At 36.0% G+C, this 144,179-nt stretch overlaps 3 protein-coding genes, 1 long non-coding RNA gene and 1 other non-coding gene across 5 annotated transcripts; 3 read left to right on the forward strand and 2 right to left on the reverse strand.

Annotated features, from left to right (window-relative positions):
• Nucleotides 1–990: 990 nt before the first annotated feature.
• LOC145611789 (uncharacterized) lies at nucleotides 991–4,280 on the reverse strand. The gene is made up of 2 exons (XR_014106450.1): nucleotides 4,123–4,280; nucleotides 991–1,533 (listed from the first exon to the last, which is right to left on the reverse strand). It is a non-coding gene; the product is annotated as an uncharacterized LOC145611789 (long non-coding RNA).
• Nucleotides 4,281–31,535: 27,255 nt separating this feature from the next.
• LOC145624864 (uncharacterized) lies at nucleotides 31,536–32,645 on the reverse strand. Its single transcript, XM_081677948.1, has one exon. The coding sequence runs from the start codon at nucleotides 32,643–32,645 to the stop codon at nucleotides 31,536–31,538; it is 1,110 nt and encodes a 369-aa protein (XP_081534074.1).
• Nucleotides 32,646–53,603: 20,958 nt separating this feature from the next.
• On the forward strand, nucleotides 53,604–70,018 carry LOC145623853 (rRNA biogenesis protein RRP5-like). Its single transcript, XM_081676736.1, has 21 exons — nucleotides 53,604–53,822; nucleotides 53,937–54,145; nucleotides 54,992–55,132; nucleotides 55,239–55,415; nucleotides 56,015–56,114; nucleotides 56,508–56,617; nucleotides 56,718–56,840; nucleotides 56,925–56,996; nucleotides 57,506–57,598; nucleotides 59,049–59,162; nucleotides 59,241–59,363; nucleotides 61,241–61,426; nucleotides 62,256–62,330; nucleotides 63,044–63,180; nucleotides 64,354–65,945; nucleotides 66,428–68,036; nucleotides 68,152–68,248; nucleotides 68,332–68,487; nucleotides 68,777–69,007; nucleotides 69,095–69,178; nucleotides 69,265–70,018. The coding sequence occupies exons 1-21, from the start codon at nucleotides 53,690–53,692 to the stop codon at nucleotides 69,370–69,372; spliced, it is 5,670 nt and encodes a 1,889-aa protein (XP_081532862.1). The 5' UTR covers nucleotides 53,604–53,689; the 3' UTR covers nucleotides 69,373–70,018.
• A 13,667-nt stretch (nucleotides 70,019–83,685) lies between these two features.
• On the forward strand, nucleotides 83,686–83,792 carry LOC145626047 (small nucleolar RNA R71). The gene has a single exon (XR_014110920.1). It is a non-coding gene; the product is annotated as a small nucleolar RNA R71 (small nucleolar RNA).
• A 21,338-nt stretch (nucleotides 83,793–105,130) lies between these two features.
• LOC145611796 (uncharacterized) lies at nucleotides 105,131–108,756 on the forward strand. The gene is made up of 6 exons (XM_081667166.1): nucleotides 105,131–105,403; nucleotides 107,592–107,683; nucleotides 107,776–107,854; nucleotides 107,956–108,050; nucleotides 108,244–108,339; nucleotides 108,429–108,756. Exons 1-6 carry the CDS (start codon nucleotides 105,223–105,225, stop codon nucleotides 108,504–108,506), a joined length of 621 nt encoding a protein of 206 aa, XP_081523292.1. The 5' UTR covers nucleotides 105,131–105,222; the 3' UTR covers nucleotides 108,507–108,756.
• The last annotated feature ends 35,423 nt before the right edge of the window (nucleotides 108,757–144,179 follow it).

A 144,179-nucleotide genomic window follows, 5' to 3' on the forward strand; every position in this document is an offset into this window, starting at 1 on the left:
GACAGACCTGGTTTCTTTCGAACTCATTGAAATCATCTTGCATGGCAATTATCCACTCAACATCTTTGACAGCTTCTTCATGATTTCTTGGCTCAATAATGGAAAGGAAGGCTTGAAAGGCACAGAATTTCCTCATCTGCAATCTGGTCAGAGTTCCTCTACCAATATCACTTATTATGAGATCGGTAGGATGAGATCCTTGATAATTGAACGGTTTTGGTTGAAACTCTCTTGCTGGAACTCCAATCTAAGGCACTTCTGACTCAGTTCCTTCTGCCTCTTCTTCATGGCTAGATTCTTCATTTTCTTGTTCTTCATGAATTTCAGGTTGAGGAACTTCAGCATTTTCTTCTGGTTCTTGTACAGGTTCCCACTACAAGAAAAAGGGTAATTAGCAACGGTTAAAGTAGTCGCAAATCCGTCGCAAAAATGGATTTGCGACGGATTTGCAACTACTTTGGTTAGTCCCTAAAGACCTCGTCGCAAATACATTTTTGCGACTAATTTTTGGATAGTTGCAAATTTTGCGACGGACTTGCAACGACTTTGCAACTGTCATTTAGCGACTAACTTTGAAATTTTAGCAACTAAATTATTGTCCGTCGTAAAATATTTGCGACGGATTAGCGACTATGGAGGCCAATGTTTAAAACTACTTTTGTGACGGATTAGCAACTACATGACCAAACTTTTCCAACTACGAGACCAAACTTTTGCGACTACGGAGACTAATTTTATTGCGACGGATTTATGACTATTGAGACTAATTTTTTTTGCGACGGATTAGCGACTACAAAAACTAATTTTTTGTGACAAATTAGCGACTATTGAGACAAATTATTTTTCAATTAACCCATTACTCACTAAAACAAATTTGTAGTCGCTTAATTTTTGCGATTGACTATGATTATTTAGAGACCATAATTTAGCAACGAGCAATATCAATAACAAAAGGGTACCACACATAAATTCAACTAACCAAAATGTTAATTTTAATTAAATATCCAACATATCATCAATTTTGTATCAATGTATTAAAAACAATATTCAAAATCATATGACTAATTGTTTCAAAAATCACCTTCTATATAAAGAAAGCTACTTTAAATAAGAACTAACGACGATATACAAATATACCTCTAAAAACTAAAGATCACTTAGTTGCATCACGAGACCTGGTGACTGTAGACGTAGGAGGCTTAGAAGGACAGTAATGTTGGACAAGTGATGTCATCTCCTTTAATGTTTTGTGCATAGCTTATTTTTCCTTCTTCCATGTAGCTTTTTCGATCTTATGATTTCGACAATTTCTTTAATTCTTTAACTTGAGAGCTTAGTTTAGAAATCATGGAAAGAGTGGAAGATGATGCAGTAGGGGGAGAAGTACAATTGCTCTTGTAGTACATTTGTGAAGCACTCCCTAAACCGTATACTTTTCCTTTCTTTGCCCACCTACAACCTCTAAGTAGACTTTGTTGGGTTTATCTCACTTCCTTTGGTCTTTTATTCCTCTAGTTTTTCTATATATTCTCCCTGCAATAAGATATGTATTAGTAACTATGGTCACAATTGTTCAAACTTAAAAGACTAAAAACCTTTTAAAAAAAATAAAAATAAAACAACACTTATAATAAAAATAACTAATGTAAGCAATTATTAGTAAAATTTCTGCAACATCTCCTTTGTAAATTAAACAATTCCCTCCCATAGGATAAAATAAACCTGTTTCAATTCTCATTAAGACATACCACGTTAATAATTTGATTAACACCGACCAATTATTCTCATCCTCAAACTCAATCATACAAACAAATAAATAATCTAATATCTAAAAACATTAACTACCATATATTTTTTGTAATCTTAGGAAAATATATAAGTATACTCATACCATGACTTGATGAGTCTTTTCACCCATCAATTCAATTGCTAAGGACAGTGATATTAGCCACATTATTCCCTTCTTCATTAAGCTATAACTACGTACATGGTTTACACAAAGTGATATGCATCACACTTCTTTTGCTTGCTAAAGGAGGTCAGTGATAGATATAGTCCCTAGCAATTGGCTTGATTTAAATGGCTTTAAATACCAATAAGCTTAATAAAAAATTAGCTCAACTAGAACACTCTGACAAGAACATCCAGTAGTTCACCTTCTTTACCTTCTGTCCTTTTCCACTAAATGGGTTCGATTTCTATGCATCAGAGAGAAGAAAAGAAGAATAGGGAACTATCTAATTACTCCCAACTAAAAAGAATTTACACTAGTAGTCGAATCCAACTATGGTACTTAACTTATCTCAGCACGGCAACACTACAAACATAAGCTAATACATAATATATATACTCATTGTATACCATCATGTTTTTGTTCTATACACATCTGAATACAACTTTCTTTCTCATTTCTCTATCCACCAAAGGATGGCCCTATGCGGGTTATAGACTTACAGGATGAATGTTATCTATGCAAGAAATCCTGAATGACATGCATAAAGCTATCTAACCAGAATTTTGTAGCCCTTTTAGTGTTTTTATTAAAAAGAATGGAGTAACCTATGCCAAGTCCACAACTTATAGAGCCAAAAAAAGTTGCAGAAATTATGAAAGATAAACTGGAAATCATGATATACAAAATAAAAGCCAATAGTACAACAAATACAAGAAACAAATGCACGTGTTATACATGTAAAAATCTAGGATATAAAAGCTAAGTACTAAGAAACCCCTATTTGGCCTTAGCCAGAATTCACTATAAGAGGAAAACATCATCAAGGCTGGTCTAAAATGAGAAAAGACGCTAGCTTAGTTTGCCAATTTTTTAATTACCAGTCAGTTTTGAGAATAGTAAAACTATCACAGTAAATAATCTAACCCATGCAGCAAATTCCATTTCAGGTAATACGAATGTCAGATTATATCACGCCCAATATTTTAGTCAGCAATGGCATTGCATAGATCGTTAAATCAAAATAAAATCGCCAAATAAAGAACTGGAATTTGATTGAATGAAATTTGTAATACTTTTGTTAAGAAATGAGGCAGCATGAAGGTTTTGTGAATGCCTTTAGGAATCACAGTTGAATTTTGCTTTAGCACTCCATATTATAGAATCAATTTAATGTGCCTACAAAAATTGGAGTAATAGAATCAGAATGTATTCTACCACCCTTGTGATAACAAATACGGAATAGCTTTTTTCTAGTGGACCTTTCATCTGTTTGATGTCCATAGTTGACTTTATGCTATATAAGAAGGGTATTGTCCTATATAACTCTAAAGTCTAGTAATAGGTATTCTACAATTAAAATAGGCAGAAAAGCAGAGTCCTAGTATTGCTTTGACAAAGAGAGGTTCTTGCCTGCACTCCTCTATATGTTTGCTACTTCACTACATGAATCATTCTCATACTAATATATCTCATATACACAACCTTTTCTAAGGCAATGACTTGGCAGACTTGCTTAACTTATTATTAGTACAGACAAGAACTTAACTCATTAACCCCCTCTAATTATTAGTACTTTGATAATAGTTGGATAATCAATCAAAACAATTACGGAGTATACACATTTATAGTCTTTCTATGATTTCTTTTGTAATTTGATAATATATATATTCATTCTATAATTTCTTTTATAATTGGAAATACAGATGAATTCAATTCTCTATGAAAATAGAGACTCATCATTATTCATGTTCCATTTTATTGATTATCCCATATTACAATTAAATCTACACTCTAATCAATCATTCAGAGAAAAACAAAAGTTGGAATAATCAGACTTGGGATCTTTAAATTGAAAATAATTAGAGCTTTTTGCAAAATCCATCAATTTTGAATGGTTTTACATTAATTGACTACAATGACAACCCTAAAATTTGTAATTGGCAGTCAGATTAAAATCAATCCGCAATTCTCAATGGAAACCAAATTAAAATCAATTCGCAATGCAACAAATTCAATCAATAATCGGAATAAAATCAATTCGTAACTCAATCAATTCGGAATTCAATCAATAATCAGATTCAAAAAAATTCACAATATGCAATGGAAACCAGATTGCAATCAATAATCGGACAAAAAGCTCAACAATAACCCTAAAATTCGCAACTAACTTGGGAGGATATGTGGTGGCGCGGCGGCAGGAGATGAAGACGACTGCAACATGTTCGTTCTAAAGTTCTGATCTTGGTTCTCAAATTCGCAATGGAAGGGTTTTTTTTTTTGGAAGAGTAGTATGTACAGCGATTATGAATGAAGGAATAAGGAGTGATAGTTAGTTCTTGTTTTTTTGGCAACAACAACTCATTATATTAAGGGTATTTTTTATTTCTTTATTAATAAATTTAAAAAATAATGGTAGCGACTATTGTGTTACTTGCAATAATCGTCGCAATTTTTTTAAAAAAAAATGGTTTCAAATTATTAACCTTAGTAACTACAATTTAGTCACAAAACATTATAAGAGCGTCGCAAATTAGCAACCGCATAGAAACTATTACAAAATTAGTTGCAAAATTTGCGACTATTCATCTTTTTCAGTCGCAAATATATTTGTGCGATTGATTATTATGGTAGTCGCAAAAATCAGTTTCCAATAAGCGACCGCATAGTAACTCCTGCAAAATCGGTTGCCAAACTTGCGACTACTCATCTTTTTCAGTCGCAAAAATAATTTTTGTGACTGATTATTATGGTAGTCACAAAAAACAGTTGCTAATTTTACTTTTTCTTGTAGTGTCCTCTGGTCTTTCTTTGGCTTGCTTGGATGCTTCTTCATTTTCTTCCCTGTTTCCAATCATTCCAATTTCATTATCATTATTGTCTTGTTCCTGCACATTCATAAACATATTAGATTCATCAAAAATCACATGAATGCTTTCTTCGACACACATAGTATTTTTATTGTAAACTCTGTAAGCCTTACTATTAGATGCATAGCCAAGGAACACCGCTTCATCACTTCTTTCATCAAATTTTCCGATGTTCCTTTTTCCATTATTATGAACAAAGAACCTGCATCCAAAATCTCTAAAGTGAGAAATATTGGGTTTTCTACCCTTAAACAGATCATAAGGAGTTTTATTGATGAGTGGTCTCATAATAACTCTATTGATAATATAGCATGCAGTATTGATGGCTTCAGCCCAGAAGTTCCTTGGAAGTCCACTAGCTATGAGCATTGTTCTTGCCATGTCTTCTAGGGTCTTGTTCTTCCTTTCCACAACCCCATTTTGTTGAGGGGTTCTTGGGGCTAAGAAGTTATGATCCATGTCATTCTCCTTGCAGAATTCATCAAATCTTGAATTTTCGAAGTCAGTTCCATGATCTGATCAAATGTGGATAATTTGATTTCCACTTGTTTTCTGCACTTTCTTGGCAAAGGAAACAAATTCATCAAAGGTTTCATCCTTGCTAGACAGAAAAATCACCCAGGTAAATCTAGAAAAATCATCAATTATAACTAGAACATATTTCTTTCCACTTCTACTTTGAACACGCATGGGGCCACACAAATCCATGTGAATAAGTTCCAATGGCTTTGTGGTACTCACCATGTTTTTAATTTTAAAGGATGACCTGACTTGCTTGCCTCTCACACATGCATCACAGATATGTTGTATGAGGAACTTGACTGAGGGAAGCCCAATGACCAAGTTCCTCTCTCTAAGTTTATCCATGAGTAAGAAACTAGCATGTCCGAAATGCTTATGCCATAATAAAGGATCATCATTAATGACACTCAGACATGTAAGGTTGTTCCTTGGGACAGAATTGAGATCCACAATATATGTGTTCCCTTTTCTAGTTCCTTTAAGAACAACCCTTCCTGTTTTATCATTAATGATGTTGCATGAATCAGAAGTAAAACTTACAGAGTTTCCTTTATCACAACACTAGTAGAAAAAAGGCAAAGGGAACCGGTTTGAACCGGTTTCAATGTGGGGGGGTGCCAATTACCCCCCTTTTTGGCAATGGTTCAAAACCGGTGCCCTTAACCGGTTTTAGCACCGGTTAACCGGTGCCTTAAATAATCTCCCGCGTAATTTTTTTTTGGTGGCAGCTAGTTTTGGCACCGGTTAACCGGCGCCTTTTCAGTACATATTTTTTTCCCCATTTTTCGTGCAATAATATTAAAAAAAACACCCTATTTCCAGCAATAATAACCTGTAATTCCAACAATAATATTAAATAAAAAATAATATTATTATTATAATTACTAATAATAATAATATTATTAAATATTATAATAAGATACAAATAATATTAAAAACAAGAATTCATATATATATATATATATATATATATATATATATATATATATATATATATATATATATATATATATATATATATATATATATAAATATTCCCAAACGCAATACAATAAAAAAAAAGTGTTATACACACACACACACACACACACACACACACACAAATGATAGTAAGTAAATAATGAATAATAATATAGTTCAAAAGTTAACATAAATTTACAATTAAAATGCCATTTACATGTTGAAGGTGATAAAAGACGCCAACATGTCACGAACTTCATTAAGTTCCTTGATTGTCAACGAACCATCCTTTTGGACCTTGCAAAACTTGAAATAAAAAAAAATTATGTTAGAATTAATTAATTAGGCAAAACAATATGACCTATATGACTTCTATTTAGCCTATTTCCTACATTTCTTATCAAATGAACTATTTCTAATAACATGTCAAGGTCACCTAGTTTTATGTGTCTTAGTCCTAAAATTGAAATAAAAAACATTTTATTAAGGTTTGAGACGCTTTTTACTCAAAATGGCCCAAATATGGCCTATATGACTTTACTTTGCCCATTTCCTAGATTTCTTATTAAATGAACTTTATTTATCTCATAACATGTCAATATTTTCTATTTATAGGTGTATAAGAAATGAAATCACATCAAAAGAGCATATTAACACAAAATGGCCCAAATATGGCCCATATGACTTCTATTCAGCCCATTTTCTACCTTTCTTGTTAAATGACCTTTTTATTTCTCATAACATGTCAATGTTGGGTAATATTAGGTGTCTAAGGCTAGAAATCACATCAAAATAACATTTTATTAAGTTTAACAACGCATTTTACTCAAAATGGCCCAAATATGGCCTATTTGACTTCTATTTAGCCCATTTCCTACATTTCTTATCAAATGAACTATTTATTTCACATAACTTGTCAATGTCACCTAGTTTATGTGTCTAAGCCCTAAAATTTAATCAAAAAAACATTTTATTAAGGTTTAAGACGCTTTTTACTCAAAATGGCCCAAATATGGCCTATATGACTTTACTTTGCCCATTTCCTACAATTCTTATCAAATGAACTTTATTTATCTCATAACATGTCAATATTATCTAGTTATAGGTGTATAAGGATTGAAATCACATCAAAAGAGCATATTTACACAAAACGGCCCAAATATGGCCCATATGACTTCTATTCAGCTCATTTTCTACCTTTCTTTTCAAATGACCTTTTTATTTCTCATAAAATGTCAATGTTGGGTAATATTAGGTGTCTAAGTCTAGAAATCACATCAATATAGCATTTCATTAAGTTTAACAACGCATTTTACTCAAAATGGCCCAAATATGGCCTATATGACTTCTATGTAGCCCATTTCCTACATTACTTATTAAATGAACTATTTATTTCTCATAACATGTCAATTTCACCTAGTTTTATGTGTATATAAGCCCTAAAATTGAATCAAAAGAGCATTTTATTAAGGTTTAAGACGCTTTTTACTCAAAATGGCCCGAATATGGCCTATATGACTTTACTTTGCCTATTTCCTATATTTCTCATTAAATGAACTTTATTTATATCATAACATGTCAATATTATCTAGTTGTAGGCGTGTAAGGAAATAAATCACATCAAAAGAGCATATTAACACAAAATGGCCCAAATATGGCCCATATGACTTCTATTCAGCCCATTTTCTACCTTTCTTGTCAAATGACCTTTTTATTTCTCATAACATGTCAATGTTGGGTAATATTAGGTGTCTAAGGCTAGAAATCACATCAAAATATCATTTCATTAAGTTTTAGGACTTACCTCATCAAGTTGTTGACTGTCCGTACAATGAGTCGCTATGTCAAGCATGAATCTCATCACATACAAAGCACAATCAAGTCCATTTTCTTGTTGTGCGCACTAGCATATGACAAACAAATCACATCAGTGAAACGTGTAAAGGAAATTATCAAATATTTACTAACATATATTTTGAAGATAATCACAATGTAGCTTCTTCATAACATTGTAGTAAATAAAGTACATTCAAATTTGATTAGTCGTTTGACTACTAAATTAGTTATTATTAGCAATAATCATCACTAGGTAGCTATATATGTTTACTTTTGCAATATAGACTTCACGAGCCACTGCTCCGGTGATCGAGCTGAATAAAGGTGATAAATTGTGTTATTGGAATTACAAATCACCATGAGGCTCCAATGCTCCCTACATAAGTTCACAATAGACAAGCAAATTAATATTTAGGAGTCAACATATAATGAGGTCAAATCGATTGAATTTGACATGGTTAGACTTACTCTTTATAACATGGGGCGAATATGAACTTGTCTCCCGCACGCGCTGATTCCCTAATACTCTATTCAACATAGTACAACACGTCGTGGGGGTTGCCTATGATTCTAGTAGTGGATAACTGCTCAGGGCATACCCACCCAACTTTACAAGGAGAATCAATTTCAGTTAAGTGCTCCTGTAGTGCTCTGCGTGCATGAACATTGAATAATTAATCACATATAAGATAATCATCATAAATTTGAATAACTTGAAAAAATTGTAGATTATGTGGGCATTGAACTACCTCATGAATGTTTGAATGAGGGAAATGTTAAGCTTTGCACCACGTAGAAATTCCTTCACATCTTCTTTGCTGATCCATGCAACTGCATCCTCATCATAGTGGAACATTGCCTTAGGAAGTGCAACTTCCATGGGGTCGACCAAATGACAAGCATGGTTGTGAAGAAAGGTCATGTCAACAGAGAGCGATTGAAGAACAATGTCTTCAACTAGTGGAGTAGGTTGCATGGGTGAACCTTTCGAAGAGTGCAACTTCGACGCTTGTTCACTCTTGGACCATTGTTCACTTAGCTTCTTCTTAGGTTGATCAATGCTTTTAGGATTCTCCACCATATTTCTCTTTGAAGTTTCTCTTCCATATAAAATCTGAAATAGTTTGAGAAAGAATAATTTTATAAGTTGAGAAATGAAGAAAATAGGCATATTATAAGTTATTTTGGCTTAAAATGGTTTTATTTTGATGAAATGGACACATTAACATAGAAATTAGCTTCTTTTATGTAATTTCAACTCACAATCACTTATAAATATGTAATTATGAGATGGTTTGAGAAAGAATAAGTTTATAAGTTGAGAAATGAAGAAAATAGGAAAGTGAGAAGCCATTTCGGCTCAAAATGGCTTTATTTTGAAGAAAAAGGACCTAAAAACTTAGAACTTAGCTTATTTTATGTCATTTCAAGTCACAATCACTTATAAATATGTAATTATGAGATGTTTTGAGAAAGAATAAGTTTATATGTTGAGAAATGAAGAAAATAGGCAAGTAAGAAGCAATTTTGCCCAATATGGCTTTATTTTGATGAAATGGAGCCAAAAACATAGAAATTAGCTTCTTTTATGTCATTTAAACTCACATTAACTTATAAATATGTAATTATGAGATGGTTTGACAAAGAATAAGTTCATAAGTTGAGAAATGAAGAAAATAGGCATGTGAGAAGCCATTTCGGCTCTTAATGGGTTTATTTTGATGAAATGGACCCAAAAACTTAGAACTTAGCTTCTTTTATGTAATTTTAAGTCACAATCACTTATAAATATGTAATTATGACATGGTTTGATAAAGAATAAGTTTATAAGTTGAGAAATGAAGAAAATAGGCAAGTGAGAAGCCATTTCGGCTCAAAATTGCTTTATTTTGATGAAATGGACCCAAAAACATAGAAATTAGCTTATTTTACGTCATTTCAACTCACATTAACTTATAAATATGTAAGTATGAGATGGTTTGAGAGAGAATAAGTTCACAAGTTGAGAAATGAAGAAAATAGGCATGTGAGAAGCCATTTCGGCTCTAAATGGGTTTATTTTCATGAAATGGACCCAAAAACTTAGGACTTTGCTTCTTTTATTTCATTTTAAGTCACAATCACTTATAAATATGTAATTATGATATGGTTTGAGAAAGAATAAGTTCATAAGTTAAGAATTGAAGAAAATAGGCAAGTGAGAAGCCATTTTGGAAAGAAATTGCTTTATTTTGATGAAATGGAGCAAAAAACTTAGAAATTAGCTTCTTTTATGTCATTTCAAGTCACATTAACTTATAAATATGTAATTATGACATGGTTTGAGAAAGAATAAGTTCATAAGTTGAGAAATGAAAAAGTTAGGCATGTGAGAAGCCATTCCGCCGAGTGAGTTGCGAAAGAAAAATATATGGCTCAAAATATTTTTTTTAAAAAATATGCAACTTCCGCTGAGGCTGGAACACTCGAGGAAGCCGCCCCCGCTGCCAGAATAGCGAAGGCATCCCCCGCCGAGGCCACAGCAGCCCCGACAGCCGCCTGTCAAGGCTGCAGCAGCCCAAGCAGCCAGGTGATTCCGAGGCCGGAGCAGCCCCGACAGCGGCTGCCGAGTCCGGAGCAGCCCCGGCAGCGGCTGCCGAGGCCGGAGCTGCCCGGGCAGCCGCTCCGGAGGCCGGAGCAGCGTAGGGAGCACCAGCCAAGGCCGCCGCTGCCTCGACATCGGATATGGGGGCCGGGGAGTCGTGCTATTTCGGCGGTTTTATTTTCAGAGGTGCAGTTAGAGAGTGCCTAACGGTTATTTAACACTAAAAAAAGTTGAGAAATAAATAAATTACCTCCTTAATCAACCTGACCCACGCACGTGGCCAATCAACGAAGCTACCTATAGCTTGACAAAGCTTTGTTATCTCAACCTCCTCTATCGGTACGGGTAGTGGGATGTCTTCGAACCCCTCAACCACCGAAGCGATCCCAACCGAGTAATGATGTGGCCCCGCCGTAGCACCGGTCGTCGCTTGTGCACTATCATACGCCAAAAAACTCAACTCCATACTATTTGCATGCCCCGGGGCTAGAAGTGCACACCGGGTGTCTTCCTACACAAGTACAAAAATAAGATAGTTAAATAGGTCTTTTACTACATCATAGATAATATAACGAAATTCATTAAGGTAGAGGGTTACAAATCACCTGTAACTCTTGATATTCATGCGGTGTTGGATTATCAAGCTCCCTCGAGTCCGCATGTGTAGGAGTAGGAACCTGCAACAGTACATCAATCATGCCACCTCAGATCTCAATTAACTCAGTATTTAAAAACTTTTAATAACTCAATTGAAATTACCTCAGGTGGCACATCTTCACCACGTATCTCATCTCCTCCATGTCTATCACCTTCTCCTTGTCCTTTTGGTTGAGAACATGAGTCGACTGGTGTACTGGCGAGGAATGGCAAAGTCGGTAAGTTCATCTGCTTCGCCCAAGCATTGAATTCACCTACTAACTCATTGCGTACTTGTTCCTTAATTGATGCCACCTTGGCATCCAACTCCCCCGGTGAGTTAACACTGGCTCGAGATCTACCCGATTTCGTGTATTCTGGACCCATCACCTTTTGCCATCCAAGCAATGACCCTCCCGAACCTACTACTCGTCCTGGATGGTATGACCTTCCCAAAGCCATGGTGAAAGGGTCATTCTCCACACTTGGGTTAAATTTGCCCTCCACCAGCTCTTGAGTGTGCTCAAGCTGTAGCAAAAGGAAAAAGGATGTCAGTAAGATAGTTAATGGTTTGTATAGTGATTTTGATGCAAAAGTGACTTAAAATTCAACAGTTCATAGGTAACTTACAAGTTTATCTGCCATTTTTTTGGTTTCCGGACCCTTGATGACCCATTTTCCGGTTTCCTTATCAAACGTATGGAGAGAACAAAAGAAATCACCAGCACGACTCACCAAAGTAGTGATCGTGGAACTAGAGGGTTCCTTCGATGCCACTAGAAGCGATTTAGGGTATAAACCCTTATCGATCCTCTCAAGTCTCTTTTCAGCAAATGTCTTAGGCCCCATACGATGGACGTACTCCTTCTCTGCATTTTTTTTATTTTGCTCTTGAAGTTCCTACATAAAAACAAATGTAGTATCATTGCTACAAAAAGAGTCAAGCTATTATTCAATTGAGATCAGATTTACACAAACTTACAATGGCTTTCTTTTAAGTCTTCATTCCAACGAACTCTTCCCAGTCTTCTTTTGACACGGTCGGCCATTTTTGCCACGGGAGAAGGTCATCCTCATCATCTTTCTTCTTCTTTGATTTCTTCTTCTTCTTGTAGATCCATCCATTAGTCAAGTTGGTCTTAAAGCTTCTTAATCTTTCCGCTAATAAAGATTCAAACACCTTTCTCTTCTCGGCATCATTAGGAATAGAAAACAGCCTATACAAGCACATATAAAAACCAATTTTTAGTTCTATTTACTAACAACCATAAGGTTAAGGTTTCTTAAATTGTTTAAATGTGCCAAAAACACACTTACCCTTGTATCATCCCAAAAGGTTTGAATCAAACCCGGAGGTACTTGCCGCATTACAAGTGTAATGGGGATTTTCCGCGCACACATGCCAACCTGATTAGCATATTGTCGACACCATTTGGCCCCGGGTTGGCCGTTGTTGTCATACTCCATGACCATGGGACCGTCCGGTTTCTTAAAATTTCTCGTCGGACCCCTTTTCTTTCTTTGAGCCGGTGCCTTTACCCCCCCTCCACCACCTGTGTTGTTTTGATCTTGTCCTTGGCCATGAGTTTCAGGAGTCGGGTTCTCACCAACAATCTCACATGCTGTATTTTCAATAGGCGGTGCACGTTCAGCTGAAATTTCAAATTCTTCAAGCCTACGCTCAAACTCATCTTGAGCCTGATCCTTTGGCTCACCCAAGTCATCTTCCTTGTTCACATCATAAGGCTCATCCTCGTCCTCATCCTCGTACTCGTCCTCATACTCATCATCGTCAATGTCCTCTACACAATGAGGGTCATGATCGTCCTCCGTGAGATATAAGAACCTGTCAAAGCAATCATAAAACAATATTAGTGTATAGTAAAGTATGAGTGCAAATGAGTACACTTAGGCAATTTCAACCTACAAACATGTTAAATATAATGAATATGGGTTGTTAGAATGAATACATGTTAGTTCATACACAAAACAAAGGACTTGGGTTAAGTAGAAGGTCATTTAAGCCATTTTCACCTACTTATGGTCCTATAACCTTGTATATGCATGATAATGAGTACACTTAGGAAATTTCAAACTACAAACATGTTAAATATAATGAATATGAGTTCATAGAATGATTAAATGTTAGTTCATACACAAAACGAAGGAATTGGGTTAAGTAGAAGGTCATTTAAGCCATTTTCACCTACTTATGGTCCTATAACCTTATATATGCATGTTAATGAGTACACTTAGGCAATTTCAAATTAGAAACATGTTAGTTTATATACAAAACAAAGGATTTGGGTCAAATACAAGCTCATTTATGTCATTTATGGTCATTTTCGCCTACTTATGCTCCTATATACATGATAACTAAACTATATTTGCAATTAAACCATTACTAACTTTTAATCATACTACCTCAATCTGAAACTCCTTCGTTGTGGTCTGATCGCATATAACCTGCTTTGTTGTCTATGTCATTTAGTACAACATGTCTAGGAACAGTGAAAGGTGCAGAATCATCAAACGCATCATATTCTTCCTCATCCTCAACATCTCCAATGCCTAGGATTCTTCTTTTGCCAGCTAGCACTATAGACCATTTTGAATCGACTAGGTCAGTTACGTAGAACACTTTCTTAGCTTGAGATGCAAGGATAAATGGTTCCGCACTATCATTCAAGTGGCCAAGATCTACAAGAGTAAAGTCCTCATATTTGACGTTACGCCTGATATTATCAACCCACTTACACTTGAAAAGAGCAACCGTGAAGTTACAATAATCAAGCTCCCATATTTCTTGAATTCGGCCATAGTATGACAACTCTGCATCAACATGTGATTTATCCTTAGCACTTGCAAACTCCCTTGACGATGCCACAAGCGTTACACCACTATTTTGGGTGGAGGAATATTTCAAATCACGACCCTCGGTCCAAAAAGTGTACCCATTGATGTCATATCCCTCAAATGAACGAACATCATCCCTAGGACCGTACGTAAGCCACCGTAATGTATCGGTCACATTAGTATCATCCAATCGACTCATTACTCAATCACGAAACCTATTAACAAACCTCTTATTATGCAACTGCATAAGTGCCCTTTCACCTTTCTATGGAAATTCGTCACGCAAACTAGCCATGTGCTCGTCTAAATATGGGTGCACATCTGAAACATGGTGCAATACATAAAGGTGTGCTTGTAAGAACTCATCTCGATCAGGTGACATTTGTTTCAACCCAATTGTTCCATGACCATCAAGTCTACCTTCATGTCGAGAAGTAGGAAGACCAATAGGTTGAGCAAGGGCTATGTAGTCTTCCACAAAGTTACCTATCTCCTCACCCACGGTCCCTTGCATCATACTTCCTTCAGGGTGAGCCCGGTTCCGTACTTTATCTTGTAATGTACCCATGTGTCTTTCAAAAGGGTAGCACCACCTCATGAAAACTGGACCGCACAACTTAATCTCACGCACCAAGTGAAGAACCAGATGAACCATTATGTCAAAAAATGAGGATGGTAAATACATCTCAAATTTGCACAAAGTCACAACCACATCTGCTTGCAAAGCATCTAGTGTACAAGGATCAAGCACTTTGCTACAAATTGTATTGAAAAACGAACAAAGGCTTGTAATCGCTTCCCTCATGTGCTTCGGTAGAATACCACGGATTGCAATCGGTAGGAATACTTGCATCATAATGTGACAATCATGGGATTTCATACTTGTCAGCTTTAATTCTCCATTCAAGGTTACAAATCTTTTCATGTTATATGAGTACCCTGATGGAACCTTAATGCCCTACAGACATGCACAAAACATACGTTTCTCTACCCTTGACAATGTATAGCAAGCCGGGGGTAAATAATTTTTTTCATCCTTCCCTTTACCCTCAACTTTCTTCTTTGACGCATCTTTGGCCTTTCCCTTTCCCTTGCTCTTCTCCTTCCCTTTTTTCAAAACATTTTCATCTTCTTTTCTCGGTTCCTTCCCCTTTCTAACCTTTTCTTGAGGCCATAATTCTAGATGAATCCCCATCTCTTTCTAATCTAACTGTGCACCCTTTCCATCCTTTGTATTGCCTTGGATATTCATAAGCGTTCCCAAAAGAGCATCACACACATTCTTCTCTATATGCATCACATCAAGACAGTGCCTAACGTCATGTTCTCTCTAGTACGGAAGCTTCCAAAAGATTGATTCTTTCTTATACAAAGTAGCTGAGATCACAGTTTTTTCAGATTTTCCAAACACCGTTCGTATCCCTTTCACGCGAGCACAAATATCAGCACCAGTCAATGGTCTAGGCGCAGTATCCTCTTCCACTGTTCCATCGAAAGCCTTTTTCTACCTACGGTACGGGTGATCACGCCTAAGGAACCTTCGAGTCTGCAAGTAGACATCTTTGCGATAATGAGTAGGGTATACGCTTGATGTGTCATTAATACATATGGGGCATGCTTTTTTCCCTTTGACCTTGTACCCACACAAGTTGCCATATGCAGGGAAGTCATTCATGGTCCACATAAGGGCTGCACGCAATGTGAACATCTCGTTCTGATGAACATCGAAAACGGAAACCCCTTCGTCCCACATCTTTCTCAAGTCGTCAATAAGCGGCGCAAGGTAAACATCTATGTCGCTTCCAGGTTGCCTAGGCCCCGTTATTAGCAATGAAAGCATTACATACTTACGTTTCATGCACAGCCAAGGAGGCAAATTATAAATCACTAAAAGTACCGGCCATGTGTTGTGTTGGGTACTAAGAGTGCCAAATGGATTCATCCCGTCCGTGCACAACCCGAGCCTTAAATTTCTGACTTCATCACCAAATTTCTCAAACTTAAAATCAATGTTCTCCCACTGTGGAGAGTCAGCTGGAGGCTTTAGCATTCTTTTTTCTTTCTTCCCTCTGCATGCCACCTCAAGTTTTTAGCGTCTTTTGGTATTGAGAACAGATTCTTAAACCTTGGAATAATGGGAAGATACCACAAAACCTTAGCAGCAGGTCCCTCCGTACCAGGATTGCAACTCATGCGCTTGTAGCGCGATCGCTTGCATCGTGGACACTCCTGCAATTGTTCATACTCATTTCGATATAGAATATAGTCATTAAGACATGCATGTATCTTCTTATACTCCAAACCAAAGGGACACATGAGCTTCTTTGCGTAATAGTAAGACTTAGGAATTTCATTCCCATCAGGCAACATATCACTTAATGCGGTCAACAAAGAAGTAAAACTAATGTCCGTCCACCCATGCTTCGACTTAATGTTGAAAAGTGTTAGCACGGCCGATAGTTTGGAGTATTTTTTGCACCCAAGATACAAAGGCTTTTTGGAAGCCTCTGATAATAACTCAAACACTCCACCTTCAACACCATGAAACATCTCATCCACTTGTTCATCCTCGACCTCATCCGCCTGATCATCATCGGCTCCGTCCTCACCATTATCAACAATATAGTCATCATTCTCGTATTCCTCGTCCATATGAATCTCATTGCTTCTAACACGCACATCATTCTGATTTAAATCCCCACTGTACTCTCCACTTTCTCCGTGCCAAATCCACACATGGTATAAATGCCTAAACCCACGACATAATACATGATCTCTAATGATTTCAACACTATCGACCACATTCACATTATTACAATCAACACAAGGACAATAAAGGCCTTTGCCACTCAGTTTGCGTTGATAAGCTAAAGCCCTCTCGCAAAACTCTTGAACCCCATTCTAAAATTCCAATGTATCGTGTCTACCATACATCCAACCACGATTCTTCTCCATTTAGTAAATTGTCTCTAAACATATATAGCAACATATATTGAATAATGTGTAATTGCTACATATTTTATGTAAATCAAATTCAAGTACAAAACGTGAATATACCATTCATATAGTGAAAAAATACATGTTTCCAAAGGGTCCTTATCACTCCAACCAAACCCATCCTTGAATGTCTACTCTCACTAGTGAATGTATGTCAACTTTCCAATTTTAAGGAAAATTCGGCAGCATTTCCCCCCTAGTTCTCCAAGTACACGATGTAGATAATTAATTACCCACATATGTACCTAGAGAACATAGTGAGGAAATGGTAAGCCAAGATGGTCCTTAAAATCGAAAAGAAAACATACATTCACCACCTAAGTGAGAGTACACATTCAAGAACAGTCCCAACCGGGGATTATTCAAGACTTTCTCCTAATGAGAAAGCCTTGAACGGGTATCTAAGCATATGATGATGCAAGTATTCTATATATTGTTATATTTATTTGCAATTAAACAATACATAAGTTGCAATTTCATGAATAAACTTTTATTAAATGGATAAATAGAAAGAAATATAGCTTAGTAAAGTTTATAAGTCATACCAATATAGCAACTACCCACTTGAGCTCAATATGTAGTCCTCAAGCTAAACTCGTGCTTCAATTCACATATGAATTTACATATTAAAAAAACAAAAAAAAAAAAAATTAGGTTAAATATTATGTATGTACTATTTCTTTCTCATAACATGTCAATTCACTAATTTATTTATAAGCTACAACACATCATTCATCGAACTAACAATTGCTAAACTATGTATTCACTACTTTAATTCATCTAATTTATTCGAAATTGCTAAACTAACAAGATTACTAATCTCTAATTTATTCAAAATTACCCATCAAAACAACTTAAAAGTAACCATTAAAACATTCCAAAATTCATCTACTTTAGTAACAAGGTTACTAATCTCTAATTTAATCAAAAATACCCATCAAAACAACTTAATATTAACCATTTAAACATTCCAAAATTCAACTAATTTAATAACAAGGTTTCTAATCTCTAACTTATTCAAAATAACCCATCAAAACAACTTCAAATTAACCATTATAACATACCAAAATTCAACTAATTAAGTAACAAGGCTAATATTCTCTACTTTATTCAAAATTACACATCAAAACAAATTAAATTAACCATTAAAACATACTAAAGTCAAACTAAATGAGTAACAAGGTTACTAATTTGTAATATTTTCACAATTTCCCAATAAAAAACCAAAAATTGCTAAAAATTGAAGTAAAATTATATTCAAACCTAAATTTTAATTTGCCTAACAATTCTTTAACATGCAAAAGAAATTAATAATATTATATAATTGATAAAATAATTGTGAATAAAGAAAAAAAATTAAACCTAAAACACTCAAATTGTGGTTGAATGTAGCTTGAAGGGAAGCAGAGATGGAGTAACAGCCGTGGAAGGTAGTGCGGTGGCGACCTTCAGGGCAGTGGCGCGGTGTCTTCGAACAGAATAGAAGAGAGGTGGAGGGGGTTTTCGAACAGCAGAGAAGCTAGGTGGCGCGGCTTCTTCGAACAGCAGAAAAGAGGACACGAGCTGTGGTCTTCGAACAGGGGAGAAGAGAGGTTGTGCGGCGTCTTCGAACCTCCGTTCAAGGTGGCAGCTGTGGTGGAGGGAAAAGGGGAGGCGTAGTCGGGTTTTTCTGGGTTTGATCAAATGTAACAGTGGGTTTTTGTGGGTTTAGGCAGAAATGAAAATGTTAAGGAAAGAGGAGGAAGAAAGGAGGGGGAAGGAAGGAGAAAAAAGGGCGGCCTTTTTTTTTCAAAATGCCACCGGTTCACAAAGGCACCGGTTCAAACCGGTGGCCTTTATATTTTTGGCACCGGTTTGACTTGAATCAGTGCCTTAACTCTTGGTTCTATTTTTCGCCCATTTTCCAGCCCATTTTTTCCACCGGTTTGGACTGAACCGGTGGCAAAATAAATAATATTCCAGGGTCAAATATAATAATCATTCATCAATGCATACATTAATCAGATTATAAAGGGCTTTCACTACGTATTACAATCACACATTAATTTACCGGTATTAAGTCTCATCTTTCGAATCTCGACTTAACCATTTATAAATTAACCTGCCTATTGAAACTAGACCTAAACATTAATTCTCATCTGTCGAATCTCGAATCAATATTGTTAAACTTATGCATAAAAGATTGCGCAAATCTAGTCACAGAGCATTAATTCATACAAGGCATGGTTGAACCCTATGAGTAGGAGGGAACGATTTGGATCACGCAAGTCTGATGTGAAGAGTCGTCTTAGAAATAAGAAAGCTCCTCCTAAAGATCGTCTAGGTCCGAGAACACAAGGGATTGAGTTTAAGACTCCTATAATGCCAAGAAAGAAGAATTATGTGAAAGGAAAGGGTAAAGAAAAGATGGTGTATAGGGAGAAACAACCGAAAAAATTCAAGAAAGGTGAAAGGGGTGAAAGTTCGACTAGGGGTGTGACGGTTCGGGCTACGAAAGACACTTTAATGGTGAAGGCCGACCTAATTGACCAAGAGAAGGATGTTCCTAAAGTGAAGAAAGATTAGATCAATAGTGCTTTGCTTTTATGATTTATAATTTTTTATTTAAAATAAGGCATATAATGCCAATACTTGTAGTCGCATTTATTTTAATAATAATAGCACATTTATTTCAGCCTTAAAAATAAAAATTACAATGACCTTTATTTATTATTTATTTATCCGAGTCAAGGAGTCGGACGCAATAGAAGAACGAAAATAAGAAAAACTCGAACAAACAATGAATTCGCAACGAATGCGTCATTAAAAAAAACGGAAAAACTGAAATTCCACCGTGTCACGGTGAAAAATCCCGTGACACGTTACAGATCCCCGCGTCACGACAATTTCCTTTTTTTTCGCTCAGGGCCACCGTGCCACGGTGAACAGTACCGTGACACGGTGGAATGTCCCGTGTCACGGCAATTCCCCTTTTTTTTTTGTCGTGACGCAATGCTGAACTGACGCGCACACTTGATCAACAGAGGGAGATTTTTTATTTTTTAAAGTGGTCGGGCCCCCCTTGAGGGGTTGCCTACGTATCCTAAAAAGGAATCAAGCCAAACGTAGCTCTATTGGGTCATGAACCCATGCAACTAGGCATAGAATTTCTTGAGTTGATCCAAGTTGGTTAAATTGTGGAAGCCGTTACCGTCCATGTCTACTAATTATGCCGCTCCGCCAGACAGGATGGCTTTAACAATGTACGGGCCTGACCAATTCGGTCTGAATTTTCCTCTTGGATCTAACACATTTTTACGAAGTGCCTTGAGCACTAGGTCACCCTCTTTGATGTTCCTGGTCTTGACTTTCTTATTAAAATGTCGCGCCAAACGCTGTTGGTAGGTTTGGACATGATGCAAAGCTGCCAAGCGTTTTTCATCAAGTAAGACCAGTTCGTCGTATCTTGCTCTAATCCAGTCGACTTCATCTAGTTGGCTTTCCAATGCGATTCGAAGAGAAGGGATTTCGAGTTCGATTGGTTGTACAGCTTCAACTCCATAGACCAAAGAGAATTGAAAGGGGTAGCCCCCGTTGATGTACGAACAGAGGTTCGATAACCCCAAAGGGCGAAATGTAGCTTACTTGGCCAATCTTTGTAATTTTCTGTCATCTTTTCGATGATAGTCTTCACATTTTTGTTGGCCGATTCGACTGCACCATTTGTTTGTGGTCTGTAAGGTGATGATCTGTGATGCTTGATATGATATTTCTGTAATAATTCCGCACATTCGGCTTGGAAATGTGTTCCATTATCACTGATCATCTCATGTGCTACCCCATAGCGGCATATGATATTTTTCTCAATGAATTGAGCTACATGTTTCGCCGTCAGCTTAGCATATGAGGCAGCTTCGACCCATTTGGTGAAATAGTCGATTGCTACGAGAATGAATTCATGCCCCCCTTGTCCTGGTGGTGTTATTTTTCCAATGATGTCAATGCCCCAAGCGGAGAAAGGCCATGGAGAAGTATATGTGTAGAGAAGCGAAGGTGGAACATGCTGTAAATTTGCGTAGACTTGACACTTCATACATTTCTTGACATATTCGTGACAATCTCTCTCCAAAGTAGTCCAATAGTAACCTTGTCGTTGAATCTTTTGGACTAACATTTTTGCATTCATGTGTGTTCCACATATACCGGCATGAAGGTTTTCCATGGTTTTATGTGCTTCTCTCTTGGCTATGCATAAGAGATTTCTTCCCATTGCAGTTCTCTTGTGGAGTCCTCCCCTGATGAGCACATACTGTGAGGCCAGGAGCCTCAAAGCACGGCGTGCCCTTTTATCAGTATTAGGAGGGTATTCTCCTCTTGTCACATAATTAAGGATGTATGTATACCATGGCTCTTCATCTTCTTCCTGTGGTTCTTGTTCATCGTCCAGTGCGTGAACATAAGCCGGCTCATATCTTCTTTCTATGGTCTGTGGCATTCTGATCGTATCAGTTGGAATACGCACCATTGATGCTAATTTAGCTAGTGCGTCGGCGAATTGGTTTTCTTCTCTTGGCAAATACGTATATTCCACTTCATCTAGTTGCTCCGTGAGAGTTTCTAAATGAGCTTGATACGTAGCGAGACTTTCACTTCTCACTTTCCATCTCTTGGAGATTTGATTAATGATTAGTGAAGAATCTCCATAGATTCTGAGTTTCTTAATTCCCAAGGCGACAGCTGTTTCTAACCCCAAAATGCATGCTTCATATTCTGCGGCATTGTTGGTGACATCAAAGTCGAGCTTCATGGAAATTGGGATGTGCTCTTCATTGGGTGATACGAGCAAGACTCCTATACCACATCCTTTTTGGTTTGAAGCTCCATCGAAATAGAGTGTCCAGCTATCATCTTCAGTCATGAGTAAATCTTCGTCAGGGAAATCGTACTCATCTTCTTCTTTTTCAGCTTCTTCTAGCGGAAAGTCTGCTAAGAAGTCAGAAACCGCAGAACCTTTGATGGCTTTTTGTGGCACAAATCTCAAGTCAAACTGAGCAAGATTGACTATCCACCTTGATAATCTGCCATTGAGTGTTGCTTTTTCGAACAAGTATTTGAGAGGATCCATCTTGGACACGACATGCACTGTATAAGTGAGCATGTAATGTCTTAGTTTCTGTGCAGCCCATACAAGTGCGAGACACAACTTCTCAAGTGGTGTGTATCGCGTCTCATATCCTTAAAGTTTCTTACTCAAGTAATAGATTGCATTCTCCTTGCTTTCGATCTCTTGTGCTAGCATTGCCCCCATCGTTTCTCTTGTGACCGTAAGGTAGAGTCGAAGAGGAAAGTCAGGTATTGCTTGCGCTAGCACGGGTGGGTTTGCCAAATACTCTTTGATTTTGTCGAAGGCCTTTTGGCAATCGTCATCCCATGTGACTGGGACATTTTTCTTGAGCTTCTTGATTATAGGTTCACATATCGCTGTGAGCTTTGATATGAACCTACTTATATACTGCAACCTTCCAATGAAACCTCGAATCTCCTTCTCATTTTTGGGTTGTGGCATGGCCATGATCGCCTTTACTTTTGTAGGATCTATTTCAATCCCTCGAGAGCTGATCACGTATCCAAGTAATTTGCCTGCGTGACTCCGAATGCACATTTTGCTGGATTTAATCTCATGTTGTACTTGCGGAGTCTTTCAAAGAACTTGCGAAGTGCAATAATATGTCCTGGGCGATCTTTAGACTTAACGATCATATCATCGACATAGACCTCCACCTCTTTGTGCATCATGTCATGTAACAATGTTGTAGCTGCTCTTTGGTAGGTGGCACCCGCGTTTTTCAACCCGAATGACATTACCGTATAGCAATATGTACCCCATTGCGTGATGAATGTGGTTTTCTCCATGTCTTCTTCGGCCATCAGTACCTGATTATATCCGGCGTAACCATCCATGAATGACAGGAGTGCGTGGTTTGCTGTATTATCGACCAGAATGTCGATGTGAGGTAGAGGGAACCCATCTTTTGGGCTTGCTTTATTGAGATCCCTGTAATCAACACACATTCTGACCCTTCCGTCCTTCTTTGGAACTAGAACCACATTTGCTATCCATTCTGGATATTTGGACACTTTGATGAAACCTGCGGCCAACTGCTTCCTGATTTCTTCCTTAATTTTGAGAGCCACATCGGGTTTCATACGGCGCAGCTTTTGTTTGATAGGCTTCATACCTGGAATGAGTGGTATTGTATGCTGAGCTATATCCCTGTCAATTCCTGGCATGTCTTGGTATGACCAAGCAAATACATCAACAAATTCACTAAGCAAGTTAATTAGCTCTTTGCGTTCATCTTGACTTAGTGTTAATCCAATTTTTACTTCTTTAACAGTCGTATCATTGGAAATGTTAACTGTTTCTGTATCTTCGATAATTGCTGTTTTATTTTCATGTTCTTCCATTGCTTTTATTATTTCTTTGTCATTTTTATCATTAGCAAAGAAATATTGATCAGGGCTAGGGGAATGACACGCATCGTAAGCAAAGGTACTCATTTTATTAAATTCATTGGCTAATACATCAAGAGGGGCAAGGTCGGCTGCGACCTCACCGGAATTATTAGGACTAGAAAGAGAGGACTCAACAAGAGACTCAGGGTTGAACTCTATAGCAGAAAGAGGGTCGGCCTCAGACTCTAAGGACTCATCTACAGACTTAGACTCAGACTCGGACTCGGACCCAGACGACTCAGACTCATCAAACATAGGACCCTCGCCAGCGGTTATTTCCAACTTCTCTCCACTTGGCGTAGTGATCCTCAATGGCTTGCGCCATCCCCTTGAAATGTTGTCAGCTTGGACGATTAACTCGGAGGGGTCAAAATCCTTGTTTGCTATGACAGCTTGAACTAGCTCGAAGTTATCATTGCGGACCAGCTTAAACTCATTCTTCTCCAATCCAAAAAGGAGGTTGATTCCTAGATCATTAGAACTTCGGCTAACTGGCTTATCGGTTGTGAAGAGCTCTTCGTCTTTATCAATGAAGTCACAATCGAGGAACACCTCGAGTCCTGGTTCACGGATCCCATCATGGACGAATGGCTCAGGGAATTCATAGCATGGGAAGTCTTCCCCTTCTTTGATGTACTGGCCATTGAGGGTGAACGGATATGGATCCATGGCCATTTCCGTCTTCGTGATTCGAGCATTATTGCGAGCCTTCATCTTCAATAAAGCTTGTTTCACATCTTCTTTTGTTGGCTTGAATCCCAAGCCAAAAGTATCCTTCTTGAGTGCACCAGGATGGCCCCAAGATTCAGCCATTTTCTTCTTGAGTCCAAGGGTCATTCCAGGGAAATGACCTTGCTTCTTCAGAATGGCATTGATATTGGTGTTTGAATAGGGATCAAAGTCGAGATGACACTTTTCCTCCTCTTCAATCACGAGAACATAATCTAGTGAAAACCCCCAAAGATCTCCATCTTCTTCGTCATGTTCAACATGGACGATAGGAGTATCAATAACTTGAATGCGCATAGGAGAAGCATCAATAGTAATCGGAACCCCTCCAACTATGGCTTTCACTTTCGGGTGCAGCGATCATGGAATCGCCTTTAGCTCATGAAGCCAAGGGCGTCCTAACAACAGATTGAAAGAGGCCTTAATGTCCACCACCTGAAATTTGGTGCGACGTTCAATGGCCCCAGTAGTTATATTCAGTATGATAGTACCCACGGCTTGACGGCGAGTATTATCATAAGCGCGAATCCCTTGAGTGGAGGAAGTCAATTCTTCATTCTTTATACCCAACTTCTTTGTAGTACGGAGTGGGCATACATTGATTGCGGAGCCATTATCAACCAGGCTCATAGGAACATTCATCTGCCTACACACCACAGTGAGGTGTAAGGCCTTATTATGTTGGTCCCCTTTCGGGGGCAGATCCTTATCAGAAAACGAAATCAGATTGCTAGTACTTGGCAATTCAGTAGTGAGAAAGTTTACCAGTCCTTGAGGAGTCATGTCATCATCAACTCCTATTTTCACCAGAGCGTTCATCACAGCCTTTCGATGCTCGTGGGAAGTGGCCAAAAGCTTCCATACATTCATCTCCACCTTGGTCTTTTACAGTTGTTTGACCACATCGCTATTCACAGGGTCGATGGGATTAACTATCGGATGTGACTGTGGTGGAGGTGGAGGTGGAGGTGGATTAGGTTGTTGCAACCGCCCACTTCTGGTGAGAACCTTGACCTCAAAGTCCCCCCAAACATCTTCACTTGTGCCAAGAGATGAATAGGTTATATCCTTGAGATAGACGTCTTCATCATCACTATCCCAAATTCCATTCACTTCTTCAGTACTTGAGATAAATACAACTTCCGGCAGAGGTTCATTCACAGGTTGAATGAGTATCGACGGATCAAAGGAGACTTCATCTCCCATGATAGCCAAAGCATCAGAAAGAGGACTTGTTTGAATGTTAGGCTTCTTGCCCCCTGGAGGGACAGGAAGTTGATTAGCATCGATCAAGTCTTGGATTGCATCCTTCAGCCTCCAACACTTCTCAGTGTTATGACCCTTGCCTTGATGAAACTTGCAATAAGCATTGGGGTCATAGCTAGCGGTCCTATTCTCAGGTCGAGGTTCTGGAAATGGTCCGATTGGCATAATCAGTCCCTGACCATGCAAACGGTGTAAACCCTCCTTTGCCTTTGGAACCTTTAAGGAGGAGCATTGAGGGCCAGCACATCATTGATGTTGATATTGTTGGTAGCATTATTGGGCTTAGAAGACGAAGAAGAAGGAGTGTCGTTCTTCTTGTTTTTCCAAGTGCTGTTGTTATTGTTGCTACCAACAGACTTCATTAGCTCATCCTCGATATTGATTCCAATATCGTATACAGCTTCAAAGGTACTTAGAGGCAGAAACTTCAAGTGTTGCTTGTACTTATGAGTCAGATTGGCAATGAACAAGCGAACCATTTCTTTCTCCTTGGGGGGATCCACCAGGAGCGCAGCTGTTTCCCTCCACCTGCTTAAGTAAGTAGTGAAGCCTTCATTCTCTTTCTGTTTGAGAATGGAGAGTTCACGTTCAGAAGTCTTGGACTGGATGTTACATTTGTAACGATTAATAAAGCTTTCAGCAACATCCTCCCAGGTCGCGACATGTTTGGATTCCAAAGAATAGAACAACTGTTGACAGGCATGCTCCAAGGAAAGAAGGAACACCGTAGGGAAGAGTGTCACATCTACTCCCTCAAGAGCCATAGTTGCAGAAAAAGCCTTCAAATGGAAAAGCGGATTATCAGTAGGCTTGAATTTGGGAATGTCAGCAGTGGAAAAATTCTCAGGAAGCTTGTCTCTTATGGACGAAGAGGTGACAGGTTGTTCCACATAAGTGAACTCTTCAGAAATCTTGCTCATCTGTTCCTTAATCTTGTCCATTGCAGCAGTAGTGACATTGTTTTGATTGTCTTGTTCTACAGTGTTGACTCTAGTGGTGAGTGTTTGCATCATGTCAGACAATCTTTCAATTGTCCGATTGAGGTTCTCGATGTCTTCCTTAGTGGCCATTGGTTGAAAGTAGACTGGAGATGAATCTTGTGGAGATTATTGAGGTGGTTTCCTTGTACGCCTCTTTGGTATAAGAGGTTGTTGAGGTATGGACTCGAACCGTAACAATCTACCCCTGCTTCTTGACCAAGTGCTGTGACACCAAAACAAACACACCTTTAATGACCAAACTTAACCTTAACCCATCCGGATTAAAAAGAAAAAAGGAAAAAAGAATTTTTTTTTTTTTTGTTAAAAATCTATAATTTTGAAACTCTACTTGTTTATTTATTTTTTTTTAAAAAAAAACATATGGGAGGATACCATCCGACTTACTCCGAAAAAAAACGACACAAAAACAAGACTTCCCTAAAATACGGTCAAAAAGTGGTGCACGACTTAAAGAAAAAAGTGTGTGAACACGATATGTGAGTGATTAAGTGAGGTTATAGACGTGTGTTTTGACCGTATAGCTAGACATGACACAAAATTGGACACAGCATTCGCACAAAAATCGAAAAAGACTGACAGAACACTTTCCTGGGCACCGTGTCACGGTGCAGACTGTCGTGACACGGTGCAGTCTACCGTCAGACGGTAGACAGTCCCGTGTCACGGCACTGTTCACCGTGGCGCGGCAGAACATGTCGTGACACGGTGCGCAGTTCCAGGTCAGTTTTGTGATTTTTCCAGATTTTAACCGATTTTAGGTCCGTACTAATTACTATGTGAGAATAAAAACCCTCGGTCATGGGTTAAACAAAAGAGTAAACACATGAAGGTTAGCACCAAACAACCACATAGCATTTAGGCACGATGATGTAAAAAAAGTTCGCAACCTAGAGTCAAGATCTATGTTCAACTATTGGTCAAGCTTTGGGTGTCAAAAGGGTACCATGGTTAAGAGTTTGGACGCGTTAGCAAGGCAGCCTCCCTTGAGGGTGTATGCCAACGGGCGGCTCCGCGAGTTCGTGATGAAATCGAACTCGACTCCATGGTTTGGGTGAATTTAAGAACTCGGAAGAACCCTTATTGCCATGAGCGTTTTTGGGTCGATAGAGCTTAAATTCCCCGGGGCTAAGACGCATGTAGAACACATACGTTTTTTCAGAAAAATCGAAGGAAGTTGACTGTGCGAAGAGAAAATAAGCCACCGGACTGATTTTAGGACTGTCGTGACACGGCAAAAATTCCCGTGCCACGGTACTGTGCACCGTCAGACGGTGCATTGTACCGTGACACGGCAGATTTTGCCGTGGCACGGCAATCAGAAGATCTGACTGGTGCCCTGTTTTCCTTTGCGCGCAACCAAGTTATCCAATTTTTCCTACGGGACAGACCTGAATGCGACGTTAAAACGTCTATGTAGATGCAAAAATGCCACATTAATCACAGGAATATTTTATCAAGAATCTTTCAAGTCTCATCCACTCATCTTAATTAAATACCGATCACTTAAATCGATAAATAATCAAGAATCCTCCCTAGTGGAGTCGCCAAATTGTAGGCGTAGCTCGAAGTGCGCCTACATTAAAGCATGTTGTGAATATGCTTGGCACTCATAGGAAGTGGGAATTGACATATAAGATTAGGGACAACGATTAGGGACAAAAAAATTAGGGAGCCGCCAACAAGTTTTTAAGGAACTTGTAAACCGTTCACGGAGCATAAAAAAGGCAACCACGATAAGGGACAACGATAGGCAACAACGATTGACCCGTGAAGGTTACACCCCATTCATAATCCATGAGATTACTAACTCCATATGGTTCGGAACCACGGAAGGAGGATCGGGGATGATGGTACGAAGTGAGTCATGGAGTCACATTCGCCCGTATTGGCCTCTACTCGATTCTTATATTGAAAAGCATTCCTGTGATCTCAAAGGCATACAAACAATAATTCAATTCGCTCCAAACTATTATTTAACTAAATCGGTTTAATATTAATGCACACATAATTCTATAAAATTTGTGATCACTTGAATTAAACAACAAGATTAAAAAGGATCCTAAACCGGTTGTCCAAATTATCTTATTAGGCGTGATTTTCAGTTACATATTCCCTTTAACATGAAATATAGTGATCATAAAAATAATAATAGAATAAACATTAATATTAAAACCAATTTAATCACAATTCCAACAACATAAAATCGTTAGAAAAATAATAGAAATAAAAGGAGCATGACTCTTACTTTGATTCTGTTTGTTTGCAACTACAAAATAATAAACGAGTTAGTAACTTCAAGAAAATAATAAAACAATAATTAAATTAAATTAAATAAAGTAAAGTTGATTTTGGGGCCAAACCCTCAAACAATTCTACCTTTCACGCCTTGGCTTAAGGATAGAACCACGAGTAAAGTATGGACTCCTTTGAGTACTTGAAGAAGGAATTTTGAAGTGAAAAGGGTAGGCTAGTGTTTAGGCTAAAGCATAGAAGAGAGAAGAATAAATCAGAAAATTACTCGGTGCCCCGTACATCAGAAATGAGGGGGTATTTATAGGGAAAATGTGCTGAGGGAGCACACGGAACCCTAAAATGATAAAAACCCTAAAAAAGTATCACGTGACACGGCAAACTGTACCGTGACACGGGAAGCTCCACCGTCAGACGACACACTTTCCCGTGACACGGTACACTTTTGGTGTGACACGGGAAATTTTCAGAAAACGGGATAGAAAACGCGTTAAGGGTTTACGCGGAAAAGACACGGAATGTTTAGTGTCACGACAGACTTCCCGTGTCACGGGAAATCCCACCGTCAGACGGGAAGGTTTCCCGTGACACGGTAGGTACCTGCCGTGGCGCGGGAAATTCCAGCCCGTTTTTCCGTCTAAATACTTTTTAACCCTAATTTCCTTCGGCATTTTAAGTGCCGATTGATAATTTCGAGCCTTTTCTGACTTATTATTATTTGGGCTAAAATAAGAAAATAATTAAATAAAAATAAATAAAAGGTTTGGACCAAAAATAAATAATAAAACAATAAAATAAAAAAGGTTTGGGCTAAAACTAATTAATAAGTTTGGGCTGAAATTAAAACTATGCTTTTACCAAACATCAAGACTAATCCATGGACTGTTCAAAAATATGAATTTAATAAAATACGATTTGTTAAGCACTCTCGGGATTAAATACTGAACCCGACCAATAGTGGCGGTGAAAGGTTGTTCATCATCGGGTTTGGTTTTGGGGAGACATTTTTAGGTGTCTACACTTCCAGCACTTTCAGTCCTCGAAGATGATGTTCCAACCGCGTCCTACACAACATGGTTGTTGGAGGACCTCGAGGGTGATGCTTGAATAAATCCTTAGAGGGATTTCGTTATTTGTACTTCATAATTTGTATTTTGTGTTTCCCTTGCTTACGTATTTTCAATTCCAAAAGAAGAAATCGTATCCGAAGGCATTGGTCTCTTGGGTATGGTGTATGTGGTTGTTGTTTCCATGTTTAAAAATGGATGTAATCTCGCCAAAAACTGAGAGAGTTTGTGTTATGATCAAATAATAATAAAAAAAAAATGTTTGTTGTAATCATATTTTGTTAAGTATTGCCTTGATCATGATCTTTTAATAATAATGAATATTTCTACATGACTCTTAAGCATGCAATGCAAACATGAATGAAATCTAAACTTTAACATGATACACATGACTATCTAGAGCTAGTAGGAGATTCACGTTTTTTTTTTTTTTGTTTTTTTTTTTTTGCGAATCCCATAAATACAACACCGTACTAATCAAGCATAATACTTTTTTAACTTATCAAGGTTGGTGAAATGAACAAATTCATTTCCATCAAGATCCATCAATTTTACTGCTCCTGCTGGTGTAAGATGTTTGACCAGGAAGGGACCAGACCAGTTGGGCTTGAACTTTCCACGTGGATCATGAATCGGTGCTCGATTTTCCTTAAGTACCAAATCTCCCTCTTGGATATTCCTTTCCCTGACCTTTTTATTAAAAGCCCGAGCAATGCGTCTTTGATAAATTTGAATGTTTTGAAGGGCTTGTAACCTTCGTTCACTTGCCAAAGAAAGTTCATCATATCGTTCTTTAAACCATTGTTCTTTAGATATCTCGCTTTCATTCATTACGCGAAGCCATTGAATCTCCATTTCGATTGGAAGAAGCGGATCCATTCCATATACCAAAGAATATGGAGTAGTCCCAGTTGGTGTTCGAATGGAAATTCTGTATCCCCAAAGTGCATAGGGAAGTTTATCGGGCCATTCTCGAGCCCTATCTGTCATCTTGGCGATTATCGTCTTGATGGTTTTGTTAGCTGCTTCTACAACTCCATTGGTTTGAGGACGATATGGTGATGATTGGTGATGTCTGATTTTATACTTCTCAAGGGTTTCTTTGAGATGGCCTTCAAATTGCGAACCATTGTCGGAAATAATTTCAAAAGGTACCCCATACCAACATATAATATTATTGATTACAAATTTTGAAACTTGTTTTGCCCCTAGTTTCGAATATGATGATGCCTCCACCCATTTCGAAAAATAATCGACAGAAACCAATATATATTGATGCCCGTTCGAAACTTTCGGATGTATTTGCCCAATGATATCTATGCCCCAGCTGGAAAAAGGCCATGGAGAAGTAAAATTATTCAGGCTAACTGGCGGCATATGATTAAGGTTTGCAAATAGCTGACATCTTTTGCATGTTCGTACGAAATGGATGCAATCACTTTCCAAAGTGGTCCAATAATACCCTGCTCGCAGAATCTTCCGAGCAAGCATTCGTCCATTCATGTGAGGCCCACATTATCCTCCATGTACCTCTTCCATGATCCTTTGTGTCTGATCCCCATCGATGCATAATTGCAAATTTCCATCGAAACTCTTATGATACAACAAACCTTTCAATATTGTGAAATGAGAAGCCAGCCTTCGAATAGCCAATTGATCCTTCTTGTGACTTCCTTCAGGATATTCTCCGTTGATTAAATACTTCTTAACATCAGTATACCAAACATCCTCATCATCTTCTTGGGTTAATAAAGCAATTGTTGGTTTAAAATTAACCACTGGAATTTCTTTTTCTACAATTGTTACCGACTGTACCTTCACATCATCGTCCCAAGTTAAATTTACCGCCAGATTTGCCAAAGCATCGGTGAAACTGTTTTGTTCGCGAGGGAGATGTTTGAACTCTATTTCTTCAAAGAATGGGATAAATTGTTGAAGATACTCCGTGTACATTTGCAACCTTTCGTCCCGAACTTTCCAAGCTCCAATAGTCTGGGAAATTATGAGATAAGAATCACCGTATACTGTGAGATTTTTTGCACCAGCTGCTAATGCCGCTTTAATTCCATAGATGCAGGCTTCATATTCAGTCGTGTTATTCGTCGTTGGGAAACTAAGCTTCACAGCGAAAGGAATATGTACTCCATAAGGATCATCGATCAATAATACCCCTGCACCATTTCCCCTTCTATTTGAGGCTCCATCGAAATACATCTTCCATTGTGACGTACTAAGACAGAAAATATGTTCATCTGGAAAATCATCATCAAATTCATCACCCGATATAGGTCCATCAGCCAAAGCTTCAGATATAGCCCTCCCTTTGACAGACTTTTGATTCACGCACTGAATGTCAAATTCTGACAATATCGCATGCCACCTTGCTATTCTTTCACTCAAGATTGGCTTCTCAAAAATGTACTTGATTGGATCTAACCTCGAAACCAGATAAGTAGTATGTGCTTGCAAATAATGTCGAAGCTTCTTTGTCGCGTAAATAAGGGCAATGCAAGCTCTTTCTAAAGGAGTGTATCTAGTTTCATACTCAAAGAACTTTTTACTGAGGTAGTAGATAGCTATTTCCTTCCTTGTACCCTCTTGGTATTGTGCCAAAAGAGCTCCCATGGCTGTTTCCGTAATAGTAAGATATAATATCAAGGGCTGCTCTGGTTTCGGTGGCATTAAAACCGGAGGATTGGAGAGGTATTATTTCATTGAATCAAATGAGGCTTGACATTCGTCATTCCATTTTGTAGGAACATTTTTCTTAAGTAACTTGAATATAGGTTCACACCGGGTTGTCAATTGCGATATGAACCTACTAATATATTGAATTCTACCAAGAAATCCCCGAATCTCCTTTTCCGTCCTTGGCGGAGGAAGCTCTTGTATGGCCTTTAACTTGTCAGAATCAACCTTAATTCCGTCTTGACTTACGATGAAGCCTAGAAGTTTTCCCGAAGTTACTCCAAATACACATTTCTGAGGATTCAATCTCATATTGTATTTCCTAATTCTATCGAAGAATGATTTTAAAGCATCAAGGTGCGTTTCACGATCATGACTTTTGACAATCATGTCATCAACATAAACCTCCACAATATCTTGGATAAGGTCATGCAAAATCGTCGTTGCCGCCCGTTGATAGGTTGCCCCAGCATTCTTTAATCCAAAGGGCATTGCTCTATAACAAAAGATTCCCCATGGGGTAATAAAAGAAGTTTTGGACATGTCCTCTTCTGACATAAGTACCTGATTATATCCCGAGAATCCGTCCATGAATGAGAACATGGCGTGTCTAGCAGTGTTATCAACCAGAACATCAATGTGGGGCAAAGGAAAATAGCCTTTTGGTGATGCTGAATTTAAATCCCTAAAATCAATGCACACTCTGACCCTTCCATCTTTTTTGGGCACTACCACCACATTCGCCAGCCATTCCGGATGCTTAATTGGTTTGATGAAGTTAGCATCAAGCTGCTTTTGAATTTCCTCCTTAACTTTGAGACTAACTTCCGGTTTCATTCTACGAAGCTTTTGTTGCTTTGGCTTGCTATCGGGATAAAGTGGTATACAATGTTCAGCAATGCTACGATCGACACCAGGCATATCAGCATAAGACCATGCAAACACATCCACATATTCTTTAAGTAAAATAACAAATTCATTTTGTTCATCGAGGGAAATGGAGGATCCTATCTTGACTTCTTTTACATCATTATCCGTACCTATGCTTACAGTTATAGACTCTTCCATGGGTGTCACACATGATTTAGGTTCATTTAAAAGTTCATTATTAGAAAATGCTTCATGATCAAGATCAATTTCTTGTACGCAAATATGTTTACAAGTAATTTTATCGATATCTTCATGATATGGGATATCAGGCAGTGTATGGATAAATGATTGGCTGGATGATGAGCTATCGGTTTCATAACCGTCTGAGATAGAGGATTGAAAAAGGATATAGTTTAGGGAAAAAAGGGAATTGTTCTCGAGTTTCGGATCGGATATTGTTTTCAACTTCTGTTTTTATTGGAGTAATAAGCGTAATGGGATCCAATCGGACTTCATAATCAGAAATTGATGAAAACAAGCCTCTTAGAACTCCTTGTTTTAGACGGTCAGCCCAATCAAAATCTTTCTTAAATATTGGTTTCTTATCAAACCATTTCTTAATAAATTATTCATTCCTTGCTTCTGCAAAGAAAATTTCTAACCCATGGAGAATTTTCTCTTTATCCAAGTCATACCAAGGTTCAGGAAACTCATAAAATGGCTCAGTGTCATTTTGCAACACGAATTGCCCATTCAAAGTGAGAGACTTCTTTTCATAACCTTAGAACCCATGTTCTCATCGAAGCCCAAACCATGACGATTTCGCTTATCGATTATTGGGATTGGGTCCCTCATGCCTTCACCGTTTCGTCCTAAACCAGCTCCTGGAACATAACCCATTTTCAACATCAATTGAAGTCCTCTAGTAAGTGTTTGGGGTATTGGATCTTGGATTTCTTGAATGGAATCCGAGGGTAGAGTAGATTTTCGAGTTTGGTTGGTCATTGGTTGGCAAAGGATACCTAAACATTTCATACTGAAGATTAGGATTTCCTCCTTTTTTTTTTTGAAAATTAATTAAAAAAAAAAAGTAAACGATAAATGCAAAAATGCATGCGGAAAAAAAAAATTGGTAAAAATTTAAAGGGCGTCTATTAAGTTAGATAAGTTAGTGGGGTGTTCATTCCCAAAAAAAAACTTTTTAATTATTTCGGGTCGCACCATAAGGCTGCCTACGTATCTCCAGATAGATTTTTTTGTATTTTCACATTTTTTTCTTCTCTCTTTTTTTTTTGAGAATCAGACCCGTCGTAGTTCAAAACGGAAGAAGGAGGTTTTTTTTTTTTGAAACAGCTGCACTCGATCAGAGTTGCCTACGTACCCCAATAACAATGTGCGTGCAAGTACAATTTTGTGTATGATCATGAAATAGTGTTTTAGGGGATCAAGCTGTACGTAGTTCTTTGTACCAAAAGAAAACATAAAGAGGAAAAAATATGCTTGGTTTACAGTGCTCATACTACCCCTTTTATTCATCCTTCTTGATGGAGGGTAAGATAGAGGTCACCATGTCGTTGTAGATGCTTCCTTTCCCATGTATAGATTCCTTAGGCTTCAAGGTTTTCAACAATCTTTCTCGTAGTCCGAGTAGTGACGAGCAATCAAAAGAGTGGGATCATCTTCGTGTGTCCAAAGGGAAAGGGAATTTATGGACACTTTCTGATTCGGGCAGGAAATTCCAATTGTGCGCTTTATACACCAACGGAGGGCGTGACATTCGTTAGTATCATGGCCATGTAACTGATGATAGTGACAATATTTGTTGAGATTTGGTCCAACAGGATCAGCTCCTGCTCGACGAGGTAGCGGCTTGATACGACCTTCTTCGAGTAGTTAAAGGAACAAATCAGCTTGAGAGGCCCGTGGCTGTGCCGGGCTTGTCTCTGGTACGCTAGACTTAGGATGGGCCGGAGTGATGATCCCACGATCAATAAGATCCTGGATTGCACATTTAAGGTCGTAACAAGTATCGGTTCTATGCCCATGTAGATGACAATAACTGCAATATTGTCTCATATCGGTCCCATGTGGTGGTAACGAATACACATAGCTTTTTGCCCGAAGAATACCCTTTTTTCTCAAACGATCGTACACCACACTCAATGGTTCGTCGATTCGAGTGAATATCTTCCTGTTAGCTCTTTCACCTTGAGGGTGCACCTTATGCCTTCTTTCCTGTAGTCGATAGGCATCAATTTTGTAACCATGTCTCTCCATGTGCGAGAGATCGGCGTATTTGATGGAGACCATATGTTGATAATAAAAATCATTTAACTTTCTTAGCAATATCAACATAAACTCCCGATTAGTTATGGGAAAACGAAGTCGAGCCCGAATGTAAGAACATCTTGAAAAGAGATGTGAAAATAATTCCTGGTCACTTTGCTCCATATTCACTAGCTTCAGTTTTTCGGTGTCAGTCTGTCGAAATTCAAATGCCCAGTCACTGAATGCTTGAGCTATTTCTCCCCAAGAGCCTTTACTTGTTACCCCTAAGGTATAATACCAGGATAACGCGGATCCACCCAGACTTCTATTAAACAACATAGGAAAATGTTCTTCTGGAACATTTAAAGGGTATAAGGTGTTCACAAAGTTGTATAAATGGAGAATAGGATCTCCCAACCCATTGAACTTCTCAAACTGAGGAAGATTAAGATAACGATCTACATGCCTGTAGTTAGGGAAAAGAATTAACTCCTCCGGGTATACCAACCTTCTATAACACAGGACATCAAAATCCAAATTAAAATCCTCGGCCCTAGACCTCTTCCGAGACCCCTCATCATGTTGGAATTACTTGTCCAAGACTCTCCTCTAAAACAAGGATCGTTGTCTTTTGGAGTTTTAGGCTCCTCTTCTACCCCATCTTCATTGGACCAGTTTATTCCATCTCTAGCTCCTTGGGGATTAACCTCAGAATCATCGTCATTTTCTTGAAGCTCTTCTTCTGGATCTTCCTCAGTTTCTTCTTTCGGATCTTCCTCAGTTTCTTCGTCTTCCTCTAAGTCCTCTTCCAGATCTTCCTCCATTTCTTCTTCTTCTTTCCATGAGCTACTTGAATCAAATCCAATATTATGAATAGTGAATCCATCTAATAGACTACCCTCTTCTTCATCTAAATGGAGCACTGATTTTCCAACACTTGAAACATTCATAACTTCTAGATTACCCACAAGTGTCACTGCACCATGATCTGTGAGCACCTTCACCTTTTGGTGTAAGGTAGAGGCTACCGCCCTATTCTCATGAAGCCAAGGTCTACCGAGCAAAAGGTTAAAGCACGCTTCAATATAAATTACCACAAATTCAACATTTCTAGCCACTGGTCCATATTCCAAAAGTAACTCAATTGACCCCAAAACGTCCCTTTTGGCATTGTCATAAGCCCTAACAACCTGTCTTGAAGGTGTCAATTCTTCTTTTTGATAACCGAGCTTTGTCATAACTCGATAAGGACATACGTTGATGGATGAACCATTGTCAATAAGTACCCGGGGTATTGTCCACCCATGACACTTCACAGTTATGTGCAAAGAGTTGTTATGGTTGACACTTTCTGGGAGATCATCGTCGGTAAACATTAAAGTGCGGTTGGCTCCATGAATAAGTCCTACCATTTGATCCGGTGTTATGGATGCATCAATTGAAACTTCATTGAGATGTCTCAGAACAGCGGCCCAATGAGGTTGAGAATGAGTCAGTAACTTCCATATAGAAACATTTTCATTAACCTCCTTCATGCGCTTAATAGCATCATCTTCTTCCTTATTCACCTCTACTAGTTCCTTCTCAGGGCTTCCACAGGGTTCTCATCTTCAAGATATGAAGGTTTAAAATGACGACCTGCACGAGTCAAATGGGCCACATGTAGATCTTCATCATCACTAAGATCATCAAGATAGATCGGACATTGAAAATTACTAGGGGTACTAAGGTGTGCCCCAACATTTTTCTCAGCCATTGACAACAACGAGAGAGCATCCTCTTCATCATCTATTAGGCAAAATGCCCCATCATATCCTATAGTGGCGCAGACATCGGAGAACGAATCTATATTGAATATGACATCAAAACCTTTGCATGGCACAAGCTTGACCTTTTGCTGAGTGGAGTGATCATACACAACACACACATAATTTCCGGATAATGGCATCTCATACATTTGAGGGGTATTTCGAACCATTAGTAATGTTGGATCAATCTAGTTATTGGTAGTGGATATGGTTTTTATAGAGACAGGAGGCTTATGATTGGGGAGAGGATTATTAGTGATGCTTGGTTGTGTATTTTTAAATTTATTAGAAGGTGCCCCAACTGAAAGCCTTCCTCCATCTACTAGATCTTGAATACAGTGCTTGAATGCTGTGCAATTTTCAATGTCATGCCCAGGCCCTTGATGGAATTCACAGTGTTGGTCTGGGTTGTAACTGGGAGGAGGGTTTCTTGGGGGTGGCCTTGGGTTTAAAGGTTGAACAAGGTTGGCCTTTTTTAGTTTGGAGAAAGCTTGAGCATAGGTCATGTTCAAAGGAGAAAAATTCCTCTGTGGCCTGAGTTGGAATGCTGGTGCGGCGCCGATATTGTGTATCAAGTTTGTTGGTTTTGAGGGTATTGAGTCGTTGTTATTGGTTATCCTATTCCCCCCAAACTTAGGATTGTAAGAGGTGTTACTGCTGCTCCCTTCATCCTTTTTGATATCTCCGTTTTTTATGGCATCCTCTACCAAAGTTCCTGTTGATATGAGGGCTTTAAATGACGGAAAATACTGGAAAGCCATTCGTCCTTGATAGACGGGAAGAAGATTCTTCACTATCATTTGTAATTGTTCTTCCTCGTTCGGCCTATTCACCATCTTTGCAGCCTTGTTTCTCCATCTAGTAATGAAGGCGGAAAACGTCTCATTAGGATTTTGTGCAGTTGTCTCCAAATCCCTCCTTGTCACATCGATCTCTTCATTTTATTTGTATTGGCTAGAAAATTCTCGCACAATATCGGCCCACAAAGTTTTCTTTGAATTTTCCAGATTAAGAAACCAATGAGCGGCAGCCCCATCTAAATATTGCTGAAACAATTGTGCCATTAAAGGTTCATCAACACCCCAAGGACTCATAGCCCCTACGTATAATTTTAAGAAATTGGTGGGACTTCCTGTACCATCAAATCTCGTGAGATTCGGCATCTTAAACCCAGGTGGCAGTCGTGCTTTTGGAAATAAGGTGAGACCATGAATATCTAACCAAGGTTCTACTTTGGTCATACCCTTCAGTACTTCCTTGAGCCTGAGAATATCTTCCTCAATTTTAGTAGGAGCTTCTCTATCACCATTTCCATCATCCAAATGCAATGGTGAAGCTACCTCTGAATCATGGTGAGGAGGAGGAGCACTTGCACTCTGTCTTAACAAACTCTGTATTGTTTGTTCCATAGTATCTTGACGATCAAGGATAGCTCACATCATTCCTCGAAGATCATTGGATGGATCAAGGTTTAGCGAACTTTCATGGCCAGGAATCTCGGACATTTCGCTTGGTGGTGGAGAACGAATTTCCCTTGGTGTCGAATGACCCGGTGAGAAGGCTACTGAATCGGATTGTAAACTATGAAAAGAGGTTTGCCGGACAAGCCTAGATCTTGTGCGGGTCCAGGTGGATTTCCTGGGTAAAAAGGGAACATTAAAAAAAAAACTTCTTCAACAAGCTAAAAAAAAAGAAGTAAATAAAAGATTTTTTTTAAAAGAAAAATGAACACCCCTTTTTTTCTAAAAAAAAAGTTTTTTTTTCTCAAAAATAAAATAAAATAAAATAAAAATATTGGACCCTACTACGAACACTCCTTGCGTGTTGAACACACCGTTGGTTATTGGCTTATAAAAAAAAAACTAAAACTTGAACAAGGATTATTCACCCAAACTTCTTCTCTCTCTAAAATCTCAAGTGTTTTCTTTTGAGATTTTGCTTACTTTGCTTAAATTTAAGTTATGGATCCTAATGCCTCACGCGTTAGAGATTTAATTCACTTCTTCTCTGACACTTCGCGCTCTTCCCTCCAAGAGTTATGAGAAAGAGAACGCAACGAGATTCTTAGTTCAATACGGCCAGAAGATCATCCATCTCAATTTTCTAGGGAAAACCTCTCTCTCCCTTATGATCAAAATTCTACAGCTATCCCACCTTCAGTTCCTCAAGTGAAACTTGCACTAGTGACTGGTCCACCCCAGGTATTCGAGATAAATAACTCTCCAGAGTCACTTTCCTTATTTGTGGCAGATACAATGGTGCTAGCTATGTCTCTATTTCTACGTTTCTCTGAAGACTCGTTTTACCCATCATAGCTACTATAATCCAACAAAACCTCCCATTCGCTAGCCAACTCGTAGAGAGTCCGAACCTGCCATCACATTTCCCTTTTAATCTTCCTATGTACTCATCTCTCAAGTTACTGTTTTGGGATGCTCGTGGGTACTGTACGAGTCAAATATTACATAATATCTCCCTATTACACAAAACCCATATTCCTACTGTTTGGTCTTACTCATCTCTAATTTGTCGATTGGCAAGGAGGTCTCTGAAAACATAGATGTAACAAGGTCTTGTATTCTCGCAGGGCATAATTCTCTCCCATCAACTCTATTCCTATGGAGTGACACGTGTTTCTTTTCACTCACTCGATTGTCTGAAGGATCAATAGCCATATCGGCTTACAATACCCCTCGCAGTATTTATTCTGGGACTTCCTCATGCCAAGGGAGAGGCCTACCCCAAAGCTCAGTTAATCATCCCTGGTTGGGTATATCAGACTTCATAACCTACAATCACTTAACAATGATGATGGGTGGTCCTTCAAACTATCGAGAATCTAAGGAGAATTTTCTTCAAAAACTACCTCCGCGTCATTGGCGTTATGTGTCTCGTCTCCCTGAGACTTTATGGTCAATAGGTCAAAGGAGTCTCTTCATAATAATAGATAGATTAACTAAGGCATTGTCGACTACTCCTTGGTCATAAGAAGATCCTCATACTCTATCTCTAGCAGCCTTATCGGATGGCTCAGATGGATGTAGAGGTGGGTATATATTGCGAGAGCCCGGGCATGTTTGGAAGTTTGGTTTTGGTTCAAGGCTTAGAGGACCTAGCTTTTCCTTTTTCTCGCTTTGTTTACTTCAAAATGGATTGCAAAAGGCTCGCTCTCTAGAGGTGAAACAATTAGAAGTAGTGATGGACGTTAACCGCTTCATCTCATCTCTGTCTAGGCTTGATGTCTACCCAACAAATACCGAGCAAAAGTTATGCGACATACTACTCCTAATGCGCTCTCGTGGTTGGGAAGTTAGTATTCGACATTCCCCTCAAGACATGCTTCGAGGAGTCTGCCTTATGGTTGATCATTGCCAAGGGTTTACTTGGGGTCAAACAGAGGTGTTCAAAGCTCCACCGTCTCCTGAGATTCAGTTAGGGCCTTTTTTACTTTTGCATTATGTATTTTTTTTTATTTACTGTTATGGTTATATCACTATGTAAATATGAATTAATGTTCTTTTTCGTCTATTTTCCACCTCATGATGAAGGAAAGCAAAATAAATAAATAAATCAATAAATAAATAAGTGAATCCTGCAGCAATAACAAACTGTTAGTGGCCGGGCCCGAAGGCTGCCTACGTATTCCTAAGTGCAGAAATGTGTTGAGTGTAATGTGATTCAGGAAATCAGGCCTATCGTAGTTCGACACAATAAGGAAACCAACTTTTAAATTTCTGCGACTGTACTCAAAGCGAGCTGCCTACGTACCCTGTTACAAGATTTTTTTGTTTTCGTTTTTTATTTTCATTTTTTTTAGGGATCAAGTCACTCGTAGTTCGCAGAAAAAAAAAACTTTTACAAAAATAACTTTAATGAAAATGACACTACCATACATCTATTTCCCCGGTCAAAAGTCGCTTCTCCCAAGCAGCTTTCCATTTAGCAACATAGAAAGGGTTATCTTCTTTGTCCAAGATCCATGATGCCCATGCTTTACATACTACTGTGCACGATTCTGTTGTAAAAAGGTCGATGTTGTCGAGGAAGATGTAAGGTTCCATGATTTCTCGAAGAGATGCCACTTTATTTGCAGATGTTTCAACCCCCTCACAAGGAACTGCTATATCTTGGTCGTAAAGCCAATTAAACCTTCTTCGGATATCATCGGCCTTTGCCTTGTTAGGCATCTAATTTGACTTGTCCCGTTCATTCTCCGGAATAGGAAAATATACTGTTCTTTTTGCAAAGGGTGGGCGCCTTATTACTTCAACAGCTTCATTATTTTCTATGCAATAACCTGCTGTGCTTATGGTGTTTATCCAACCACCATACTGTGACGAGCTTTCTCCTTCATAGGCTCCCCTGCTATAGTCACCACATATAGTGATGATGCCCCATGACGCTCTCATTCTTAATTTTTGATGTAAGCTAGACGAGACTGCTTTACACCCGTGCAACCATGGTCTCCCTAGTAACAAGTTGCATGAGAGTCGAAAATCGACTACCATAAACTCTATGCTGAACAGAGCATTCTCATGTACCAAAGGTAAGACTATAGAGCCCGTCACCTCCCTAGGTAATTGGTAAAAACCTCTGAGAAGAATGGAGCGGTAAGTGATATGTAAATCGTTGTACCCTATCTCGTACAGGTATTCTCAGGAACAAAGATTAACATCAGATCCGGTGTCAACCAAAATGTGATTAATATAACTTGCACCGTGTCGAAGAGTGATATGCAGTGGTTCATTATGATAGTGATTAGGAAGTAAATCGCTATCTGTAAAGGTGAGTCCTGGATCAATATTGTGATGTTCGACATTTTTCCCTTTTCGTGAGGAAGAGTGAAAAGCGTCTAAGGTTTTGAATACGTTTTGAGAATACATTGATTCATGGATAGGCACATCATATAATAATTCTGGGCTAGTTTGACGAGAATGGGGGGCAGTGTTTTCTTGGCGAGAGGCCTTGGATCGTTCTATAGTGGAAACTTTTGGATGCGGGCTTTTATCATTTGGAGATTCAGGCCTTAAAGTTAAACTCTTAGAGCCATCATGGAAGGTCAAGGATTCACGAAGTTAGGCCGGCGTCTTTTGCGATTGAACTAACATAAGGGGATGAAATTGGTAAATCCAAGGCTGACCAAGTTTGATATCATAGGGAACTGGTATATCACAAATTATGAAACTTGTGGTGAAACTTACACCTTTGTATTTAACAATTGCATCAATTTTACCACATACATTTTCATATAAATCGTTGTTACAAAAATCATCTATTGTTACAGGTTTAAGTTCTTCTTCCTCGAATTCCCAATCAACAAATGTATGGTACGGGCACATATTAATGGAAGATTCTTCATCAATGTGAACATGATAATACTTGATGTTACGACATATCATTGCATGATCCAGTGAGTCATTTATAAAACCTTTTTTAATCAAATCGTCTTTGACCTGGTGCGGATCAAGTTTGAAGATTTCCCTCAAATCTCTAAAAGGGGTTGAGGCGTTTATGATTGTTCTTTTGAGATAATCACTAAAAGCCCCACGATACATTGAGGAATTTGATAGTAAATCCCATAATGATTTTTCACAATTCTCCTTCTTTGGTCTCGAAGTCGAACCTTCCCCAAAGCTCACCATATTACACATTGTGGTTGCCGTGTGCGGTAAGACTGCATCCCCATGAATGGTTATTACGCCGCCCGGGGTTGAAAATCTGACTTTTTGATGGAGTGTAGAGGCAATTGCCCCTATGTGTTGTAACCATGATTTTCCCAGGGTAAAGGTGAGGCTTTCCGAGTCGTCGATTACTTGAAACTCAGCATTACAAACCCAATCATGATATCCTAATGGTAAGGTGATTTCCTCAATTGCCCGCATGAGAGTGTGATCGCTTGTTCTAACCACCTTCTTTGAGGGTCTTAAAGGAGCGTCTTCACACCCTAATTTCTTGAGAATCGTTTTGCTGCAGATGTTGAATGTGGACTCTCTATTTACCAAAATTCATGAGACCTTGTAACAATCCGATACCAAGGTAATGGACAAGGGCCGGTCATTACTGTAGTCATTCGGCAAATCTGCATCGGTAAATCGTAGAGTAGGTGGAGTCCACGATCATGGAATTGGAATTTTCCCATCATCAATGAGTTGTTGGACTGCATGTCTCAGATCACTACAAACATTTGTATTGTGTCCGTAGTCATGACAATAGTTACAATACTTTCCCATATCAGCCCCAGGAGACGGCATAGTGTAGTTATTGTGTTTTGACTTGAGGAAACCCTGTAACTTTAGCCGATGATATATAGAACTTAGTGATTCACACCTCCTAGAGTAAATCTGGCGGATGGAACCCCAACGTTGTCCTCCAATACACATTTGTGCTCATGTATCCATATCTCGGTCTCTAAACAACAAGTAAACTGCAATTTCATGAACATGGTTAAGAAAACTTTCAAGGTGTTGAGGGGTATAAGACTTTCCTTTGAAAAGAACATTAACTCATATATTAATTCATAGATAGTGATTAAACCATTCTTTAAGTTGAAAAGGTTTTAAAGGGAGGTTTTGGCATTGCTTAAAATGCACCACATGTGGTGTTAGTAGTCTTAGAAAGTTAAACTCTCTTGAGATCATATGAGGGAAGGTCTAAGGATAACTCTTAGTTTATTTTTGGGTCCATAAGTAAGCTTTCTAAAATAATTCACTTAATACAAGTTTTTGTTGAAAAAAAAAAGACTTTCATGACAACACGGATGAATCATTAACACAAATGACCGTAGAGTCTTCATGTATGTATTGATGCACATGTTTCTTAAAGGTCAATCCATTTTGAGGAAATTATTAACCAAGTGGCCTCGTATCACTTCCAACTGTGAACACCGAGGGTGGACGTTCCTAACAGAGCCGATTGCAGTAGCGCACAGATGTAGGTTTACGCCCTTAATTCATTAATTTTGTTGCCTAAATCCGACCTTACCAATAGGCAGAGGTGTCGGCCTAAAAAAGAAAAAAAATGCTCATGCTCGTGACAATTGATGAATTATGAATGACCACATGAGTACACTTAACAACGCAAATTCAGGTTTAAACCACTACACATTTAAAAAAAAATTCCCCAGTGGAGTCGCCAGACTGTGGTACCTAGTTTTTAGTGGACAGAAATTAGTCTATAAAAGGTTCCACTTAAGTGTCTGATAAGACTTATAAACAAAACTTAGAGTCGCCACCTTATTTTTATCCGAATAAGGACGAATTTTAGAACAGTCAATTTTAAGAAATTAAAACTTAATAAAAATCAACTACTAACTCCATAATAGGAAATAAGGCACAGGGTTCGGGGTTTAGGTTAAGAGAATCGAACGTCTGGAACTCGTCTTCTCTTCCGTTCTATGGAACGGGCTCTTACTATTGCATTGTCAAAAATCAAGTTTTAAGACATATTAACCACATAAAAAAATAAATAATACAAGGTAGGTTTGAGCACCAAAGTTGCACTACGTACCGATCATAGTGAGATTTTGAATTCACTCACGGATCAAAACCTTCGTAGTTCGGACAGATGCCATGTTTTAAATAACCAATTCATTGGGTTTTTTAATTTGGGTTGTTGACATAAATGTCATTTTCGTAAGTGGGATTTTAGTGATCTTTGACAGATTCACTCATAAAAGTAAAATGAACCACCTTGGTTGAGGAAAATCACCCCGATTAGTGATCACCAAAAATGTCTTTTGAATAAGACAATTCAACAATTGCGTCCCAATTGACGACTTTTTAGTGGGTCAAGGTATTTTTTGGAGCAAAACTGTAAGGGTTCACTATATAATCTCACTTTGTGTTTAAATTCACTCAAGGATAATTTTTGTAAAGTTTTAAGGGTTATGTGTTTAGGCTTAATGGAATTGGCCAAGTAAAACACGACACCTGTCAAGGCCTTACTTCCAAATAAAAGGGAACAATAAACTATTTAATCATACCTGATTGTCAATTAATCCATCGGGTAATTATAATGGGATGTAAGCTTACTTTCATGGAGATGGATAATTGTTACAACCTTATATGACTAAATAATTAATCTTAACCTCATGTTTGGAAATGAGGCCATAACCTCATATTAACTATTATTACTTATTAAAAACAAACAATCAAAGTTATGATTCATTCTTGTTCACAAAAGGGTTTGAAATAAGAAGGTTCACAAAATTATAAAAGAAAAATAAAATTTGTTAAAACTTTTATTTCTAAAGTCTAAAAAAAAAATTAAAGTCCTTAAGACATCATTTATTTCAAAAGGTATCTTAAAAACTAGGGTTAAAGATTTTAAAACAACAACATTTAGAATTAAAGACTCTTATTTCTGAAGTCATCTTTAAAATAAGATTAAAGTTTCTTAAAATAACACTTAGAATTAAGGCTTGTTAAAACTCTTATTTCTAAAATCATCTTTAAAATAAGATTAAAAACATTTTCATTAAAACTTCATAAGTTAAGAAGTAAATATATAATATAGTGTAATATAGGTTTCATACCACCATTAATAAAAATTTTAAAAAGCAATTAAGAGAAAAACGTGCATATTTCATCTTTTTGATAGTTTGAACTAAAAAAATCATTAAAAATCATAGAAAAATCGAAAAAAATATTGTGAGATATGGTTGGAAAGCTCTTGAAAAGTTCTACTACTTGAGCTAAAGAACTGGAACTGATTCTGGTCGTAAAGGTTCTTTCATAGGCCATCTTTGGGACGTGGTAAGTAATTCCTTACTCTTGAACATCCTCTACATAAACTCTTAATTCATTAGGTTTTTAAGCTCACTTTAAGAAATAAATCATTCTAAAAAATATTCTTTAGGCAGACACATGAATGTATTGACCTTTCATATTTAAAATGCATTAGAAAAAGATGCAATGCAAAAAGCAATTACCCCCCTCTTTTGTAACCTATCACCTCACCAATAGGCTTGGCTTTCTAATGTGGAGTAATGAAAGATTTAGGGCTAATTTAGCACCTAATATCATCATTTCCCCTATTGGTAACATCACATGGAAACAAACATATTAGTTAGCATAATAATAATAATTAAGGAAATTAAGAAAAGATTGAAGAAAATACCTTGAGCTAGATGTAGCAATTTTTGGATAACCTCTTTGGTTTAACAAGGATGAAAATATGATCACTCCTTAGTTAAAATGAAATTAAAGAGTCTAAGTAATTTTTTTTGGAGTTTTGATATATTAAAGAAACTAAAGCAAAATGAAGCTAATGAACTCTTTTTTTTTTATTTTTGATTAGAGAAAATAAACTTGAAAAATAAAGCTAAACTTAAGAAATAAACTTTTTTTTTTTGGTTTTAAGATAGAATAGGAATACTTAAGCAATTAAACTAATATTTTTAACAAAGATAATAACAACAATACTTGAACTTGAAATTTTTTTTTGTTTTTTTTATAGGAATTAAAGGTAATAACAATACTTAAATAGCAACTTAATTATAAGTTGCTTTTTAATAAGCTAATAACTTAATAATAAAGCTAAATTAGAGTGATTTTAACTAAAACAAAGATTAGAGGAGAATTTCTAGAGAGAAAAGTTGTAAGAATTCTTGGTGTGTTTTAAACTTGAGAATTAGGGGGGTATTTATAGGAAAATAAAGGGGTTAATTTGTAAATAAAAGAAAGTAAATAAGTTAAAATTCAAGGATTACTTTGGTAAATATCAAGATTTTGGTAATAATGAGAATCTTGATATTAAATTCTCTTGTTTTACATGTAACAAACTTGCTAATCTGTTTTGCAACGCTTAAACTAATAATATAAAGAAAACCGCAATAAAATCAACTCTAATATTCACATAATAAAAAAGTTCTGAAATGCCATGGTATACTTGTATATATATATATATATATATATATATATATATATATATATATATATATATATATATATATATATATATATATATATATATATATATATATATATATATATATATATATATATATATATATATATATATATATATGACCAAGTCGTGTCATAACTCAAAAAAAAATAATACTCACATGGTATACAATAAAAGAGTGCCTAAATTTAATTAGTCACTATTATACTCACCAAGGTGTTAAAAAAAACACTTATAATAAAAAGTCAGCTCTGATATGTCAGCTCTAAAAGATACACAAAGACATTAGGTTACAATACTAATAGGGTTGGACAAAATATCTCAGAGTTAGTAAAAAAGTAAAAAGAGAAATAATCCCTGCCCTTATTAGATAGTACATATAAATTTAGCCAAGAACATCTGAACATACGACAAAACCTTATATATACGAGCATTTCAAATAATAACCCTTACTAAAAAAAGTAGATCATATAAAATCATAAGATTGACATGGTCAACATGAAAATACATCATACAATACTAAGCCATACAACATAAATTTAAGGTGGTCAAGAGTAAAATATATTCCCCTGACCGGATGACCTTTAAAAAAAAGGTGAACTCTTATCTTACTTTACTCTACTAAAACACAAATTTATATTTATCATAGTCGTAAAAAAAAAAAAGATAAAAGATACAAAACTAGATCAAAACAACAGAAAAACAAATAAAACGGAAGCCATACTCATGTCGGCAAAGTAAATTATCATAACAGAAATTATTATTTGGAATAGTGCCAAATAGTGTTTGCATAGTGCCAAATAGTGTTTCGAATAGTAAAATACAATACATGACGCGTATGAAATCCAGCTTTTCTAATTAGTGTCAGATAAATATCGATACAATTGATCCAAATTGAAATTTATTGGATACAATATCAACCGCGGGGGATAAAAAAAAGTAATGTTAATTCACTATTGACAATTGCCTATCAAAACTGACGAAAGAATACACAAACTAGACTGAGGAAACAAATCAGAAGAAAAAAAAACAAACAAAAAAACAAAACAACAAAGAAGAAGAAAAAGGAAAAAAAAAAGCGTGAATGTCAGAAAGGGATAAGAATTCTCATGAAGGCAAAAATATCATTGAAACATGATCCTATTTTCTAGCTGCAAATACTATTCGTCTAATAATCATACGTACAATTATTCCCTCCATACATATCCCTCTTTACTCTCATCCATACAACACTCAATTATCCTTAGATAAAAAATCGATGGGTTTGGTCCGAACTTATATTTATCAGATCAAATATTAACCGCGGGACAAAAAGACAAAGACATTATAACAAGCGTACATAAAAGGAGGTCCCTTTAGCACTACAACATATAGTACCCATTTAGGTGTGGGAATGTTTGTCATTTCCCTATATTGGTTGGACATGAGTCTTTAGAGTAGTGGACTTTATAGCTTATGTAAACTGGTCATATAATAGGATAGTGCACAAATCACAAAAAGTTACTAGATTTACTAAAAAAGTACTCTAACAGTCTAAGTGAACATATTGATATACTTACTATACTCTAAAGTGTTAAACGATACTTGCTTATAAGGAAAATGACATATTCCCCCGGCGAAACAAAAAAAAAAAAAAATTGTACTTTATACTATACGATTATTATACATATACGTACAAAAATACGGTCTAAAATACTTACTTTTTACTATAAAAAGAAATTACCCTTATCCAAAATCTCCACTCACCACTTAATTCTTATCTTCTTCCATCTTCCTCCTTACCCGAAAAAATCAAACAAAAACCACCATTAAACTCAACCACCATGTTTCAAGAAAACCAAGAAGATCAGTCTGTCTTTACATTTGAGGAAGACATGAGGATGATAAAGGTGTATTTCATGTACATTGTGGGGCTATTGGTCCTCCTAATGGCCATATTAATTTACTTGTTAATCCACAAGTAAAAACCCGAAAATTACTTTGGTAGAGCAGGGCAATAATGCATGTGGTGTGAGCTGTACTTCAATATTTTGTAATTTAGTAATTTAGAAGTACAAATTGTAACATGTATTTTGGAAATTATGAATAAAAATCATTATTATTACTCGTTTCCTTCGTTTTATGTAATAAAACAAACGTCATTAAGTTTATAAAAATAATTAGCAAAATAATAATTATTATTTGCAAAGAAAATAATAATTATAGTAATAAAAAATAATTAATAGTGATAATTAAAAAGGTAGGATCAAAATTTGGTGTCTACAGTTGTTAAAATCCTTTTTATTTTTTCTAAAAAACCATGAAAAAAAATGTAGTATCTAACAGAAATCTACACGTTAATTCATGAAAAAAAAATTGGACATTGGTGTATATAAAATTGGAAAAAATTGAACATTGGTTTTTTTTTTTTTTTTGGTAATTGATAGTCAGCTAACATAAATGAATTTTTTTTTTAAAAAAAAAATAATAAAAAAAAAGATAAATTCATGAACATTGAACAACACTGTTCGTCTTTCCCGAAAAAAAAATATTTAAACCAAACCCTTGTACAAACGTACAACAATAACTATCAATTACACACAATAATTCAATAAAAATAGAAATAAAGTGTAGTTTCCTTAACTATTCATGAAAAAAGAAAAGAAAAAGCTTGATTAAGGTATAAAACATGAATACAAAAGAACGAAAACATGAAGCAAGATGGTCGGAGAATGTCACTGCCTCGTCGGTAGTCGTAGCTCGTCAGGAGCAGTCAGAGATCGCCGTCGGTGCTCGTAGTCCAGTGGCTGGAGCTTCAAAGAGGTTGAAGACTATTGGGTTTTTTAGGGTTTGAGAGGAGAGAGAGTGTGATGGCTAATGAAGTCGGGAATGAGAATAGAAAAGTCTAGAAGGGGTAGAGAATCAGTGTGGAACATATTTGGGTAAACTAAAAAATAAAAGTGGGTAAAGGGAATGATAAAAAGTAACAAACAAACAAACAACAACAAAGGGAATGAGCCCCGTTCATTCCCTTTCCCTTTGATTATTACCCCCAACCAAACGCCCCGTAATCGAATTTAATTACATATCATCAACATAATGTATATAGTAAACTTCATAATATTATGAACTTATAAAAATATTAATCTATGACTATGATACAAAGTTAAGATTAATTATAATACACATATACATGGACGAAATCTGAAACTTAGTCCAAAAAAAAAAAAAAAAAGGGAGAGACGAATATGCATGCCATTTTATATAGAGCATTAACATGTAAGTTAATAGTAGTAGTACACAACTTGTCTTACCTATTTCATGCGGAATTACAAGTATCCATGTAATAGTCATTATTATCAGCTCATCACAATGCAAACTACAGCTTAAATTCAACGTCAACTAAATACTAGCATTATTCGTGGTATCACCAAGTCCTTTTGCATCTAAGTGTATTTCAACTGTTGATTCTAGTAATATCAAGAGCGGCAACAAATTCGAGTTTTGCAGAGTTTGACGTGATTCAATGATATTAGGAACTAAGACAGTATAATAAATATGTACTTCGTATATGCCAAGTTTCGATCAAAACAAAGTTCAAGCTAAGTATTGGCGTAAAAAGATCTCAAATTTTGCAAGTTAATATTTGACAGCTATATAGCTATGTATATAAAAACTTTACCAAGAAGATAATTATACTATTCTATCTAGAGAGAATTAATGTTCATGAAACCACAACTAATTTAAGTAAACTATATATCATAACAAACATGAAATCTCAATTAATATAATATACATAGCATTATCCTAGCTTATCATTCTAGTTGCCTAACTTATCATAATAGAACATAGCATCGTAAACATCTATATCTATATATATATTAAAACCCAAGGCAAGAATTGTAATCATGCCACGTGTCATCATTTTTGCCATGTATCATCATTTTTGCCACGTGTCGTCATGAATTGATAAATGTTGTGGGGTCATGTGATTCATGTCATATTAAAACTAATCCTTAATTTTTCCTCACAAAAAATTAATGTTCATAAATTCTAATTTTTTAATCCTCATTCTTTCGTTTGCTCATTCATTTAACAGATAAAACAAGCTAATATGATAATGAATTTTGTTAATGTTCAATAAAATTTAAAATAAAAAAGATTTTTTTTTACAAAAATTATAAAACCATCAATAGATTTCACTTTAATGTATTAAAGTTATTTTTTAAAAACAATTTAATATAGTTTTTTATATACAAAAAAATGACCCGGGGCATCGCCCGGGCCTCAAACTAGTTTGACTCTAAAACTCAATACGTACAATAATATTGCAGGACCTATATTTCATCGTCAAACTTTAATATGAAACAAAATTCCATGGTTATTCATTCAATAATGTTAGCTCATTAAAGTTTTTGGCTTAAAAAGAATTGGCGTGTAATGGTCATTCAAGGTATAATAAGTTATTAAATAAAACGAAGAAAATGCATGTTCTTTAATAATAGAATTATGGATTATAAACTTTTAACCTGAGAAAGAATTCAATTCAAGAAGGGTCTGACTAATTTGTTAATTCATTAAAACACCAAACCCATAACTAACGGGTAATTGATATAACCATACAAATCATTAATCAAACAATAAGTAAATTATAAGTAAATTAAAAGATTTAATTTGTAATATTATCGAGCCATTGGCGTAAAGAATTGATGACGCAAAAATATGATTGATATTGATAAATAAAATCACAAAAGATAATTAAGAGTTGATCGATAAAAGGTATGTGATCAAATAAACAAACAACGAATTGCAAATACATACAATGATATACGCATATGACACGGGTATATGATCATCAATATATAATCAAATTTATAAAATTGTAAAAGTAAATATAAAGATGCAAAGTAGCCATGAATGATAAAAACAAATAATCCTATGACAGCAAAATATAAGGCCAATAATTATGTCATTTATTTAATCAATTACAAAAGTAAGCGTGATTATCCAAAACTATTGATTTATGAATTCAACTATCCAAATAAATAATAGAATTATGCAAAGAACTTGTAACGAATAGTGACTTTATTAATACAAACTATAGCACTGAAAAAAAAAAACAATACAAGTTAGGCACATTGAATCATAGTGCATCAAAATTTTTCAAACAAATTATCGGTTGTTATGAAGTATAACTTATTTAATCCAACTTGCATACATATTTATATATCTACACCAATCTAGGGAAATCGATTAATAATTATGCATAATATGGAGTATATGCGTATCTTCGTTTATCCTTGATATATGACTATAATCAAACGTGCAGGGCTCTTGTATTCGTATTGTATGCTCAGTTGGCTAGAGTGGTGTTGCTAACGTGTTGTAAAATAAAGGGAATAACAGAGAAATTAGAGACAGAATAGATCAGCCTTTATCTATGCAATTGATGAGGTATATATATATATATATATACACACACAATATAATTAGGGTTTGTTTAAACAAAAACTTTTGTATACATCCGGTTTACACTAATATTAGTGTACATCGAGCAGTATAGGGGTAAGTTTAAGCCAATTTAGGATAACTTTTTGCCTTTTTTTGGGTAACTTTGAACATAATATGATTTTTTTTATAAATCGAACAAGAAAAGTTTTATAAGGGTGATAAAATTACTTTCAATCACTAATAATTGAATTTTAGTTATTTAAAATGTGATTCTTTACCAATAAAACGTAGATTATTTTTATTTATATTGGGTTACTTTTATACATATTAGGGTAACTTTTATTGGGGTAACTTTTGATCACTTTAAGAGAGATTTAAAATGGATGTACAATAATTATTGTACACCCGATTTTTTTAAAAGTTTGTGTAAGCAATAATTAAACCCTAGAACTATCTAGAATATTCTGGAAATATACAAAGAGGATATCTGATATCCACAAATTTGCTTTTAATTGGATACTCATGACCCGACCCGCGAAAAGCGGGTAATGGGCGTAATATTCTGTTAGTTTCACTCGTCAGTGTCTAAAACCCTTGCAAACCCCTCTTTCGTTGCTCTCGGCCTCTATTCTCAAACGCCATTTTTTCTCTGTTTCACTTCAATTCATACACTCTCTCTCCCCTCAAGCTTCTACAGTAATGGCGCCTTTAAACAAGAAGAATCTCAAGAGAAAATCTGGAGAACAACGTCAACATAATAAACCTGTTAAATCTGCTGATGATAAACCTCCTTCTCTTCAATTTGATGATGATGTTCCCGATTTTCCAAGAGGTTTGCTTAATTTATCTTCAATTAATTGTTTATTTCGTTGATTTGTTCATCAATTCAATCTTAATTTGTTGAATAATTGTTTATCTAATCTTAATTGGTTGGATAATTGTTTAGGAGGGGGAAGTAGGTTGAGTCGAGAGGAAAGAGATGGGATTAAAGCTGAAGTCGATGAAGAATTTGATGCAGAATTAAGGGATTCAAAGAGGACGAAAAGTAAGAAGAAGAAGAATGTTCGTACTACGATTGACGATGATTTTGGTTCGCTTTTTGGTGAGGGGATTTCAGGAAAATTACCTAGGTTTGCAAATAAGATTACTTTTCAGGTATGTTATTAACTTATTAATGTATGCTGTTCTTAGGTTTGTTTTTAAGTAATTGATTTTTTTTTGGTGTTCCACCCTTTGGGCTAATCCCGATTCGGGATCAGTTCTGAGTGGTTAGGTTCCAGCTCCCTCCCAATTGTTTTTAAGTAATTGATGATGACCAAATTCAATAACATTGTATTGACATGTTCATAACTAATCAAAATACAATATAATCAAATTGAAGAACAAAAAAAATTAAAACTTTAAAAAATTAGTAACAGTAGGAGAGAGAGAGAATCTGAGAAGATGCTGGTTTGTCGAATTGAAGCTGAAAAGGTACCGCTCGCTCTGATTCATCGGTTTCCACAAGTAATTCTGCAAAATTTAGAAAGATTAAACCCAGTAATCAGAAAATAATCATTTCTGAAATCCTAATTGATTTTGATTAAGTATAGTAGGATGAATTGATAAGAAATTGCAAATGTTCGAAGAAAAAAAAATGATGATTACATAATTAGTGAAATTAGGTGTTGAAGAAATGCAAATGAAAAAGATTGTTTTTTGTGAAAATACCTGGAGAGAAGAAGAAGAGTGAGTGAGCAAGAAATGAAACTAAAAGGCAAGATTTTGGAGGGTTTAATATGTCGTGCTTCGTATAACGAGACTAAGGCTTGTTTTTGGAGGAGTTGCTATTTGAACCATAACTTCTTTTTTAAACTATTCACTTCCTCATCTTTCTAATCGCAACGATTGTTATTTCTTATGTTATGGTATTGGTTTGATTTAGCTTTGTCTATTGGCATTATGTAATTTTTTGTTTTCGTAATTTGGACTTATTTTTACTATTTAATTTGTATGAAACAGAACATTGCTCCGGGAATGAAGTTATTCGGAGTTGTAGCAGAAGTTAATGAGAAAGATCTTGCTGTAAGCCTTCCTGGTGGCTTACGTGGATTAGTCCGAGCTAGTGAAGCAGTTGAGTCGGCTTTAGTACATAGTATCAAGGTATGGCTATATGAATCTCTTTGGTCTATTTAGTTGTCCCAGACTTGCTCTGTTGGGAGGCAATATAATTGCTTATGTTGTATTTTTGCTTTCTTGTTTGCACCAGGATTTAGAGGGTCATTCCCTCGCTAGCCTATATCATGTGGGCCAGCTCGTGTCATGTGTTGTATTGCAAGTGGATGATGATGATAAGAAAGAGACAGGGAAGAAGAAGGTTTGGCTTTCATCACGCCTTTCTTTATTGCACAAGGGCTACTCTTTGGATGCAGTTCAAGAAGGGATGGTACGCATTACCTTGATTACCTATTTTTTATGAGTTTGATAGTGTCCCTGTTGTATCATATTTTCCACTTTACTAAATAGTTGCACCATATTTTTTTTCTGCGGTCTATAACGTGTTAGTTTGACCATAAATATCTATAATTGTGCAGTCCAACTATGCAACTGGACCTTAACTATTATCTATAATTTTACTGCTACCTGTAAAATCAAATTCATGAAAAAGAATTTTAGTTTGGTAGAGGTCCGGTGAAGACAACAGGACCTTAACCAACTATGCAATCCTCTGCTGAAAATGAAATGCCACTGCTAGTATAACTATTGCCTCATAGTGTTGCTTAATGCATTTATTTTATGAGGTATTGTTTTGAGACCATTGCATACATTATTTATAAAGGTTCGTGTATGTACTAATGTATTTATTCTATTTCTGGTTGGTTCCAAATGTATTTTCTCATAGCCTGGTCCGAATTGGTTGTCACTTCATGTGCTGCGTATCCAATAGTTGTGTCATGTGAGAACTTGAGATGTCGTTTTTATCCATGCAGTTACCTTATCCATCCTTAATTTTTTGTGACTATTGACTTTTATCATTGTTAACAGATTTTGACCGCAAATGTGAAAAGCATTGAAGATCATGGTTACATTCTCGACTTTGGGGTGTCCTCTTTTACTGGATTTTTTCCAAAGAAAAGTAATGAAGGTTGGTCTAGTGATATTTTTTTCATACATTTCATGGACATTAGGACAATTATAGTCTTGGGTTACTAAGGATTTTTGCCAAATTTAGTGTTTCCAATGCTCCCCAAAATTTTCTCCTTTATATATTATTTTCTTCTTAAATCAACTCTTTTATTCCTCATAAAAACCGTCTCTCATTTTTCATTTTTGTTAGTGTTAGCTGTGTAAGAACTAAGAAGGCTTAGGGGGCAAAAAAGGGGATATAGTACTTAGACTGCCAAGAAGTATTACAAAAGCAGAGGACTTTGTGCTTTCCTATGCTATTCTTTCAGGGCATAATCTTCATTTATTTCAGATGCCTGAAAGACTTGTCTTGGTTTTCTTTCTATAATGAATTATGATTTTTTTTTTGCAGATGCCAAGTTGACTCCAGGGCAACTTGTGCAGGGAGTAGTTAAAAAAATTGATAAAGTTCGTAAAGTACTTTATCTGTCTACTGATAGAGACATTGTGTCTAAATGTGTGGTAAGACCTTGTGATTTGGTGCTCCCTATTGTCTAATAGATTGGATTTTCTTTTGTGACTTTTTTATTTGACAATTTTTCGTTTTGAAATTTGTTTGCAGATGAAAGATCTTAAGGGTATCTCACTTGATCTTCTTGTTCCTGGCATGATGGTTGATGCTCGAATACAGTCTACTCTTGAAAATGGGATCATGTTATCATTTCTAACTTATTTTACTGGAACTGTATGTATCTTCAATTCTCTTTCATTTAGAACTTCACTGAAGTATTAATTTTTTGTCTAAAGCAACCTACTTTTCCTTATACAGGTTGATATATTTCACCTACAGAATGCATTTCCTTCATCTAACTGGAAAAAGCAATATGAGAAAAACAAAAAGGTAAGACTTAAAAGCCATTTTGTTTTTCATATGCTTCTTTTATGCTCCCTCTGGCTTTATTTTCTTTGTTTCAGTTTCTTAAGATCTACTCACCTCCTACCTTTTTTTTTTGATTCACTTGGGCATTTTTTTTGTAGTTGACTTTTAATTTCGCATGAATCATACATGAACACAATTTGATTAACCAAGCTCTTCTAAGGCCTCATGTACATATTTGCAAAATAATAGATATTTGTCTAGTAGTAATTGTCTATGCATGTTAAAAATCCCAAATGACTTTTAAGTTTGTATGTTCAGTTTTAGATGTGCTACCGGTACTATAGCCATCCCCTACCACCTTGATGTAGGCAATCTTTGTGGTATATTGCAAGATTTTTCCAATGAACTTTTTTAAATACAGTTTCACGTATACCTTTTCCAGTCTCAAGAATTGGTTATATTTTTATTTATGTTATGTTTAATCTGATAAATCCAATATTTTATTAACGAAGGATCCTCCATATATGCAGGTTAATGCCCGAATCCTCTTCATTGATCCGTCTAGTCGGGCTGTTGGGTTGACGATGAATCCTCATCTTCTTCTCAACAAGGCTCCTCCTTCGGTAAGTCATTATGTAGCTTCTTTTGAAGTAGTTATTGTGTAAAATTTAGGCTAATGCAAATGTAGGATGCTATCTGGCTGTTCAGCGTTTGAATTTGCGATATAATGTTTGGCTTGTTTCCAAACAAGTTCTTAAATTCTATATCTCTAATTACTGGATTCTTGGTAAGATAACTAGTCATAATTAAAGTGCATGTGACCTTGCCTATTGTTGTTCTGCCTTTTTTTTTGCTGTTTGACTAAAAACTTCTGTAGTTCTAGTGCTCCGATTAGTCTGATACATGTAATGATCAGGAGTATACTTGTAAATGGGAAAAGTGTTGGATGGGCTCACCATAAGTTTGGTGAGATGGTCCAGTGCAAACAGAACAACACATGCTAACTTATGCTGACTTGACAAACTTCTAACCCTTTCAACACTCAGCAGCATGCAATTTATTTTTATTTCTTCCACTGCCCTCTCACTCAGTCATTCAGTGATATCTCTCTGACTTTCTTCCTTTTCTATACTGCTAAAACTCATCCTTTGTTGAGGGAGAGAGAGAGAGAGAGACAAGATAAGCGAGAGCAAGGAAATAACAAGGACTTTCATCTGGGATTTGGGGATTGTAAAGATGGTGATTGTGGTGGTAGCAAGGGAGGTATTGGTATTATGGTGTGGTGTTGGTGGTTTAATGAGTGAGGGAGAGGTAGCCAAACACATACAACCTTTTTGATTAAAAGTTACAGATCTGGAGTCAGAGTCTCTATATCTTTGTTTCCATCTCATATCTAGCAATTTTTAGCCATTGTTCATGACTCTTGGGTTAGATTTATCTGCCAAAAATGGTCTTGTTGTGAGTGAAAGCCAATGACAGTTATCTGAAGCTCAGAGATGCAGGAATTTTAAATCATGTTGATTTTATCTAAGTAAGCTGGAATAAATTGATTATTAACACAGGGATTTGGGAGTAAATGGATCTGCTTTTCCCAAAACTAAGGTTGATGTTAGTGACATTGTGATAAATTTGAAATATTGTAACCGAAAGCTAAACAGTGTTAACAGTCACTATAACTACTGAAGATGAAGTAAATAGTTAGCATTGGCATCTCAATGTAGCCTGTACTACGTGGACGAGGGTTTGATGATTTTGTTGGCCAACTCTTACATTCTTAATGTTTTTGTGAAATTTCATTTGTAACTTGCTTCTTTTTGCCTGCTTTCAATCTTTTGCACTAATGTACTAGGTTTGGCATGAAAAAAAACGTTGAGTTTTGCTAATTGGTTAAATTTAGAGTGATTGTTTTCAGAATTTTATACATATATCAAGAGGTAGAAATTTATAGCATCTTCTTTGCCAAGATTTACAGAGTTGAATTCTTTTCGGAATGGACCAGTGTAGGATTTGTTATGATGTTTATAAACATTTTTTATATGAGTTTGTTTATTGAATTTTGTATCTAATATGCAGCATGTCAGGACAGGAGAGATATATGAACACTCTAAAGTAATCAGAGTAGATAAAGATTGGGGCCTTTTGCTTGAAATCCCTTCGTCTCCAGCTCCCACACCTGCATATGTGACTGTATGTATTTCTTTTTCCTTATCTTTCTAAAAGCTATCTATGTATACATTGGATGCCAAGGGTGATTCATTTCTACAGATTTCTGATGTGGCTGATAAAGACGTCCATAAGCTTGAGAAGTCTTATAGAGAAGGGATTGATGTTCGAGTAAGAATACTTGGGTTCAGGCACTTAGAAGGGCTTGCAATGGGTGTCTTGAAGGTTTGATTTTATCTTTTTGGCTTACATGCTCTTATCCAAATAAAGAAGAATTTTGGTTGCTGTAATTGATTTTGTTCTTACATTTTAATACCATGTGCTAGATATGATTGTCATTATATTGGCTGAAGTATCTTATCATGATTAGGGGACTATAGGCATGTGCTCAACTGCTCAAGTAGTTTCTATTCCTATTTTTTTTCTTTAAATAAAAAGTAGTTTCTATTCCTAGTTCTGTAATGTACTGTTTCTCATTCTCATTGGCTCATTGCCCAATTAGCTGCAAAAAAAGTGTTTTTCAAGGTTTTCTTCTACAATCCTATGAATCCAAAAACTTGTGTATATAAATTTATAAAATGACAGACAAAATGCACGTTTCACTCATAATGGAACAAGGGAATATTTGAAACTTTGAATGGAAGATAAATTATCGGGATACTTCAATGTAGGTTAAGTTCAAGAAAAATAGAAAGCTGAAATCTGTTGTAGGCATTCCATTCAATTTCTTTAGCTAAATAACCAATTGAAAACATTTCATCTTCGTGTGATGTCTTAATAATACGGTGTTTTAACACTGAAAGTATTACAATTGTGCTGAAAGACAACTTATGACTTCCACACTCTCACCTCCACTGATATTATGAGCAATTAATTGTCAATCAAGATGGTACTTTTAGCTCCTTTAATCAAGCATCTCTAGAGGTGTTTTATGTTTTATCTTGCGTCTGTTATTTCTTGTCATGCATGGTGATGGGAATCATACATGTCTTCTACGAAGTTTGGAAAAATAAGCAGATATGCATGTCTAATATATGCCTAGAATATGAATGGTGTTGGATCTTTACATTAATAACCTTTTTGGCAAGTTGGTTTGGTTAACATAGGAAGCACGAATTTATGATTTATGGGAATTATATTCCATAATCAAATTTATTGGAAATTTATAAAATTGTTTGATCAGTACCAGGGAAAGTAACTTCCCGTAGAAATTTCTACTTACCTAGGGGAGTCTAGGTAAGTAAACTACTACATATTGTGGGGTCTAGGTAAGTAGATTCTTACACATTCCTAGGAAGTTCCACTTTCCCCATTTCACCAAATTTCACAACCAAACAACTCACCTATTTTGCATTTCCTAGGAACTCTCACTTACTATGTTTTTTATGTAAACCAAAGAAGCACTAAATGGTGCAATTTGCTTTTAAGAAAATGGAGGAAGTATTAGATAACCTTAAAATATATAGAAAATAACCACTGATGATGACTAAGAATGATTGATCTTTGTCATATACTTGATAAACCAAATGAATGAGTGAAGAATATATAATAGATTAATAGAAAGAAAAAAGGATTGCCAAAAATTGGGGATTGGAAACTAACAAAGAAAAGCAGAAAACTGGGTGAAAACCACTAATGATGAGTTAAACTTCTGAACAATGATTGTTCTGTGTCACACACCTGATAAACCGAATGAGTGAAAAGTATGTGATAGAAAGAAAACAGGAATGCAAAAATTTGGGAATTCGGAAATAACAAAGAAAAGCTGATAACTGGGTTAGACAGAAGAAAGTGAAAAAAAGGTTGCTGCAAAGTGAGGGGAATAAAAATGCTGAAAGTTAATTTGGCACCATCATATGACCACAGTGACTTATTGGCATTTCTAAAACTTCATAGTGTTTTGCAGAATTTATGATGAATAGTTGTACTCTCACAATATTGCTAGCTGAGTTTATCGTCCCTGGAGATTGGGACCAAGATTTTCCCTTAATATTGAGAAATATTTGGCATATTCCGTATAATATATCTGCTATTGTGTGGTTGTTATGTCTCCCCAAGAATAATTTGATTTAACTTTTTCCGTTTTCCTTCTTTCTGAGCAGGCTAGTGCATTTGAAGGTGCAGTCTTTACTCACGCAGATGTTAAGCCTGGGATGGTAGTGAAGGCTAAAGTTATTGCCGTCAACAGTTCGGGTGCTTTTGTGCAATTTCCCAGTGGTGTCAAGGCACATTGTCCTCTACCACATATGTCTGAATATGATATTGAGAAGCCTCGCAAAAAATTTAAGGTGTTATCCATTGTGCTCTATGATATACTTTCAATGGATTAAAACAATGCTTAGGCCTTGGAATGCTGCATATTTTCCTTTATCCAATATGACTTTAATAAAGTACAATTTTCTGTCACATGGTAGTGAAATTATATACTGCTAAAGTAACATGTCAATTAATTAATGATGTGAACATAATTTTCCAAAGTATGTTGTAGATCATGTTTAGTAATATAAGGGGGAGCATGATGATTAATATATTTTATCCATGTATGTGGCTTGGGTATGGGACAGTTGGACCTCTTGGCAATGCAGATTCTGGGAGCTGTATTTTTTAAGCATCCTTTTTCTTGGAACAGGCTGTATTCATTGTGCTGGATCAACTAGGTTTACTCCAGTTCTCCAGATCTCTCATGGGGTATTTGCACCCTAACTGGTGCAATAGTTCATAAAGGAAATCATATGATGAGATGCGGCTGCCCTTTTAGTGTTGTGAATATCTAGGAAAGGGTATTTGAGGGCATCATCTCTAGTTGGGAATCTGCATGGAATAGAGTGGTGGTTTCTTTTTTAGGCTAAAATGATATTTCTTGAAATTTGTTATCCAATATTTATTTAATTTTCTTATATAAGGGCCCTTGGTTGTCTTTGATATGCTTTACATTGGGGGGTGGGAGTGTAAATTGTAATGGGCGCACAAATCAATGAGCCCTATGTGATAAGGAGAAGATAGAGAAATCCAAAATTTTTTGTTGCCATTGAAAAGAATAAAGTAGTATCTACCCTTTGAAATATTTTTTTCCGAATTTTATTTATTTATTTTTCAAATGTTATTGATGTTGTGCAGGTTGGGGCGGAGCTAGTCTTTCGTGTTCTTGGTTGCAAGTCAAAGAGAATAACGCTTACTCATAAGAAAACACTTGTGAGTTCCTTCTTTTTCCTTTTGAAGGTCTAATTATTATATAAATATTTTTGCAATTTCTAGTGTGAAGATGGCAGCATGGCACCATTGGTTGCCATCATAACTGTGGTTCTTGCCATTCTTGGAAGCTTAATTTTGCAAGCTGAAAATTAGATATATGAGTCTGTTTTCCATATATCTAATTGTCATTTTGCCTTATGTGTGTCTTTTTATTTGTAAAGAGAAGAGGGAGTTGTTGCTAAAAAAATGTCAATTTTACAATGACTTTTTTTCAACCGTTTCTTTTTTTAATTGCTAAGGAATAGCAAGTTTTGAATTATTTTAAGTGATGTAAGTCTGAGGAAAATCTTTTCTGTTATGTAAATTTGCTTGTATTACCATGCTTGGGGACTCTAATAACTCATTCTAACAGACAGTACGGTAGTATAGGTAGTGTAAAGTTTGCAGTGATGTGATTTTAGATCACTCGTTACTCGACATTTTATACAAGTTAAATTTGCAATCTTTACATCACGGAATGCTCTTGAACATACATATGTGTACACTTTTTAAACATATTATAACCAAATCTATCATAATATTTTTTTATTTTTATTTTTTTTATTTTAAATATCCCTAGCTTTATACAACTCTTTCACTGTTCTGCTGGTTTTTTTCCCCCCTCTGCTTCTCCTGTCCCTTTCGTGTCTTATGTTAAGCTTGGCTTGCTTCAGGTGAAATCAAAGCTTAGCATTCTTAGTTCTTATACTGATGCAACCGAAGGATTAGTGACCCATGGATGGATTTCGAAGATTGATTTGCTTGGATGCTTTGTCCGATTTTACAATGGAGTACACGGATTTGCCCCTAGGTAATAGTTTTTTCATTTTATTTTATTTTAATGATATGATCTCATTCTATGTTCTTGATTTTGTGTAAATTTCAGCTGTGTTCTTGTTAAAATGCGATTACTTTGCTTATTTCTGTCACATTAAATGTTATGGTTAGTGGTGTACAGAAGTAATATGAAGTATTTGCTGATTGGATTCGGTTTTTACTCTTGATAACATTCCAATGGCGAATGGAATGCCGACATTATTATCTGTCTTAAATTGCCCTTGAATTTTGTAATTGAATAAGACCCTTCTTCGTGAAGGATGCCCGATCCATTTGTAAACAGGTTATCGGTGATAGAGATATTACATGTCATTGCTAATCCATTTGTTAACAGGTTATTGATAATTGAGACATGACATTGCTCTTCTTTGAGTAGTCTGTCATATCTTTTATTGAATCATGTCAATTATTGAGTGCCCTGTAACTTATGATTTCTCCAAATTTGTACATTCATTTACGAAAACAGCTCCCCTGTTTACCTATTGATTGATTGTACCTGTTTGTTCTAACCTTTGCTGATGCTAGGGTTTTCTGGTTATTCTTTATATTATCATTTGTTAATTTGGGGGATGATCCTTCAATTTTATTTTGACAAAGCTTCTAGAAATAAAGGGATATTACTCAATGTGCAGACCTGCTTGGACTGTCCAAGCTTCTGGATCATGTCATCATGCTCTATATATATTGACATTGCTAATTAAAATAATAGTCATGAAATCTTTATTAAAATATTCTGTTGATCATATATTGACAAATATGGCTAGTATTGAGGCAAAAATAAAAGTAAAAGTATCAAATGCTCAGTCTTTGGATTTTAAGATCATAATAAGCTTGATCATTTTCTTGTCTTCCATTTACCTTTTATACACTGTTATAGTACGCTAACTCGTCCTCTATGAGCATAGCTCTTCTTTTCTCGCTGATAAGATTATTCTTATCTTTATCGTCTCTGATCTAGATCGGTCTCATTGCTCCTGTTTTCTCTATATGTGCATCTCAATGGTGCTGATGTTTTTTTTTTCTTTTTTTTTTTTGCTTCCATGAACTTGTAGGTGATGTCTGTTTGATGGATAGGTTTCAACTATGCTAATTTTTATTCGTACTTGAGTTTCACTGATCAGTAATTAAGTATTTGTTCTTATTACAGATCTGAGCTTGGTCTAGAGCCAAGATGTGACACAACCGCAAGTTACCATGTCGGGCAAGTAGTTAAATGCAGAGTAACAAGTTCATGTCATGCTTCACATCGTATCAATCTTAGCTTTATCATTTCACCTACAAAGGTTTCGGAGGATGATGCAGTCAAATTGGGTAGTGTGGTATCCGGAGTGGTTGAGCTTGTCATGCCCAATGCCATATATTTACATGTAAATGTTAAAGGAAACATGAAAGGAACAGTATATATTGAACATTTAGCTGACCATCAGAGACAGTCTGCGCAGCTAAAGTCAGTCTTGAAGCCTGGGCATGAACTTTCTCAGTTGCTGGTTCTAGATATTGAAGGACACAATTTAATACTTAGTGCAAAATATTCTCTTATTCATGCTATACCACATCTTCCTGCTGATGCTTCACAAATTTCTCTGAACTCTGTGATCAATGGATATGTATGTAACTTAATTGAAACTGGATGTTTTGTCCGATTTCTTGGTCGCCTGACCGGCTTCTCCCCAAGGAAAAAGGCACTAGATGACAGAAACACTAATCTTTCTGAAGCCTTTTTTGTTGGGCAGTCTGTACGCTGCAATATTCTTGAATTTAACAATGAAAGTGATCGCTTAACATTGTCACTGAAGCAGTCCCATTGCTCATCTACTGATACTTCCTTCCTCCAATCATATTTCTCAACAGAGGAGAAAATTGCTGCACTTCAAGTGTCTAATTTAAATAGCTCTGAGTTGGATTGGCCACAAAATTTGAATGTGGGATCTGTAGTTGAGGGTAGAATCAATGAAGCAAAGGATTTTGGGGTTGTTATCAGCTTTGAGAAGTATAGTGATGTTTTTGGTTTTATTTCGCAGCATCAAATGGGTGGGAAGACTCTAGAAACTGGCTCCACTGTAAGAGCTGTAGTTCTTGATGTTTCTAAGTCAGAACGCCTAGTTGACCTGACTTTGAAGCCAGAATTTGTTGAGAAATCTGAAAGAAATGCTTGTGCAGCTACTGTAGCTAAGAAGAAACGGAAAAGAGAATCCAAGGAATTCAAATTGCATGAAACAGTAAAAGCTGTAGTTGAAGTAGTAAAAGAGGATTACTTGGTACTTTGTTTACCAGAACATAATTATTCTGTTGGATATGCAGCGGTAACTGATTATAATATGCAAAGGTTACGACGGAAGCAGTTCTCCACTGGGGAAACAGTTGTTGCAACTATCATGGCACTTCCAAGTGATTTAACAGCTGGGAGATTACTTCTGCTTCTTGAATCCTGTAATGGGGCTGTGGAGACTTCAATTTCGAAGAAGGCTAAGAAGAGGTCTGGCTATGATATTGGCTCTCTGGTCCATGCAGAGATTACAGATATTAAACCTCTTGAGATGTGGTTAAAGTTTGGGATGGGATTTCGTGGTAGAGTTCACATTGCGGAGGTAAATGATGAGATTGGTGTGGAAGATCCCTTTTCTGCGTATAAAGTGGGGCAGACATTGACTGCCAGGATTGTTGCGAATAGTGTGAAGCCAGTGAACAACAAAAAAGGCAGCCCATGGGAACTGTCTCTCAAACCATCAATTCTGTCAGGTGAGCTGGCACTATCTCCTCATTGTGCTTAAATTAACTTTTCTTCATTTTCTACCAAATCTGAACTTAATTTAATTTGATAATTGTGAAGAGAACTTATGTCCTATTGTTAGATGTAGAGGTGCAGTTAAATTTTCATTAGCCACTAGCACATCCATTAAATACTACCTCCGTTAATTTATTATGTGCAACTTTGGAATATTTTATATCTCACAAATAATACCCCAAAGTTGCACATAATAATTAACGGAGGTAGTAAGTATCAAATACTGTGGACTAAGACTAACAATATGTTGTTTCAAGGAATGGGTGTAATAAGTTTTTCAGCACAAAATAGAATAATGTATTCTCTAATGGGATGTAGAAAGGCATTCAATTATTTTCCAATGATTTGTGTATGTTGCTTGTTATTAAATATGTACTACCGTGTTCATCCTCTGCTTTTCACCCTTCCTAAAGTTTCATTTTAATACCGTGTTCAGGCTCTACTGAGATTGGGAAGATGCAAATGGCTGAGGATTTCAACTTCACTGTAGGACAGCATGTCAGTGGCTATGTCTATAAAGTTGATAAAGAGTGGGTCTGGTTAGCAGTCTCTCGACAAGTGAAGGCTAAGCTATTTATTCTCGACAGTGCATGTGAACCTAGTGACCTTGAGAATTTTCAGAAACGTTTCAGGTTGGGGGCTGCTCTCTCTGGGTACATATTGAGTATGAACCGTGAATGGAAGTCTCTGCGTTTAGTCATGCGTTCATTTTCTGCTATCTCCAATGGATTAGAAAGTTCTGCATCAGATGAGAAGGAAGTGTGTCATATTCACAATGGAGATGTTCTTGGTGGTAGAGTGTGGAAGATTCTTCCTGGTGTCGGTGGCATTCTTGTGCAGATAGGACCCCATATATATGGTAAAGTTCACTACACTGAACTTGCTGATCCCCCGGTATCTGATCCCTTGTCTGGCTATAATGAAGGTCAATTTGTTAAATGTAAAGTCTTAGAAATCAACTACTTAGCTAACAGTTCTGTCCATATTGATTTATCATTTCGCATCTTTGAGGATACTATAAATGGAGACTCTCGTAGCAATTGTATTCAGAAGATTGGAGACCTTCAGCCTGATATGGTGGTGAATGGTTATGTTAAGAGTGTTACTCCAAAGGGCTGCTTCATTTTGCTTTCCAGGAATATAGATGCAATGATCAAGGTTTCTAACTTGTCTGATGGATATGTTGAGGATCCTGTAAAAGAATTTCCTGTTGGTAAACTTGTAAAGGGGAAAATTCTATCTGTGGAACCTTTATCAAAGCGTGTTGAAGTTACTCTGAAGGCGGATAATAAGAATAGCAGATCCGAGTTGAGTAATTTTGGTAGTCTGAATGTTGGTGATGTTGTAAGGGGCAGGATCAAACGGGTTGAGTCATTTGGTCTCTTTATTGTTATTGATAATGTAAACTTGGTTGGATTATGTCACGTGTCAGAGATTTCTGATGATCATGTTGATGATCTTGACGACCAATTTAAAGCAGGAGAGAGGGTAACTGCAAAAGTTTTAAAAGTGGATGTGGAAAGACACCGCATATCACTTGGAATGAAGTCTTCATATTTTGAAGATGAAGACCATGGAAATAATGAAATGGATGTTGATTCAGTTGATAACTCTATAACTCTGGTAAATGCCAAGGTTGACATGCCTCAAGTTGAATATTCTGATTCTACATTTGAACTTGAAGATGAATCAGCTCTTATCCAAGTGGAATCAAGGGCATCTGTGCCTCCTCTAGAGGTTACTCTTGATGACATGGAGGATGATGAGATGTTTGACCAACTAGACAACAAGGAAACAATTGCTAATGGTTCCAATGCTATTGATGAAAAGAGCAACAGGCAGGCTAAGAAAAAAGCAAAGGAAGAGAAGGAACAACAAATCAGGGCTGCTGAACAACGTTTGCTTGAGGTTGATATTCCTAGAACTAGCGATGAGTTTGAGAAAGCAGTTAGAAGCTCTCCAAACAGCAGCTTCGTCTGGATAAAATACATGCAATTTATGCTTTCTATGGCTGATGTTGAGGGAGCCCGTTCTGTGGCTGAAAGGTGATAAATATCTCTGATTTTCATGGCTTAAATTAATGATGCTTTAATTCCAGTGCAGTTATTGTGTTTATCTATAATACCTTCTGATTGTTAGACCATATGTCTCATGTTATAGGGCCTTGAAAACAATCAAAATCACTTGTGAAACAGAGAAGCTGAACGTTTGGGTCGCATACCTTAATCTGGAAAATCAGTATGGGAATCCTCCTGAGGTACTTATTTTCATGATTTTTTGATTTTCTATTTATCTTTGTCCCTTCATTATTCATGCCTTCTAACTCTGATGGCCTCTCAGGAGGCAGTAGTGAGACTATTTCAAAGAGCACTGCAGTTCTGTGATCACCTAAAATTGCATTTGGAGCTATTAGGATTGTATGAAAGGACAGAGCAGCATAAATTGGCTGATGAGCTTCTTGACAAAATGGTTAAAAAGTTTAAACAGTCATGCGAGGTATGTCTTTAATTTTCGCTTGCCTTGTTTAATGGGTTTAGAGGGAATGAAAGTGTTGATTAGATAAATTGAATAGAAGAGGGAAGGTGATAGTGGTGTGATGGTAGGGGTATTATTGCCCTTATCTTGGGAATGAGTGGGTGACGTATTAAATGGTGGGTAACTATTCCTTTACCCCTTCCTCAACCACCAACACTCACACCCATCTTCTCTCTATTATTACCTCCTTTATATTTATGTTCCCAAAACAGGAGGATAATTTGGTTCAAATGTTGACTCTGATATTTAGGTATGGCTGAGGCGAATTCAATGGTTTTTGAAGCAAAATCCAGAAGAAGTTGATAAGATGATGAATCGTGCTCTTCTATCTCTCCCAAAGCATGAACATATACAATTTCTTTCACAAGTTGCTATCCTTCAGTTCAAGATTGGGGTTCCTGATAAAGCCCGCTCTATATTTGAGAAAATGTTGCGTGAATACCCAAAGAGAAGAGACCTGTGGAGTGTTTATCTTGATCAGGTAATAATTGCTAACCTTTTCTAGTTTTATAACATTTCTTTCACACTCAACTTTACAACTAACGTTCTTTGCATTTTCATTGTACAGGAAATTCGATTGGGTGACGTTGACATTATACGTGCATTGTTTGAAAGAGCAACGAGTTTGAGCCTTCCTGCAAAGAAGATGAAGGTTCAGTCATCTTCTTTCTTTAATGTCCGTGTACTTTTGTGTGATCTTTGCTCATTGTTTTCTTTATCTCTTATATTTTATTGCAGTTCTTGTTCAAGAAGTATCACAAATATGAGAAGTCACTTGGTGATGAAAACCGGGCTCAGTATGTTATTAAGAAGGCCAAGGAATACGCAGAGACATCTGCAGTATGACATTGACTGTTCTGTGCTGTTTTTGCTCATCTTTCTTCCCATGTTCCCTATTGTTAGTAGGGGGACATTCCCAGTCTTGTAATGTAGCATCTCTTACTAAGAGGACCTAGGCGCCCGAGTGCCGTCGTTATAATTCCCATGTACGGCAGACGTTTGACCAACATGATTGTTGAGTGGTGTTTTAACGCACATGGTAGAGACACTGCCATTTGGAAGATCTTGGCAGTTGGGTAAAAAGTGATCTCAGTCATGCCCAACCACCCCCCCCCCCCTCCTCTTCCTCCTCCTTTCTTCAAGGTATGTGCGGGGGTTGGGGGATATGGGGGGAGTTCGACTGTGATTAGAGAACTCTAAACCCGGTATTGATGAGAAGGCGCTTGATTTGGGCCTGCAATTTTGTATGCTAGTTCTAAAATTAAGAAGTTTTGGATAGGTAATCTGGATTGGAAAAGTGCTTTTTTGTAGTAGGACTTGGATTGTAAATTTAATTTTGGAGTGTAAATCAGCTCCCTTAGGATCCCAATGTTTAAGCATCTACTTAATTTTTTTATTCAAGTCTTTGTTATTCTTTGGAAACATGTTAATGTCTAAAGTATCTCTCGTTTTACATTGAATGTTGCATGATCATAATGAAAACTTTGTTTTACTTTGACCACAGTACCCATTGTTAATTTGTGTTGTGGTAAAATTGCAATCATAAGATCGTAAGTTCGTACATCATAATGCAACATATGACACTTATGACAGTGTAGAGAAATGCCTCCATACCTTCTCTCTCTAAAAGTTGAGAGTGTCTTTTCTCTCTAGCTTTCTACTGGAGAAGCCTATACCTTATTCACCCCTTCTCTTCTTCTTTTCTTCTCTTCTCTACTATTACTTTTCCTTCCCTCTGATTCAGCCCTCTTTAGTATGAATCAACGTAGCCATCCCCCTATTTTGAGTAGATAAATACAACCTTGCAGTTGTAGCAAAGGTCTTAGATGATAAGAGTGTTCTCTGAAGTCCAACTCCAAAATTGGGTGGACATGTTCTGAAAACCAACACTCATATCATAGTTCAAAAAGTCAACCACTCCAAAGATCTCTTTTTCCTATTCTGCACCTCATGGGAAGACAGGGTCAGTCTTATGTCTCTAGGAACAACTTCCTATAAGGGAGCAGTGATAATTTTTAAAGGCTGGACAATGGATTCAAACCTCTTAGACATGGACTTCTCTGAGTCATCTATATGGATTAGAGTGGAAGGCCTTCCTACTCAAGAATGTCAGCCACAAGTTGCTAGAAGAGCGTTGGAAAGACTGGGAAGAATAATCAAATTCGACTAGCCTTCTATGGATGATAGACCACATAGTATGCTACGGGCAAAGGTGTTGATTGATGTAAGCAAACCACTGATCCCAGGATTCTTTTATGAAGTCTCTTCTGCCAGGGCGGTGTGGACCTTTCTCATATATGGAGTTTTTATCTTTTGCCATGGATGTGGAAAAATTGGACATAGACAACCATATTGCAAGTCCCAAATTCAGCTAGCTCACATGGAGGTCGGCTATAGGATAAGGGGTCTCTGTAGGCTAAATTATGACCTTCTGCTAGCCAGAACACAAACTCCTTTGTACTCAAAGAAAGTCATGGGACTAGAAGATGTGGAGAGATTCATAATTACTCGAGTCAACCTCAGAGTGTATCCTCACCCCTCTCCAAACTCTGTTTCATCATATATAGCATACTCCTTATCACAGCTCTTCTGGTAGTGAAAATACAAGTGGGCATCCCCCCTCTAACAACAATGCTAAGCAGAACTCTCAACATAGTTCAAGTTCATCCTCTTCTGAAAGTCCTTCTAGTGGAGGGGGGGGGGGGTCAAGGTCCAATTCAAGACCCAGGTCCAAGTCTTTGTTTCAGCAAGAGAGCTCACCCTGCTGAAACAGGGGAATTGCGGATTGGGGAAGGTACCTCAAACAAAAAGGCAAAGTTGGAGCATTTAGATCAAAGTCCTAACAAGAGGCCAATCTCGAACTCCCTCCAACCAAATACACATATGACAATCAGAGCTAGGCGTGGCCTGAAGGAAATCAATCCAGTGGTCATCCCTACTATGCAAAGCCAAATAAACAGGTTGGCTGAATGGAAAGAAATAATGAAGCAGCACATCAAGAATCAACCAAAGAGGAAATTTGCTACTAATTGGTGCACAAGGTCAGGCTCGACAACTCATTCAAGCTCAATTGAGAGGAAAAAACGGAAAGTTTGCCTAGGTTCATCGTCTCCAAGCACAATGTCAGGAATCGTTGCTCCTCAAAATGCTGTAGAAGAGCCGTTAGAACAGGGTCAACAGGGTTCCATGTTGCCTTTCTTTGTTCAACAACCAGGTACTCAGCCTCCTCTCACTATTTCACCTGCTTATTTATTGGTCAAGCCTATTTCACTTACGAAAGCTGAATCACCTATTAAGAAGGGCAACAATCTTTTTAATTAATTTTATTCACAGCCACATAAGCTCCCTAGAGCCCCAAAAGGGTTCCAAGTTGTAAATGACTTTCAGAATTTAGCTCTAATATTTACTATAGGGAGTAAATTATCCCATTGACCAAACCCTCCAACCACCTACATTGATGACAACTCCAAGTTAAACCCCTTTAAACTCTCTCTTTATTCTCTAAGTCTTAATATTTATCCCCCGTTTATTTCGCATATAAGCCCCACCATCTTCTCCAGTCTTTATCACTTTCCTTTTTCATCCCAAATCCCAATTGTCAACCTCCCTTGCTTTTTGTAAACCACATAAATGGAAGGTAAGCAAGGCTATAAAGTCAAGCTACTCCCTTCAGGCAGAGTTTACACTCTGAACTCACTGCTTGACCCCTTTAGACCAAGAAGTGTCCTGGTAGACCCTCTAATTAGGGAAATTAAGTTTGCTTTTTCCTTTACTCATGGCAAATAAAGCGGAACTAGAAACCTACCGTGCTTCCCAAGCTTCTTCTAAGTACGTGTCTTTAGATTCTCTGTTAGCTAAATCTGTCTCCGATTGTAAGACCTTTCCTACCAAATCTTCCTCTGATAACCTAGCCCTCAACCGGCCTAAACGAAAAGGCCCCTTGATCCACTCCTCTTCTAGCTCGTCGAAATTCTCCATCCACCCAGAGTATCTGTGGAAAGCTCACCAAACTCCCCCGTTTCCATTAAGTCTTTTAATACTGCACCATCTTCCATCTCATCAGACTCGATGGAACAAGCCCTCAAGCTAAGTAAGATGGAAATCCTCTCTAGCCAATCAAGAATCCTCGGACTTTGAGAAGGAGTTCTATACGCACGAACAACGAAAGATGCTCTACAAAAGACGGAAAGGGAGGAGATTTACTGAGAAAGGATCTAGGAAGAAGCAATAGAGTTCGGGTGTAAGAAAGGACATATCTAGGGATAATACGGTGGGACAGGAAGTTGATATATGGTGGGAACAGGTTTGAAAGCGGAAGTCTTTTCAGGAGGAAAGAAGAAACTGGTGGGTGGGCAGGAGGTGTCAGACAAGGAGTTAGGTCAGGGAAGTAGCAAGAGGTCCAAATTTGGTGTAAGCAGGGAGGATGATTTGTGGGAAAAATGGAGGATATGGAGAAAAATGTCACTCTGCCTATTAGGATCCAGGTTTTGAAGATCACTGCGAAGGAGGATACTTTTCGCTTAGATGATGAAGTCACTAGCAGGGAACCGGTTCATACCTTCTAGGATGGCGCGGCTGGCCTACAGCCTTTGGCGGGAAAATGAACTATCTAAGCTGGAATTGTAGGGGAGTGAGTGATCATAACTCCCCAATTTTCCCTTTAGTGATGATCTTAGCGGCTAGGTTTAATGTTGACTTTATTTTCCTTAGCGAAACAAAATGTAAAGCTGATACCCTTTCCCCATTTTTTAGTAGGAAGGGTTATAAGGGTAGCGTAGGGTATGATGCTATTGCTAACAAGGGAGGGCTCTTCCTTTGTTGGTCGGATAGGGTAGTAGTAGATGTTATCATGGTCTTACCTAATGTCATCTTATGTAATATATTACTAGTAAATGGCCTTTCGTACTATCTTGCTTGTGTTTATGGTAGTCCATATCTTATGAATAGAGACGATGTGTGGTCGACTCTAAGCAACCTCATACTCTCTCATAGAGACCACTATATTTTGATTGAAGATTTCAATCAACTTGAATCTCTGGATCAGAAACTAGGAGGTTAACCCTCCATTCGAGGATAGTCTTCCTTCATTGAGTGGAAGTTTGAGAATGAGTTATCTGATATCCCTTTCGTGGGTTTAAAATATACATGGTGCAACAATAGAGAGGAGAACCCAATTTATGAATAATTGGATAGGGCATATGTGAATAATGGCTGGAGACTAGCTTTTCAAAATGCAAAACTCTGGACTCTCCCTATCATGTTCTCAGATCATGCACCCACTACCCTTCAAAATCTCCAAGGAAAAATCCATACAAAAGGGAAGCCCGATGTCTTAATATCCAGGAAGTGAAAAGGCTTATAGAAGAAACATGGGCCTCACATTACAATGGATCACCTCTGTTTAAAGCCCAAAGAAAGATAAAGTGTCGCCTCAATGAAATTCGACAATGGTGTTTAAACTATAAGAATATTAGTATGGGTGTAAACTGGAAAGAATTAAAAGAATCCTTGGAGGAAATTCAAAGTGAAGAAGCACTAAAAATGAGTAGGGACAAGGGTCTAGAAATAGGGCAAAGAAAGGACATGGAGGATCTTGGGGTTTTGAAATAGTGGTATTGGACACATAGAGCAAAGTCAAATGGGATGCCCTTGGAGATCAATCCACTTCCTTCTTCTACAAGAGTGTCAAAGAGAGGTCCCTAAGAGCATAAATCCGAGTACTCCAAGGTGAAAATGAAGAGTGGATCATGGATGGTGATCAGATCAAAGCTATGTTTCAATCTCATTTTGAAACTCTTTTCAATGGGCCTGACTAGCCAACAATCCCAAGTGTAAGACATTGAAAGCCTTATGGCCAGCTGGACTGAATCTTTACCGATTCTTTCTCAAGCCCACAAGGGTTGGCTCAACATACCTTTCTCGGAAGCAGAAATCAAGGCAACAGTCTTTGCTCCTCTCCCGTTGAAGTCCCCGGGGCCAGATGGCAGCCCACCTTTATTCTTCCAACAAAATTGGGATACTATAAAAGGTGACGTCCTACAAGGACTTTATCACTTTTTCGAAACTGGTAACATGCTGAAGGAGACTAATCGTACTTTCATTACTCTAATTATTAATGTGAAGCAACCAAAGAGAGTGGATGAGTTTAGACCAATTAGTCTTTGCAACTCAATCTACAAAATTATTTTCAAGTGTATGGTGAACAGAATCAAGGTGATACTCCCAGAATTAGTAGGTGACTTCCAAAATGCTTTCGTCCCGGGAGGACTCATGTTATACAACTGTTTCATAGCGCACAAATTCATTACCAAAGTGAAGGGCATGAAAAAGGGTGGTCATTTGAAGGTATCCTAAAAATTGACCTTAGCAAAGCCTATGATAGGGTTAATTGGAACCTTATCCAGGATATTTTGGACAAAATGGAAATCCTAGAGAAATGGAGAAAGTGGATTATGTAGTGCATTACCTCGGTCACATATGCAGCCTTGGTAAATGGAGAACCTACTAGATTTTTCTCACCAAAGGTAGGTCTCAGGCAAGGCGACCCTCATTCTCCTTATCTTTATATTCTCGTGATGGAAGTGCTTTCAAAAAGGTTGATCTCACTACAAGATATGGGGGAACAACAAGGTGTCAAGCTAGCTAGAAATATAGCACCCATAAATCATTTGTTTTTTGCTGATGATACCCTGCTATGTTTCAAAGAAACCCCTCCTTCATGCAGCTTAATCAAGAAGACTAGATGAATTCTGTCTGATTTCAGGGGAAGTTGTAAATGAATCCAAATCTTCCATCATCTTCAGCCCAAACACTCCCTCAAAATTTGTTAGAATTCTGAGACAACCAATTCGAGTTAAGAGCTGCTCTGAGTTGGAAAGTTACATGGGGTGTCTTACAGGCTAAAGTCGTAATCACCTAATCAAAAATAATTCCTAAGTCCTCTAACTATGCTGATAGGGAAGAAGGGTCGAACCTAAGGGAAACAAGTTAATTTATTCCTAATTAATTAAGAGTAATCTAAATTATCAAGTAACCAATTTGTTGTTGTAAAAAGAAACTATACTACGAAGATCAAGTTTAAGGAGAAGATCAATAATAAGGAAGCCTAGGGTCACAGGTTCACCAATAATTAATAATGCGGGATAAAATATAACAACCAATAATTAACATTGCACAAATAACATGATTAGCAGGCTCTCGCATTTTATTAATCAACATAGACCTAATAGGCTCTCGCAATTTACTAGATCAAAGTTCCTATTGAAAATAGCCTTTAATATCAAATTAACATCTGCTCGATTCATCAATTCAATATTGCTATACTTTTACAATCAAATCACATCTGCTCGATTCATAATCTAATCGTAAAGAATGAAAACAATTCAATAGGAAATTATCATGCAATGTCAATAATCAACGATAATAAATTTACCCTTCATATTAACCATGGATTCCCCAAAACCTTAGAATTAAATTACTCACACATAATTAAATCTAAACAAATCAGAGTAATTAAAATAAACATGATGAAATAAAGAAATAGAAATACTGAAATTAATGTCAAACAAAGAGTTGAATCAAGAACAAGAGTGAAGTTGTAGAGAGAAATTAACTAAGTAGAGAGAGAAAGTCTAAGAAGAGAGAGGTCCTAAACAAAAGCATTAAAATCGTATTTATACAATAACCCAAAATTACTCCTAATTAGAACTAAAGAATCGCTGAACATAGCTCCCCAGAAACGCGCGCCCGATCGGGCGCAGGGCCGCCCGATCGGGCCCGCCTTTTTCTTCGCCCTCTCGTTCTGGGCATCCGCCCGATCGGGCTAAAGCTCGCCCGATCGGGCCCAGCTATATACTGGACTTAGATTGGGCTTCATTCTTGGCCCAATTTGAATCTCCACTTCGGGTCTTGAATACTCGGTGTCCAAATGCAATCGGTCATGCCTTCAAATGCTCGTAGTTGTACCGCAATAATCCCAGGAAAAAGCTCCAAAGATGCAATTCCCTACAAAACTCAACCAAAACTAAAAAAACACTAGAAAACACCAATTAGTAATAAAAGTGGCTCTAAAGAGCCAAAAACACCACTAATTACGACCAAGGGACGGGGGTAAAACACTATACAAAATGGACATATCAAACTCCCCCAAGCCAAACCCTTGCTTGTCCCTAAGCAAGGCAATGAATCAAAACAAACCATGACTTCACCCCAAATAAAATTAAAGATCCAAAATATAACTCAAGGTCAATCCAACAAACATGCATCAAAATCAATCATTCAAATCCATCCAACTACCAATTTTCCCTAACAATTGTCAAATAGAGCAAACCACAAGAGCATATAGAATTCAAGACTAGTGCTCACACACTCAACTCTCATTTATGTGGCGAGTAAAAGATGTAATCGATCGCTCTCCAACCAACCCCTTTAATTGTGAACAATGCCCTCCCAACTCACAACACTCGTGTGTTTAAGAAGACAAGCACTCAACCAAGTAGTCGGCTCGGAATATGTCAAGTCATTCCTTGCATTGATAGACAACACTTTCACATTCACACGACTCTATGCACAAGGTTGGAAGGTCTTTAAAGCTTGTAATGTAAGGCTAGGGTAAAAGGGTAGGAAATATTTGGGAAAATGTGAGAAAAAAGCAATGCTTAAGGGAGCAAAACCTAATAAAATCAAGGTCAAAAATAAATAATGACCAATCATTTCCAACATACTCAATTCCTACAAAAGTTCACCAAATATAACTCCGAACATAACAAACAATCCCAACACTTACAATATCACTCACAAAAATATAATAATATAGAACTTGAGTTAATAAACAAACTTTATTTTCCAAACTCTGATTTTCATTGAAACTCACTTTTTTCTTTAATTTGTTTCTTTTGATCAACCTCCATCTAGAACATTTGAACATTAAACAATTTTTTTTTCTTTTGCTCTTTTTTTTTTATTGAAGTTCACTTATTTTTTTCATAACATCATACTTTATTTTTTCAAGAAGATTAAACTTTCAAACTCCTCAAAAATAAACTACGATCAAGAACAAAATAACTTCTCAAAACCCACCCAAATTGTGCAAACAATAAGCACACTACAAACTCCCTCACCTCACTCACTAATAGCTCCCTCAAGCCAAGCTTGGGACTAGTAAACAATGGGGTAAAATAGGCTTGTAATGTGGTTTAAATAGACAATAAAAGGGCACAAGCAACAACATGGGTAGCAAGAAGGGAACAAATGTATCTACAATCATCTGAAGGTCACCTAAAAGAACAAATGCCTTCGTCCTCCTCAATGTGCATAATAATGAGACATGAAACACTACTCATATTTGCAAATCAATACTCAAATTCATTGACACACCAGGAACTAACACACATTCCTAACCAAATCAACTAGTCAAGCACTATATTCACAAGTAGTTGGACAAAATTAACGCATGCTAAGGTTTCAAGGCAATCAAACATCAAATCATGACCAACAAATCCACAATGTTCATCATCAATATCAAAGAGTCAAAACAATTTTTATTTTAAGGGGCACAGGGAAGCATGATTCATTTTCTTCATTGGAACGTATTTTTGCATTTTTTTTATTTTTGATTTTTTTTTTCAAAAGCAATAAAACTACTCTAAAAAGCAATAAAGAAACTACACTAGAAAGCAATAAAAAGAATAAAAGAAAGAGAAATACCATATATACAAGATCTCCCCCCAAGCCAAATCAAGCATTGCCCTCATTGACTTGGGAGTGTTTCTAGGACTAGCTACTACTCATCATCATCCTCATCCTCGTCCATCCTAGCATATCCACCACCATGGCTAGAGCCAACACTGCCATGACTCAAATCGGCATCTCCGTAGCTCGAAACACCTGCAAATTAGTTAGGGTCTACATTCCCCCCAATCCCACCAAAAGGTACATCGGCTCCATAACCATGGACCGAAGAGTAGTCCACATAAATACCAAAAGCACCGGGGGTCGAATACCCTCCTTGGGGGTATTGAAACCAATCGGGAACAAGAGCCTCGGGGGGAATAGCCCCTCGGCGGGCATAGTCATCATACATGAGGTATAAACCCCTCCCTAGGTTTCTCTCCACATACTCCACCCGTCTATCTAGGGAACCCACCCTAGAGTCAAGGTTTTGGACTAAACCCTTCACCCTTCCTTGGCCTCTCTCGATCCTATCTAGTTGGATCCTAAAAGACGAGAAGTCATAAGGTGCATTGGGATCGATGTTGTAGTCAAAGGAAGAGGTGAGGATATCATACATGTGGGGTTGGGGTTGAGGTGGAGGTTGGAATTGGGGTTGTGGTTGAGGTGGTGAGTGGTGAGCCTCTCTAGCCTCCCCTTGGTCTCCTAACTCAAAGTATAAGTAGATTTACCCTTTTCGAACTTGGATAAATTTGGGTTAGGCAAGGTAAAGGCTTGATCCCTCCTACCGTTCTCTCTGTGGATAATCCACCATATCTCACTATGGGTAGCTTGGATCCAATTGAGGCCCCCTAAATATGCTAGGTCCATAAGGGTAGAGCCAATTACTTTTCTATGGTCATTGGGTGTAAAACCCATCAATTTAACCGCCATATGGGTGACTAACCCACCAAAGTAAATTAGGGTCCTAGACCTACCGGCTTCGGCCGCCTTACCACTCCTTTGAAAATGTTGGGCCATCTTAAGGGGAATGTTTAGTTTTTCACTACTAGGGATCATATAGGTGGATAACAATTCTAACTCATCCCTCCTCACGTTAGCCGGCTCATGCCTCCCAAAGATGGTGAGGCCAACAAACCGTTGCCAAAATTTTGGCACGGGATGTTGTATCCAAGTTCCCTTGGCATGTTGGAGGTTTTCAAGTTCATTTCCTGTCAAAGCCTTATAGATGTCGGCACAATAGTCCCTAGGAGGGACCGATGGCCTATCGGATTTCAACTCAAAAATTTTACCAAATTCTTTCAACGAAAATCTAAAATCTTTATTAAGCAAACGGAATTGAACATGATATACGGACACACTAGACTTAATCAAATTAAACGTAGAAATGAATTCAACGGTCAAATAGTCATAAGTATCATAATGCAATTTGAATAAACCACTCATTCCAATTCCTTTGAATAATTTTTCCATATGCTTGTCAATTCCTAACTTAGACAAAGTTGGGTGATGAACAAAACGAGTATAAATTACATTCCTCTCAATGAGATTGAGCATCCTATTCTTTTGCTCGGTGCTAGCAACCACCACCTAGCTGCATCCTGGAATTTGGAGCTCCGGGTTGACCGTGGGTGTTGGTGTTTTCCTTGATGACTTACCCCTTTGTGTCCTTGATCTTTTGGATGCCATGGTTTACAAGTTGAAGCTTTCTCTCTCTTAGGGTTTCCTAAAAAATTGAGAAAAACAAGTGAAAAGTATATTTAGATTGTAGAGGAAAGTGAGAGGATGAAGAATATGTAAAAAAATTTGAGTTTTGATGGGGGAATATAAGAAGATCTTGAGTTGGAAAGTGAGTTTGAAGGTTTTTTAATGGAGTTTAGAGAGAGAAATAGTGAGTGAAGGAGGAGAAATAAGGAAGAAAGTGAAAAGAAAAAGGGGAAAAGGGTTTGTAAACCTGGATAAAAAGGCGCGCCCGATCGGGCGCAGGTCCGCCCGATTGGGCGAACCTTAGCCAATTTGCTTCTTAAGTTGCGCGCCTGATCGGGCGCGAGAGGGGGTCGAATCTTGCTCGATCCCCTCGCCTGGGATATCTTTTTGTGCACTCGATTTCTCCGATTTCGCGCCCGATTGGGCGAATTTTCACTCGATTTCTCCTTCACTTACGTGCTCGATTGGGCAAGTGTCGCCCGATTGGGCGAATATTCACCCGGTTTTTGGCTCACTCTCGCGTCCGATCGAGCGTGATCGCCCGATCTGGCAAGAGTAAAGCTCGATCTGAACCTCACTCTCGCGCCCGATCGGGCGAGGTCCGCCCGATCGGGCCGCTGCCAGCTCGGAACACTCAATCTTGTTTTTTTTCTCTTTCAATCTCCTTACTTGGTGACTTGAAACCTGTACAAAAACACTTGTAAAAGAAAAGATTACATTCTCCTCACATCTCTAAAAAAAGTTTAAATTGAAAAAAAAAAAGAAAGATGAAAAACTAGTCTAGAAAGCAAACAAATACGGGTTGCCTCCCGCAAAGCGCTGGTTTATATAGATCCCGCACGACCCTATTACGCTTGGCTTTAAGGTGAGAGTGGAGTTAGGAGGGTTTCCTCCACCTCTCTAACAGTAACTCCCTCATGATACACCTTCAATCGTTGACCATTTACTTTGAACTCTTCACCCTTTTCATTAACTACCTCAACCGAACCAAACTTGTTCGCCTTAGTGACAGTAAAGGGACCTGACCACCTAGACTTTAGTTTTCCTGGAAAAAATTTCAATCTAGAGTTAAAGAGTAGGACCTTGTCAGGATTTTAGCGAGATTTATTAAACATGCATCGAATGAAGACCCATACACACTAAAATCATACATAATGACTTCCATAATAAACTCTATGAAATCAGAAAAAAAAAATACTCATCATGCAACGTTGAAAAGTAGCAAGTGCATTACATAAACCGAAGGGCATTCTACAATATGCAAAAGTACCATAAGGGCATGTAAATGTAGTCTTTTCTTGATCTTCAGGGTGAATCGGAATTCGGAAAAATCCCGAGTACCCATCCAAATAACAAAAGAACTTGTGATTAGCTAACTTTGCAAGCATTTGATCAATAAAGGGGAGAGGGAAGTCGTCCTTTTTAGTGGTGATATTTAATCTACGATAGTCAATGCACATATGCCACCCTGTAACAGTTCTAGTGGGAATCAATTCATTTTTGTCATTTTTTATCACAGTCATCCCACCCTTTTTAGGAACCACCTGAACAGGACTTACCCACTTTGAGTCAGAAATAGGATAGATAATACTTGCATTAAGTAATTTCATAACCTCTTTCTTGACTACTTCCTGCATGTTAGGATTCAACCTTCTCTGGGGTTGAATACAGGGCTTATAGTTGTCCTCTAGATGTATCCTGTGCATACAAAAATCAGGGCTAATACCCTTAAGATCATCAATATTGTACCCAATTGCTCTTTTGTGGGTTTGAAGAACCTCTAGAAGTTAGGAAGTTTGTTGGTCATCAAGTGTAGTACTGATGATCACAGGGTATAGTTCATGCTCATCAAGAAAAACATATTTTAAATGAGAAGGTAGAGGTTTTAGTTCAGGTTTCTTAACCTCTGCAGATTTTGATTCCTAAACTAATTTCACTACCTTCATGGTCTCTTTGGGATCTAGCTCTTCTAGTGAAAGAGCTTTTTCAATGACATCCACCTCATTACCTCAGACGCTAGCATTGCCTGTAGATAAATCTCCACAAAGAACTTCCTCTAGGGAATCCCTTGCAAGAACCTGTGGTAAGCTTTTATCACAAATATCATCCATTATATCAATGACATCAATTAGACAAAAATTTTCTTTCTAGCATAGTTCCTTTTAAAACTTTCCCTAAATTAAAAGTGATATTATCGTCTCCTACAGAAAGGGTTAGTTTTCCATTTTTAACATCTATTATGGCTCTTGCAGTACGGAGAAAAGGCCTACCTAATATGATGGGAATTTGTGTATCTTCAGCCATGTCTAACACAACAAAATCAACAGGGATAAAAAATTTACCAACTCTGACAGGAACGTCCTCTAAAATACCTAAAGGGTATTTAACAAAATGGTCTGCCATCTGTAAAGTAATGTTAGTAACTTTTAAATCACCCATATTAATCTTAGTACACACAGACGATGGCATAACATTGACACTAGCACCCAAATCACATAATGCTTTATCAATGAAGACATTACCAATATGACAAGGGATAGAAAAACTACCAGGATCCTTTAATTTAGGAGGGGATTTAGTTTGCAATAAAGCACTACATTCCTCTGTAAAAGCTACAGTTTCTACCTCATCAAAGGCCCTTTTCCTAGTCAAAATATCTTTCATAAATTTAGCATATGCAGGAACCTAAGTGATTAAATTAGTGAAAGGAGCTGTTACCTGCAAGTTTTTCACAACCTCCAAAAACAGACTGAATTGTTTATCAAACTTACTCTTCAAATGTCTATTGGGGAATGGTAGTTTGATAACTGGGCTCTGCACATCTCCTCCCTTATCTTGAGATTTACCCTGCAAAGAAACATTAGAAGGGTTAGTATCTTTTTGTAGCCCTGTAGGGTTAATAGCATTAGCATTTGGTATAAAGGAATCAGGATCAGGTCCATCTTCCGATCCTTGGGCATAGGAGGTCCATCATAATGTGAACCACTCCTTAGAGTGATTGCATTGGCATGATGTGTAGGATGGATTGGTTGCAATGGTAGAGCTCCCGGCTGACGGGTTTGTAGGGTAGATGAAATTTGCGCAATTTGATTATCCATGATTTTATTGTGGGCTATAATTGAATCAATTTGTGCATACCTACTCTACATGTGCTTTTGCATGCTTGAAAGCATTGCTCTAATTTCTGTCATAGTAGGGTCAGAAGATGAGGAGGATTGTGACTGGTTTTTCTGGCAAGAATTAGGATGGTAATATTTTTGCTGTGGTGGGGCTTGCTGTTGTGTTTGTTGTGTAGGTGGAGGGTTTTGTACATTAGTACTTAGGTAGGAAAGATATGGGTGGTTCCGGAGGCCAGGATTATAAGAGTTGGAGTATGGGTTATTTTTCCTATAGGTTTGAAAGGCATTAACTTGCTCTATGGAACTCCTACAATCTTGCTCCCAATGCCCTACAATTCCAAAATTTCCACAAAAAGCTTCATTGTTAGCAACAGCAGAAACATTAGCTACAGAGTTAAGAACAACAGTAAGATTATCTAGTTTCTGACAAATAGATGTTAACTGAGCTTGCAAAAAGGATACGGAATCGACATTATGTTTTCCTTTGTTAGCAAACCCTCTCGGATTCCCGTATTGGGAATTGTGTATTGCCATATCTTCGATAACCTGACCTGCATCTTCCACATTAAGATTCATGAATCTGCCACTAGCTGTAGAATCTAGAGTTGATCTAGATGAATTTCCAAGTCCATTGTAAAAGGCTTGGATCAACTGCCATTGTGCCAGATTATGGTGGGGGCATTCTCTCTGCGGATCCTTGAACCTTTCCCAAGCCTCATATAGAGTTTCATCTGGCTCTTGGGAAAAGTTTTGAATAGCACTCCTTAGTAAAGTTGTTCTCTGTGTAGGATAATATTTTTATTATAAAAATTCAAGGCAAGAGTTTCCCAGTCAGTACATAATACCAAGTGCAGTTCTATTCAAACTATTAAACCATAATTTAGCTTTTCCACATAATGAAAAGGGAAAAAGAATCTCCCTGATTTGGTCTTGCGTAACCCCAACTTATCTAATGGTGTTGCAATACTGGCAGAAATCTGCAATGTGAAGATTAGGATCTTCACCCTTAGCTCCACTGAATTGCTTCCTCTCTATCATCGTGATAAATTGGGGTTTGATTTCAAATTGCACTCCATCAAGGGCCGGAATAGGAGTAAGGTGTGGAAAATCTGTCAGGGATGGCTGCGAATAATCGTTGAGCTTCTTCGGTGCTGTCATCTCTGATTCTGAATCTGAAGGGATTTCTGAATCACTGGAATCAGTTGGAGGGTCTCTTCGATTATTGTTGTCCTCGGAGCTCGCCAGGATTTGTCTGTAGAGATTCTTTTGTCTATGGAAAGAGCGCTTGATCTCAGGATCGAATGGAATGTAACCTAATCTGGAACACCTGGGCATAAACAAAGAACTAAAAGACAAACATGAGAAATGCCTCAAAGAACTAACGTTCTCTGAGACAAGAGGGGATAATCTAGACTACAAAAATAATCAGGAAATAAAAATAAAATCATTTCCCCGGCAACGACGCCAAATTTTGACAGGCTAAAGTCGTAATCACCTAATAAAAAATAATTCCTAAGTCCTCTAACTATGCAGATAGGGAAGAATGGTCGAACCTCATGGAAACAAGTTAATTTATTCCTAATTAATTAGGAGTAATCTTAATTATCAAGTAACCAATTTGCTGTTGTAAAAAGAAACTATACTACGAAGATCAAGTTTAAGGAGAAGATCAATAATAAGGAAGCCTAGGGTAACGGGTTCACCAATAATTAATAATCCGGGATAAAACATAACAACCAATAATTAACATTGCACAAATAACATGATTAACAGGCTCTTGCAATTTATTAATCAACATAAACGTATCAGGCTCTCGCAATTTACTAGATCTAAGTTCCTATTGAAAATAGCCTTTAATATCAAATTAACATCTGCTCGATTCATCAATTCAATATTGCTATACTTTTACAATCAAATCACATCTGCTCGATTCATAATCTAATCGTAAAGAATTAAAACAATTCAATAGGAAATTATCATGCAATGTCAATAATCAACGATAATAAATTTACCCTTCATATTAATTATGGATTCCCCAAAACCTTAGAATTAAACTACACACACATAATTAAATCTAAACTAATCAAAGTAATTAAAGTAAACATGATGAAATAAAGAAATAGAAATACTGAAATTAATAGAGAAGAAATCGTTACCAAATTAACGTCAAACAAAGAGTTGAATCAAGAACAAGAGTGAAGTTGTAGAGAGAAAGTAACTAAGTAGAGTGAGAAAGTCTAAGAAGAGAGAGGTCCTAAACAAAAGCATTAAAATCGTATTTATACAATAACCCAAAATTACTCCTAATTAGAACTAAAGAATCGCTGAACATAGCTCCCCAAAAACGCGCGCCCGATCGGGCGAAGGGCCGCCCAATCGGGCCTGCCTTTTTCTTCACCCTCTCGTTCTGGGAATCCGCCCGATCGGGCTAAAGCTCGCCCGATCGAGCCCAGCTATATACTGGACTTAGATTGGGCTTCATTCTTAGCCCAATTCGAATCTCCACTTCGGTTCTTGAATACTCGGTGTCCAAATGCAATCGGTCATGCCTTCAAATGCTCGTAGTTGTACCGCAATAATCCCGGGAAAAAGCTCCAAAGATGCAATTCCCTACAAAACTCAACCAAAACTACAAAATCACTAGAAAACACCAATTAGTAATAAAAGTGGCTTTAAAGAGCCAAAAACACTACTAATTACGACCAAGGGACGGGGGTAATACACTATACAAAATGGACATATCAGTGTCCAATGGAGGTTAATGCCAGGACAGGCAAAAGATTACATTTTATCTTGGAGAAGATTCAAAAGAAAATCTCTTCCTGGAAGTTTTCCTCTTTGTCTCAATCAGGGAAGCTTGTCCTTATTAATGGTGTCCTGGTTGCACTAGCTCACCATATTTTGTCACTGTACTGGTGGCCCCAGAATTTGGTCTCCAAAATCAATTCAAAAATTGTTAATTTTTGGTGGAAATCATCCAGCTCCCAAAACCATATTAGCTAGAGAAGGAAAGAAATTCTTCAACTCCACAAGGATGATGGGGAAGTGGGATTAAAAAAAATCTCAGCCATAAATAGGAGCCTACTAATGAAGCAGAGTTGGAGTTTGTATTCCAATCCGTCCTTGCTAGCAAGAAGGATTTTCAAAGCTAAATATGGGGCTGATCCTATTTCTCTAGGTCTCCAGGAAAAGACCTTACCTTCATGTTCATGGGCTATAAAGAGTTTAGTTAGAGCTGTAGCCACTTTCAAGAGTGGGATCGGGAAAAGAATTGGGAATGGACAAGACACCTTGATTGAAAGGGATATATGGGTAAATAGAAAGAGAGTTGAACTGAGAAGATCAGCAGGAACTCCAGAAATTTCGAGGGTCTCATATTTGCTAACCTCAGCCAGACAGTGGAATGCAGCGCTAGTATGGAAATCCTTTGATAGCATAACGACAAAAGAAATTCTCTCCATACACGTCCCAAAGGAAGAACAGCCAGATGAGTTCTCCTGGACCCCGAATAAAAAAGGGGAGTTCACAGTCAAGACAAGCTACTGGTTGAAGGAGTTGTGTATTCGATAAGTGCAATTACTAGATATATCAAGGATCACTATTATGGAGATAATAAATTCGTTCTCTTGGGGCGTCATCATCTGTTGCTAGACTATGAGAGATGATCTTTGGACTAGTCAAATAGTCCAAAGCCCGCTAGAATGGATCCTATGAGGTCGGACACAAGGGTATTGGGTTAAGTAAGTTAGAGGCCCATTAATGGGCCTCATGAGCATTTAACCAATCATGAAATGGATTGGGCTAGCATAGTTGGATTGGAATTAGGTTTTGGGCTTTTGACATGGGTTCTTATTTAGAGATGAGATCTATAAATAAGATCCATGTCTAGGGTTGCATAAAAAAAAAAAAAAAGCAGTCATAATTCACACACAGTGTATTTTGACATGAAGGCAACCAATCCCAAAACCCTAATTCCTCTCTCTATATCATGGCTATCTCTCTCCTCCCCTCGTCCGTACGACCGGCCACCCAAGGTGGCGCGTGTGGTGGTTCATGGTGGTTCGTTGCTCGTTCTTCTCCGTAGAAGGTCAATTGAAGGGTTCAATTGCAACTAACTAGCATTAGTGGAGGTCTTAATCTGTGCCCGTGGACCAAGTAGAGGAATCACGCTTGGGGTTCTTTATCTCCCATTGTTCTTGCTCGATCGCACGTGGAATCACGCTTCAAAGGTACAATTATATGTTCTTTAATTTATGTGTTATGCATTAGATCTTGGGATTAGGTACTATATGAATATGATTCATATTTTTCCGCTGCGTAATACCTATAAAATCCTACAGTGGTATTAGTTAGCCTATTGCATTTACGCATATTGACTATAATTCTTTGATAGTCCACAATTTTAATTCGATTAGGAGGGAGAATAATTTAATTATGGGTCAATTATTATATTAAATGTGATTTAACTCTTGGAATTGATTAAATGTGATTTAATAATGCTCAAAATAGCCATGAAGAGATCCGAATTTTGCCCCTAATCACTCGAAAATTTTGAACCCCCCACCCTATTTTTTCGAAAGTTTCGAAACCCAAACCCTAAATTATGAATTTTGTGTTTTGGTTTTGATTTCATTCGTTTTAAATATGCTTCATGATTCTAATACCATTGATTTCATGTATAAATTATGAATTTTGCATGATCAATGATTTAATTTAAGAGTTAAATTAAATTGGGGATTAATTTCATGAAGAACCCTAATTTCAAGATTGAATGTGATTTAATTTTGAAATTAATTGGACCACATTAACATTAATTTAATTTTACAAAATATGTTTTGTTTTATTTAAATTTAAAAAAGGGGGAGTTTTAGCAGCGGCAACCACGGCTGGGTGGCGCAGCCACGGCGGCTGCCGCTACAGGTGGTCCGGAGGGAGGGGCGGGGTGGGGCAGGAGGACGGGTAAGCAAAGGCAGCAACATCAGCACCGTGCAAGGGTTGTGCGGCACTGCTACTGCTGCTGTGCACCGTTGCAGAGCAGCGTACAGTACACTTCACGGTGTACGGCCACCGTGGCCGGCTTTGGCTGGCCACACCACGGTGGCTGGTGCGCGGTTTTCATTAAATACATACATATATATATATATATATATATATATATATATATATATATATATATATATATATATATATATATATATACATATATATATATATTGGTGGCCGGCAGCCGCGGCTGGGTGGCGCAGCCACGGCGGCTGCCGACCAGATGGTGGTCCAAGAGGGAGGGGAAGGGGAGGGCACAAGGTCCGATGGCCGTGGGCAGCAGTGTGCAAGCGTTGCACAGCTGCTGCCACGGTTGCAGTACTGATGTTGCTGATGCTTTTGCGGCGGTGGCTGCCGTAAGGTGGCCAGCCACCGTGGTCAGCCTTGGCTGGCCACACAAGGTGGCAAGCAACCGTGCAATACAGTTTTCAAAAAAAAATTGTTTTTGAAAAATTATTTCAAGATAATTACAAATTACTTTGGGATAAAATCAGTTTTATTTTAGATAAAATCTTTTATTTGGGATAAAATCAAATCTTTCAAAAGTTGTTAAGTTTGATATTATCCATATTTAAAGTTGCTATTTTGATAATTATCCATAATTAAAGTGGTTAATTTTGGATAAGATTGATTAGGATATTCTGAGCATATTCCAAAAGGATAATAATTGATTTAAATAATATGATTATCTCATAATTAATTTTGGATATAACTGATTTAAAATTTTGTGATTGACTAGTAATTAGGATAGAACTTCCTACTTTTTTAGGATAATCTTTGAGGATAAATATGATTTATCTTTTAAGATTAAAATAAGATTTGATTCTATCTCATGACTGATTTAAAATATACGATATTTTATTGATGGTCATGAATAATATATGATATTATCTAATTGCAGTAATTAATTAATTAAAAATATGAGATATTTTATGCCATGTTTCCTTAGTTATGATCATTCGATGTTGTAGTTTAGAAAAGCATGATGAGTGATTTATTATGTGGCAATTTTATAATTTATGATGTTATTTATTGCTATATAATGACTAGTATGGCCTAGTAGATTGCTAAATACGATATGCGCATCGTGATGTATTTTTGTAATCTTAGTACGGTCTACGTACCGGTAAAGTATTTTTGTAATTTTATTTCATTTTATTTAAGTACTAGATAGAATAGAGTAAAATTACACGTTGCAGTTAATCCAAGAAGCCCGTGAAGTGAAGGCCCAAAGGAGCAATATGGATGAGATCCATGAAGATTCAAGTGGGAGCCATTTACTTTATTAGTTTCCTTAGGATTAGGGGCCATGCTATGTCTTGTTTATGCATTCAGTTTATTATGCATGTTAGATTTTATTGATGTTTTGTGATGATGCTCTAGAGTTCACTATTTAATCACAACATAATAAATCTAGGTCCCGGTAATATTGAGGTAGCTTTTCCAATCAAAAACCCGATGAAACCTTCGATATTTATGATGGGTCATGCCAAAGCAGGGTTTCATATTATATCTTAGGGGAGTGGGGGTAAAACAAATTTTACACTTTTGATTGGTTATACTCAACAAGGTTACCTAAAGAGTTTAGAACCTTGAAGCTAAGGGTAATAATTAAACATGTGATGGGTAATTATTCAACCAAGAATTACAAAGAGTTGTAATCAGTAAAGAGTTTACTTACCTTGAAAATGTAATGGTTGATGGTAGGGCCAAAGTCCGGTCAATTATTGCACAAATAAAGGATCTTGGAATCATTTTATTCAAAAGAGATCAATTAAAATTGAATAAATGTTTTGAAGTTGCCAATTTAATTCGCTTATGGCACTTTAAATTTTTTATTAAACATAATTGAATTTTGCGTTTACTTATAAGTAACATGTCATTCTAATTTTATTATATATATAATCTCCTCGATTGAAAATAAAGTTGAGAAACATTTTCAAAAGGTTAAAATTAAAGATAATCCATAAACCTATATTCCAATTTTGCTAAGATGGTTCTAGAAGGCAAGTTTTAGAAAACCATGTCACATGTCTAAGGTTGGTTTTATTCAAAATGTTTGAGTAAAATGCCAACACACCTTCATTTTGAAAAGTGTTTCAAGGGATATAATGAGATGGGGGGTACAAACCCTCTAAAAGACAAGTATAGAAGTCCAATAAAATCTCTTATTTTCAATATGATTGGATATAAGAAAGTGATTGGAAATTTCTATGATCAAAAGTTGATCAAATGACGCTATTCTTCATCCATTTTATATAAGAGTTAAATAGTTGATTAAACTCTAATATGAATGATGATTGAATAGACTTAGCAAAATCATGAAATGTGCTTAAAGTAGTTAAGAAAAGCATCATTTTGAACCTAAGAGAAATGTTCTAAGTGGCTCAAATGGGAAAGGTTTAGAAATATATGAGGATTGCTACTTCTCAAACCTATAACTACTTATATGCTAAAAGTTGTAATGAACGACAAATGTTTCTAATTAAATGGACCAATTCCAATTGATTAGAAACTACCTCATATAGTTGGAAGGTAAAAGAATGGAAATGTTCCAATTTAAGAAGTATATTATATAAATTGATTTAGCACATTGCTACTTCTTGGACATATGATGTCTTATTTAGTTCTCTCTCATTGAGGATGAGGTTTAACTAAAGGAAGAAGTTATGGCTAAGGAAAAAATTAAATCTACAAGTTTAGAAGCAAATGTTGCTACTTCACTAGTAAAATCAACAAGTCTGGAAGCAAAAGTTGCAACTTTACAAGTAGAACCTATATTTCACCTTACCTTGTTATTGGCTAGAATTAAATAAATGTTATTCATTCTTGTCATTATTAAAACACCATTCAATGTTAGTAATGACTAAGCATCAAAGATTCAAAAACGTGGAATAAACGTTATTCTATGCTTCATTGAGTCATAATGTGTTTTGAATTGCTAAATAGGTTTAAAATTCTATATGATAGAAATAATTCAACCATATATATATATATATATATATATATATATAAATATATATATATATATATATAAATATATAAATTGTCTCTAAAATGTCAATTAATTCAAATGAAAATGAACATTGCATGCGGAAGATCCAAAGGGATGGAATTTCGATATCATTGGATTATGAATCCATTGATATATGTAAATATCATTCTAATTTGAAAGTTTTGACAAAGTCACCATTTAGAGAATGATGATGCGGACTCGAGGTCGAATACATATCGATGTAAGAAAACCAAAGGTTCAAAGGCTAGAGACGGACAATGAAACTTCATTTGTGATACGATCACTACTTGTGCTTAGTTGAAGCATAAGAGTGAAAATTTTGAAAAGTTCAAAATGTTCAGTATGAAGTTCAGTATCAACGTGACAAGATAATGTTTACATTACATTATGATTGTAATTGTGAAAATTTAAGTCAGGACATGTACTTGGCAACACATTCAAAGTATTGCGATATGATCGTAATAATGAGAATTTAAGTCAAGACCTTGATGAACATCCAAGAGTTGTGAAATCGTTTTACGACAAACTCCGAAAGAAAACCTTGTGAAGTGTTTATGAAGGGAGCTATCAATATATATACGATATATTTTGATACTGGATGAAATTACCTATCTTCCAACCATTTTTCAAGGGATATACTTTTAAGATAAGCTACAAAACTAAACAAAGAAACATAGGTCAAATCAAAATGTAGCAAAGGTTTCATATGTGATATGGATAAGAAAAGTTCTTATAAAGTCTTTCTACAAATAAGGAATAAAAGTTGTATTAAAACGTTTAATGCACATTCATTTTTTATACAGAGCACGGGGTACTACTACACAAACCATACTTAGCACAAAATGTTTGTTGTTCAAGTAGGTGCCCTTATGGAAATTGTTCCAAAAGGTCAAGTGGGAGTAGTATAAATCTCAAAAGAGTTCGAGAAAAGCAACAACCAAACATGGCTTAAACCATGGTTGGTTCACCCTATGCTAAATATGTCTCCTCAAAAGGCAAGTGGGAGTATAAGAATCTCAAAAAGTTTGAGAGTCTTGAAAGAGTTCAAGAAAAATGATTTAGAAAATCTTGAAGAAATTTGGAAGTAATCGAATCAAAGAAACAATATGAGCATGATTTACCTCATGTTACAAATGACAATGCGTGGTCTCATTAAGTGTAATGGGAATAATAACCATGTGTTGAAGGTAGTACATTCCAAGTGCACGTCCTCAAATTGTCGTTTCTCATTGAAAGCTAAACAAAGTTGTTGTATGAGTATCAATTGTTGCATAAAACCCCACAACGATGACTAGCATATGTAAAACTTAGCCAAAGAAATATGATTTCATATTGACTAAGAGTTCTACCTTATAAGATTTGGTAGATGGATTTCAAAACGCTTTCTTGAAATTGTTCATGAAAGAAGATTTTTATATGATACAATCAAAAGTTTGAAGACCCAATAATCCTATGGATGCATAGCATCATGGAGTTAGTGTTCTTAATTTTGCAAGTTAATCAAATCGTTTGATGTTCTCGTAAAATGAAGAAAAGGTCGTGTGTGTACAAGATGTTTAGTGGGAGCTATACAGTCTTCATGGTCTAGTATAAAGAGTGATAATTAATTTCTTGAACATTCAAGTAGTGGGTAATTCATTTTGTATGAAAAACCTTGAAGAGGATGATGAGTACATTTGGGATTCAACATCTATAGAGATAGGTCTCGAAGGATGTTTGAGTTTGGTTAAGAAGCTTATATTGATAAGATTCTTATAACGTTCAACATTATATTGAAAGGAGTTTCAATCCCATGTAACATGACACGTTGCTTAATGATTCAATGCTTTGAGAAAGGTTGATGAAATTAAGGTTTTGGGTGATGATCCTTATGCAATTCGCAAAGGATGCATCATGCATTCCATGGACTATACTCGTCTATTTGATTCACGTGTTTTTAGAACAAGTGATGATAGATTTCAATCAAAATCCAATGTGATGTTGGAATACAAATTAGAAATTCCAAAATTCCTAGTAAAGGGATGAAAGAAGATTCTTAGTGTATGGAGATGAATATTATTAAAATTTAGAAATTGCAAAATTCATGTTTATGAGAATGTCTCATGAACTCTACTTAATAAACCCCTTCCATTTCCAAAGCATGAGAAACATGCTAATGAAACTGGATTGAGGCAAATGATGTAATTAGAATTTGTTGTTTTTGGAGAAAAACAAGTTACATGTGTAATACATTCATTTGCAGAATTATGTTTATCAATTGAAACAAAGTTTCAATCTTATTTAATCGTGGTTTTAATATTAAATAAAATGCCCAAAATAATTATGAATTGATGGGCTCAGCAGGTTGATGAACTGGTGAATGATACCCCACAGGTGAACTAAATTCATATATTATTTAAGTTCCTAGTTTGGAATCATTAAACCGGACATAAATGATTTCAATAAATGGACTTTCATGTAAGATTGATTGGATAGCGCAGTTTCATGGGCTATAGGAGCGTAGTGAAGCTAGGTCAATCACATGGATATGCATGAATGATGCATGATCGAATTATAGACCTACTTTGAAGTTCAAGTATAGAGCTTCCGGATATATTAGTGGATTCCTTTGAGATGAGTGGAACACTGATTCCATTCAATGGCTTATTTGACTGTGGTACACTCAAACGTCTGCCCGTAACTGGAGATTATAAAGGGTGTTTCCCGGTTATTTTAAAAGTTGAGTGGGAGCTTTGGTTTCCACAAGATTGGATTGAGTCTACCTATTTAATTAGGAATGCATCTTGGCCCCTTGAAGAGGGAGAATTCAGAAAATGCATGGTCGTGCTCAAATGCATTACATAGTAATCATTTGTTCTATGAATCTAACTCAGTTTTTCAAGAAAAGATTTGTAGACTAATATGATCACGACATGAGATGCAATCATATTATCAAATCGACACACATTGACTTAAGGAATTTGAATATTGCGCACTTGTGGGAGATTGAAGGAGTTGTGTCTTCGATAAGTGCAATTACTAGATATATCAAGGATCACTATTATGGAGATAATAAGTTCGTTCTCTTAAGGCGTCATCATCTGTTGCTAGACTATGAGAGATGATCTTTGGACTAGTCAAATAGTCCAAAGCCCGCTAGAATGGATCCTATGCGGTCACACACAAGGGTATTGGGTTAAGCAAGTTAGAGGCCCCATTACATGAGCATTTAACCAATCATGAAATGGATTGGGCTAGCATAGTTAGATTGGAATTAGGTTTTGAGCTTTTTACATGGGTTCTTATTTAGAGATGAGATCTATAAATAAGATCCATGTCTAGGGTTGCATAAAAAAAAGCAGTCATAATTCACACACAGTGTATTTTGACATGAAGGCAACCAATCCCAAAACCCTAATTCCTCTCTCTATCTCACGGCTATCTCTCTCCTCCCCTCGTTTGTACGACCGGCCACCCTAGGTAGCGCGTGTGGTGGTTCGTTGCTCGTTCTTCTCCGTAGAAGGTCAATTGAAGGGTTCAATTGCAACTAACTAGCATTAGTGGAGGTCTTACTCTGTGCCCGTGGACCAAGTAGAGGAATCACGCTTGGGGTTCTTTATCTCCCATTGTTCTTGCTCGATCGCACGTGGAATCACGCTTCAAAGGTACAATTATATGTTCTTTATGTGTTATGCATTAGATCTTGGGATTAGGTACTATATGAATATGATTCATATTTTTCCGCTGCGTAGTACCTATAAACTCCTACACTGTTACCATATAAATAAGGAGGGGACTCGAGCTTGGACTCCCATAAAGACCAATTTTTGGAAATATTTTTTGAAGTGGGACATCTTACCGAAGTGGAAGCTTTTCATATGGAAAATTACTTAAAATATCGTTCCCACTAAGGACAAATTGGAGTAAGAGAGGAGTCACAACAGATAATCTCTACCCCTTCTGCAAAACTGAACAGGTGTAGGGAATATTTCAAGCGTTATCCCTAGCTTGAACCCCACTGTGATCATACACTAAAATACGGTGGCGTCCAAAGGGAAAGAAGATAGAGCAAAAGAGTCGCCAACAAGTTTTTTAGGAACTTGTAAACCGTTCACGAGGTGAAGGTTACACCCCTTAACGATCCAAGAGATCGTTAACTCCAATAGATCTTGAACCATGACTGGTAGTTCGGGGATGAAGGTACAAATCCAACCTAAAAGAGATTGAAGCTGCCCTAATAGCCTCTACTTTATTCTGATCGTATTCATGTGCGCTTTCTGACTAACATACAATCAATAGGATTAACCCTAAACCTGTTTATCTATCTTGGTTGAATTTAATGCACAAATAAATCTATTATTGGCGATCACTTGAATTATAATCAAATTAACCCTAAACAAGATTATTAATTATCTTATTAAGTGTGATTACAAGTATCAATTCCCTTTAAACATACATAAAAGGTGTGATCAAGCAATAAAAATAAATATCAAGCAACATAATAAATCATCACAATAATTATAATAATAATCATCATAAACATGTTAAAGCATAATAATAGCAAGATCCTAGGCATGATACTAACAAGATTAATAACAAACCCTAGCATGTCACTAAGCATATAAAAATCAAAGCTTTAACCCTAACATGATACTAACAATCATAAATATTAGGAAGAAATATAGGAAGCATCATACTTTTAATCATACTTGATATTAAAATTACCCTAGACATGATACTAGGAATTATAATAACAACCTAAGCATGATTTCTACATCATAATATCAATAAAACCATTAAAGTACTTACTTGGATGCCTCGTATCTCTTTCTAATAACAAAATACACACGTTAGTAACTTCAAGGAAAATAATAAACAAACAACTAAAATAATTGAAAGAGAGATTTGGGACCAAACCCTCAGAAATTAAAACCTTTCACGTCTAGGGCGAAGCAACTTCGAACTTGGCTAGATGTGTCTAAGTCTTGCGAATGCGGAATTTTGTATTGAGAAAAGGCTAACTTAGAAAAGAGAGAGATAGAGTAATCAAGAGCTAGAATCTTGATGAGAGTTGGTGAATGAAAACGGAGTTTTTAGAAAGCTATTTATAGAGAAAATCAGCCAAAGAGATAAAAAATCAAAACTGAGTTCAGACACGTAAAACGAGGTTAGCGCCAGACGCTGACATTAGCGCCAGGCGCTAACGCTAGCGTCAGGCGCCAAGCTTAGCGTCAGGCGCTAATGCTGGCGTTTGGCGCTAACTTAATTATTGACGCGTTTTCTAAAATCAGATAGAAATTGTCGTACAGGAGGATAAAATCGTATTTTCCTCAAAAACATTCTTTTATTCTGATTAAAACTCTAAAAAGTCAACAAAAGTCAATTTATCAATGCTAATTGAATTAGGAATGAAAAGAACCATCTAGAAGAATCTAGAAGACTAAAACCATTCCTAATTGCATTAGGAATGATACATCTATATTAGGCCCTCCTCTAGATCATTGGGCCGCATATAAGGCGCAAACCAGGCCCAGTTCAGTTATTTGGCCATAATTTCCTCAATATTCATCGCAATTGGGCTTATAATATATCATTGGAAAGCTCTTTTCAAACCCCGTCCAACTACACTACTATTAGACCCATATCATGGACCAACCAAACTAGATTGATTGTTTTCTTAAAATAGGTTTTCAAAAACAGAGAGAAGAGAAAAGAAATTTAAACTATCCGCAACACTAAACTTTCCACACTTTCACTTCATTCGATTATGATTCGACGTGAAAGGTACTTATCACTGGGTTTGGTTTTGGGGAGACACAAATGGGCGTCTACAACAGGAAACCATGAATCAATCTCTTCAGGATTTGTGAAGTTACTCAAAGGATTTGGAAAGCTTCTCCACTGGGCATCCTATCATCTAACCCTGATTTTCTTTCTTGCAAGGAATGGGTCACCAACTTTTGGAGTTTTTTCATGTAGAACAAAGACTTGAGTGTAGTCCAAATCTCTTTGTTCGTGGCCACATTATGGGCTATTTGGAACCATAGAAATGATGTTATTTTTAGAGGCGTGAGTATTAATCCAACCTTGGTGATGGAATTAATACAGCCACACGTTGAAAGATTGAACCAAACGATTAGGTTCAAGGACAACAACCCATTGAAGGGAACTACGAACCAAGAAAATCCCAGGGTTTTCTTCTGGAATACAGGAAAGGTAGCTAGGAAGGAGTTCATTTCAATTGTGTGGACGCAGCCTGGAAGAAAATAAATAAGAAAGAGAAAGATACATGGGAAGCAGCAATAGTGTGGATAGCAGAACACAACAGTCATCAACATCTCTAAAGTGCTACAAGGGTTTTTGCTACCACTTTAGACCAAGCGGAACTCATGGAGTCATGGCAATCCTAAAGGCAATCAAGGAAGTCCCGACAGCGTACCGTAATGTTGTGATAAAAACGAACACTATGATGGCTATGAAGGCTCTGTAACGCCCCTCAACAGCAGCTGAGGAACTAAGAAGCATACTGAAGGACATAACTCGGGATGCAAAGAAGAGAGAATTTGTTTTTTTTATCAAAGTTGACAGGGCTACCGTTGTAAAAGCTCACCACCTAGCAATTACCTGTAAGAGGTGTGGCTGATGTGTCCATTTTTCACCTTTGCCAAAAATAAAAATAACAGTGTAGAGCATAACTACGTATGTCATTAGTGTGTTAGTCATTAGTAGAGGGGCTCATGAACTGGGCTTTGCTTTTTTTTAAAAAAAAAAAATAAAAATAAATAAATAAAAATAAATAAATAAATAAATTGGGCTTATTTTCTAATAAGTGACTAGTATTTCCTTTTTAGTTATAGTAAAGTTTGTAAAAATACAGTTGGTGTAGACCTAAAATAAATCTTACGTACCATTAGTTAATAGTGTGTAGAGTGAACATAGGGGCTTCTCTTCGTTCATGCAAATATATGAAGACACTCGTACATTAGCTTTTCTTTCATACTAATTTTGTGCCCCGTGCGATGCCCGGGTTGTTTATTGAATTTAAGATAAATTTTTAATCTATATATCAAATTTTAAAATATATCATTGATACAAAATTAGTTAGAATTAATGTGCTTTTGTGACGATTTGGTATCTAATAGGCATGTAATGACTAATAATAATGTTGGTGAAAATATTCGATTTAATACATTAAAAAAAAATTAAAAATCAGCAAAAAATAAATTAAATAAAATACATGTTCAAAGGCCGTTGGGTTAACCTGAACCCAAAACTTTGAGCAAAGGTTGAACATTTCTTGACCCGTAACGTGAAGTGATCCAATTTTTATTAGATTGTGAGTATATTATTTTAACAGATTAGTATATATTATAAATGGATGTTTTACTCTTTAAACTACTTTCTTCACTCCAAAAACTATTATGATATAAAAAATAAATTTATATGATAATTTTTGAGAATTATAATCTAATAAATATTTAGAATAAAATATAATTCAATTTGTACATCTAACATATTGGTATTTTATCGAAAATAAAACTCTAAACTAACAATTTTATTCTAAAATTATATCCAAATAGAATTCTAAACTAACTTTTTTTTAATCTTATGAAGTCTATTTAAATCTATTCAACGTAGTGCGACACTTGGCAAAAAGGTGGAATGCCAAGTGTCACTGTGTTGTGACCTGGCTAAAAGTTTAGCTTTATATAATAGTTATATGATTTTTAGCCTTTCACATATTAGACGGGCCATGCATGAAAGCACTAGCTCACCTAGTGGTGAGGTGAGATACACGTGGTAATCAGAGTATGTACGTATAGACTTGTTTTCCAACAACTTAATAGTACGTGCATGAATTTTCTCTCTAGTTTAATCTCTTTTCAAGTTTATAAATTTATCTTTAGTAAATATCTGGTGGGCTTCACACCCAGGGGTGTGGGAACCTTAGGAGTTTGCTTAAGTTAAATTTTGTAGACTAATTAGTTTATCTTCTAAGCTCTTTTATGCAATGAAGAGGGTAATTCTTGTAATAATCCAAAGGCTATGGATAGGGTTATGCAAGATACTATACAAGATAATTAACTTAGATCTCATAAAGAAGTAAATGGTGCAAATGAAGTACTTACTCCTTTGCCACCCATATCATTTAGAAAAGCGGTAGCAAAATCTACTCAATGGTTTAGTCAAGCTCGAAATATAGCTGTCACTTTCCTAGATTGGGAAGATTCATATGAGGATCTTCTAGTCTCTGATTTGGCTGTGAAGATCACTCCTGAAACGTTGTCTCATTTAAGGGAACCTTGGAAGTTAACTCTTATGGGAAAATGTTTAGGTTTGAACATAAGACCGGCTTTCATAGCCTCAAGGGCAAAGATCATGTGGCGAATCAAAGGTAATCTTGAAACTATTGATGTGGGAAATCATGTGCATCTGTTTCGATTCTCATCTTTGGATGATTATGAACGTGCTTTATATGAAGGTCCATGGTTTAATCTAGATCTAATAACCAAATGGAAGCCTTAGATCATCTAAATTGGCAAATATGATACTCCCTCCATTTTTTTTATTTGCATCACTTTCCATTTATGGTTGTTTTTATATTTGCATCACTTCTATATATAGTAACTTTAAACTATATTTTATTATTTCTCTCTCTTACTTTAAACCCCACTCAAATTAATTTATTATTTCTCTCTCATGGTCCCCACTAATCTCTCTCACATACTTTCACTTCCATGTCCCCACATTACTTTTACCATAATAATTTATTCACCCACTCACAGTATTATATTACTCTTCTAAAACTCCGTACAATCCCAAGTGATGCAAATAAAATAAAATAATAATAAAAAAACGGAGGGAGTAACTAAAATTGAGACATTAAAAAAAAAAGAAAAAATGTGCACAAATTTGAATCTTCTTCAAAAAGTGAAAGTATTGATTTTAGGAAAAATTAGTAAAATTAATCTCAACTTTTGTTCGTTTGTTCAAAATAATCTCAACTATGAATTATTTTTAAATAATCAAAACTTTGGGGGTTATTTGCTTTTAACGGTCTTAAGTGACTGGTAACCTGTTAAAGAGGTACTATATATTTTTTTTTTTTTTTGAGTATACATTTCATCACGTGATTAGTTGAAAAAAATAGTAATAAACTTTTTTTAAAAAAAAAAAATCTTATCCACAACTTACTTTTCGACAGCCACCTCCTCCCACCGCCCAGGTACTACGATCCCCCGCCCCTAACCACCGCCATGCCTAGAACCCTCTTCCCCCACTCCTGCTCCGACTCTGCCACTCTCCCTACCTCCTAAACCGCCAAAAAAAACCCCACCCAGAAACCTCCTTACTCCAACCCGAAACACCTAAAATTTATGCAATGGGGATGCGTTTTTAGGGTGGGAGAGGGTCGATTATTGGGTTTATGTAGTGGGGTTGCAATTTTTTAGGTGTTTCGGGTTTGAGTAAGGTGGTTTTTTGGGTGGGGGTTTTGGTGGTTAGGGGTAGTGGAGGGTAGCACCAACGTCGGCACGCCGGAAGGAAGGTTTGGGCGTCAGCACGGTGGATTCTAGGCACCGGCGGAGGTTGGGGGTTCCAGGAATGTCGTGGCCGGTGGTGGGGACGGTGGGTGGGGCTGGGTTTTTGTTTAATTTTTTAAGTTTTTCTTTCTTTTTTGGAAAATTTGCAAATTGCAGCCATTTAAATTATTTTTTTTTGCAAATTGTAGCCTAAAAGTTCGTATAAATTGTAAGGAAAATTTGCAAATTACAACCATTTAAAGTTCGTATTTTGCAAATTGCAGCCATTTTAAAAAAAATTGCAAATTGCAGCCCAAAAATTCGTATAATTTGTAAATTGCAGCCCTGTAGGGAATAATTTCAAGCCTTTAAAATCCCACTAGCTTGAACCCCACTGTGATCATACACTAAAGTACGGTGGCGTCCAAAAGGGAAGAAGATAGAGCAAAAGAGTCGCCAACAAGTTTTTTTAGGAACTTGTAAACCGTTCACGAGGTGAAGGTTACACCCCTTAACGATCCAAGAGATCGTCAACTCCATAAGGTCATGAACCAAATAAGGGTTCGGGGATGATGGTACAAATCCAACCTAAAAGAGATTGAACCTGCCCTAATAATAGGCCTCTACTTTATTCTGCTCGTATTCATGTGCGCTTTCTGACTAACATGCAATCAATAGGATTAACCCTAAACCTGTTTAATCTATGTTGGTTGAATTTAATGCACAAATAAACTATTATTGGCGATCACTTGAATTATAATCACATTAACCCTAAACAAGATTAATAATTATCTTATTAAGCGTGATTACAAGTACAAAATTCCCTTTAAGCATGCAATAAAGGTGATCAAGCAATAAAAATAAATATCAAGCAACATAATAATAATCATGATAATAATAATAATCATCATAAAATTATAATCATAATCAAAACGATAATAATCATAAATAAAATAATCATTATCAAAATAATAATAATAATAATAATAATAATAATAATAATAATAATAATAATAATAATAATAATAATAATAATAATAATAATAATAATAATAATAATAATAATAATAATATAATAATAATAATAATAATAATAATAATAATAATAATAATAATAATAATAATAATAATATTCATAATCATCATAAATTATAACAATTATAATCATAATCATGTTCATGTTAATATTAAAGCATAATAATTGCAAGATCCTAGGCATGATACTAACAAGATTAATAACAAACCCTAGCATGTCATTAAGCAATAAAAATCAAATCTTTAACCCTAACATGATACTAACAATCATAAATATTAGGAAGAACATAGGAAGCATCGTAACAATCATATTTAATATTTAAAATACCCTAGACATGATACTAGGAATCAAAATAACAATCTAAGCATGATATCTACATCATAATAATTAAAACCATAAAATTACTTACTTTGATGCCTCGTACCTCTTTCTAATAACAAAATACACAGGTTAGTAACTTCAAGGAAAATAATAAATCAACAATTAAATTAAATAATTGAAATAGAGATTTGGGACCAAACCCTCAGAAATTAAACCTTTCACGTCTAGGGCGAAGGCAACTTCGAATATGGCTAGGTGTTTCTAGATCTTGCGAATGCGGAATTTTGTATGTGAATGTAAGGATTGAAAGAAAGAATACTAAAGGATGATTGTTGAGAACTCGTGAATGAAAGATGATGAATGATGAGAATTGGTGAATGAAAACAGAGTTTTGGATACGATATTTATAAAGAAAATCAGCCAAAAAAGATAATTTAACAAAACAGAGTCTGACGCACGCAAAACAAGGTTGGCGCCAAACCTGGCTAGCTGGCGCCAGGCACCAGTGGCTAGCGCCAGGCGCCAAGCCTGGTTCCAGGCGCCAAGGCATGGGGTTGGACGCCAAACTAGATTTCAATGCATTTTCGAAAATCTGATAGATTTACCGTACTGGAAGATAAAATAATATAATTCCTACGAAAATGCTATTTGATCTTGATTAAAACTCTGAAAAAGTCAACAAAGTCAACTTATCAATGCTAATTGAATTAGGAATGAAAAGAACCTTCTAGAAGATTCTAGAAGACCAAAACCATTCCTAATTGTATTAGGAATGATAAATCATATTAGGCCCTCCCCTAGATCATTGGGCCGTACATAAAGCTCAAACCGGGCCCAGTTTAGTAAATTGGCCATAATTTCCTCAATATTCATCGGAATTGGGCTTATAATATATCGTTGGAAAGGTCTTTGCAAGCCCCATCCAACTACACTACTATTGGACCCATATCATGGACCAACAAAACCGGATTGGCTGTTTTCTTAAAATAAAGTTTTCAAAAACTGAGAGAAGAGAAAAGAAAATAAAAAACTTTCCGCAACACTAGACCTTTCCACACTTTCGTTTCATTCGATTATGATTCGACGCGAAAGGTACTCATCACTGGGTTTGGTTTTGGGGAGACACAAATGGGTGTCTACAAGCCCGATTCAACTTTTTCATCGGTTTACAAGTCAAAAAATCTCCGATTAAGGTTTTAGGGGCCATTTTAGACCTCAGGGATCCGAATTGAGCTCGAAATTAGCAAAAAAATAACACAAGTGCCTCGTTTTGCGTAACAAAAATGTATCGATTTGTGGAAAACTGTAAATATGAGACACTTATGTTATTTTTTGCTAATTCAGAGCTCAATACGGGTCCCTAAGGCCTAAAATGACCCTTAAAACCTTAACCGAAGATTTTTCGACATGTAAACCGATGAAAAAGTTGAATCAACTAGGCTACAATTTACAATTTATACGAACTTTTGGACTGCAATTTGCAAAAAAAAAAATAAATGGCTACAATTTGCAAAATACGAACTTTAAATGGCTGCAATTTGTAAATTTTCCAAATTGTAAATTGCAGCCCAATTCAACTTTTACATTGACCTATATGTCGAAAAATCTTCGGTTAAGGTTTTAGGAGCCATTTTAGTCCTTAAGAGTCCAAATTGAACTCGAAATTAGCAAAAAAATAACATAAGTGCCTCGTTTTGCGTAACAAAAATATATCGATTTGTGGAAAACTGTAAAAATGAGACACTTACATTTTTTTTTTTGCTAATTCCGAGCTCAATTCGGTTCCCTAAGGACTAAAATGGCCCCTAAAACCTTAAACGAAGATTTTTTTTGACATGTTAACCGATGAAAAAGTTGAATTGGATTGCAATTTACAATTTATACGAAGTTTTAGGCTACAATTTGCAAAAAAAAAAAAAATTAAATGGCTGCAATTTGCAAAATACGAACTTTAAATGGCAGCAATTCGCAAATTTTCCTTCTTTTTTTTAAAAAAATTTTTTAAGTTTGTTTTTTCTTAAAAATTTACAACCATTCATGTGGTGACCCGTGTCACCTTAACCTGCTATAACAAGTTGGTGATCGGTTGGGACCATTTTGATCGAATGACCTCAAAATTCGGCTTATTTAAAAATAGGAAAATTTGCAAATTGCAGCCTTTTAAAGTTCGTATTTTGCAAATTGCTGCCATTTAAAAAAAATTTGCAAATTGCAGTCCAAAAGTTCATATAAATTATAAATTGCAGTCGGATTAAACTTTTTCATCGGTTTACATGTCGAAAAATTTTCGGTTAAGTTTTTAGGGGTCATTTTATCTCTTAAGGCCCCGAATTGAACTCGGAATTAGCAAAAAAATAACGTAAATGTCTCGTATTTATAGTTTCCCACAAATCGATACATTTTTGTTACGCAAAACGAGGCACTTGCGATACTTTTTTGCTAATTTCGAGCTCAATTCGGCCTCCTGAGACCTAAAATGGCCCCTAAAACCTTAATCGAAGATTTTTCGACTTGTAAACCGATTTGAATCGGGCTGCAATTTACAATTTATACGAACTTTTGGGCTGCAATTTGAAATTTTTTTTAAAGGGCTGCAATTTGCAAAATACGAACTTTAAATGGCTGCAATTTGCAAGTTTTCTTTAAAATTATCCAAAATTAAGATTATTTTGAGCAAACGAGCGAAAGTTGAGATTATTTTTATCAATTTTTTCTTGATTGTAAACAATCCTTGAGTCACATCCAAATATTTCAATTAAAGAAAATTAAAAGAAAGTTGGAACTAAAAAACTATGACCCCTCCGCTTTTAAATATTTTCTCCACTTTCCTATTTTGGCCGTTTTTAAATACTTGCTCCATTTCTTTTTTTGGAAAATTTTTACAATATTTAATTCATTTCTCATACTTAGTGGACCCAACATAATATTATCTCTCCTCCTATTCTTCCACTATTTTTTGTTTTTTACAATTTTTTATTTTCTCAACTACCCCACTACCTCCAAATTTTATTATTTTCCCTAATTTATCCTAAAATTCTGCGCATGGAGAAATGAAGCAAATATTTAAAATGGAAGGAGTATAAAACACGGCTTCAACTACGGTTGGATCTGGGCACGATTGATGGACACAATACGAAATGAGGCCCGCCCGAAACCTACCTTTAAATTAAACTTTGATTACCATTTCACAAACCATTATATTCGGCACATAAAAACTCTGGTGAAGTTAAAACTAGTCCAGAAGCAGCAGCAAGCAAAGTTTGTTGACGCTCTTGGAAGAAAAAAATGGCAGTACCAGGGCGAAGAAACGGCATGCTAGAAGACGAAGACAACGACGTCGAAGAAGGTCTCTTCGAAGAGGATGCTCTCGTTGTTGACGCTCAATTCGACGACATTCCTCCTCATCTTCGTGACCTCGCCGCCGCTTCTCAGTCCGGCGACCTCCCTGCTCTCCGCCTTGCTCTTGGTACTTTCTTCTTTAGGGTTTATGTTTTGGATTCTTGATTTCTTGTTGAATTCATGGTTAATTTGTTTCTTATGATTGTATTGAATGTTTTTTTTTTTTTTTTTTGGAAATTGTAATTTGTGTGTTATGATTGATTGGGTTTTAACCTTTGGCCGCAATTTGTTTGTATTGTTGATAGTGAATTATTTTTGAAATTGTAATAAATTTTTTTGTTTGTTTGTGTTTAACTATAATTTTGTGATTTTTAATCTTTGGCCGCAATTTGTTTGTATTGTGTGCACTCCAAAGAATATCTGAATTGAATTAAACAAATATGAAGGTTAAAACAAAAGAGCATAAATTATCATTTAGAAATGAATGACAATATTATTAGACAATAGACACACTATAAGAACCATGTTTGCGAAGTTATGGATTCAAGTTGTTATGTCACCTAAATCAAGTCCTTTTAAGTGGGAAAGAAAGAAAGGAGATCGCGATGTGTCTTGAGATACCAGTTAGGGATCGTTTGATATGGGGTATCCAAGATTCAGCATAGGGTAAGAGATGTAGAACATGCCTGGATTGTAGGTAATAGAGGTAGAAAAAACAGGGTAGTAAAAGTTAAGATGATACATTAATGCTTGGATTGGGAATATAATTGTCAAGGGTTAATGTATTCCCCTTTCAAATGAGGGCAAGATTACTCATGCTCCGCATAGTGTAATCTTTTCCCTCCTTAATAATTTCTCATTCTCTCTAAAATCCTGATTTCCAGTGTTCCGTTAATTGGTTTGCAAGGAGGTGGTGGGGTTTGTAATGGTTTAACTTTGTAGAGTCGAGTACTTTTATGCAAGTGGCTCGAAGATAGTCGGAGGGAAATTTTAACCCAAGGAACATTGCCAAACTTGAAAAATTATCCTTGTAATAATTCCCTAGTAAAACTTACCCCACTTACTCTTTCCCCCTTAATTTGTCAAGGGAATCCAGGCATGCCCGTATTGTTATTTACTTATTTTAGTTATTCCATTTACCCTCTCCTTTTCTCGAGATATTTCCATTTCCAATCTCTTTCTCTGGCCACCAGTGCATCATCACACCAACATACATCCAGTGCCCTACCCTACCACCCTCACCAATACCACCATCGCTGCCAGGCAAACACAACCCTAACCCACTCAAAAATCTACGAATGTAATCTAACCACTTTAAAACTAACAACAGACCCATGAAACCCCACTTCCACTCGCTAAATTCACTCTAACCTACCCAAACATCTACCTTCACGGCTCCACCCACTATATCCACTCTATCCTACCCAAAAATCCACCCCCACCCACCCCAGTCCCTCACCCTTGAAAAAATTATACCTAAGAGAGAAATAATAGAAAGAAAGATAGAGATAAATAAGCAGTGTGGTGGGCTGGTGCAATAGTAGGGCTGCAGTGCTGATGGCAGTGGTGGGGGTGCGAGTGTGGTTGTGTAGGTGGAGGGATTGAGAAGGAGAGGTGCATGGTAGTAATTTTTGAGGCTATTTTTTTTCTTTCCCTTTCTCGTTTATAAACAACAAGACAAATGTTACTTACATAAGGTTTTTTTTCCTTTAACTTATATATCCCTTTTCTTAATTTCATAACCTTTCCGTTTCTTTTACCAAATGCCTCCTTAGTAAACATATCTAGGGATAAAATTGCCTTGGAGTGCAAAAAAGTATTGTATATAATTCAATTGTGTGGTATGTCATATATTGTATATGTTAGGATGCGTATTGTATCTTATATTTGAGAATCTCATATTAACATGTATCTTTATTGAGATTTGTGTAAATCCAATGGCAATAGTGCTTTTTCTTTTCATCTTTGATCAAAAAGTTTGCTTTATTTTTAAACTTGCCATGGGATATGAGATACATTAGGAATTTTTTGTGAAAGAAAGAATCACATTTTTTATCCTTTTCTGATATATATATATATATATATATATATATATATATATATATATATATATATATATATATATATATATATATATCAGTTGAATATCAGTTGGGTTTGTTTGCTTGTCTTGAATGCTAATTGGCTCTTTTGGTGCATGATTACTTTTATTGGAACTTGAAGGTAATATTGATCTGTCGCCAAGAAGTTTTTTTTGTTGGATTGTGAGTGCTGTCTTTATAAAAAAAAAATTTAGTTGTGTGATGGATGTGTAGTTAACTTGGATGGCAACATTAATGAGCCAGTCGAAGATGGGGATACTGCTCTCCACCTTACCTGTCTGTATGGGCATTTGCCCTGTGTTCAGGTTAGTTATTGTTGTTTTGTTTACGGGGTTTTTTCCCCTACAAACTTAATGTAGTCCATTCGTTGCTGATGTTTTGTGTTGCAATTGTGTAGCTCCTTTTGGAACGAGGAGCTGCTGTGGAGGCCAAAGATGAAGATGGAGCACTTCCTTTGCATGATGCTTGTGCAGGGGGTGGGTCAAAATCACTCAATTTGCATTTGATTGGCAAGAAAGCATTTTTTTTTTTTTACCATTACTTTTCATGTGTCATGATTTCTTGAATTTGATCGCAGGATATACTGAGATAGTCCAACTTCTGATTAGCCGGGCCTCTGATCCTGAATGTTTGAGAAGAATGCTTGAAACAGTTGATGTCGAAGGTGACACTGTAAGTAATACGAAATAATACTTACTACCCGTTTTTGTAATTGTTGAATAGTGGATACATTTATCTACTGTGTTACTCCATTTCTGATAGATGAATAGATCAGATTTGTAACAATTTCTAACATTTTTTACCTTCCTATTCTGACAGTGATTTGTAACAGTTTTAATATTTTTTACCTTCCTCTATTCTGCAGCCTCTTCATCATGCAGCACGAGGTGAACATCTGGATGTGATAAGGTTGCTGCTGGCACATGGGGCTTCTCCTACTAAGAAAAACATCTACGACAAAGTAAGTTGGTGTTAGATGGTTGGTTTTACTTTGAGTATATCATCCAGTTTGATGTAAAGTGCTGACACTCTTGTTATCTTATTGGTCAGATTCCAGCTGAACTAGCTGAACCGGATACGGAAACAAAGAGATTTCTTGAAGCTGCTGCGAACACTATAGCATTCTAGTCATTGATGATCAATCTCTTGAATTAGTGTCATCTTGGTTTCATTTACTGTGTACTAAACAAGTAGCATATATCTTTATTTGGTGACCAACTAGAGAAGAACCATAGATTTTGGTCGAAATTTTAAATGGTGGTTTACCCCAACAACAAAGTAGTCAGCTTATTTCCATTGTCTGCAAAGAGATTTTCACATTTTTTTTTTGTTCATATATCTGCAAGAGAATGAAAGCAAAATGAATTATTGATATAAATTGTAACTGGCTTGTACGGTTTTTTTTCCTTGTCTAATCTGTTCTTGGCATAATCATTTTTTTGAAAGTGAGGAAAAGTACACTATTGCTAATGGTTTTCGTATCTATTTCCCTTATAAAGTCCCAAAGGGCTGGGCACTGTAGCAAATAATTAGAGTGAACGGATTTCCCCTTTGCCATGCCACATCAGCTTCTGTTTTTTTTTTTTTTTTTTTTTTTTTTTTTGCATGCTGAGATAGCTCTCTTTGGTTTTTCTGGCTTGCTTTTGATTTTGAGAACTCTTTGTTCTATCTCCTCTCTTGGGTTCAGTAGCTTACAATCTGTACATCTTCTAAGTTAGATGAGGATGATGAGTTAGATGAAAGTGATGGACAGGCAGAGAGAGAGAGAGAGCGATGGCAATAAAGGAGCTTGAGAAATCAATGGTGGCACACAAAGACTGAACAAGAGAATAGACGATGATCGAAAATTTGGAGAAGACGAGAATATCGACACGCTGTAAAACCTAGCAAATCGATTGTAGTTCTTAAGAGGATAATCCTTTTACTATGTCTAAATGTCGGTACCTTATGTTGCACTGACTCGGATTTGGGTGTAGTGTTTGACGCAGTGTCATATCCTTTAACACCACAGATTTTATAAAATTTCATATAAGACCACTATATATTTGGGTGTCGTGTCATGCTGAAGTGTCGAAGGATACGACACTACACTTAACATGCAATAGGGTGTCATAGTAAAATAGTCGGTACCAATAGATTTTTGAATTTAGATGACGTAATTTTAGATGATGTTTGGGGTTTCCATCTCGTTTCATCACGCATTCATGCAGCATCTTCTTCGAACCCTAAAGCAATTCAATCTATACATGTACTTTCTTTCTCCCACATTTCAGTTTCTTTTGATTTTTTTTCTTGGTTTATAATCTATAATTTCTGGTTTGATTTTTTTTTCTTCTTATTTTCAAAATTCAAATAAACTTTCCAATATTATTGTTGGAATAGTATTCAAGATCATGTGTTTTGTGTGTGTTTTCGAATTAATATAAACTGATTTTCGTTTGTTTGATTGATTGATTGATTTTGTGTACGATTTATGCATTGTGTATGTTTTGATCATTGATCATGATTTGGATTGATATGAAATTATGTGGGTTTTTAGGCACTGTGTATGTTTTGATCATGATCATGATTTTTGTGAGTTCATTTTGATTGTTGATAATTGAAGTTGTTCGATCTCCGTTATTAGTTAATTTATTTCATTAAAGATGATTTTATGCTAAAGAAAACCTACCATTTATTTATGGAAAAATACACTTTAATAATCCTAACTATGGACAATTTACTTTTAATAATATGGGGTATGTTTGCCAATAATAGTCCCAATGACCGGTAACCTACAGAAAGAGTTTTTAATTTTTTTTTTATAAAGACAGCACTAGAAATTAAAAAAAATTAAAAATCCCCAAATATTCCCAGCCACCCCGTCAATCCCTAACCTTGCTGGAATCCGGTCAGCCATCTTTCCCCGACCATCAAACCACCTCTCAGCCAACCCCCGATCCCCGAAACCACCTCCCAGCCAACTCCCGACCACCGAAACCACCTCCCAGTCAACCCCGGACCATCGAAACCACCTCCCCAGCAAACCCCTGACCACCGAAACCACCAAACCCCCGACCACCGAAACCACCTCCCCAGCAAACCCCCGACCACCGAAACCACCTCCAAAACTAGTCGACCGACCTTCCACAAACCCACCTGTCCTAGCCCCGATCCCTAAAACTCACTGAAATCCAACGAAACCACCCCCATCGCAAAACCCTTAACTCGATGAAAATTGGCTGACCGCACCCCATAACCATCGACGTCCAGCCTTCTAAAACCCCAACTAACCTAGCCCCGACCCCCGTTGTAACACCCTAGAAATTCCTTTCTTATACAATACCTCTTTTGCCCTGTTTAAAACTTTAAATAGGAATATCTAAGACATTACCGCCACCGTAAAAACGGCTAAGGCAACTATCAAAGACACACAGCGGAAGACTAATTTCAAAACCATTCAAACAAGTCAACTTAAAAAGTCAACCAACGAAAGTAAAGTCAAACGAAGTAAAATAAAATCAACCTACAACGTGGAACCATTATAGGCCCTTATTAGAACCAAACCAAATTCCAAAACTTCGCGTTAGTCTCATGCATAATAATATCATAAATAATAAAAGCATTAAACACATCATATACTTATGAAAACTAGCATGATTTGCTCTTCATTCATGTCCATTCATGAATATGCTTCATCACCTGAAAAGCTTCTCTCTACTTGTTTCAACTACTCTCCATTAAAAATGGGTCATCATGGGGCCAAGATAAATACAAGGCCAATAAACATACAAATCACAGAATCAGCAAAGCTGAGTACATAAGCGTAATTAACACACTAACATGCAATTATCTATCAACACACAACTTACCTTGTTGCACCTGTTTTTCAAGCATACAACATTCAACAAAACTTCTCAACTAGACAATTACATAATTTATTTAGCGTTGATTACACATCGAACGGGTTTCCCACAAACCTCCCCCAATAAATTGAAGTTACTGACACGGGAGCTAACCATGCCAGTATCAATATATAACCACTTGTAAGTGGCGGAATTCCTGCGCATAATAATAATAATAATAATAATAAAAAGGAATGTACAGCGTCATGTACTCCAGTAGAAGTTATGGTTAAATATAAAACCCTATAACTCGCCCCATATGTTTATACTCAAGGTATATACGTTCCAAGAGTTTTGCTGCGTAATCTCTTTCACTTTACGTTATTTACATATTATTAAACTTGGTGATGACTCTCAAACCATAATCATTCAATCAACAATAATTATTCAAAAAATCAAACATACCAATTTAATTCTTGAATCATTAGTGACCAAAAAAAATTTAATGTTGAACCCTTTTTAAATCTACCTCGGTGCCAATGACATAAAGCGCCACAAATCCTATCCCTCGGTGTTAAAAACACCTTAAGTGCACTAAGGCACCAACATATAATTTATTCATCGTGTACTTAGACACTTATATAGCTCATTTCCCATGCTTAAAGCATCAATAAAAATTATATGAACCATAATAAAATTTCTTTTTAACATTCCAAACCAAATTAAACATTTAGTTTAATTAAACATGCTCTCTAACATGCCATAAATAAAAGTGTGGTTCATAAACAATATTCCAAACTATAATTTTCCATCCATAAATCCATTACAAATAAATCATGCTTCATAATTCAATCACCAACAACGACCAAATCATAATTTCCATTCCAAATCTAGCATGATACTACTTGTAATCAATTAAACACATTTAGCATGCTACTACATCAATAAAATTGTGCTAAGTACGCGAACGTACCTTGTATACGATCTTAAAATTGCCACGACTAATAGAAATCACTCAATTCGAAGTCTCCTACAATTTAAAATCACAGAAGAGTATTAAAATCCTCTTTACACAAATTTCCAGCAATATATACTATTATAAAACCCTCATAATTTAATTAAAATAAGCTGAAATTATATTTAAAACATCATACTTTAATCACAATTAATGGGTAATTGAAATTCCTTAAAGAAACTTGATTTTTAATGCACTACCAAAAATTCCAGCATCATATTTTAATGAAAACTTGTTGTAATTAGGCTTTAAAACACTTAAATCAAAGGTTTAAACTATTGTATATCATAATCCTTCAATAATTAATAATTTATGAATCTAGGGTTTCAAAAGTTAGGGCTTTTCAATTAAAAATAAAATCTAAAAATTAATTTACATGTACTCATAATCAAACATCATAATCAAATCATAAAACTCATAATTAATTATTAGATCTAGGATTAAACTAGTTTTTAAAACAAATATTTATTTAACTTTTTGTTCGAATAAACCGGGCAGCCGACAGCCACCCACGGCTGCTGCCAGCTCCGGTGGCTACCTGCTGCCGGCGGCCCACCGGTGGTGGTGGTGGCCAGCGGTGATGGTGAAGGCCGAAAGGGGGGGGGGAAACAGAAAGAAAAGAAAAAGAAAAAGAAAAATAAGGAAAAGGGGAGAGAAGTTTACCTTGGGTTTTCTCCACTCTGGGCAAAGTTTGATTTGCCTCAAGTGTTGAATATTTATACCCCTTCTCTAGAAACCCTCCTACCTAAACTTTCCTTTTTTTAATCTTTCCTTATACCTTCCCTAATAAAACTTTACTAATTTAAAATAAAACTTTCTTAAATTAAACCCCAACTTAAATAAAATAATTAATTAAATAAACTTTCCTTTTATAAAATATTTCAAAACTTATTAAAATAAATAATTAAAATACTTTAAATAAAACCTTTCAATTTATTTAAATACTTCTCAAAATACTTATTTTAAATAAAATACATATAAAAATACGAGGTATTACACCCGTAACCGCCTACCCAGCTACCTCGATCCCAAAAACCACCAACAAGTCTGACAAAACTAGGCTACGTTTTTGGGATTGGGGTGGCTGGGTAGGTGGTTTCAGGAGTCGGGGCTAGGTCAATTAGGGTTGTATAAGGCCGGCAGGCCTGTTCCAGAAGTTAATTAGGGTGGCCATCCAGTTTCCGACGTGTTAATGTATGGGGGGTTAGGGTTTTGCGGTGGTTGTTGGTGGCAGAGAAATTTTTGTTTTTTTTAAAAAAATTTAGACCAATCACGTGTTGACACATGTCATGCTAGCCTGTTATTACTGGTCATTGATTTTGTGTTGACCGGTTGGGAGTATTATTGGCAAACATACCCAATAGTTAGGATTATTAGATAATAAACCTTACTTGGGATTTTTAAAAGTAAATCGTCTGTAGTTGGGATTATTAAAGTGTATTTTTCCTTTATTTATTTATGTATTTTTGTTGAAGGGAACCATTTTTTTTATATTTAATTATACATTCCAAAATGCAGTTTTCCATTAGTTAAAAGCTAGTTAATTATCGTTTCATGACGTCAAATTTTTCTCACTAAACAAAAAATTACGAAAAATAACAATTTGATGCATCGTCCAAGACATTCCCTGAAATTAGTATGATGCACCCGAGGGCACCCGGTGAAATTGATGTTGCTTGTGTGATCTGCTTCAAATTATATCAATGTATTTCGTGATCTGCTTGAACATTCCATATTATTAGTTTCCAAAATTACTCATCTACATTCTTCCATTATTTTCAAATATTTTAGAGAGAAAATTAGAGAAAGAAATTACTCATCGTTTTACAGAGAATTTACAGAGCAATTTTTTTTCAATTTTTATGTCGTATCATCAATTAAAATTTCGACATGATTCTGATGCTAGATTTTTTTATTATAACAACGATGATGATGACAATGGAGGTGAATTTGTCGATATCGTAAACGGAGACGAAGGTAATTTTTGTTCTTTGATTCAAATAGTAATTAATTTTGTGGATATATGAATTGTCAAATTAGGTTGAATTTGATAAATGATTGTAGATTTAATTAGATGGTTTATTTTAATTTTGTTGTTTATTATAGTTTTTTTTTAATATTTTTTATATTGCTGTAAGTTGAAGATGAAGTTATTTTTATACTCCGTATTTGGTCATGTTCTTTAGTTAATTTATTTAGGCACTGAAATCAATTTTGAATTTTATAATTTATATTCATTGAATATATGTTCTTTTTTATATACCTGTTTGTTATTTTTAATATATATTTTTGTTCTTTTTTATATACATTTTCTTTTTACTGTTCATGTTCATTTTTGTATACATGTTCTTTTTTATCTACATGTTCTTTTTTTATTCAAGTTATGTTCTTTTTTAATATTCATGTTCTTTTGTATACACATGTATATTGTGTGAGTCATTATGTTCTTTTTTGAGCCATTATGCTCTTTACATTTTATGCTTATTATTTGTTTAATTATGTAAAGTACATTGTACCCATTGCAAATGTACATAACCTAATTAAGCCATACTTCAAGGTGTTTACGATCAATAAATTTTGCCTAATATTAAAGAACATTATTCATATAGTAAATGTACAATTGGTACTAATCCATTTATGTGTATATATCTACTTCTTTTTAAATCATCATAAATGTTAAAAAGTGAGTGTTTTTTTTTTTTTGTTTGATGGGTGGTCCTATATCATGGGTGGGTATCCCTACCTTGTTAGGGTATGATGAAATTAAGAGGGGTTTGATCTTAAATTGCATTTTTTGTCATTTTCCAACATTGACACCCTTGTTAAATTAAATTAATTGTTAAATACAATGGTGGATATGTTTGTGTTCAATTGTTGTTATCAATTTATTACCAACAATGACACACTTCCCACTTAACATTTATTCCTTTATAGTAATTAAAAAAAATTATGGCAAAACATAAATTTAAAAAAATTATTTTTATCACTCCTTAATTACGTCACCACGTAGGCACGTAGCCCACACAAACCTCTTTATATAATAATACCAATGTTTATAAATAACTTTCTCGCTCTTTCATAACAAGTAAAATTGTATAGAAACCCATTTTCCATTTACTACTTCATTTTATATGAATATAGTAAATCATAATATAAAAGATAAATAAAAAAATAATTAAAAAAAACAGGGAGTACCCGGCTAATACTCTAATAGGGACTACCTAAATTGATATAAGTTTAAAATAGTCTATAATTTGTTGGCACTCTATAATGCTTAATTAGTTTGTACTCCCTAATTTGATTTTTAGAACCTTCAAATATTCTTATTAAAACTCTACAATAATACTTATTCGAGACTCCTAATTTGATTGTAATAACCCCGTAAATATATTTTTATTAGACTCTATAATACTTAATAGGGACTGCCTGATTTGATTTTAATAACCTTCAACTATTCTTATTAGGAATCTACAATACTTAGTTGGGACTGCCTAGTTTGATTTTAAATACCTTCAAATATTCTTATTAGGACTCCACAATACTTAGTTGGGACTACCTAATTTGATTTTAACAACCTTCAACTAATTTTTTGTTAGACTCTATAATACTTAATTGGGACTACCTAATTTGATTTTAAGAACCTTCAAATATTCCTATTAGGACTCTACAACAATACTTAGGGCCTGTTCACATTTACTGAACTGAGCTGAACTGAACTGATTGGAGCTGAATTGAACTGAACTGATTGGAGCTGAATTGAACTGAACTGAACTGAACTGAAATGAATATTTTATGAGAGAAGGAAATTATGAGCTGAACTGAACTGAACTGAACGGAACTGAACTGATTGGAGCTGAACTGAACTGAACTGAAAGTCAGAAATTAAGTAAATGTGAATAGGCCCTAAAGTTGGGACTGTCTAATTTGATTGTAATAACCTTCAACTTTTTTTTTTATTAGACTCTATAATATTTAATTGGGACTGCCTAATTTGATTAATTTTAAGAACCTTCAAATATTCTTATTAGGACTCTACAATAATACTGAGTTGGGACTGTCTAATTTGATTGTAATAACCTTCAATTATTTTTTTATTAGACTCTATAATACTTAATTGGGACTACCTGATTTGATTATAATAACCTTCAAATATTCTTATTATTAGAATTCTACAATACTTCGTTGGGACTTCCTAATTTGATTTTAACAGTACAAACTTCAAATATTCTTATTAGGACTCTATAATACTTAGTTGAGACTGCCTATTTTGATTTTAACAACCTTCAACTATATTATATTGGACTCTATAATACCTATTTGGGATTGTCTATTGATGGTAATAAACTTCAACTTTGTTTAGTTGGTAACCTATCTATAATACTTAATTGAGACGGCTTAATTTAATTGTAATAACTTTCAAATATTCTAGATTGAGACTAAACAATACTTATTGGGACTAGGCAATAATATGATTATTATAATATACTCCCTCCGTCCCTAAATTACATTCATACTTTTCTCTATTATGTGAGGAATAAATGCTATAAATAGGAATGTAATTTAGGGACGGAGGGAGTAATCCATCAATATAGTTTTTCTAAATCATGTGTCTTTGGAATTTAAAATAAATCACATGTTATACGTAGTACTTAATTTGGTTTGTAGATGACTAATCTTACCTTTTGTTTAAGTATGTGCGTGCTTGAACCTCACAAAAAAAATGTTCGCGCTTGAATTTTGACAGCTATTAAATAGTTTTCGAGGATAAAAACATACAAATTTTTGGAAAGGATTTTAATGGCTACATAGAATTATAGCTAATCTAGTAATCTTGTACATTTAATTTTATGATGACTAGATAAATATGTGAAACTGTGCTATTATAAAAAATTAAAAAAAAAAAAAAGCAAACTTTGAAAAATTACGTTAGTTTATATCAAAATAAATTTCCTTAAAAAAAAATATCAATATAAATAAATTATAAATCTTAATTTTCGAAACTCAACTACAGTGCATCTGTTATAAAAGTTATACGATTGCAACCAAATAAACAAAAAGAAAAAGCAAACTTTGAAAAATTACATTAGTTTATAGCAAAATAATATAAATTATAAATTGTCTAGAGGTTTCGAATAGCTGATTACACTACCGCACCAGTGGTACCACCAGAGCAACACGTATAACACCTAATATTTTAACTGGAATAACCGAATAATATAGATACAAAATAAATGCTATAGCATTTTTTAACATTTGCCGATTTTTTTTTATCTTTTTTTTGTTATTATTTAAGGGTACATAATTTTTTAACATAACTGCTATAGCATTTTGATTTGGTTACAAAATTTATACTACTACTTAATTAATGATAAAAGTTATCAGAAATTGACATTCTCTTGATTAAATTTGTGGAGAAGAACGATTAAGAAGGACTTGCAGATATGCTTAATGGGAAAAAAATATAGAATTATTTTATTTAATAATAAATCATAAAGATATGGAGTCAAAATATGCATATTTAAGAGAATAAATCAAGGTAAATGATGGTGAAGTAATATCAATTAGTCAATGATATTATTTAATAATAATATCCCTTTATATTATGATTTTATAGTTATTCATTAACATAATTGTAGGCGTCGCTCGAAGTGCGCCTACGTTAAAGCATGTGTGAATATGCTTGGCACTCATAGGAAGTAGGAATTGACATATACGATTAGGGACAACGATTAGGGACAAGGAAAGTAGGGAGCCGCCAACAAGTTTTTAAGGAACTTGTAAACCGTTCACGGATCATAAAAGGCAACCACGATAAAGGGACAACGATAGGCAACAACGATTGACCCGTGAAGGTTACACCCCATTCATAATCCATGAGATTACTAACTCCATATGGTTCGGAACCACGAAAGGAGGATCGGGGATGATGGTACGAAGTGAGTCATGGAGTCACATTCGCCCGTATTGGCCTCTACTCGATTCTTATAGTGAAAAGCGATTCCTGCGATCTCAAAGGCATACAAACAAAAATTCCATTTGCTCCAAACTATTATTATGCTAAATTGGTTGAATATTAATGCAACACATAATTCTAAAATATTTGTGATCACTTAAATTAATAACAAGATTAAAAAGGATCCTAAGCCGGTTATCCAAATTATCTTATAAGGCGTGATTTTCAATTACATATTCCCTTTAAACATGCAATATGGTGATCATAATAACAATAATAGAATTAACATTAATATTGGAAGCAATTTAACAATAATTCCAACAATATAAAATCGTTAGAAAAATAACAGAAATAAAAGGAACATAATTCTTACTTTGATTCTGTTTGCTTGCAACTACAAAATAATAAACGAGTTAGTAACTTCAAGGAAATAATAATAAAACAATAATTAAATTAAATTAAAATAGAATTGATTTGTGGCCAAACCCTCAAACAGTTCTACCTTTCACGCCTTGGCTTAAGGACAGAACCACTGCACGAATAAAGTATGGATTCCTGGGAGTGCTTGAAGAAGGAATTTTGAAAGAAGAAGGGTAGGCTAGTGTTTAGGCTAGAGCATAGAGGAGAGAAAAATAGAGAATTAATTGATGCCCCGTACATCAGAAATGAGGGGGTATTTATAGAAAAAATGTGCTGAGGAAACACACGGAACCCTAAAAAGATAAAAACACTAAAAAAGTATACCGCGACACGGCAAAGTGTACCGTGACACGGGAACACTCACCGTCAGACGGGAAACATTCCTGTGACACGGTGTACTTTTGTGTGACGCGGGAAATATTTAGTGAACAGGGGAGAAAACGCGTTAAGGGTTTACGCGGAAAGGACACGGAAACCCCCGTGTCACAGCAGGTTGACAGGGTAAAGTCGTATCCCCTAATCAAAAATAATTCCTAAATCCTCTAACTAAAGTAGATAGGGAAGTAGGGTCGATCTCCACAGGGAAACGAGTCTTTTACTCCTAATTAATTATTATAATCTAAATTATCTAAGTAACCAATATTTATATTCGAATAAGAAACTAAACTACTAAGATTAAGAATAGAGAGAAAACAATATATGGAAGGATCTAGGGCATAGGTTCACCAATAAATAATACTCCAGGGTAAAACATAGTAATCAATCATTGACATTGCATAAATAACACGATTAACAGGCTCTCGCAATTTATTAATCAACATAGGTCTAACAGGCTTTCGCAATTTACTAGATCTAAGTTCTTATTGAAAATAGCCTTTAATATCAAATTAACATCTGCTCGATTCATCAATTTAATATTGCTATACTTTTACAAGCCGCAATTGTAAAACGTTAAAACAATTCAATAAGAAATTATCATGCAATACCAATAATCAATAATAGTCAATCATCAATGCATCAATTAACCAGATTGTAAAGGGCTTTCGCTACGTATTACAATCACACAATTAATTTACCGGTATTAAATCTCATCTCTCGAATCTCGACTTAACCATTTATAAATTAATCTGTCTATTGAAACTAGACCTAAACATTAATTCTCATCTGTCGAATCTCGAATCAATGTTGTCAAACTCATGCATAAAAGATCTGCGCAAATCTAGTCATAGAGCATTAAATCAATCAATAGGAAATTAATCTAGCATTGATAATCAACAACAATAAATTACCCCTTCATATTATTTATGGATCCCCATAAACCCTAGAAATAGAACTACTCACACATTAAAAACTAAACAAATCAAAGCAATAAAATAAGTCATGGTGAAAGGAAATAAGATTAAGAGAAGAGAAATCGTTACCAAACTAATCTGTATTAATGGAAATAATCAAGAACAAGAGTTGAGAGAAGAGTTAAGAGAGAGAAAAGATCCTAAGTAGAGAGAGAAAGTCTAAAGAAGAAGATCTACAAAAATCCGTACAAAATCGTATATAAACGTTTCCTAAAAACAAAAATTAAAACTAATTAATTAGGTCCTATAAAAACACGCGCCCGATCGGGCGAAGGGCCGCCCGATCGGGCGCGCCTTTTTCTTCGCGTTCCTTGCCAGCAGCATCGCCCGATCGTGCTAGATGCTCGCACGATCGGGCGCGCCTTAGCATGCACATCACTATGGTCTTGCCGCGCCCGATCGGGCTAGAGGTTGCCCGATCGGGTCCTTGCTCCCCTTTGAGGCTTGGACTTCGATTGGGCTAGAATTCTCGGCCCAATCCGGATTTCCTCCTCGGGTCTTGAATACTTGGTCAAAATGCCTCGGGATCCAAATTACCGAGCCCTTAATCACCGGCTCTCACCGATCCTGGGCTCCAAAAGTGGTCGTGTCTTTCTAGCTTCCGTAGTTGATCCATAAAGCCCGGGAAAATGCTCCAAGAGTGCAATTTCTTGTAAAATACAACTAAAACTACAAAAACACTAGAAAATACAAATTAGTAATAAAAGTGGCCCGAAAGAGCCAAAAACACTACTAATAACGACCAAGGGACGGGGGTAAAACACTATATAAAATGGACATATCACCCGTGTCACGGGGAACCCCACCGTCAGACGGGACAATTTCCCGTGACACGATGGACTGTTGCCGTGACACGGGAGTTTTCAGTCCACTTTTCCGTCTAAATTCATTTTTAACCCTAATTTCGTTCAGCATTTTAAGTGCCGATTGATAATTTCGGGCCATTTCTGATTTATTATTATTTGGGCTAAAATAAGAAAATAAGTAAATAAAAATAAATAAAAAGTTTGGGCCAAAATAAACAATAAAATAAAAAAGGTTTGGGATAGAATTAAAACTATGCTTTGACTAAACATCAAGACTGATCCATGGACTATTCAAAAATTGAATTTAATTAAATACGATTTTTTAAGCACTCTCGGGATTAAATACTGAACCCGACAATAGTGACGGTGAAAGGTTGTTCATCATCGGGTTTGGTTTTAGGGAGACATTTTTAGGTGTCTACAATAATTAAAAGTTTTTTTTTTAACGCTCTCCCAATTAAAAATTAAGGTAAATATTACCTTAAATTATGGAATCAAACGCCAGTTTTTAGTTAGTTTTTTTTTTTTCATCGTCTTCAACCTAAAATAATGTCCATAGCTTCAACATTCAACAATGGTGGATGATCATTCACAAATTCATATGACTAATAATCAAAGTTAAACAAGAAATCATATGACTACTTTCGAAATTATAAGATAATATAACCAGAAAATAAATTCTAAACATTCAATGATGGCTTATTAATCTTTAAATCATACGTCTGATCATAAGTTACACAAAATCGTAATTATGAGGTTGAACATGAGGGTTTTAGGATGAAGATGATATAAGTTAAAGAGGAAGTTAAAATTTATACATTAAATTTAAATAAGGTTTATATACTGCATTTTTTGTTGAAGATGGAATGTTTAATTTAAGGATGATAAATTTTTGGTTGATGATGGAATGTTTAAGGATGAAGATGACGACATAAGTTGAAAATCAAGATCAAGTTCTATTTTAATGTCAAGGATGATTTAAGGTTGAAGATAATATATTAAAATTTACTATTTTTTTAGTAAAAAACAATTTAATTTGGGTAAAAAGATTTATCTAGTAAACAAACAAGTTTTTGATGACCGTGTAGCATAGGTGTTAAATTGGATGGCTAGGATTAGATAAATAAATATCGAACGGTCTAGATTTAATCTCTTAGCATAGTTGTCCATAGTCGTCCGTAGTCGACGACTACGCTAGAATTTTTATCCTTTACAATTTAAATATTCTTTTGTCATGTTTAAAGTCTTAAAAATAGCAAATTACTTATATTGAATAGGTTACGCAAATAAAAGGGATTGTCAATTATTGCATCTATAAAGTGAATGTTTTTTTAAATTCTTTTGTCATGCGTTTGTTTTATCTATTTTTTCTATGATTTAATAATACTAAATATGTCAATAAACAACATGAAAAGACCTCCGAAACATGCATACGTTCTTCCTATGCCAACACCTTGTGAGCATTGTGGAGCAAAATTATTCAGAGATGAAACAATTGACCTATATATGTTGCAATCAATGGGAGATTCGACTTGCTCCTAACCATATACCAGAAAGTCTGAGCAGCCTTTTTGTCATTAGATAGAAGCTCTGAAAGTTTCCGCAAATCATTATTCTGTACAATAACATGTTTGCGTTCACATCTTTGGGTGTGAAAAAAGACAAAGAATTAGCACAAAGACATCGCGGTATTTACACTTTTAGAGTTCAAGGACAAGTTTATCATTACATAAATGATATACATCGAAATGATGAGAAGCCACGATATCTACAACTATATTTCTACGACACAGACACTGAGTTTCAACGTCGAGTATCGATGTTTACGAATCTCGATGCACATGTTATTGGCCAATTAGTGCGACTATGTTATTAATGCAACTAATGGAGCTAAATCCGTATGCCCAATTTTTTCGCTCGCTTAAGGATGTTAACATGACTGACACAAGTCACATTATAATCCGATCTGATCCAAATCAAGATCAACACACTCACAATGCACCTACTACTTCCAAAGTTGCAGCAATATGGTTGGAAGCTAGATGCAGGTTCATTTCCTTCACTTGAGCGCGATATTGTAGTTTGTGCACACTTAGGTGCAATCAATCACATACGACATTATTATAGATGCTATGATCCATTACAATATCCAATTTTATTTCCTTACGGGAAAACTGGTTGGCATCAACGGATATACAGATATAAAACAATGCAAAGTACCAAAAATGACAAGAATGTCCTACATTTTCGATTAATAAGGTTCTAGTCCAGACTGTTGACGATCTGCTTGAAGCTGAAGAACAAGGTGCAACTATTCACCAATTTAAGTGTAAACAAGGTTTCTTTTAATTAACAAAAAACAACATCAATTTAATTCAATTTTTTGTTTTTTCTTTTTATGTAAGGATTCACTCTTCTATATCTGAGAAAAAGGTTTCTTACAAAGAGTATTACTGCTACCGATTACAGATTCGCATAAAAGATTCTTCCTTTCTTTTGAGATGTGGCCGCTTACTACAACAGTTCATTTTTTATATGTATATCAAAATTGAAACTTCACGTTTAGATTTTATTCGCCGTAAACAAGATACAATCAGAGCTGAACTTTACCAAGGCATTCTCGATAGTTTGAACACCGGTATCTTGCATGGCTCAAATATTGGACGAGGCTTTATTCTCCCTCTATCGTTTATTGGTGGTCCACGAGATATACGGCAAATATATCTTGACGCAATGACCTTATTTCAGTATTACGACAAACCTAATATTTCTTAACCATGACTTGTAACCCATCATGGCCTGAAATCACAGAAGAAATGTTGTCAACCGAAGAGGCACAAAATAGACCCGATCTAATTGCTCGAGTTTATCATGCAAAATTAGCAGAACTAAATAAAGACATTTTTCAAAAGAAATTGTTCAGCAAGGTTTCAGCATATTTTTACATGATTAAATTTCAAAAAAGAGGATTACCACAAGCACACTTTCTTATCATTTTAGATTCATCCTCTAAGATTAAAACTTCATATCAATTTGATGAACATGTTTGTGCAAAATTACCCAAACAAAAACATAATCCTCATCTTTATGAAGCTGTCTTAAAGCATATGATGCCCGACCGTTGTGGAAATGATAATCTAATAAAATGTATGCATGCGAAATGGAAAGAGTAAAAGTCATTACCCCCAAAGCTTTTCAAAAACAACATCAACAAGTCACAACTCATATCCTATATATCGACGCGTGATGGTGGAAAAAAACATTTGGTACGAAAAGTACAGCTTGATAATAGGTGGGTAATACCGTATAATCCATATTTACTTGCAAAATATGATTTCCATATAAACGTAGAAGTGTGTTCTACAGTAAAAGCTTTTAAATATTTGTACAATTACATATACAAAGGCCATGATCGGGTTGTTTTCGCACTATCTAACCCCGACGACGCTAGCTGGTAGGTGACGAGATCTCATCATTTTAGAAAGCAAGGTGGATATCACCACTATAGGCTGCTTGGAGGATTTTCAAAATCCCTCTAAATAGTATACACCCACCCGTTGTTTCTCTACAAGTGCATCTGCCAAATATGTAAACAGTGACATTCCGTGCAAAAGAAAAATGGTAGAATATTGCATTCGCTTCAGCCAGCCAACGTACTATGCTATCATATTCTTCGTGATCAACCAGGTTGATGCTTTTGCTCGCACGTTGATATACCAGGAATTTCCTCAGCATTATACATGGCATCCAAAAAAGAGTGAAAATTTTTGGCAACGACTTCGATCGACAGCTGCTGCGATTGGTTGTATTGTACATGCGCGTCCTTCAGAAGGTGAACGCTTTTATTTGCAGCTATTGCTTGCAAGCATTCGTGGTCAAACCTCTTTTGATTATTTTTAACAACACAAAATATTCTTCATTCCGAGAGGCAACATTCCAACAAGGTTTACTTGAAGCAGATGACTAAGCTATATAGACAAGTGCCTACAAGAAGCTTGTCAAAATCAGATGACATTTGCCTTGCGATGACTATTTGCTACATTGTTAGTACACTGCAATCCTAAAGACCCTAACTATTTGTGGGAAAAATATAACCACTATCTGTGGTACCTGGTTTTTAGTGGACAAAAATTAGTCTATAAAAGGTTCCACTTAAGTGTCTGATAAGACTTATAATTAAAAACTTAGAGTCGCCACCTTATTTTTATCCGAATAAGGACTGATTTAAAAACACTCAATTATAAGAATTGAAATAAATCTTTAAAAATCAACTGCTAACTCCATAAAAGAAATAAGGCACAGGGTTCGGGGTTTAGGTCAAGAGAATCGAACGTCTGGAACTCGTCTTCCCTTCCGTTCTAAGGAACGGGCTCTTACTATTGCGTTGTTAAAAATCAAGTTTTAAGACATGTAAACCACATAAAAAAAATAACTAATATAAGGTAGGTTTGAGCACCAATGTTGCACTACGTACCGATCATAGTGAGATTTTGAATTCACTCACGGATCAAAACCTTCGTAGTCCGGACAGGTGCTATGTTTTAAACAACCAATTCCATTGGGTTTTTTATTTGGGTAGTTGACATAAATGTCATTTTCGTAAGTAGGATTTTAGTGATCTTTGACGGATTCACTCATAAAAGTAAAATGAACCACCTTGGTTGAGGAAAATCACCCCGATTAGTGATTACCAAAAATGTCTTTTGAACAAGACAATTCAACAAATGCGTCTCGATTGACGACTTTTAAGTGGTCAAGGTATTTTTTTGGAGTGAAACTGTAAGGGTTCACTATATAATCTCACTTTGGGTTTAAAATCACTCAAGGGTAATTTTTGTAAGGTTTTAAGGGTTATGTGTTTAGGCTTAATGGAATTGGCCAAGTAAAACACGACACCTGTCAAGGCCTTACTTCCAAATAAAAGGGAACATTAAACTATTTAATCATATCCGATTGTCAATTAATCCATCGGGTAATTATGATGGGATATTAGTTTATTTTTATGGATGATGGATAATTGTTACAACCTTATACAACTAAATAATTAATCTTAACCACATGTTTGGAAATGAAGCCATAACCTTATATTAACTATCATTAATTATTAGAAATAAACAAGCAAGGTTATGATTCATTCTTATGTCACAAAAGAGTTTGAAATAAAAAGGTTCACGAAATTATAAAAGAAAACAATGTTCGCTAAAACTTTTATTTCTGAAGTCGTCTTGAAATAAAATTAAAGTCCTTAAGACATCATTTAATAAGATTAAAGATTTTTAAAACAACGACATTTAGAATTAAAGGCTCTTATTTCTGAAGTCTTCTTTAAAATAAGATTAAAGATTTTTAAAACAACGATATTTAGAATTCAAGGCTCTTATTTCTGAAGTCTTCTTTAAAATAAGATTAAAGTTTCTTAAAAACACTTAGAATTAAGGCTTGTTAAAACTCTTATTTCTAAAATCATTTTTAAAATAAGATTAAAGACATTTTAATCAAAACTTCATAAGTTAAGGAGTATATATATAATATAGTGTAATATAGGTTTCATATATACCACCATTAGTTTCTTAAAAAGAAATTAATACAATTTTAAAAAGCAATTAAGAGGAAAACGTGCATATTTCATCTCTTTGATAGCTTGAACTAAAAAAATCATAGAAAAATCGAAAAAATTATTATGAGATATGGTTGGAAAGCTCTTGAAAAGTTCTATCACTTGAGCTAAAGAAATGAAACTGATTCTAGTCGTAAGGGTTACTTCATAGGCCATCTTAGGGACGTGGTAAATAGTTCTTTACTCTTGAACAACCTTTGCTTAAACTCTTAATTCCTTAGGTCTTTAAGCTCACTTTAAGAAATAAATCATTCTTTAAAATATATATTAGACAGTCACGTGAATGTATTAACCTTTCATATTTAAAATGCATTATAAAGAGATACAATGCTAAATGCAATTAACCCCCCACTTTGTAACCTATCACCTCACCAATAGGCTTGGCTTTCTAATGTGGAGTAATGAAATATTTAGGGCTAATTTAGCACCTAATATCGTCATTACCCCTATTGGTAACATCACATGAAAACAAACACATTAGTTAGCATAATAATAATAATAATTAAGAAAATTAAGAAAGGAATAAAGATAATACCTCGAACTAGATGTAGCAATTTTTTGGATAACCCTTATTACTTATCAAGGATGAAAAGATGATCACTCCTTAATTAAAGTGCAATAAAAGAGACTAAGTGATTTTTTTTTAGTTTTGAGTTATTAAAGGAAATTAATGCAAAAATAAAGCTAAAGAACTTTTTTTATTTTTTTTATTAGAGAAAATAAACTTCAAAAATAAAGCTAAATCTTGAGAAACAAACCTTTTTTTTTTTTTTTTTTTTTTTTTTTTTTTTTTTAATATATCCTAGGAATACTTAAGCAATTAAACTAATATTTTTTGACAAGGATAATAAAGAGAAATAAAGCTTGAACTTGAAATATTTTTGTGTTTTTTTAAAATAGGAATTAAAGATGATAACAATAAAAATAAAAATATCAACTTAATTATAAGATGCTTTTAATAAGCTAAGAATAAAGCTAAATTAGAGAGATTTTAGCTAAAGCAAAGATTAGAGGAGAAAATTTTTTAGAGAGAATTTTAGAGAGAGAATTTGTAGGAATTTTTTGGTGTGATTAAAACTTGAGAATTAGGGAGGTATTTATAGGAAAATAAAGGGGTTAATTTGTAAATAAAAAAAGTAAATAAATTAAAATTCAAGGATTATTTTGGTAAATATCAAGATTTTGGTAATAATGAGAATCTTGATATTAAACGCTTTCGTTTTATATGTAACAAACTAACTTAATCTGTTTTGCAACACTCAAACTGATAAAAAATAAAGAAAACCGTAATAAAATCAACTCTAATATTCAAATAACAAAAAGGTTCTAAAATGCCATGGTATATAAAAAAAGAAAATATATGACCAAGCCATGTCATAACTAAAAAATAATACTCACATGGTATACGATAACAGGGTGCCTAAATTTAATTAGTGACTATTATACTCACCAAGGTGTTAAAACAACACTTATACAATAAAAATCAGCTCTGAGATGTCAGCTCTAAAAGATACACAAAGACTTACGTTACAATACTAATAGGGTCGGACAAAATATTTCAGAGTAAGTAAAAAAAAAGTAAAAAGAAAAATAACCGCTGCCCTTATTAGATAGTACATATAAATTTAGCCAAGAACATCTAAACATACGACAAAACCTTATAAATACAAGCATTTAAAATAATAACCCTTATTAAAAATATAAAGTAAAGTAAATCATATAAAATCATAAAATTGACATGGTCAACATGAAAATACATCATACAATATTAAGTCATACGACATGAATTTAAGGTGATCAAGAGTAAAAAAAATATTCCCTTGACCGAATGACCTTAAAAAAAAGGTGAACTCTTATCTTGCCCCACTCTACTAAAACACAAATTTATACTTATCATAGTCGTAAAAGAAAAAGATAAATGATACTCCCTCCGTTTTTAAATATTTGCTCCATTTCTCTTGGACACGCATGTCGATGCTAATCTTTGATCACTAATATCTTTAATTATCAATAAGTATACATTCTAACAATTGAAAATTAATAATCTATTCATTGAGATGATTCCAACAAGTACCCACAAGACTATATTTTTTCTTATGTATAAATCACAAACATTAGTCAAAGTAGGATAAATGAATAGTGCAAAAAATAGAAATGGAGCAAGTATTTAAAAACGGAGGGAGTACAAAACTAGATTAAAACAACAGGTAAACAAATCAAACAGAAGACCAAATTCACGTCGGCGAAGCAAATCAACATAACGGAAATTACTATTTGTAATAGTGTCAAATAGTATTTTGAATAGTGTCAAATAGTATTTTGAATAGTGAAATGCAATATATGACGCGTATGAAATCCAATTGTCCTAATTAGCGTCAGATAAATATTGATACAATTGGTCCAGATTGAAATTTATTGGATACAATATTAACCGCGGAGGATAAAAAAAAAAAGGTAACGTTAATTCACTATTGACAATTACTTATCAAAATTGACGAAAGAATACACAAACTAGACTGAGTAAACAAATAATAATAATAATAATAATAAAGAACAACCAAAAAAAAAGAAAAAGAAAAAAAAAGGTAATGGCTAACATCAGAACGAAATGGAAATGCGAAACAATGTCAGAGGCTCAGAGCACCATTAATCAGCGAGGATGGACGAAAAGAAAAGAAAATATGATCCCAGAAATATGCCGAAATCATACTATTCATCTAAAGTTACACGTAACGAACAAACACGATTATACATACGTATTCCTCTGTTACTCTCATTCATATAACACTCAATTTTCCTTAGATAAATATCGATGGGTTTAGTCCGAACTTATATTTATCGGATCAAATATTAACTGCGGGACAAAAAGACAAAGACATTATGTAGGGAATAATATCAAGCTTTTAATCCCACTAGCTTGAACCCCACTGTGATCATACACTAAAGTACGGTGGCGTCCAAAAGGGAAGAAGATAGAGCAAAAGAGTCGCCAACAAGTTTTTAAGGAACTTGTAAACCGTTCACGAGGTGAAGGTTACACCCCTTAACGATCCAAGAGATCGTCAACTCCGTAAGGTCATGAACCAAATAAGGGTTCGGGGATGAAGGTACAAATCCAACCTAAAAGAGATTGAACCTGCCCTAATAATAGGCCTCTACTTTATTCTGATCGTATTCATGTGCGCTTTTTAATTAACATGCAATCAATAGATTAACCCTAAACCTGTTTATCTATGTTGGTTGAATATAATGCACAAATAAACTATTATTGGTGATCACTTGAAATTATAATCATATTAACCCTAAACAAGATTATTAATTATCTTATTAAGCGTGATTACAAGTATAAATTCCCTTTAAACATGCAATAAAGGTGATCAAGAAATAAAGAATAAATCATCAAGCAACATAATAAATAATAAATATCATGAATGATAATTATTATTATAATAATAATAATAATCATAAATAAAATAATCATCATCAAAATACTAATAATAACAATAATAATAATCATCATGAATTATAACAATCATAATCATAATCATATTCATGTTAATATTAAAGCATAATAGCAAGATCCTAGGCATGATACTAACAAGATTAATAACAAACCCTAGCATGTCACTAAGCAATAAAAATCAAATCTTTAACCCTAACATGATACTAACATGAATTAATATTAGGAAGAACATAGGAAGCATCATAACAATCATATTTAATATTAAAATTAACCTAGACATGATACTAGGAACATCATAATAACAATATAAACATGATGTCTACATCATAATATCAATAAATCAATTAAAGTACTTACTTTGATGCCTCGTACCTCTTTCTAATAACAAAATACACACGTTAGTAACTTCAAGGAAAATAATAAACAAACAATTAAATTAAATAATTGAAAGAGAGATTTGGGACCAAACCCTCAGAAATTAAACCTTTCACGTCTAGGGCGAAGGCAACTTCGAATATGGCTAGGTGTATCTAAGTCTTGCGAATGCGGAATTTTGTATGAAAACAAAGTAAGAAAGAGATGAATGAAAGGATGCTAAAGAATTAATGATTGTTGATGAAAGCTAATTAAAACTAATTGTTGATGAGAATTCGTGTATGAAAACGGAGTTTTTGATACGATATTTATAGAGAAAATCAGCCAAAAAAGATAATTTAACAAAACAGAGTCTGACGCTCAGGAAACAAGGTTGGCGCCAACCCTGGCTAGCTGGCGCCAGGCACCAGTGGCTAGCGCCTGGCGCCAAGCCTGGTTCCAGGCGCCAAGGCCTGGGGTTGGACGCCAGTCTTGATTCTAACGCGTTTTCTAAAATCCGATAAGTTTACCGTACTGGAAGATAAAATAATATAATTTCTTCGAAAATGCTATTTGATTTATATTAAAACTCTGAAAAGTCAACAAAGTCAACTTATCAATGATAATTGAATTAGGAATGAAAAGAACCTTCTAGAAGATTCTAGAAGACCAAAACCATTCCTAATTGCATTAGGAATGATAAATCATATTAGGCCCTCCCCTAGATCATTGGGCCGTACATAAAGCTCAAACCGGGCCCAGTTTAGTAAATTGGCCATAATTTCCTCAATATTCATCGGAATTGGGCTTATAATATATCGTTGGAAAGGTCTTTGCAAGCCCCATCCAACTACACTACTATTGGACCCATATCATGGACCAACCAAACTGGATTGGCTGTTTTCTTAAAATAAAGTTTTCAAAAACAGAGAGAAGAGAAAAGAAATAAAAAACTATCCGCAACGCTAGACTTTCCACACTTTCACTTCATTCGATTATGATTCGACGTGAAAGGTACTCATCACTGGGTTTGGTTTTGGGGAGACACAAATGGGTGTCTATAGAAGCCCCCACTTTGACTGAGTTTGGAGAAACGCAAGTTTCGAAAACAAAAGTCAAAGTATCGATAGGGACGGAGAATGATTCAGAACGTTCTGCAATCCTAAACCAATCTTATAACGCCGATACCTGCAAAACTAGCGTTAGTTAAACAGATAGAAGAGTTAAGAAACACGTCTCTTGCACCGTCGAGCACACGTCTCTGAAAGTAACCTATTGTTTTGATGACCTTCTACAAGCTAGAGAATGCCATCCCGCTTGAAAACCGCTACGCCCGTAACTGCTTCCAATTTGGAAAATTGCTTCGCCTGAAACGACCTTCCTCCGCTATGATAATATTCCACATCCAAGGGAATACTATTGAAGATTATTTCTCTCGAAACAATCCTCATCCGCATTGATAACATTCCACGTCCAAGGGAATACTATCGAAGATTGCTTCTCTTGAAACAATCCTCAGTTGTTTGTGACAACTCTCCACAATCTAGGGAACGCCACCTTGCTGTTTCGATGTTCACTCGTCTCTGAACAAAGAGCTTCTTTTTGATATGACTCTAATTTCCGTTGTGATAGTCTTCGAAAAGATCACTGCTTTTTAATATTTGCTATGCCAGTACGTCGGTACTTTACTGCTTGTGAACCAGTATGTCGGTGCTTTTGCTGTGATGACAATCCTCTTTTCTTTGGGAATAGTTGCCAACACAACTCTTGTATGATGTATGACAATCCGATTTAGGGAAAGTTGTCAATTCCACGTAACAATCCATCCTTGGAAATGTTGTCACGATGAAGCGACAATCCGTACCTCGGAAAATTTGCCAAAATCCAATTTTTGGAAAATTTGCCAATGCTTTGTAACAATCTTTCATAAGAACTTTGCTACGATCGACAATCCACATCTTGGAATATAACTCTTGAAAGCAATCCACCTTGGAAATTTGCCAACGCTATGCGACAATCCTTTTGGGGAAATATTGCCACTATTGACAATCCGCGTCTTGGAACGTTTGCAAAAAAGATTCGACCGACAATCCACTTCGGGAAAATTTGCCACTTACTGAAATGAATGACAATCCACGTTGAGGAACTTTTGCCGATATTTATGATGAATAGGAACCTACAACAATCCTTTGGGAAATTTTGCTATAGGGAACTGGGTGTGTGACAATCCAATTTCGGAAAACTTGCCAGCGATGACAATCCGAACTTGGAAAAAATTGCCAAACAAAGAAGGAGCACGACAATCCACGCTTGGAAACTTTGCCAGAGATGACAATCCAATCTTGGAAAAATTGTCGTTGAAGAAGATGCACGACAATCCATTTTTGGAAATATTGTCAGTTGGGGATGACAATCCAATTTTTGGAAAACTTTGTCGTTTAATAAGAATGCGCGACAATCCATATTTGGAAATATTGTCGTTTAAGTGCTTGCTTTTGAACCGATTGTAATGAGCCAGTGTTTTAGGCGCTTACGCTAAGTGAGACGATTTTTTGTCAGGTCAATCACTTACTACGATTGTAATCGAGCGGACTACTAATCATGTCAAATTGCTTATAGGGGCTAACTGGCGTACCAAGGAACCCGAAATTGCTGCATGAGGTCGAAATCACCTTTCTGAGAGGCTTCGAGCTCTGTCGTTGCTGAGATATCTCTGGCGCCAAGAATTGGAGTAGGGTCTTCCCTATTCTACTGCACCTGTATTTATTTTTGACTATAGAACTTTGCCAATTTCTTTAATTATCTTAGGGTTGACCTAAGGCTTAATGTTGCTTGACTCATCGACTTGACACGACTCAAGGTATAAACTTGACTCGCTGATTGACTCGAGGTTGACTCGACTCGAAGTGAAATGACACGTGTGACTCATGACTCGTGTGTGCATTGTAATGTGATCGTGCGACTCGAAAATGCAAAAAAAAAACAAAAATTTTCCATCATTTTTGTGGAGGGTACCGACTTTCTCCCGAAAAAGAAAGACGCGGAAAAGAAAGAAGCAAAGTTTTAAAGATGCATGTTGAATGAGCTTAGTCAAATGTCATTTGATACTATCTCTCAAGGTGCAAGGATTAATCCATCCTAGGCTATCTCAACTGTTGACTCAATGATGAAAGCATTTAGGTAACTTAGGCACGGAGGCTAAACACTTCATACTTCTATGTAATGACAATTATGATTGATGAGTGATGTTGATATGACAAAGCATGCTTCAACGTTGTGATTTCATGACAAAGGGTTCCTAGGGGAAGTATTTGGTCATGTATCTGTGCGGTGTGTGAAAGTGACACTAAAGTTAGGCCGCAAGGGCTAAGTGTGTGGAAAGATGTTATTTGTTAAAAGAGTCAAATGGTGGTGACTCTTAGGCTAGGTAAGCTATGATGTAGGGATCAAGCCCCCAAGTCTAACTCTAAGTAAATAGGGATGAGCGTAGGATATCCTTTAATATGATCATGGTGCAAGTGTGTGAATGTGAATATGAATGCATGTTTATTACGGCCGCACCTCGATGTGAAGTTGCCTACGTATCCGTTAAGAATCAGGCCGAACGTAGCTCTAGCCGAACCTCGCACAAGTGTGTATACCTCAAAAAGGTCTTTTAAGGGTTGTAACGTGGTTAGGCTAAAGGTTATAGAAAAAAGGGATAAAGGCTCAAGACCCTAGATAAGCCCCCAAGGTGTGCAACCTTGCTTTTGAATATTTGTATTTTCATGCTTGAGGTTTTCTACTCTTTTTTTTTTAGCTCTTTCTTTTGCTTTAGCATTTATTTCATTTTTATAAGTGTGAGCAATCTCGATCATGCGGTCTATCACTCACTTGGCATTCATGTTTCTCAGGCACGGTACCGAGCACTCGATAAGAGACGCAATCTGAGACGTGTTCTTATCGAAGATATTTTCATATCAAAGACATTGGAACACTTGCCCTTTTGTACACTTTTATTTATATTTGCTTTTGCTTATTTTTAATTTTTTTGAATTCACTCAAGCTTAGAATTGCATAAGTTACACACCATCCCATCCCAAGCTTAGGTAAATGTAGGTTGAAAAAAAGAAAGGTCTATCGTTAGACGAGGCTCAAAGTGGTTTATGAAGAAAGGATTTGTAAATTAGAAAGGCGAAAGGAGATATGATGTGGCTACAAGGGGTGCCTCAAATCATTGGTATACCTTGTGCTTAGCTCGACATGGATTTTTTTTTTTTTTTTTGATGCAATGCAATGTGATGATCATGTGCAAGGAAATAGATGCTCATTTTATTAGAAGAAAATAAAGAATCTACAAAGTTAATCTAAGGAAAGGAAAAGGTTCCTATGCTAGACTTATTGGGGAAATAAAAGATGAAAAATAAATAGAAAAAAGAGGCCATGAAATCTTGTCGTTGCAGCTCACCTCTTGTCTTGTGTCATTCGCTTCATCATCACCCAGTCTTCTCGCTAGCTAGAGGCAATGGGACCTTGTTTGTTTCTATGAGGTCTTGAATGAGATTTTGAAACCTGTAGCATTCATCAGTGGTATGACCGTTTCCTCGATGGTACTTGCAATAGGAATTTGGATTCCATCTCGAAGATCGATTTTCTGGTGTTGGATCCTCGGTAAGGCCAATAGGTTTGATTAATCCTCGATCATAGAGACGATCGAAAGCAGCATTGTAGGTCATTCCAATGGGTGTGAACTCTCGCCTGGGTTTCCTTTTAGATCCTTGATTATCTATGGCTAAGACACCATTATGGTCAAAGGTACTAACATTATTACTAGAGTGGGTGTTTTCTGAAGAAGAAGGATTGTCGTTCTTCTTTCCTTTCCAGCCACCGTGGTTACTATTGTTAGTAGCTTTTTGCTTTGCGAGGTCGTCTTCGATTTCAATTCCGATGTCATAAATGGCCTTGAAAGTATTCAAGTTGTGTTGATATTTTAAGTGCTTTGAATACTTTTCTTGGAGATTCTTGACAAACATCCTTATAGACTCCTTTTCGGTGGGGACCTCAATCATCTTGGCGGAAGTTTCCCTCCATTTATTAAAGAAAGAAATAAAGCCTTCATTCTCTTTTTGTCTTAGCATCTCAAGTTGTCTATGGTCAGTTTCAACTTGAATATTGCACTTGTACCTATCAACGAAAGCATTTACTATCGATTCCCAGGTAGAGGTTTTCTCCTTGTCAAGGGAGAAGAACCATTGTTGGCAAACGGTTTCAAGAGATAGTGGGAACAGAGAGGGGAAAACCTTCTTATCGATACCCTTAATACTCATTATGGTTTCAAAAGCTCTTAGATGAAAGTAAGGGTTATCTGTTGCCTTGAATTTAGGGATGTCAGTGGCGTTGAACTTATGCGGAAGAAGTTCCTTGTCCAGCGAGACCCCTTGCGAACTCATACCCCGAAATTTATAGTCACTAGATAGCTTGCTTAGACTCTCTTGCATGAGATCCATCTGTTGTTGCTTCACGGGATCATCGACCTTGAGTGTGAGTATCTTCAGTGTCTCAGTCACGTTAGTCAATTGACTCCTAAGTTCATTAACTTCCTCTTGAGTTGCCATTATCTTCTTAGCCTTCCTCTTTTGACGAATCGGTTTATCAAAAAGTAAGACTTGAACAAAGGTGTTGTCCTTGATTAATCGCCCTTCTCTCCTCGACCAAGTACTGTGGAAAAGGATTTTGGGGATATTCATTGTTAATCATTTGACTCAAACTTTATTCAACATGCAATGGATGGAGGAAGTGAAGAAAGATTGGAATAGAGAGTGAAGGAAAATGATGTAGATGGAGGTAGAGGGATATGAAGAACTAGGAATAGAATGTACCCCCAACTCAAATGACAGAAAAAGACCGACTCATGCATGAACCTAAGACATGGTCATGGTGACATATACTCAAAGTGTGTGCTAAGACTAGTGAGTGTAGATGGTACGTTAAGACTCGTGTCATGACCATGTGGCTAGACTATGTGACTAGACTCAAGCAAAGACTAAGTTAAGACTTCACGTATATGCATTAAACTGGACAGATTGTGGTATTTTAGTCATAACTTTTGATCTGCGACTCTGATTGGGATGAAACCAACGCCAAATTAAAGAAAAAACTCGGGGCTACAGATCCATAGGTTGTACGACTCGTAACTTTTCCTAGAACTCCGGCTATGACCAAAACAAGTTGACGCTTGTGCAGTATACGGGAATAAAAATCCGGGTTAACTTAAAGGAACTATGACTCGATTTTATATTTATTTATTAGCTCAAATTAATTAATTAATTAATTAAACAAAGTCCTTTAGTCATTAATCAGTTTATTTAGTCTTAACACAAGTCAAACAAACGGTTAGGAAAAATCACATAGAGTATGCACAACAAATAATGCACAATTAGTCAAGTAGGCACAATATGATGCAATGAGTTTGCAACCTAACCATGGCTCTAGTTCTCTAAAGTTCGGGATATGGTTTAGTCAATAGAGGATCCATGGTTAATTGTCCGGATGCACCGCGCGGAAGCCTAACCGTGAAGGGTTGGCGCGAGTGGATGGGACACCGCGAGTTTTAGAAAAACTCGCTTCCATGGTTTGGTGAATTCAACAATCTCGGATGTACCCTTTGTTGCACGGAGCGTTCAATCGGGTAGATGGAGCATGAATTCCCAGAGGGTTATGTCCATATGTAGAACACATATGGGTTTCAGAAAAGTGAGAAAAAAAATCAATCAGGAAGTAGGATCGAGCAAACAATACGAAAAACCGGTCGAAATTAGAACGCATATTTCTGGCTCGGTATTGGGGGAAATTGGCGCCAGCAACCAGAGACTGGCGCCAGCTTTTAACTGTAGCGCCTGGCGCTACGACTAAAATGCTGGCGCCAAGCTCTGGCCCCTGACGCTACTTCCCACATGCCTCAGCAGCTTTCTGTGCTCGATAAAATTTTCCAGTTTCGCGCGGTGTTATTTCGGTCCTAGTTGTGAAAGATATTTCTCAAATTTCCTACGTGTAAAATCCTATGTTTTTAACTCATTACGGATGGTATTTCCAATGAGATCTTTTTTATGCATATGACAATAATGTTAATCAAAATTACGCACATGAAATACTTAGAACTTTTCGAGTCTCATCCACTCATTCTAAATCATTGCCGAAACAAATTCAAGAATTAAAATAGAAATCCTCCCCAGTGGAGTCGCTAAAAAATGTAGGAAATAATATCAAGCTTTTAATCCCACTAGCTTGAACCCCACTGTGATCATACACTAAAGTACGGTGGCGTCCAAAAGGGAAGAAGATAGAGCAAAAGAGTCGCCAACAAGTTTTTAAGGAACTTGTAAACCGTTCACGAGGTGAAGGTTACACCCCTTAACGATCCAAGAGATCGTCAACTCCGTAAGGTCATGAACCAAATAAGGGTTCGGGGATGAAGGTACAAATCCAACCTAAAAGAGATTGAACCTGCCCTAATAATAGGCCTCTACTTTATTCTGATCGTATTCATGTGCGCTTTTTAATTAACATGCAATCAATAGATTAACCCTAAACCTGTTTATCTATGTTGGTTGAATATAATGCACAAATAAACTATTATTAGTGATCACTTGAAATTATAATCATATTAACCCTAAACAAGATTATTAATTATCTTATTAAGCGTGATTACAAGTATAAATTCCCTTTAAACATGCAATAAAGGTGATCAAGAAATAAAGAATAAATCATCAAGCAACATAATAAATAATAAATATCATGAATGATAATTATTATTATAATAATAATAATAATCATAAATAAAATAATCATCATCAAAATACTAATAATAACAATAATAATAATCATCATGAATTATAACAATCATAATCATAATCATATTCATGTTAATATTAAAGCATAATAGCAAGATCCTAGGCATGATACTAACAAGATTAATAACAAACCCTAGCATGTCACTAAGCAATAAAAATCAAATCTTTAACCCTAACATGATACTAACATGAATTAATATTAGGAAGAACATAGGAAGCATCATAACAATCATATTTAATATTAAAATTAACCTAGACATGATACTAGGAACATCATAATAACAATATAAACATGATGTCTACATCATAATATCAATAAATCAATTAAAGTACTTACTTTGATGCCTCGTACCTCTTTCTAATAACAAAATACACACGTTAGTAACTTCAAGGAAAATAATAAACAAACAATTAAATTAAATAATTGAAAGAGAGATTTGGGACCAAACCCTCAGAAATTAAACCTTTCACGTCTAGGGCGAAGGCAACTTCGAATATGGCTAGGTGTATCTAAGTCTTGCGAATGCGGAATTTTGTATGAAAACAAAGTAAGAAAGAGATGAATGAAAGGATGCTAAAGAATTAATGATTGTTGATGAAAGCTAATTAAAACTAATTGTTGATGAGAATTCGTGTATGAAAACGGAGTTTTTGATACGATATTTATAGAGAAAATCAGCAAAAAAAGATAATTTAACAAAACAGAGTCTGACGCTCAGGAAACAAGGTTGGCGCCAACCCTGGCTAGCTGGCGCCAGGCGCCAATGGCTAGCGCCTGGCGCCAAGCTTGGTTCCAGGCGCCAAGGCCTGGGGTTGGACGCCAGTCTTGATTCTAACGCGTTTTCTAAAATCCGATAAGTTTACCGTACTGGAAGATAAAATAATATAATTTCTTCGAAAATGCTATTTGATTTTGATTAAAACTCTGAAAAGTCAACAAAGTCAACTTATCAATGCTAATTGAATTAGGAATGAAAAGAACCTTCTAGAAGATTCTAGAAGACCAAAACCATTCCTAATTGCATTAGGAATGATAAATCATATTAGGCCCTCCCCTAGATCATTGGGCCGTACATAAAGCTCAAACCGGGCCCAGTTTAGTAAATTGGCCATAATTTCCTCAATATTCATCGGAATTGGGCTTATAATATATCGTTGGAAAGGTCTTTGCAAGCCCCATCCAACTACACTACTATTGGACCCATATCATGGACCAACCAAACTGGATTGACTGTTTTCTTAAAATAAAGTTTTCAAAAATAGAGAGAAGAGAAAAGAAATAAAAAACTATCCGCAACGCTAGACTTTCCACACTTTCACTTCATTCGATTATGATTCGACGTGAAAGGTACTCATCACTGGGTTTGGTTTTGGGGAGACACAAATGGGTGTCTACACATTTTAACAAGCGTACATAAAAGGAGGACCCTTTAGCACTACAATATGTAGTACCCATTTAGGTGTGAGAATGTTTGTCGTCATTTCCCTATATTGGTTGGACATGAGTCTTTAGAGTAGTGGATCTCCATAGGGAAACAAGTCTTTCTATTCCTAATTAACTAAAATAATCAAGATTATGAAGTAACCAATATTTATATTTGAGTATGAAACTACACTACAAAGAATGAGAATAGGGAGAAAACAATATATAAAAGGATCTAGGGCATAGGTTCACCAATAAATAATACTCAAAGGTAAAACATAATAATCAATCATTGACATTGCATAAATAACATGATTAACAGGCTCTCACAATTTATTAATCAACATAGATCTAACAGGCTCTCGCAATTTACTAGATCTAAGTTCTTATTGAAAATAGCCTTTAATATCAAATTAACATCTGCTCGATTCATCAATTCAATATTGCTATACTTTTACAAGCCGTAATTGTAAAGCGTTAAAACAATTCAATAAGAAATTATCATGCAATACCAATAATCAATAATAGTCAATCATCAATGCATCAATTAATCAGATTGTAAAGGGCTTTCGCTACGTATTACAATCACACAATTAATTTACCGGTATTAAATCTCATCTCTCGAATCTCGACTTAACCATTTATAAATTAACCTGCCTATTGAAACTAGACCTAAACATCAACTCTCATCTGTCGAATCTCAAATCAATGTTGTCACACTCATGCATAAAAGATCAAGCCTAATCTAGTCACAGAACATTAAATCAATCAATAGGAAACTAATCTAGCATTGATAATTAACAACAATAAATTACCCCTTCATATTATTTATGGATCCCCTTAAACCCTAGAATTAAAACTACTCACACATGGTAAAAACTAGACTAATCAAAGCAATAAAATAAGTCATGATGAAAAGAATAAAATAAACAACTAAGATTAAGAGAAGAGAAATTGTTACCAAAATAAATCTGGAATTAAGAGTAGATTAAGAACAAAGGATTTTGAGAAAGAAATCTAAGAGAAAAATTAAGAGAGTAAAGAAAGAGTAAAAAGAGAGAGAGGAAAAAAGATCCTAAAATCGTATTACGGAGGAGTATTTATACTCCGTCCAAAATCCTAAATTAAAACAAATTAAAACGACGTTAAACGTCTCCTAAGAAATACACGCGCCTGATCGGGCGAGGCACCGCCCGATCGGGCGCGCCTTTTTAGCCTTACAACTAATCTCGCGCCCGGCCGGGCGCGTCACCGAGCGCCAGCCTAAGCTTCTCCCGCCCGGCCGGGCGCGCCTCTGGGCGCCAGCCTTTTTGGCCGGGCGGCTCATTTGGGCCACTATTTGGACTTCGATTGGGCTCCAACTCTTCGGGCCAATCTGGGTTTCCTCTTCCGGTCTTGAATACTCGGTCCAAATGCCCCGGTATCACCTATACCGAGCCCTTAATCACCGGTTCAATGGCTCTAACCGGCCCTGGGCTATAGAATCTGGTCGTGCTTCTCCAATGCTCGTGATTGCTCCAAAATATCTCGGGAAAATACTCCAAAAGCATAAATCCCTGCAAAAGTCAACCAAATCTACGAAAACACTAGAAAACACCAATTAGTAATAAAAGTGGCTCTAAAGAGCCAAAAACACTACTAATTATGACCAAAGGACGGGGGTAAAATACTATATAAAATAGATACATCAAACTCCCCCAAGCCAAACCTTTGCTTGTCCCTGAGCAAAGATCTCATCAATGAATCAATAAATATGCTTCACCCCAAAAAGTAAAAATCAAGCACAAACGATTCAGGGTAAATCAAATAAACATGCTTCAAAGTCAACCAATCAAATCCATCCAATTACTTTTCTTCCCTAACAATTGTCAAACAGAGCAAACTACAAGAGCATATAGAATTCAAGACTAGTGCTCATACACTCAACTCTCATTTTTGTGGCGAGTAAAAGATATACTCGATCGCTCTCCATCCAACCCCTTTATGTGAACAATTCCCTCCCAACTCACACTCTCGTGTGTATAAAACAATGAACGCTCAATCCTACTAGTCGACTCGAAATGTGCCAAATCATAACTTGCATTGATAAACAACACTTTCACATTCATACAATTCTATGCACAAAGGTCAGAAGGTCTTTAAAGCTTGTAATGTAAGGCTAGGGTAAAGGGTAGGATAAATTTGGGAATAAGTGAGAGAAAAGCTATGCTTAAAGGAGCCATATCCTAAATAAACCCATGATCAGAATAAATAGTGATCATACATCTCCAACATAACCAACTCTAACATCAACCAAATATACTCCAAACAATATAAACAATCCCAACACTTACATATCACTCATAAAATATAATAATGAAGAAGTAGAGTGAATAAACAAACTTTATTTTCAAACTTGAATTTTTTCATTGAGGTTCAAAATTATTTTTCTTTGATCAACCTCCAACTAGAACATTTGAACATTTTTTTTCTTTTGAAGTTCACTTATTTTTTCACATTTTTTTTTCTTGAACTTCTCTTTTTTTCATAATATCATGCTTAATTCTTCAAGAAAATATAACTCTCAAACTCATCAAAAATAAACATGAATTACAACAAAACAACTTCTCAAAGTCCCACCCAAGTTGTGCAAATAATAAGCACACTACAAACTCCCTCACCTCACTCACTAATAGCTCCCCCAAGCCAAGCTTGGGACTAGTAACCAATGGGGCAAAATAGGCTTGTAATGAGGCTAATAAAACAACAAAAAGGTCAAGGCAACAACATGGGTAGCAAGAAGGGAACAAATGTATCTACAATATCTGGAGGCTACCTAAAAGAACAAATGCCTTCGTCCTCCTCAATGTGCATAATAATGAATCATATAAATATTACTAATAGTTGCAAACCAATACTCAAATTCATTGACATACCAGGAATTATGGAACTATCACACATTCCTTACCAAATCAACTAGTCAAGCATTATATTCACAAGCAGTTGGACAAAATTGACGCATGCTAAGGTTTCAAAGCAATCAAACATCAAATCATGATCAACTAATCCACAATGCCTATCATCAAATACCAAGAATCAAAACAATTTTCTCAAGTAAGGGGCACAGGGAAGCATAATTTATAATTCATTGAAACGTATTTTGAATTTTTTTTATTTTTCAATTTTTTTTGTATTTTTGTATATATAAGAAAGCAATAAAACTAACCTAGAAAGCAAGAAATCTAACCTAAGAAAACACACCAAAAATAAAAGAAAAGAGAAAAAGAAAAATACCAAACCAAAATCTCCCCCAAGCCAGAATCAGATAATGTCCTCATTGGCTCGGGAACTAGCCCAGCATAGCTAGTCCTGATCATCCTCATCCATCGAGCCGAAACCCGCACCTCCACTGCCACCTACACCAGAAGAGCTACCACCAAAATAATCAGCGTGAAAATTCCCACCCCCCGCCGGTCCCCCGAAAGGAATGTCCTGGCCGTACCCGAAGAAAGAAGAATAGTCAGTGTAAATACCACGGGCAGTGGAATCCCTATCGTATCCCTGGGGTAGAGGCTGAAACAAGTCAGGGTGAATAGTGTCGTCGGGAATGTTGCCCCGAAGAGCATAATCATCGTACATAGAGTAGAGAGCTCTACCCTGGTTCCTCTCTAGGTACCCTAACCTCTGGTCTAGGGAGCCTACCATCCTCCTAAGGTCAGTATGGGAATGCTCGATACGTCCTAAGGCCTGACCTATACTCTGAAGATCCCAAACAGGGTCAGAGTCAACATGAAGGACAGAGTGGGACATACGAGGTGGAGAGAAAGCCACCTCGGGCTGAGGCTGGGGTGGTGGAACTGGTGGTGGTGGTGCCTGCCCCCTAAAGTTGGCAACTAAAACATCATAAGTGTAAGAAGGTTGCCCTGGGGGAAAGGCGGTTAAGTTAGGAATGGGTAGGGGAAAAATGGGCAAGGGTTGCTCGCTCCCAGTCCGAATACACCAAAAGGGTGTCTGCTCGCTATCCGGTCTAACCCACCCCACATCCTCAAAATACCTAGCAGTCATATAGGTATCTGGTCCACAGTTGGTCAGCTGGTGGGGCCCGTCTACTACAAAACCAGCCTTTTTACTGCTATTCGAGTGATAAGGCCACCTAAATGGATAGGGGTCTTGGAAGTGGTGCTGGCTGTGGCATGCCTACTTAAATGGTGAACTATAAACCTACCTATGTTCAATTTCCCGTACCCGTATACATAGTGTCTGTAGACACCCATTTGTGTCTCCCCAAAACCAAACCCAGTGATGAGTACCTTTCGCGTCGAATCATAATCGAATGAAGTGAAAGTGTGGAAAGTCTAGCGTTGCGGATATTTTTAATTTCTTTTCTTTTCTCTCTGTTTTTGAAAACTTATTTTAAGAAAACAGCCAATCCAGTTTGGTTGGTCCATGATATGGGTCCAATAGTGGTGTAGTTGGATGGGGCTTGCAAAGACCTTTCCAACGATATATTATAAGCCCAATTCCGATGAATATTGAGGAAGTTATGGCCAATTTACCAAACTGGGCCCGGTTTGAGCTTTATATGCGGCCCAATGATCTAGGGGAGGGCCTAATATGATTTATCATTCCTAATGCAATTAGGAATGGTTTTAGTCTTCTAGATTCTTCTAGAAGGTTCTTTTCATTCCTAATTCAATTAGCATTGATAAATTGACTTTGTTGACTTTTCAGAGTTTTAATCAAAATCAAATAGCATTTTCGAAGAA

Source organism: Chenopodium album, chromosome 3 (assembly GCF_948465745.1).
Source record: "Chenopodium album chromosome 3, dcCheAlbu1.1, whole genome shotgun sequence".
NCBI lineage: Eukaryota > Viridiplantae > Streptophyta > Magnoliopsida > Caryophyllales > Amaranthaceae > Chenopodium > Chenopodium album.

Excerpts from the sequence above, each read along its gene's own strand:
- LOC145624864 (XM_081677948.1), bottom strand. The coding sequence starts at position 32,645 with ATGGGAGCTCTTTTGGCACAATACCAAGAGGGTACAAGGAAGGAAATA.
- LOC145623853 (XM_081676736.1), top strand. The coding sequence starts at position 53,690 with ATGGCGCCTTTAAACAAGAAGAATCTCAAGAGAAAATCTGGAGAACAA. Across the intron at positions 55,133-55,238 it reads CTTTAGTACATAGTATCAAG|GATTTAGAGGGTCATTCCCT; the intron begins GTATGGCTATAT and ends TGTTTGCACCAG. Across the intron at positions 68,249-68,331 it reads AGTATGGGAATCCTCCTGAG|GAGGCAGTAGTGAGACTATT; the intron begins GTACTTATTTTC and ends ATGGCCTCTCAG.
- LOC145611796 (XM_081667166.1), top strand. The coding sequence starts at position 105,223 with ATGGCAGTACCAGGGCGAAGAAACGGCATGCTAGAAGACGAAGACAAC. Across the intron at positions 105,404-107,591 it reads TGCTCTCCGCCTTGCTCTTG|TTAACTTGGATGGCAACATT; the intron begins GTACTTTCTTCT and ends ATGGATGTGTAG. Across the intron at positions 108,051-108,243 it reads TTGATGTCGAAGGTGACACT|CCTCTTCATCATGCAGCACG; the intron begins GTAAGTAATACG and ends TCTATTCTGCAG.